A 118,153-nucleotide genomic window follows, 5' to 3' on the forward strand; every position below is an offset into this window, starting at 1 on the left:
GGTAGGGAGGGTGATGGGGACCCGGGGGCCCACTCGGCATGCGGGGGGAGCAGTCAGGCCACCCTGGCATTGGCCCGACCTTACACTGCCCACCCTGGCAAACCTCTGCTCGCACCACCCCTCTACATCTAGCCCAGAAGCTAGCATTAGCCCTTGCTGGTCATGCCCTGCCACCACGAGCCCCTGGAATACCTTTGGAAGATGGAAGAAGGCTTTCTGATCCCCAAAACCTTCCACATTCTCCCTCCCTACATGAAGGCGTGGATACACATAAAAGCCAGGGAGCATTCAGGACCCAACTGCCAGAATCCACCCCGGCCCCTCTGCTCCAACCACACACAAGGCCCCAGGGTGGAGGGCAAGGCCAGAAGCACACAGGGGGCCACCATGAGGCACACTACCCCGCCCCATGGTGGGCAGGCCCTCCAGATGCCAGAGTCACAGGGTCAGCTATCCTCCAGCCAGATTGGGGGGTGGGGGTGTGTGTGGGGGGGACGCCTGCTGGAACTCAGTGTGGGGTCAGCAGCTCATCCTTGGCTGGCAGCACCCCCACCCCAGGGCAGCAGAAGGGTGACATGTGCCCACTCCCTCGTTCTGAGGCCAAGGGGGCTGCCTGGGGCAGACCTGACCCCTACAGATTGCCTGACATCCAGGGTGATGATGCAACAAAGCAGGGACGCACACACAGCACAGTGGGCAGAGGGCTGGTGGCGACCCAGTGGACACTCATGGAACTTGTGTGCCAATGCTGGAAAGGGGGGATGCTTCGCCCCACCATGTGGGGCCAGCTCTCTTCCACTTAGCACCTCAGAAAACCAGCGAAGCAGTGGTTGGCTTCTCCTCCAGGCTGCCAACGCCTTCAGACACCACCACAAGCAAACCCTTCACCTACCAGGCCGAGGGCCCTTGCTGGCACTCCCAGGACCACTTTCACACACACACACACACACACACACACTACCTGGGGAAGCTAACTTGCAGAGGTTCAGTCTTGCCTCCTCAGAACTTATATTGCCACACACACACACACACACACACACACACACTACCTGGGGAAGCTAACTTGCAGAGGTTCAGTCTTGCCTCCTCAGAACTCATATTGCCTCCCTCTGGCTCAGGAGCGAGCGGGCAGCCCTGGGACTCACTCAAGCCCAGAGCTCACACTCCATCAGGACCTCACGGACAGGGCAGCCCCAGGGAGGCAGAGTTACAATCACATCCTGTACAAAAACCGTTCTGAAGGCACATGGAGAGGGGGCTCCTCCACAGTCCCTCCACAGGACCCCAGAGCAGGTCAAGGAGACAGTGGGGACTGTGACTTGGGCCCCAGGCCCCCCACAGAGCACTGGGGTAAGCAGGTCTCGGAACTGGGAGGGGAGGTGATGGATTAGACAAGCAGAGGAAGGAGGCATCTGGTGGGCTTGTCCACCTCATACCTGACCCTGCCCCCCTTCCCTATGGTCCTCCCCAGAGGAGTCAAGCGCCAGACCATGTGACAACCAGGAAGCAGAGGCCAAAAAAGCAAGGGGCTGGTGGCTCCAGAAGGCTCAGGGGTCGCTGGACTCGGGCCTGGGAGCCAGAATCACCCAGCCAGGCAGGGGAAGGCTGATGGTCCCCAGTGGGGGCAACCACCAGGATGGTGACACTGTAATGAGGGATGGGGGAGCTGCCAACAGATAGAAACTCCCCCCAGACCTGCTGAGTGGGGCCTGGAGCAATATACGGGGTTTTCAGGACTTAGACCATAGGCAGGCTACTCTAGACTGTGGTGTTGGCAGGGGGATTGACTCAGAGGTCAACAGAACAAACTAGACAACTCAATAGAGACCCACGCAAACATACCCAATGGACAAAGTTTTTGACAAAGATGCAAAAAGGAGGAAAGACAGTATTTTCAACAAATGGTGCCGGACCTATTGGACATGCAAATGCAAAAGACAAACATAAACCAAAAAAAACCCCCTAAACTTAGAAATTAACTTGAAGTGGGTCATAGATTTTAAACATATAGCACAAAATCATAAGAACTTTCTTAGGTTTGACACCAAAAGCATGATTCCTAAAAGGAAAAATTGAATATTTCTGTTCTGTGAAAGACCCCACAAAGAGGATGAAGAGACAAGATACAGACTGGAAGAAATATCTGCAAGCCACATATCTGACAAAGGACAAGTATCTAGAATGTATAAAGAACTCTCAAAACACAAAAGTTAAAATTAGAAGACAGGCAAAAGATATGGAGACATTTCACCAAAGAGGATGTACAGATGGCAAATAAACATCCGAAAAGATGTTCACCATCACTGGCCATCAGAGAAATGCAAATTAAAGCCACACCGAGGTATCACTACACACCTACCACGATGGCTAAAATAAAAAAAACAGTGTGACTTCCCTGGTGGTTCAGTGGCTAAGACTCTGCATTCCCAGTGCAGGGGGCCTGGTTGGGTCCCTGGTCAGGGAACTAGATCCCACATGCTGCAAAGATCCCACATGCCACAATTAAGACCTGTACAGGAAACAACAAAAAAAGTGACACCATCAAATGCTGGCTAGGAGAAATTGGGTCTCTCATGCATGGTTGGTGGGAATATAAAATGGTACAGCCACTCTGAAAAATGATTTGGTAGTTTCTTATAAAACAAAGCATGCAGCTACTAGACAACCAGGGCTTCCCTGGTAGCTCAGATGGTAAAGACTCCTCCTGCAATGAAGGAGACTTGGGTTTGATCCCTGGGTTGGGAAGATCCTCTGGAGGAAGGCATGGCAACCAGTATTCTTGCCTGGAGAATCCCCATGGACAGAGAAGCCTGGTGGGCTACAGTCAATGGGGTCGCAGAGAGTCAGACACGACTGAGCGACTAAGCACACAGCACACTACACAACCTAGCAACTGCATTCCTGAACACTTATCTCAGAGAAGGGCAAACCTGGGTTCACACAAAAATCTGTATGTGAATATTTATATAGTTTTATTCCTAATAGCCAAAGAATGGAAACGCAGATATCCTTCAATGGTGAAGAGTTAACCAACTGTGAGCCTGGAGGCATAAAAAGGTAGGGCTACTGATACAGGCACCAACCTGCAGGAATCTCCAGGGAACCATGCTGCGTGGAAAAAGCCAGTCCCCAAAGGTTACACATTGTATGATTCCCTTTACATAACATCCTTGAAATGACGGAATTACACAAATGGAGAGCACACGGGTGGCAGCTAGGGGTTAAATGTGGGGAGCAGGGAAGCAAAGCCAGTGGGAATATAGAAGGTGGGCATGGAATATCTGCATCAACTGTATTGATGGAGTTGTACTCTCCAGTCATGTTGTGCTACACTTTTACAAGATGTTACCACTAGGGAAACCCAGTAAAAGATACAGAGCTCTCTGTGTTATTTCTTGTAACATCTTAAGAATCTATAATTCTCTCAAACTACAAATTTATTTAATGTTCAACCACCACCAGCTCTCTCTCCCCACAGAGATGCCCAGGGCCATCATTTCCCACACTAAAGCTGGCTGGATCGGCCAGGCCCACTTTGCTGTCCCAAAGGGAAGAGCAAGAAGAAGACAGGGCCCCCTGGCCCGGGTCAGAGTCCCAGGGCAGGCTGTATTAGTTCACAACTGCAGCTTCTCCAACGGCAGCTCACCAGAACTCAGCCCCACTTTGAGTTCAGAGGGTGGAGTGAGGCCAAAGACTTGCATTTCCAGTAAGTTTGCAGGTGCTGCTGCTGGTACCACAGTTTGAAAGCCCCGGAGAGCTGGGGAGGAGGGGGGACAGGGCAGGTGCAGGGCGGGGGCCCCTGTGGAGGCTGCTGGTCTGGGGCCCAGTGCAGCTTCCTACATCACGTGAGTCTGGGGAATTCCACCCCTATGACTTCTCTGCTGTGGACAAGACCACAGACATTTCCAGTTCCCCCCGCCCCCAAGCTTACTGAGCGGGGGCAGTGACTTCCTGCCAAGCTCCTGAACCAAGTCGGCTCTCTTCCCTGACAAGCCCCAAACTCTCCAGGTTGGGGACTGGGGGACCCTCTGCTCCTGACAAAGGGAGAGAGATGTGGTGTGAGTGCAGACCCTCCTCCCACCTCCTGGCCGTCAGAGGAAGAGTTAAGAAGGAACCTGGGTGTGTGCAAGGCCAGGGCCAGCCTCTGGTGGCTTCCTGCTGGCGGGGGGCTTTCCCTGTACATCAGCTCTCACTGGAAGCCAGGACCTTGGCAGAAAGCCCTGGTGTGATGTCAGTCTAGAAGGCCACATGGCTTTCTGGGGGTCAGATCACATTTTTCTCCAGTAAAAGAGCTACAGACAACTCACTTCTCACACTCCCCTTTCCCAGGACCTCAGAGCATCCGCACTGCTGTCTCCAAAGGCAGACGTTACCATGGGTCAACCTCTTCTGCCCTCACTCCATGCTCCTTGCCTAGGCACCCAGCAGCAGCACGCCTCGCAACCACCCACCAGACCCCAGGAGGGCAGTGCCAACACAGTCATAGAGCAGGGACTCGTTGCCTCCTCCAGCACAGGGAATCCACAGTTCCTGGTGACAGGCCCCAAACAGAGGAACACTGGAGTCAAACAGACTCAGAGAAGGGAAACTAACAGCTCAAGAGTCCCAGGAGGACATAAAAGTGGGGGGCTCATATGTTCAAGTAGCTGAAGTCCTGCCCCTCGACCTGGAAGGCCACACACTGACTGGCTGAAGTGTTCAGAGTTCATTCAAGATGCCCGGGAAGGAGCATTGCTCAACGGCCCAGGTGTGGGAAATTCCAGAGAACAGCTGAAGGGCTGCCCTGCCCTGAGCCTCAGTTTACAATGTGGAAAATGGGTACGTGGTGGCCACTCTAGGACCAAGAGAGGGGAGGACACATGACCCCCTTTAAATCATCAGCCCCAGCTCCTACCCTGGATCCATGGGCTAGTGGACACTCCATGCGGAGGCCTGGCTGCCTCTGGAGATCAATCCTATGATCGGGAGTCCTCCCCAGGTACATCCTACCAGTCCTTCTGAATCTGTCACTCATTATCTCACCTTTCTCTTTCCAGCCAGGAACCACCCTCTGGGTGTGACAAGTCCCCAAAGCCAGTACTCACTGGGTGAGGTTAGGAATCCTTCACCTATCCTGTTACCTCTGTCTAGCTTCTTCAAGGGAAGCCCTCTGGTTCCAGTGTGACAGGATTTGGTGGGTGAGTCTGTGATCGCCCTATCAACTGTCTTACAGATTGAGTCACATGTTCTGTGTATTTCCCTGTGAAATCTTCTGAGATAATACAAATGACTTAAATACATCACCATGGATATTCCGCAACTATCAGGAAGAGAGTACGGGGAACACGAGGTAGGGGAGCAGGTCTAGGGGAGGCAAGGAAGGTTCGGAGGAGCAGGGTAGGGGCAGCAGGGTTGGGGGGTACAGGGCAGCTGGGAGCAGATAGGGGAGGCTAGGGTAGGACACCCCTAGGAGGGAGGGCTGGACACGGTCCCGCCTGAGCTTCAGTATGTCCTGTTGGGAAAACGGTATTTCCACCAAAATCTAGGCTGGGGGCTGAAAGGTTAGGGTCGCCAGCCCCAGAGCACACCTTCGCGGGTCTCACATCGCGTGCCAACGGCACGCACGGCCCGGAGGGGCCCTAAAGGTGAGCCTTCAGGCCACAGCGCAGAAAGGAGGGAGCGGGGCCAGTTTGGGTGAGGGCCCGTGTGAGGCTCCTGCCCAGACACCTCGGGCGCTTGGACGGATTCCGGCCAGCCCCAACAAAGGCTCAGGTGAGGGGTCGCCTCGGCGCGCAGCGGGCCAGTCGGCCCAGGACCACGACGCACGCGCCGCAGGTGCGGCAGGTGGGCGGTAGGGCCTGCTCCAGCCCCGCCGGGGCCCCGCCGAGGCGATGCAGCGCCGGGCCCGGGGACGCCGCACCTGCTGCCTCCCGCACCTGCCGCACCTGCCACCCCCGCCGCCCGCACCTGCCTGCCTGGTCCGCTCACCTCCTCGCCGCCCGGCCCGGCCCCTCGCCGCCGCGGCCCCCGGTCCGCGCTGCTCCATGCGCTCAGCCCGCCCTCAGCGCCGCCCGCCGCCCCGGGGCTGCCGCCGCCCGCGCCATCGCGCCGCCGCCCGCTCCGAGGGCACAATGGAGCCGCCGAGTCGCTCATGCATATGCATGACGCCGCGCGCCGGCCCCGCCCCCAGGCCAGAGCAGTGGAGCCCCGAGCCAACGTTCAGGCGCGGGTGGCCGCGGGCCTGCGCAAGCTAGGGCGGCTGGCCGGCCAGGAGCGGGGCAGGGAGGGAGGACGGCTTGGGGATGACCTGCGCTCCCCGCCCCTTCCACACCTTTCCAGGCGCAGCGTCTGCGGAGTCACCAGCGCTTGCTCTCCGCTCTCTGCCGGGGCGGAGCAGAGGAGGCGGGGCCTGAAAGAGGGCGGATCCAGGAGGAGGGGTGGAACCGGGCGGGTGGGAGGCGGGGCCTGGAAGAGGGCGGAGCCTTGTCGGAGGCCGGGTCTGCGGAGGTGACCCCGTGTCAATGGGCCACTTCTGGGAGGTGTCTTGTAGGAAAAACCACGCGGAATCACACAACTCATTCTCCTCACTGTTCTCTCATCTTCCTAGAGTGCGTCCTGTTAAAACATTGTTAGTCACTCGACTTCTAGCCAGATGAAGCAACCTCTCTGGTGGGTTGGCATCTCCATATGCTATTATCAGTCTTTAAGTTATTCTCGACTATTATCTACCCTTCCTTTAGGAAGACCACATTCTCCTGATTACCCACTTTTTTTTTTATTGTAAAATACAGTAACAAAGTTTACCATCCTTACCAGTTTTAAGTGTACAGTGGTGTTAAGCACATTCCCCACTATCACCACCCATAGCTTTTTCATCTCCTAAAAGTGATACTTTGTACTCATCAAACAATAGTTCCCCATCCGCCTCCCACCCACCATTCTACTTTCTGTCTCTGAATCTGACTCCTCTAGGGACCTGATAGAAGTGGAATCATACAGTATTTGTCCATTTGTGACTGATGTCTTGAAAGTCACTCGGTCATGTCCAACTGTGACGCCATACTCTCTAAGCCAGAATGCTGTAGTGGGTAGCCTTTCCCTTCTCCAGGGGATCTTCCCAACCCAGGGATCGAACACAGGTCTCCCATACTGCAGGTGGATTCTTTACCTGCTGGGCCAAAAGGGAAGCCCAAGAATACTGGAGTGGGTAGCCTATCCCTTGGACAGCAAGGTGATCAAACCAGTCAATCCTAAAGGAAATCAGTCCTGAATATTCATTGGAAGGACTGATGCTGAAGCTGAAGCTCCAATACTCTGGCCACCTGGTGCAAAGAACTGACTCATGGAAAAGACCCTGATGCTGGGAAAGATTGAAGGCAGGAGGAGAAGGGGAGGACAGAGGATGAGATGGTTGGATGGCATCACTGACTCGATGGACATGAGTTTGAGCAAGATCCGGGAGTTGGTGATGGACAGGGAGGCCAGGCGTACTGCAGTCCATGGGGTCGCAAAGAGTTGAACACGACTGAGCGACTCAGCTGAACTGAACTGAATGTCTTGAAGGTTCATTCACATTACAGCTTGCATAATTTCTCTCCTTTTAAAGGCTGAACAGTATTTCATTTTTGTGTGTATACCACCTTTTGTCTATCCATTCCTCCATTGATGGATGCCTCATAATTAACTTGTAATAATGCTGAAATTTCTTCCCTCAAGGCTACCTGAACTCTGTATCTTTTGAGAACCATTAATTCATTGAACAAATATGGTGGCCTGCTGTACCAGGCACTGGGCTCTGAACACCCCAGTGACCATGGTAGTAACTCCTCTCCTCCCTGCTCCCACTAGAAGGGACAAAAAGAAAGAAATGACTCACCAGGTAACAATCTGTCCATCAATGTGAGGGTTAGGAAGAAAAATAAAAGAAAACTGGAAGATGGGGACTGCTGGGAAATAGGTTAAAGAGCAGAGGAAGATTCTCTGGAGAGCTGGCCCCAGAAGAGACCCACATGATGAGGGAGGCAGGCACCATGGAATATGACCTGCTTCTGCCTCCAGGAGGCTGTGAGTTTGGGGGAGTTGCTGGCAAGTTCCGGGAAGAGGCCAGAAATGGCCACAGTAGGGTCCTGAATTTGAACTCTGCAGGCAGGTCTGTTACCTCCCCAGTGTAACAGCCCTAGGAGATGCTGTTTGATGCCGGTTCCCTTCTGGATAGTGTTTTCATGTTTGACTATACAGATTGTTAGAAGACTCTCCCTTACTTACTGGAAAAATCTGCCTCCCTAAAGTCTTCCATCTACAACTGTATAAAATGAGAATTTTGCCTTGGAATCTTCTGTTGGAAGATAAACATGCCCAGTTCTTTTCTTTTTAAAAAGTATTTATTTGACTGTGCTGGGTCTCAGTTGAGGCACAAGGAGTCTTCCGTCTTTGTTGTGAAATGCAGGATCTTTATTTGCAGCATAGGAACTCTTAGTTGTAGCATGTGGGATCTAGTTCCCTTGAAACCATAGGTTCAAGAGTGGGACTTGAACCTATGTGCTGGAACTCAAACCCAGCAAAAACCCATTTGGGGCTCAAACCCACATGGCCAGTATTTGAACCCAGCCAAAACCCTGCATGGAATTAGAACCCAGCCAAAACCCATGGAACCTGATTTCAGGACCTAATGAAGCTCAGGTTCTTGATGTCTCATTGCAGAAAGAATCCAGTGAGAGACAAAATGATAGGTAAGAAGTGGATTTATTCAGATTAAGAGAGAAGCACACTAAAAAGACAGAGTTTGTGGGCCATTGCAGAGGGTAAGTGCTGCTGCAAAATGTGGCATGGTTAGTTTTTATGCGCTGGGTAGTTTCATATGCTAATGAGTAGGAGGATTATTCCAACTATTTTGGGAAAGGGGTGGGAATTTCCAGGAACTGGGTCACCACCCACTCCTTGGTCTTTTGACAGTGCCTTGGAACTGCCATGATTTAGGTCATACCTGAATGGTCTAGTGGTTTTCCCCACTTTCTTCAATTTAAGTCTGAATTTGGCAATAAGGAATTCATGATCTGAGCCACAGTTAGCTCCCCATCTTGTTTTTGCTGACTGTATACAGCTTCTCCATCTTTGGCCGCAAAGAATACAATCAATCTGATTTTGATGTTGGCCATCTGGTGATGTCCGTGTGTAGAATCTTCTCTTGTGTTGTTGGAAGAGGACGTTTGCTATGACCAGTGCGTTCTCTTGGCAAAACTCTATTAGCCTTTGTCCTGCTTCATTTTGTACTCCAAGGCCAAATTTGCCTGCTACTCCAGGTGTTTCTTCACTTCCTACTTTTGCATTCCAGTCCCCTATAATGAAAAGGACATCTTTTTGGGGTGTTAGTTCTAAAAGGTCTTGTAGGTCTTCATAGAACCATTCAACTTCAGGTTCTTCAGCATTTCTGGTCAGAGCATAGACTTGGATTACCGTGATATTGACTGGTTTGCCTTGGAAACGAACAGAGATCATTCTGTCATTTTTGAGATTGCATCCAAGTACTGCATTTTGAACTATCTTGTTGACCATGATGGCTAACTCCATTTCTTCTAAGGGATTCCTGCCCACAGTAGTAGCTATAATGGTCATCTGAGTTAAATTCACCGATTCTAGTCCTTAGTTCACTGATTCCTAGAATGTCAACGTTCACTCTTGCCATCTCCTGTTGGACCACTTCCAATTTGCCTTGATTCATGGACCTGACATTCCAGGTTCCTATGCAATATTGCTCTTTACAGCATCGGACCCTGCTTCGATCACCAGTCACATCCACAACTGGGTGTTGTTTTTGCTTTGGCTCCATCTCTTCATTCTTTCTGGAGTTATTTCTCCACTGATCTCCTGTAGCATATTGGGCACATACCGACCTGGGGAGTTCATCTTTCAGTGTCCTAACTTTTTGCCTTTTCATACTGTTCATGGGGTTCTCAAGGAAAGAATACTGAAGTGGTTTGCCATTCCCTTCTCCAGTGGACCACATTCTGTCAGACCTCTCCACCATGACCTGTCCGTCTGGGTAGCCTCACATGGCATGGCTTAGTTTCATTGAGTTAAACAAGGCTGTGGTCCATATGATCAGATTGGAGAGTTGTCTGTGATTGTGGTTTCAGTCTGTCTGCCCTCCGATGCCCTCCCCTCAGCGCCTACTGTCTTACTTGGGTTCCTCTTACCTTGGACATGGGGTATGTCTTCACGGCTGCTCCAGAAAAGCACAGCTGCTGCTCCTGACCTTGGACTTGGGGTAGCTCCTCTTGGCTGCTCCTGCCATCTAGTCAAGGCCATGGTTTTTCCAGTGGTCATGTATGGATGTGAGAGTTGGACTATAAAGCTGAGCAAAGAAGAATTGATGCTTTTGAACTGTGGTGTTGGAGAAGACTATTGAGAATCCCTTGGACTGCAAGGAGATCCAACCAGTCCATCCTAAAGGAAATCAGTCCTGGGTGTTCATTGGAAGGACTGATGTTGAAGCTGAAACTCCAATACTTTGGCCACCTGATGTGAAGAGCTGACTCATTTGAAAAGACCCTGATGCTGGGAAAGATTAAGGGCAGGAGGAAAAGGGGACAACAGAGGATGAGATGGTTGGATGGCATCATCGACTCAATGGACATGAGTTGGGGTAAACTCCAGGAGTTAGTGATGGACAGGGAGGCCTGGCATGCTGTGGTTCATGGGGTTGCAAAGAGTCAGACTTGACTGAGCAACTGAACTGAACTGAACTGGAACTTCCATATTGGGAGCTTACCAAACTGGGGAGTTCATCTTTCAGTGTTATATCTTTTTGCCTTTTCATACTGTTCATGGGGTTCTCCAGGCAAGAATACTGAAACGGTTTGCCATTCCTTTCTCCACTGGACCATGTTTTGTCAGAACTTGCCACCATGACCCATCCGTCTTGGGTGGCCCTACACGGCATGGCTCATAGTTTCATTGATTAGACAAGGCTGTGGTTCATGTGATCAGTTTGACTAGTTTTCTGTGACTGTGGTTTTCATTTTGTCTGCCCTCTGAAGGATAAAGATAAGAGGCTTATGGAAGTTTCCTGATGGAAGAGACTGACTGTGGGGGAAACTGGGTCTTGTTCTGATGGCCATCCTCAGTAAATCTTTAATCAACTTTTCTGTAGATGGGGGGGGCTGTGTTCCCTCCCTGTTGTTTGACCTGAGACCCAACTATGGTGGAGGTAATGAAGATAATGGCGACCTCCTTCAAAAGGTCCTGTGCACACACTGCTGCACTCAGTGCCCCCGACCCTGTAGTGGGTGACTGCTGACCCATGCCTCCACCAGAGACTCCTGGACACTCACGGGCAAGTCTGGGTCAGTCTCTTGTAGGGTCACTTCAGTATTCTTGCCTTGAGAACCCTATGAACAGTATAAAAAGGCAAAAAGATATGACACTGAAAGATGAACTCCCCAGGTTGGTAGGTGCCCAATATACTACCAGAGAAGAGTGGAGAAATAACTCCAGAAAGAGTGAAGAGACAGAGCCAAAGCAAAAACAATGCCCAGTTGTGGATGTGACAGGCAATGGAAGTAAAGTCTAATGCTGTAAAGAGCAATATTGCATAGGAACCTGGAATGTTAGATCCACGAATCAAGTTAAATTGGAAGAGGTCAAACAGGAGATGCCAAGAGTGAACATCAACATTTTAGGATTCAGTGAACTAAAATGGACAGGAAAGGGCAAATTCAGTTCAGATGATCATTATATCTATTACTGTGGGCAAGAATCCCTTAGAAGAAATGGAGTAGCTCTCATTGTCAACAAAAGCACTTGAAATGAAGTACTTGCGTGCAATCTCAAAAACGACAGAATGATCTCTGTTCATTTCCAAGGCAAAACAGTCAATATCACAGTAATTGAAGTCTATGCCCCAATCACTAATGCTGAAGAAGCTGAACAGTTCCATGAAGACCTACAAGACCTTCTAGAACTAACACCCAGAAAAGGTGTCCTCTTCATCATAGCAGACTGGAATGCAAAAGTAGTAAGTCAAGAGATACCTGGAATAACAGACAAATTTGGCCTTGGAGTACAAAATGAAGCAGGGCAAAGGTTAACAGAGTTTTGTCAACAGAATGCACTGGTCATAGCAAACACCCTCTTCCAACAACACAAGAGAAGACTCTACACATGGACATCACCAGATGGTCAATATTGAAATCAGATTGATTATATTCTTTGCAGCCAAAGATGGAGAAGCTGTATACAGTCAGCAAAAACAAGATGGGGAGCTAACTGTGGCTCAGATCATGAATTTCTTATTGCCAAATTCAGACTTAAATTGAAGAAAGTGGGGAAAACCACTAGACCATTCAGGTATGACCTAAATCAAATCCTTTATGATTATACAGTGAAAGTGACAAATAGATTCAAGGGATTAGATCTGATAGAGTGCTTGAAGAACTATGGATGGAGGTTTGTAACATTGTACAGGAAGTGGTTTTCCCTACTTTCTTCAATGTAAGTCTGAATTTGGCAATAAGGAGTTCAAGATCTGAGCCATAGTCAGCTCCTGGTCTTGAGAAAAGTAATGCTCAAAATTCTCCAAGCCAGGCTTCAACGTGAACCATGAACTTCCAAATGTTCAAGCTGGATTTAGAGAAGGCAGAGGAAGCAGAGATCAAATTGCCAACATCCTTTGGATCATTGAAAAAGCAAGAGAGTTCCAGAAAAACATCTACTTCTGTTTTATTGACTAGGCTAAGGCCTTTGACTGTGTGGATAACAACAAAATGGAAAATTCTTAAAGAGATGGGAATACTAGACCACCTTAACTGCCTCCTGAGAAAGCTGTATGCAGGTCACGAAGCCACAGTTAGAACCAGACATGGAACAACAGACTGGCTCCAAATTGGGAAAGGAGTATGTCAAGGCTGTATATTGTCACCCTGCTTACTTAATTTATATGCAGAGTACATCATAAGAAATGCTGGGCTGGATGAAGCACAAGCTGGAATCAAGATTGCTGGGAGAAATATCAATAACCTCAGATATGCAGATGACATCACCCTTATGGCAGAAAGCGAAGAACTAAAGAGCCTCTTGATCAAAGTGGAAGAGGCGAGTGAAAAAGCTGCTTTTAAACTTAACATTCAAACAATGAAGATCATGGAATCTGGTCACATCACTTCATGGCAGATAGATGAGGCAACAATGGAAACCATGACAGACTTTATTTTTGGGGGGCTCCAAAATCACTGCCAATGGTGATTGCACCCATGAGATTAAAAGACACTTGCTCCTTGGAAGAAAAGCTATGACCAACCTAGACAGCATATTAAAAAACAGAGACATTACTTGGCCAACAAAGATCCATCTAGTCAAAGCTATGGTTTTTCCAGTGGTCATGTATAGATGTGAGAGTTGGACCATAAAGAAAGCTGAGCGCTGAGGAATTGATGCTTTTGAACTGTGGTATTAGAGAAGACTCTTGTGAATCCCTTGGACTGCAAGGAGATCAAATCAGTCAATCCTAAAGGAAATCAGTCCTGAATATTCATTGAAAGGACTGATGCTGAAGTTAAAGCTCCAATGCTTTGGCCACCTAATGTGAAGTGCTGACTCCTTAGAAAAGACTAATGCTGGGAAAGATTGAAGGCCAGAGGATAAGGGGATGACAGAGGATGAGATGGTTGGATGGCATCACCAACTCGATGGACATGAGTCTGAGTAAACTCTGGGAGTTGGTGATGGACAGGGAAGCCTGGTGTGCTCCAGTCCATGGGGTGGCAAAGAGTTGGACACTAAGCGACTGAACAACGACATGCATGTCCATAAAAGGGCTTGGGCAGTGGACAGAGTCCAGGCTTTAGTTGGTTGAATGCATGGGGGTCAGAGCCCATTCAATCCTTGGGTGGAAAGATCCCCTGGAGAAGGGAATGGCAATCCACTCCAGTATTCTTGCCTGGAGAATCCCATGGCTACACAGTCCATGAGGTCACAAAGAGTCAGACAGGACTGAGGAATTAACACACACACATGGGAGTCAGAAAAGGTTAACATTATCATCATTATCATCAACCGCAGGTTCCAGTTGATCTGATAGTTAAATGCCTGAGGCGGGCTTAAATTCTGCAAAACAGCTCAGGAAAGTGCTTCCCAGTCTTTACCAAAGAACTAGAACTGAAGTCTTTACAAGTGACCTGTTATCTTAGCTATTGTTACTTCTCTTGCCTGATAACCATCGATCTTTTTCCCCCTTGAAGTTAAGTGATGTCCGATTCTTTGCGACCCCACGGGCTGTAGGCTACCAGGCTCTTCCGTCCATGGGATTTTCCAGGCAAGAATACTGAAGTGGGTTGTTCAAGGGCAAGCACAGTAACCAAGCTTACGTCACAAAATGGCTTCTCTTAGGGATTTCTCTGGTGGCCCAGAGGCAAACATTCCACTCTCCCAATACAGGGGGCCTGGATTTGATCCCTGGTCAGGGAACTAGATCCCACATGCTAGAACTAAGAATTAGCATGCTGTGACTACAAGATCTGTGTGCTGATATTAAGACCCGGTGTAGCCAAAGAAAACCTGTTAAAAAAAAAATAGCTTCTCTTATGCCAAGAAACCCATGCCTGGTTCATTTTTTTCTGGGGATCCCCTATCTTACCTGCTGACAGTAGTACCTGCTTCTTGTCCTTGGATGTAGCTCCATACGGTAGGCCAAATGGAAGCCCCCCCAAAACATGTCCACATCCTAGTCTCTTGAATATCTATCACCTCATATGGCAAAGGGTGTGAGTTATCAGAGGACGAGTTTATCGTGCATTCTTCAGGTGGACCCTGAAAACATCAGAGAAAGGCTAGGGGAGCTTAGAGATGGAGACATAGACAGAAATGTGACCACAGAGCTGAGACAGCAGTCGTGAGGCCACCAGCCTGGGAATGGGAAGATTCCTTGGAGCCTGCAGAGGGAGCATGGCCCTGCCAACACCTCACTTTCAGAGACTGGCCTCCAGAGTGACAGTGTGAGTTCCTATGGTCCCCCACCCCCACCTCCGGTTTGTGGTACTGTGATTTGTTGTTATGACAGTCACTGGAAACTCAGATGCTCCTGCACGGCTTCTCTGGTTCTCGAAAGGTCCATCAGCACCTCCCAATGAAACCGTTCACCTCACCTTGAGACTCTAACCCACATGGCTGGGACTTGAACCCCTTGGCTTCTCCTTGGCTCAGGCCCACCTGTCCTGGGTGCCCCTCCCAGGGACAGCCCCTCCTGCCAGGCATGCTGACCCTCTTCCAATACTTTCACAGGTGCAGATGGGAGATGGGCCTTTATATCCAGAAAGGCCAGGAATCTGCATCAAGTGGCCCAGGCACACTCTCAGGCACACACACGCTTATGCACACACACACACACACACACAGAGGCACGTCAGACACATACACATGTGCACACACTGACATGCACACTTGTGCATGCACCTGCACACTGGTCCAGGTCCCCTCGAAATCCCGTGTAAGGTCACAGGCTGCTCTCCTAGACTGTGAGGTTCCTTCCTTCCCACCATTGCTCTGATTTTAGGAGAGAGGCAACTGATGACTGAAGCAGAACAGAGCTGACCAGAGTAGTCTCTGCCCAACGTGTGGCCCAGCATGGTCTGATTATGCCTCATCTTTCAGAGCCTCAGGTCTGCTCTCCCTGGATGTGGGCAGGGCTGCAGACCCCCTCGGAGCCGTGGGAGTGGGAGAGACCTGCTGAGTCCCTTGCCCCATTCCTGTGGCCCCAGCCCTGAAAGAAGGGCCCATGGTGGTGGCTTCCTCAGAAGCCCCCCTACCGGAAGTTACCAGACCCCTTGGGCTCTTGGCTCCCCTGCACTCCCTGACCAGACTGGAAGCAGCAGGATGTGAGGGCCCAGCTTCCATCTTGTGTCTTAGCTCTATGTGCTCTGGATTGGACTCTAACTTCCCAGAGTTCAGGACAGCTGCCCCCTCAGAGCGCTGGAAGTCTCTCCAGGAAAGGGGCTCCTGAGCCATTTGTTTTGTCTCTTTTAGCTCTAACCTGCCTGGCTGACCACATCAGATGGATGGGGTGCTGGTTTTGAAGCCCACAGGGACAGCTGTCCCATCTCCCACTCCCTCCCCACCACCCGCCTGAGACAATGGCAGGTCGGGAGGACCCTTGGGCAACCCCTGGACAAAATGAAGACATTCTGAAAAGGCTTCAAGGACAAGGGACCCTGGTGTGGCCCAGAAGACTGGGTGAACGTCAGGGGGCCCCATGATGGAAGTTACCCTCATGTCCACACCCAGGCCTTCCCCTGAGCTCTCCTTCAGTGCTGAGACCTGTCTACCCTCCAGGGAACCAAGCCCGGCATGGTGTGGGTTGAAGGCAGTGGGGCTCTTGTCAAAAGGGGACAGGGCCTTGTGAAGGCTCGGCTGGTATGATGGCTCGCCTCCCGAGGTCCGATGAGTGGCTTGGGCTCCTGAAGGGTGCTAACAAGTGTCCTAGGGTGAGCCCACCCTGCACGCTGGCTCAGATGGCTGAATACTTTTTTTAGGTGGAGTGTGCTGGGGGACCTAGGAGCAGGGCACACTCAGATATAAGGGTGCATCAGACACTATCTTCAACGATAAGGATGGAGAGGCCAGGTGAGGAGGAGGATGGTGGCCAATCACCTGGCGCTGCTGGCAACCAGAGGGAGGTGGTCAGGAGGCGGGAGGTCCACCTGAGCCCAGCAAAGAGGAGAGCCGCTTCCCAGGCAGGGCAGAGATGCTGCGGTAGCCTTTTCTTTGGAGGAGACGGCGAAGCACAAAGAATGACACCATACACAGGCTCAGGGAGAACTCAGATTTTATGGGTCGAGCCAAATGCAATGCAAAGTTGTTCTTGTTACTTTTTTTAACCAAAATAAATAAATCAGATCTGTCCCTGTGACGGGCCGGGGGAGCTGGCCCCTTGGCCTTGTGCTGCCCCTCACTCCTGCCCCTCCTCTCCCCCTCTGACCAGCTTTGGCACAGTAGAGAGAAGAATGCTTCGGAGTCTCCATCGAGTTGAAGGGAAGAGGAAAGGAGGTGGCTTGGAAGTGAAGGGAAGGACCAGAGGAGCAGCCGGCACCCCGGCCCTGAGCGGCACTTCCTGGCCACACCCAGCCCCAGGTGGTGGAGTGTGCACGGCCCCGCACATGGCCGGGACCCTCTGGAGCGGTGGAAGTGGTCGCTGCAGAGTGGACCCTCCCGCTCTGTGCCAGGTCAGTCTCAGGCCATCTCCCAGCAGCCGTCCTGCAGCAGTGCCCTTGGTCCACCACATGGTGAGGGTCCTGCTAGAGCCCACCCACCCCACAAACCCTCAGACATTGACGGCTCCTGGGAGGGGTTGGAGGCTCAGCTTGGGGAGAGGAGGCCACTCTTATCCAGGTGCAGGAACGCTTTGCTGGGTGACCAGGACTGCTGGCACAGGGGGATGCCGCATGAGGCCGGTCCTGTGGGGTGAGCTGGGGGAACGGGGTCGGGGCAGATCTTCCCTCCCAGGACACCTGCAGGGGCTCCCTCTCCTCCTCCCGCTCCCCACTGTCTCCATGAAGGCTGTTCAGCTGGACAGAAGCTGTAGCGCCCGGGGGGGCATCTGGCTTGGGGGACAGCCAAGCACAGGAGGGGGCAAACAGCCTAGTTCCTAAGTGAGCACGGGGCGCGTGCGGTATGGACGGGCAGAGGTGCGGGCAGTGCGGAGGCACGATGCTTTAGTTGGAAGCGAGGGGCAGTCGTGAGGTGCAGGGCGGCCCAAGCAGCCCAGGCGCCATCTACGAGAAGTTCTTGAATGCGTCCAGGTCGAAGGCTGTGTCCAGGAGGCGCTGCAGCTCCGTGAGGTGGGTCTTCTTGTTGCCGGTGGCTGGAGCTGCTGCTGGGTCCCGGCCAGCATACCTGAGGGCGGTGACAGTGAGCGTTGAGGGCCACTGAGGGGAACGGGGCTCGTCACCCTCCCTGGCCCCAGCTGACTGCCCGAGTCCTTACCACACAGGCTTGGCGCGGCTGATGGTGGTTCGCAGCCTGGGCTTCACGTAGTCGTAGTAGCCTTGGTTCTTGTGCTCCTCCTGGCACCAGGCCAGCTCAGCGTTAGGGTACTTCTGGACCTCCTGCAGCAGGAGGTCGAAGGGGAAAGGCGACAGCTGGGGGGAGAGAGAGAAGCTACTGTCAGGAGAAGATGCTCAGAGTGGCAAGAGGCAAGGCTGGTGTCCCCAGCAGGGAGCTCAGTGATCCCTAAAAGATGTCCGTGCCAGAAACTCTGGGAAAGCTCGAGGGCCCGGACACCGGGAGGAGGACCGCCAGTACTGGTCTGGGAACCACACGCCCTCACCTGCTCGATCCTGGTGATGGCCACCTGCTCCACCATGTCCCGTGCTTTGCGCTCTCGGGTGAGGTCATAGTACACCTTGCCGGTACAGAAGAGAAGTCTCTTGACGTTTCCTGGGTTCTGTGCTGCAGGGCCATCTTCTGGGATCACCCGCTGGAAGTGGGTTCCTACGAGAGAATCCCCATGGCCAGGGGGTTTGCTCAGGACTTGGCGGAGGGTGTCTAGGGCCTTCCCTCTGTGAGGTGGGGCTGTACCATGGCTGACACCAGAACACACGGTTTCTGAGGGTTAGGACACTGCTCCTCCCACCAGCCTGTGACATCCTTGAATTAATCCACACTGAGAGAGCCTAACAGGCACGGTAGCCTAACAGCCTTGGAGAGCAAGTGACATTGGTTCATTCGTCAGAACGATCTGCCTCAGACATGGGGGACAGCTAGGACTGGTAGAGCACCCCATGACCGCTCTGCTCAGACTCCTCCTGAGTTTACAAATACCAAAACTTTCCACACTGGAAACTGGAACAAATATTCAGATACTCATGGCCTGAACCATCCCTCTGGAAACAAGGCTGACTTCAGAAAGCTGCATTCAAAATGAGGGGTTCACTTAGTGACACATATGCAGCACACAACATGCTCACATTCACGCCACACACGCAAACGCTAGGATTAGAAGGAAACTACCTTCACACACAAAAAGGCCAGACATGAGACACCCACTGTGAACATCATACTCATCTGCAAAAGACTGAAAGCATTTGCTCTAAGATCAAAACAAGCGAAGAATGTCCGTTCTCACCACTTCTATTCAACATAACACTGGAATTCTAGCCAGGGCAATTAGGCAAGGAAAAGAAATAAAAGGTATCTAAATTGTAAAGGAATAAGTAAAATCATCTGTTTGTTTTATATGTAGAAACCCCTAAAGATTCCACACACACATACACACACACATACACAAACTTGTTAAAACTAGTAAATGAATTCAGCAAAATTACAGGATAGAAAATTAACACTCAGAATTTAGTTTTATTTCTATGAACAATCCCAAAGTAAAAAAAAAAAATCCTATTTGAAACAGCATCAAATAAATAAAATCACTTAGAAATAAACTTAACCAAGAAAATGAAAAACTTGTACACTGAAAACTACAGAACATTACTGAAAGAAATTAAAGATACCAATAAATGGAAAGTCATTTGTGTTCATGGACTGGGAGACTTAACACTGTCACGATGTTAATTCGACCAAAGCAATCTACAGATTCGCAATCCTTATCAAAATCCCAAGGACATGGACATTTTTTTTGCAGAAATAAAATCCATCCTAAGATTCATGGTATCCCAGAGGATTCTAAATAGTCAAAACTATCTTGAAAAAGAAAAACAAAGTTGGAAGACTCATGTTTCCTGATTTCAAAACTTATTACAAAGCTACAATATCAGAGCATGGTATTGGCACAAAGACAGATATACAGACCAGTGGAAGAGAACAGAGTTCAGAAATAAAGCTTCACATCCATGGTCAGATGATTTTGACAAGAGAAGCAGTAACATCCAATGGGGAAAGGACAATCTCTTCAACAAATGGTGTTGGGAAAACTGGATACCCATATGCAAATGAAGGTAGGCCCTTACACCACACAGAACACTGACTAAAAATGGATTAAAGGCAGACCAAGAGCTGCAATTACAAAACATAAACACTGAATTTGACAAGGATTTCTTAGATGTGACTTCAAAGGCATAGGCAGCATAAGAAAAAAATAGAAAAAGTGGACTTTATGAAAATTAAAAAATTTTGTACATCAGAAGACAACACAGATGGAAGAAAATAGTTGCAAGTCATATATCTGATAAGGCATCTATATCCAGTAAATGGAGAGAAATTGCACAACTCAACAACAAAATAAGCAACCCAATTAAAAAATGTGCAAGGACGTATGACATTTCTCCAAAGACAACATACAGATGGCCAGTAAGCACATGAAAAGACGCTCAACATCACTAATCATTAGGGAAATGAAAATCAAAATTGCAGTGAGATATTACTTCACGGTCATGAGGATGGCTATTGCAAAACAAAGACAGAATCAGAAAACAGTACTACGGTTGGCAAGCCATGTGGAGAGAATGGAACCTTGTGCGCTCTTGGGAATGGAAGTGCGCTATGGAAAACAGCACGTTACACTAAAGAGTCATCATATGACCCAGCAATTCTGCCTCTTGGTATATATCCAAAGGAATCAAAAGCAAGGTCTTGAAGAAAGACTGGTACACCCATGTTCATAGCAGCATTATTCCCAATGGCTAAAACGTGGAGGTAACCCAAGTGTCCACTGACAGATGAACAAACAAAAAGTGTATATACCATATACATACAATAGAATACTAGTCAGCTTTGAAAAAGAAGGAAATTCTGACACATGTTACAACATGGATGAACCCTGAGGATATCAGAAGCTAGTCACATAAAGACAAATATTATACAATTCCACTTATATGCAGTTCCTAGAGGAATCAAACCTATAGAGACAGAAGGCAGAATGGTGGGCGCCAGGGGCTGGGGGAGAAGGGGTGATGGGGGAGTTGCCTTTCTTCAACCAGGGATCAAACCCGTGCCTCGTGCAGTGGAAGTGCTGCATCTTAACCACTGGACTACCAAGGAAGTCCGGTGAATGTGTTTATTAATGCCACTGAACTGTACACTTAAAAGTGGCTAAGATGGTAAATTTTATATAATGCATATTTCACCATAATAATAATAAAAGGGAAAAAAACCAAAGGATTTACCGTGATAGAAAACTAAAGGGGGCTCCACGGCTGGCAGCAAGTGGGGATGTGCAGGGCTGCTGCATGCTGCCAGCCGCCTCTGTCTGCTGTCCGGGTGAAAGAAATTGCAATGCTGTGGGCCTCACCTCACACCACTGAGCTGGGTGTTATGCGGCAGGCCCTACCCACCCAGTGCCTTTCCTCTGTCCCTGGCTGCTGTCAGCCCCCAGGAGCAGTGCTCGGGAAGCAGGGTGCACTCTAACTTCGGACTCATTTCACTGCCTCTAAGAGAGTCCTAGGGATGCACCCAGCAAAGGCTGTGTACCCTGGTGGGACAAGAGAAGACACGCTGTTGGACCAATCTGCACACAAGCTCTGACACCCTGGCTGTCGTGTTCAGTGGTCTTTACCCGATAACCAAAAATGTGGCAAGGACCACAGTGAGACTGACAAGCCCCCTACACAGCAAGAGTTAAGACCCCTTCCAAATGCCCAGCCCCCTCATGCCTACCTGGAAGCATCTCGTCAAAGTTGGACCTGGCTTCGGGATGCCGCAGCAGGGACTTTGGGGTGAAGATGATTAACTGAAAGACAGAAGCACAGGCTCATGACAGACCAGGTTCTAAGTATTCCAGAAGGAGGGCAGTAAGGGGCTGCCCAGGCCTGTCTTCAGAACAGGCCCTCCTGCTGCCTTCCTGGCTCTATAATCAGGAGGAGCACAGGCGTGAGGTGAAAAGAGCAAACAGGATGATGCTGTTTGCCCCCGGGCTCTCTTCCTCTGCCCTGAGATGCTGGGCTCTGCTCAGCTAGGCACCCTCTCCTCCAGGGCCTGCCCTAGTCTGCTCAGAACCCTGGGCACCACTACCCTCTACCTGGGAAGGACACCTGAGCCTTTCCTGGGCGTCCCTGCCTGTGGCCAGGGCTGCCCTGCTCCATGCGCCTGCCTGGCCCTGCACGGTGACTGGCAGCAGCAGGAGGCATTCTCCCCTTAGACCCTTCACACACACTCCCACTCACCCTTCAACACCCTGCCAAGGAGCCTGCTTCCTGAGGACCCTCTGTTCTTTCGGCCCCTGAGGGGGCTCACCTCTCCTCCAAGCTCAACACACTACCTACAACCCCCCGCTCACATGTCCATCCTCCCATTGGGCTGGGGCCCTGGAGTCCTCAGGCCAGGCCTCTCTGAGCAGGGATACCCTCAACTGACCGGCTTCCGGAAGGGCAGGAGAATCTGGCGACGTAGCACGTGGAAGAAGTTGCCAGGGGTGGAGCAGTTGACGACAACCCAGTTGCAATCATACAGCTGATTTATGTCAAAGTTGGCTTCCTTAAGGTCCTATAGCAAAGAGGGAAAAGGCCAGAGGCCCAATGGCTCTAAGCACCCTGCTGTGGGAGGCACTGAGGCAGACAGCTTCAGAAGGACCCGGGTCCCAGCCTCAGGCACCTCAGCTCCCTCTGAGATGCACACAAAGGGGACACTGACGGAGCTCAGCCAGCCAGCTCTAAGCTCTGAATGGAATTCTCAGTCCCACATTTATCCCTATGTCTCTGAAAACTACTGCCTGGCCTAGGACAGACACAGGGTCTAGCTAAAACCAATTCAGACTTTCCTTAGAAACTGACTCCCAGTAATTTCCTCTCAGCTCTTGGAGTTTCACTAAAATCACCCCAGAGTTCTTTCCTCTAAAATGTTTGCCTAGGGAACTCCCTGGCGGTCTAGTGGTTAGGACTCTGAGCTGTCACTCCCGAGCGTGCAGGTTCAATCCCAGGCCAGGGAACTAAGATCCTGAAAGCTGCAATAAATAACTTGCCTGAATCAAAACACAGACAGTACTACTCCTAAAAGCTTCTGCTGCAGGAAGCAGCCTGGTAGTATCTTCTATGCTCTGAAGAGGCCTCTCATTTCCAGGACACAAGCAGGCTTGGGCCCACCTGTGACTCCTGAGAGGGACAGAGCACTGGTACCTTCAGAGGCGCCCACAGACGCCCAGGTGGTGGCTACTTACCGGCAGGACGTCTGGATCATCATTGCACATCTGCAGGAACCTCTCTGGCCTGGCGGAGGAATGTTCTGGGCCCTGGAACCAGACACACAAGTTACAGATGAGGAGCTTCCCCCATTCTGACAGCTGCATTCAGTACTTCTCTTCCTTAACCAACTTTCTCATTTCTGGTCTGAAAAACACCAAGTTATCTCTTTCCTGCCAATAGTTTAATTCCTTCTTCTCCTGCCTATGGAGTAGAGGGGAAGTTTCCACATCAGGACAGGGCCCAGTACTCCTGGCTCCTCATAGCTTCCAAATCGGAGTGTTAAGAAAACTCCTCACAGGGCCTGGGGGAGGAGGGAGGGAGAGCACAGGGACTGCCTGAACCCAAGAGGCCCAGCCACATCCCCACTTCTTACCCAGAACAGAGCAGGGCCTGCCTCTTGCCTCCAAGGCAGGTGGGGAACACCAGCAGAGCCTGCACCTGCCAGTCTCGGGACCAGGGTCCCAGGCAGGCCCTTCCTAGGTCTGCCAGGGAAGGGGTAGGGGGCTCACCATGCCCTCCATGCCATGGGGCAGCAGCAGCACGATGCCGTTCTGCCGCACCCACTTGGCTTGTCCTGGGCAGATGAACTGGTCGATGATGCACTGGGCCGTGTTATGGAAGTCACCAAACTGGGCCTCCCAGAGGACCAGGGCGTTAGGACTGGCCATTGCAAAACCCAGCTCGAAGCCTGCAGAGTAGGAGGAAGGGAGACCAGACAGCAGTCAGCTGGTGGGTGGGAAGGGGAGGTGGGGAGGAGGGGGTGAAAAGGGAAGAAGGGGTGGTCGGGGAAGCAGTGGGGAGAGGGTGGCTGGGGAGGAAGGGAGGAGGGCCTTGTGGGCCCCAGTGCTCACCCAGGACCCCGTACTCGGACAGTGAGCTGTTGCACACGGTGTAGGGGGCCTGGTTGGGCCAGAGGTGGTTCATGGGGATGCAGGTTCTCTTGTCCACGTTCTGGTCATGCAGGACGTGGTGGCGATGGCTGAGGCAGAACAGCACAGATTAGCAGGCAGGACCCAGCCCTGCATGCAGCTCAGACTAGACTCCATGCACAGCCGCCACTGGGGGCACAGAGCCTGGTTCTTAACAGAAGCATCTAATCGGAGCAGGAATAGGGTGCTTCTGGGCCTGAGACAATGGGATCTAATGACTGCTTCCTGGCAGTGATTTTCTTCTGGAAGACAAATACCACAGACCTTCTTTTGTGTCTCCTCCGCTCTGAAGGGCCCACAAGAACACCAAGGCCATTACCTAAAAGTGCCCCGCTCCACATCCTGGCCGCTCAGCCGGATATGGATGCCCTCCTTCAGTAGGGAGCCAAAAGCCATGTACTCCGCCAGAGCCCAGTCCACAGTCCTGTTCTTCACCAGCTCCCCACGGGTCTTCAGGATCCGGCTCAGCCCTGCAGAGGCAGACGGTGTTCACCAGCCGCCCCGAACACCCTCTTAGGACAAGAGCTCCCTACAGCACCAGCTTCTGGGGTCCAGAGTTGCCAGAGGAGTGGCGTCTGGACCAGGGAGGCTGTGACATCCTGTGCCTTCATCCACCGCTCTGCTGGCTGAGGACCACGCTGGGGCAGGGGTGAGGTGACAGGGCTACCCTCATCCCACCACCTTGCTCGGCCTTGAACGAGGCAGGAACCTGAGCCAGGTGGGGACCAGTCTTAGGCCAGAGGGGAGTCGGCACTACTTCAGAAGGCCCGGGTGGTGGCAGAGGCGGGGCAGGGCACCCTCACCTCCGTGAATGGTGAAATCCTCCACAGGCACGGAGCTGGCCACGTTCCCAATGTGTGTGAGAATGTCCTCCGTCAGGCCCGTGGAGGGGCAGGTCATGCTCCTCGGCTGCCCGTCCAGGGTGAAGAAGCCTGGGACAGAAAGGGCAGGCTGACATAGGAACTGTGGACATGTGAAATGCTGCCGAGAGGTGGCTGATATCTTCTTCCCTTGAGAATGGCAGTCAGGGGTCCAATTCTGGGACCCATGGGGTGTGGGCGGAAGAGGTTCTCCGGTGGCATGCCTCACTCACCAGGCCAGGGGGAGTCCAGCCAGTGCTTGATGTGCAAGATCTTTTCGTCCTTGGACCTGGTGAAGGCCTCCTCACAGATCTTGTCATATTTGGAGATCTCCTCCTAGAGGATTGGGCACAATGCAGCCGTCAGGGCTGCTGTGCACAGGGCCTGCCGGGCACCCAGCCAGCACACATCGAGCCAGCACACACTGGCACTTTCTTGGTGCGGAGTCCCTCAGACCCCACGGGCCCCCGGGTTCTCCTCCCAACACGCATCACCTCTGGGAGATCTGTGGGAAGCCTAGTACAGTGTTTCCGTCCCAGCGGCTTCTTCTCCACTGCAGGCTGTGGGTCCTACTTACCCTCCCTCCAGTCTTCCTGATGAACTGGTCCAGTTCTCGGGCTCCAAGCATAGCCTCAGGAGGACTGAACCTGAGTGCCATCTCGGCACCTGCCCCTAATCCCAGCACCACCCTCATTCACAGGCCCCTGACTCTGCATGCTCATGACCCATACCGCTTGTCTCTCTCCATCACCCTGCATGGGCCTTCCCTCTCATAACCAGCCAGAGAGACCAGCTCACAGGTGGGTCCCTCACCATCCTCTCTCCCCTTCACCCCTCTGCACTGGGCTCCACGGGCCTCAGAGGCCACAGTGAAGTCCTATCAGGTCCCACCTCCCTCATGTAACTAACCCCTCAGTAGCCTGGACCTTCCAGGTTATGTGCTGAAATGCTGTAGCTGTAAATATTTCACACGTTCTCACTTGGACCCTAAGTGCTCTGCAGAAGTGAGCACTGGCCCTGTGGCGGGTCTTCTCCATCCCTCCTTGGCTCCGGAAAGAGCCACCAGGACAGGGCCAGGGACGCACCTCGTACTCAGGCTGGTTGACCACGCCCTGCGACACCAGCAACTCTGCGTACTTCTGCAGCACGGGCTTCTGTTTGCGGATCTGCTTGTACATCAGCGGCTGGGTGAACATGGGCTCATCCATCTCGTTGTGGCCATTGCGCCGGTAACACACCTGGGCACACCGGGATACCCCAGCATCAGGGCCCATGTCGGTCGGGACCTAGGACCTATGAGGAGCTATCCCATTTCTCCTGGTTGACACCTCAGTTGACCTCTAGAAATAGGGTCCTATTTCCTGCTCCTTCACACACTAGAATTGCTTTGACTGTCCCCTGATGAAACAAGAGTGACCTGGGACTATCTTGGGACAGGACCCCAATTACCTTCTTGCCCAGGTTGGGTCACCCAAAGACACAGGAGCTCTTGGGAGGGGAAGGAAGGTGTGCCCTGGCCCTAGGGAGCCCTAACCCCTCTCTCCAGGACACAAGCTAAGGTCACTCACCAGGTCCACCACCACATCCTTGTGGAAGGTGCTCCTCCACTCGGCTGCAACTTTGCACACATACATGACTGCCTCCGGGTCATCCGAGTTCACGTGGAAGATAGGGGCATTCACCACTCGGGCCACATCAGTGGGGTAGGGCGAGGAGCGGGCCATGCGCGGGTCTGTGGTGAAGCCGATCTGCAAGGGACAGGCAGCTTGGCCAGAGGGATTGGGCACACTGCTAAGCATTAGCAGGACAGAAGGAGGGTGGGCCAGGGCAAGCCTACCCCCAGGCCAATGGCACGGTGGGGACAGGGCTGGGGTGAGAGTGGATATGTCTGAGTGTGAGGGTGGGGCTAATGGCAGGCAGGGAAGAGCCGAAGGCCACCTGCTGGAGGTCACCTGGCTGCGTGTGGCCTACGCTTGAGACAGTCCCTAAAGGGCTATTTAAAAAAAAATTTTTTTTTTCCCTAATCTGGTAACAAAATTCATACATGTTGAACAGTTTGGAAGAGAGTATGAAAAATTAAAATCATCTATATTCTACCAGTTTCAGTGCAAATATCTTGATGCTTTCCTTTCTAGATGATTTTCTTTGCATGAATACACATGCCAATATAAATATAAAATTTCAGATCCTACTATTTCTATAATTTTGCACTCTGTTCACTAACATGAGTATTTTTTCTTTGAAAAGAAAATTTAAAGGTCTCATCACTTAGATATATTAAAACTTTATCATATATTTGTAATTTTATAATTTGCATTTAAACTTTATTTTTATGAACTACTTCAAACATCCAAAAAGTATGATACTACATGGCCCTGAAAGTAGATGACATGGTTTCCACACGTTGCTATATGTATCCCATATGTCCATAAACAGTATATCGATAGCTTAGGTTTGTTGTTGCTGTTTAGTCGCTAAGTCGTGTCCAACTCTTTGCAACCCCAGGACAGTAGCCCACTAGGCTCCTCTGTCCATGGAATTCTCCAGGCAAGAATAACAGAAGTGGATTGCCATTTCCTTCTCCAGGGGATCTTCCTGACCCAGAACTGTAACTCAAGTCTCCTGCATTGCAGGTAGATTCTTTACCACTGAGTCACCAGGGAAGCCCTTTCTTAGGCTTAGTGAAGTCGCTCAGTCATGTCTGACTCTGCAACCCCATGGACTGTAGGCTACCAGGCTCCTCTGTCCATGGGATTTTCCAGGCAACAACACTGAAGTGGGCTGCCATTTCCTTCTCCAGGGGATCTTCCCCACCCAGGGATTGAAACTGGGTCTCCTGCACTGTAGGCAGACGCTTTACTGTCGGAGCCACCAGGGAAGTCCTGATTATTAAAATTAAAAAGGCTTACTGGTATCATTTCAGGCTCACGAAAAAGTTGGAGCTATAGAAAACTCCCAGATTCTTTATTCAGATTCAACAACGGTTCCCATTTTGCCCCTTTTATTATACAGGCTCTTTCCGTTACACACACACATTTTTTCTGAACCATTTTCAGGTAAGTTGTAGACCAAGACTGTCCCTAGTCCTTAAAACATGGACATAGCCTTACCAGCCATAGTGCAGTTCTCAGCTCACTCAGTTTAACATTATAGAACACTGTTATAAGACCCCTCAGCACACACATTTCAGTAGTCCTAATGATATCCAGTCTTTGCTGCCTCAGCCCGGTACTCAACCCAGTACTTCACTGTGCATTAGTTACCACCTCTCTGTGGTCGCTCTTAATCTGGAAGGCTCCTTACTCTTTTTGGTTTTCATAACACTAACATTTTGGAAGAGTATTTCCATGTCTTTTAAACTACAGAGATATACTTTTTATGTACCTTACATATGGTAGCATACTCTATATGCTGTACAGATTCTTTTCAACTTGCTTTCTGTTCAAATTTATATTCATGGTTCATCCAGGCTGAAACATGGACTTCTCCTTTCCTAGCAGAGCTTGGTGAAATCTAAGTACTAAATGGTACCACAGTTCATTTATCCATTCTCCTGTCTGTGGATGTTGTTTCCAACTTATGATTAATACACTGTTACTGTACACAGTCCTACACCAGTTTTCTCCAGCAAACACTTGAGTTATGTGCAAACACTTGAGTCCTCCTAGGAAGGGAAAACTAAGCCACAGGGTCTGAGCTCTACACTCGAATACCCGCAAGCGCTCTCCAAAGTGGCTGGGCCACGCACCCTTCCCCAGCAGCAAGGGTGCCCTGCATTTTCACTCACCATACTGTGACTGTTTCGCCAGGATATTAAATATTTTAATGATTATATAATACTGTTTCCTACAGTTTTGCCAAAATTTATACAAAGACTCGCTGGTTTTGATAAACATTCTTAAACAAAAATAGTTTGCATCTGATGGCTTCCTTAGGAGAAAAATGTAGAAGGGGAAATCCTAGGTGTGTTCTTAGAGAAATGAGAGCCCAGCCAAGCAGGCCTCTCTTTTCCTGCTACAGATCTTCTTAACCGACCCCACATCACGATAGATGGTACCAAAACCAGCAGAAAGACTGAAAAAAACATTAGTAAAACTGTAGGTTTTTACAGAAGTCTGAGAGTTCTTTATTTATGATGAATTGCTTTTACATAAACTCCTTTATCACACTGACTAAAGAAAAGATTAGAACTAGTCAGACACTGATGAGAACATTAAAAAATGATGTACCAGCGAGAATTCTGATGAACACTTACAGAGACCATGCACAATCCCATGGCCTATCTGGGACTCCCCACAGGGAGATGTGGGTAGGCACCAGGTAAGATAGGAATCATAACATGCATGTTACAGCTAGAACCTCACAGAAACTGAACTGCTTCGAAGTTTTGAGGTCTCAGTCCCCCAGACGCCCTCCCCAATATCTGCCACTGTTACTGACTTCTGTATCTTTAAGCGTATATGGTGGGTGTATGTGCACCCACTGACACACACACTCACAGAGAGAGCTGTACTCCACAGTATATATAGATCCATTCTTTCACATGGCTTTATTACACTGTGGTTGCTGTTAACTTCACATTAGTGCTTATTTATGCGTGTGTGCTAAGTCACTTCAGTCATGTCTGACTGACTCTTTGTGACCCCACAGACTGTGGCCCGCCAAGCTCCTCTATCTATGGGATTCTCCAGGCAAGAATACTGGAGTGGGTTGCCATGCCCTCCTCCAGGGGATCTTCCCGACCCAAGGATGGAACCTGTGTCTCTTATGTCTCCTGCATCGGCAGGCAGGTTCATTACCACTAGCGCCACCAGGCTCTATTCTAAACACTCTGCTGCTGCTGCTGCTAAGTCACTTCAGTCGTGTCCGACTCTGTGCGACCTCATAGACAGCAGCCCACCAGGCTCCGCCATCCCTGGGATTCAGGCAAGAACACTGGAGTGGGATTGCCATTTCCTTCTCCAATGCATGAAAGTGAAAAGTGAAAGTGAAGTTGCTCAGTTGTGTCCGACTCCTAGCGACCCCATGGACTGCAGCCCACCAGGCTCCTCCGTCCATGGGAGTTTCCAGGCAAGAGTACTGGAGTGGGGTGCCAGGGCTGTATATGTATATGATTTATATGTATTAATTCATTAAAGCTTTGTAACACATGTATAGATCTATCATAAATTACTTACCAGCTTCCTACTGATGCAGTGGTACAAGTTTTGGTTTCCAGTCTTGCTGCAGCATTGTGGGGCATCCCCACAATGCCCCTCCATATGATTATATATTTCAGCTTTATATATTTACATCTTTCTTCCAATTTCATTAAGATATTAATTGTGCAGCAGTGATACACACACACACACACACACATATTGTGACTGAACTGTACGGCTTACGGGATCTTAGTTCCCCAACCTGGGACTGAACTCGTGCCCCCATGGAGTGGAAGCATGGGGTCTCAACCACTGGATTGCCAGGGGAATCCCCTAAACAAAATTTTAAAAGACTTTGGCACCTCTCCTACGTGCCAGGATCCATAAGAGATTATGAAATAGATTCTGCCATCAGAATATATTTTCAAAAAAAAATAAAATAATCTCCTGGGATGAAATTCATCTGACTCTGGAGACTACGTATAGAAAAACTTTTCTCTTAAAAAAAAAAAAAAACCTCCCTGTGTCTTGGGCTTCCAATCCCTTTGAATGATCTTTGCTGTACTGTTTTCAGACTGAAGACTATGCTGCTGGCAACTCAGCTCCTACCCAACAAGCACTAAAGACTATCTGTGCTTGGTCATCTGTATAAAACACAGTTCAGTGATGCCTTGCTTTTTAGACCTTTCTCTTTCTTTGGTGTTTTTCTAATACTGTTTTCTAAAAGAAGCAATTCAAATATCAACTCTCAAGCAAGCTATTCAACTCTCTGCTCAATTTTCTCCTGCGTAAATGGAAATGATCGCACCTACCACATGGGTAAGACAGGGATCATGCTTTAAGTTAGAGGATGTGAAGTCACTAATTTAGTCAGGCACACAGGAGGCACTCCATAAGCAGTAGCAGTTATACTGTGTGTTACACTCATCCTAATGCTCCTCGTCTTGTGTTTGATACTGCACATTTTAAGTTCTGGGGCCCTCACTATGTACTGACTACCACATTTACTTTCATGTTTAAATTTTCCCTTCTTCCTCTCTATTTCTTGCTGGGACAGTTGCAACTGTGTGTCTTCCTCTAACTCACTCCACATGTATCAACAAACCATCTTCATAAATCAAACTGTCTCGTCACTTCCTGGTTTCGTTCCTCCGAAGGTCTCTCAACACATCTGGAGTAAGACCCTGTTTCTTGGGGGCCATGCAGAAGCAGCTGATGGCTGCTTTCTCTCAAAAAAACCCCTCAAATCTTAGATGTGACAGCCTTATCACCTCCCTTGGACAGAGGGGACCCTTCCCTGACTTGCTCCGCTGCCCCCTAACATTTGCCTACTTGACCCTGCATTTCTACCTAAAGGTCAAATCCTCAGAGAAACATCTGCAGGCTAACCCAATGCCTGGTAGGCCCCCTGCCCCCTCACCCAGAACTATAAGCTCTATAATGACAGGCAGTGTGCCCTTTCTCTGCTTGTTACCTGACACAGCACCAGTACTTAAAGGAACTCAAATATCTATTATATGAGAGCTCACCCAAGTTGGTGGGATGAACTCTCGGATGCACGGCACAGGAAATAACAGATATAACCATGTTAAATGTTTTAGAGTTGGGCAGAGATATTTACTTATAAGAATGTTCAACAAGTGTTATTTGAAACTGAAAAATAAGAATCTTAGTTAAAAGTCTAACAACACAGCAATATGTTTTATGAAACAACCTATAATGTATATTGTTATCAAAATTAATATTTTAAGAATATATAATGACATGAGAAAACACTGTGGTAAGTAAGAAGTGGATGTAAAACTGTGTATATAGAACCCCAGTTTCTTAAGAAAGAAAAGCCATCTAAATGCTTGTGGGTCTAGTAGAAAATATTCCAAAATAATATCATGCTCTTAAAACAGCATAATTAAAACCTCTCTACTTTAAAGAAAGTATCCTGTTTGTCCAAGTTTATTAATCAGAAAACAACAAACGTACTAAATGATAAGAACATGTCCCTCTAAGTAAGACTGACGTGAGCAAAGAAGCCTCAGGACAAAGTCTAATTGCTGATGTGGCCTCCTTAGCCTGCTCTGCTGCAAAGACCCCAGAGCCACCCGTTACCTGGTTGTTGACGACCACGTGGACAGTGCCATGAGTTGTGTAAGATGGCAGGTCACTCAGATGGAAGGTCTCATAAACGATGCCCTGGCCAGCAAATGCGGCGTCCCCATGCAGAAGGATGGACATGACCTACAGACAGGCAAAGGAGAACCCAAATCTGACGTGGTCCTGGCCACCATGTCCACAAGGCATGTGGGAGAGTACGTCATGATCCACTTTTCAAAAAATGATGTAGTATTTATTTATTTTTGGCTGTGCTGGGTTGTTGCTGCTGTGTGGGCTTTTCTCCAGTTGCAGAGAGTGGGAGTTACTTTCTAGCTGTGGTGCACGGGCTTTTCTCTGCGGTGGCTTCTCTTGTTGCAAAACACGGATTCTATGGCACAAGGGCTCAGCGGTCGCGGGTCCTGGCCTCTAGAGCATAGGCTCAGTAGTTGTGGCACACAGGCTTAAATGTTCTGTGGCACGTGGACTATTCCCAGCCCAGGGACCGAACCCATGTCTCCTGCGCTGCAAGTGGATTCTTTACCACTGAGCCACCAGGGAAGCCCAAAAATGATGTATTTTGAGATCATTTCAAACTTAGAAAGAAAGTGGCAGGAAAGTACAGACCCCCAGGCCCCTCCCAGCCCTCCCCTGTGATGTGTTCCAGGTGGTGTGCTCCACGTCCACACACTTGCCACCCTACCACCATCTGCTGCAAAGCCAATGCCCACTGCCCCTGAACCCACCATGCAGGACCCTTTCAAAGGAAAGCAATGCTGGCCCAGAGCCCATCCTCCCCAGATCCCATGCAGACGCGCTCTCAGGGCCACGCCTCTTCGGCTTCTCTGACCCGGAGCAGCCCCTTGTCTCTCCTGTCTCCACATTCTGGACAGGGCTTGGGCTCCAACAGTCCTTCGTGAACAGACTCAGGAATGGTGCGTGGCATACCTGGGACACCCGAGGTGGCCTGCCCCATGTGAATGCAGACAGGTAGTTGTCCAGGTTTCTCCCTTTAAACTCACCATTTCTCCTCAGTAAGGAGCACAATGAGGAGAACCTTTACATCCTGCTCCTCACCACACCCCCACCCACCCAGCAGCCTCCGTGGCACCTCCTGGATGCTGCCAGGTGTCACCCCTACCTTTATGCACTCGTGTTATGTAACAGTGTTCTTTTGACTTTTATTTGTATTAATATGTGCTCACGGATTCCTTTTGTATTCAATGGGCTGTAACTGACTAATATCAATAGTAACTTTGACGCTCACATCATCCTGGGACGGACTTGGTGTGGGAGCCCCATGCCGTCTGAACATGCCCCTGGGTTCACGGTGCGGGGGGGCCCTCCCTGCTTTCTGGTACAAGAGCTCTCAGCCTCCTGCCCAGCCCTGGAATTGGACATTTCTCTAAGGAGCCTGGTTCCTTCAGTGCAGGACCGCCTTTAAGACTATTTGTGTGCTCATCACTACTAGAACATGATCACTTCTAGGCTCTTTCAGCCCAGAACCAAAAAATGGATACTAAGTGCACATACAGAGATTTCTCAATTTACACACTGCATAACTGCAACACCTCCAGTTCCAATCCTTTTTCTGTGCCTCCCTCCTTCTACGTTTATAAACACCTCCTGCACCGTCAGACACCATACCCACTGTCCTCAGTACTTGCTGGCTTGCTACCCCCATGACCCTGTCGCCCCTATTCGTTGATGCCCTCTTGCCATGTGTCCTCAGCTCCTCTCACCTCCCTGGTCCTCACGCCAGGAAGGGAAGGTCCATGTGCTCTTCAGAGACAAAATCTAGATTCTTTTTGTAGCAGACCCCATGTGTCCTGCCATGGTGGATGCAGGAGCGCTCTCTAGGACAGGTAGAAATAGACACAAGTGTTGGGTTTGTACAGGAACCTCCTCAGAGGAGGGAAGCTTTGCCAGGTCCCGAACAACTGGGGGACACAGCGCCTCTCCCTGATCACCAGGATGCAAGTTTCCTCTCTGCAGAGCCTTCTCTATACAACCTTGGCCTCCTGCCTTTGGGCACTTCAGGCTAGCCTCCCCTCTCCTCTAGCTATTTCTCTTGCTCTTCTGGTGAAGTTGTACTGGGCCACTCGCCAGGCTACCTGCCGTCCCTGCAGTCTCCAGGGTGCACCAGCTGCTGCAATCATACTCCTACCTACTCCTGGTAGGAGCAGGTTTCTGCCTGCAGCACTGGGGAGCTGTTTTCCCACATGAACGTCCCAAGGGCCAACCCTGAGCCAAGCTGGGTCAGGCTCGATCTTGCACCAGGTTACAGAATAACCTTGGCCACATTTATAAATTACATATTTTTTTTCTGAAACACTGAAGGTTATGTAACAAATAATCCAGCTTCCTGGATTCTGGGTTTAACAGAAATCAGATAATTGCCTAGAGGTTTGGGATGAATAGCAAGGACGGCAAGTGTGGAGGACTGGTGGGGTCTGACCCGTCCACTGAGCAGGGCAAGCGTTGGCTCAGAGAGAGGGGTAAGGCTGGGGGCCTGTGGGCACGGGCCATTCACACTGGGCAGGGCAACCCCGTGGACCGGGCACTCCCTCAAACAAGCACCTGGCGACCACATGGGGCTAACCAGCCTCTCCTGGCCTCACAGGATTGATTGCTGTTATCATCTGAAGCATGTTAGATATGCTCCATCGCTTTTCTCTAGTTATTTCATTACTTTTGAGGGTGTTTTCAGCATTCTGAGCAAGCGATGCCTGAATGGCTGTGTCTATAATTTATGAATGTGAATATCACATAATGTTTTCTGCAATCTTGTTCCCCTCCCTGGCCACAAATGCCTGGGAAAGTGTCCTAGCCACAGACAGCAGAAATGCTGGAGGTACCAGTCACTGATGTTGCTCTCCTCCCCATCCCTCCCCTGCCACAGTGTCACTGGTGGCCTTGGGGGCTGCACAGGAAGCCACTTTGTGCCTGTTTGGAGTTTCTGTGGCACCGTCCAGGCTCCCAAGCCCAGGGAAGTAACTCTCATGTCCCAACATCCTCCCCACGGCTATACTCTTTCTCTGTGGTGCAGGAACCACTTCCTATTCCCAATGCCACCTCCGGCTGGGACCCCATTACCCTCAAACCATCCAAACACAGTATGCATAGAGTTACAGTGTTTTGAATTAAAGAATCTAGTCAACTAATAACTGGCTCCACCTCTAAAAAGTCTGAGGCTCACCAGGGCATCCTTCAGCCAGGCTGTCTCCCACCCACTTCATCCCTGTTCTGCCCGTAGCACCTCCCCCACCCGCCACCCCCCACCCACCACAATCTCCAGGGAACATTCTTTTCTTCCCATCTACCTAAGTCCTGCTGTTTAACTAAATATGACAACTATCTGCTCTATCAATGAGAAGATTTGACTGCCTTTCATTCCACTTCCTTCCATACCCATGTATCCCTCTTCTGAAGTTCTTTACCAGTTAACCTGCAGCTTTACACCTCAATGTGTATGTTCTATTGCTTTCTCACAGGTGACCCTGTTTCTAGGAAGAATAGACACTTGAGAGCACGGCGGAGATGCTGACTTCAAACACGCCCCAGAATGCTCACACAGACACTACAAAAAGTTGATTTTCCTGATTGCTTGGCTTTGAGGTTGTCTTTAGTAAGAACTATATAATTTGTAAAAGACAGACTTACACTTTGAGATCAAACAAGAACAAACAGTTACAACCCATTGAGGATTTATATATACCAGCAGGCTGGCTAATCAACATTAAGCATTCACCATCACATATCTCGAAAATGCTGGTACTAGGGCCATCCAGACCCCGAGCTATTCTCCACCTCTGTACTAGGACTATCCAGACCTCGAGCTGTCCTCCATCTCTAAATGGTGCCACCCTAATACTGACTGGGCCATCTCTTCTATCTGTCAGCTTCACAATTCCTCCTTTAGGCTCATCCACACCTCTTCCTTAAGACCCTGTCCTCTTGTTCAATGACAAAACCTCTTTGACCATCATGATTATCTTGCAAGACTAGCTTCTCCACAGGTGTGGTGACAACAAAAGCAAACTACTCCCCACCTAGCCCTGGTGGTCACAACTTGGGAGGAAGCGTATCTGTAACTGGGGCTGGTTTACTATTGCTACTCTTTGGAAGTCCACTCAGAACATTTTGTTCAATTCCGGAAATGTGAGGTCTGGGGTGTGCCTGTGGCTGTGAGCCTGTCCTGGACTGTCTGGCTTCAGGACTGCCCCCGGCCAGCCCACATGGTCTCACCTTCTTCCCCTCGGTGTCCCCGCAGTAAAACTGCTCAGCTTTGGTCTTGCCCATTACCACGGGATCGGCAGCCTCCAGGTGGGAAGGGTTCGCCACCAGCGACAGGGTGATATTCCTGTCGGTCACACGGTTGATCCGCCGGTGATACATGCCCAGGTGGTACTTCACATCTCCAGAACCCTGCCGGCACAAACGGTGAGGCTTTTACCTAGGCAGGGAGACACTTACTCTCTGTGACAGCCCTGTCCTGTGTTATTTCTACACCCAGAACTCTCATTCCTAGGATGGAAAGGCTTTTTCCAGAATGGCTCCACCCAGGGTACAAGGAGGAGGTCCCTCAACTAGAGGGCCACATCCCTACCCCTGGCGGGGAAAACTGTGGGGGCTGCCAGGCCTCTCGTCTCTCTCTTCTCTGGGAGGTCAGCCACTGGCCACTTCCTTTTTTTGTGAGTGGTATAGAGGATCCCAGACCCCATAAGTCCTTCTGGAGAAATAAATGAAGCCAGGATCTGGCATGGGTTGGAGCTATGCTAGTTTCTAAAAGAAATCAGGTGTCTTACCTCATCAGCTGCCTCCAGCTTTGAGTCGAACTGACAGAAAATTTGCTCCAACTCCTTCCTGATGACGTTCGCAAGCACATTCAGTCTCCCCCTGGACACATAGGAGTGAGCAGGGTCTGAGCTGGGCCCTGGGCAGCAGGCAATGCTGTTTTATCCCCTTTCTCCCCTGAGGGACAGGCAGTGCCTCAGTCTTCAGCCCAAGAGGAGCTGAGACCAGAACTGATGGGGGACACTTGGCCTCTGCTTGCATGGCATCCAAGGCCATGATGAGGCAGGAGGAAGAAAAGCAGAAAACGGAGAATGCTGCCAGCCTGCAGTGAGCGCTCCATCCTCGGCCTCCTGGGCCTCCTCAAGCTGAGGTCTCTGCTTCGTGTACCCAGCTACCTTCCCTCTAGATTAGCCTCCCTCACCTGGGATCCCAACATGGTCATGAGGCCAATGTCTGTCTATAACCACCTCAAGTGTGACAGTGACTGCCCAGGGAGGGGCTGCTGTGACGATGGTCGTCTCGGGGCAGGGACTAGGGTTACTGTATACCAGGCTTGCCCAGTGCCCTGCCTCTGTGCTCTGGATGCTCACAGGGTGGCCACGTACCTGTGTGGCATTCCCATGATCACGTAGTCCACTCCGTTCTCACTGGACTTGTCAATGATGGTCTTGAGGGCAGGAATCAGTACCTCGCAGCCTTCCAGACCAAAGCGCTTCTCAGATGACCACTTCCGCTGCAGGAACTCCTCAAACCTGGACAGAAACTAAGCCACCCTGAAGAAGCATGTCAGCAGGGACAACCTTGCTCTCACAGAGCTGTGGCCACGCCCCAAACCCACCCAACCCCGTCAACAGACTGTACCACACAGATGGGGCCAGTGCAGCCCTGTACCTGGTGGAGCGCACGAGCCGGGCCAGCAGGGTCCGCTTCTCCTCGTTGGTGAACTGCATGACCCCGGGTGTCTCAAATTTCTGCCGGATCCACTGGCACTGCTCCAGGTCATTGATGAACATGAATTCTACCCCAATGTGCTGGCAGTAGGCCATCTATATTTAATGCACACACACACAAACACACAATAAAGGGGATGTTCACCCAGGTATGTTGACTGCCCACTTAGCCAGAAGGCTGGGAGGAACAGATGGCCTCCACTTCAGATGCAGCAGAGCTAGCTGTGACCTGGGGCACCAGGCCTGGGCCCGCGACCTCCTCTCACTCTGAACTTGGCCATGAAATGCTTCTTCCACGTAGCATGGAGCCTAGTGGGCAGGGAGGGAGAGTGAGAACCCCTGGGTCAAGGTATGCTCCTTTCATGGCGGGAGGATAGAATCACCAGCCTGGGGACAAGGAAGCTGCTGGGCAAGGCAGCTCCTCTGACCTCAAGGTCAGACTGTGCCCAGCACTGTGAGAAAAAAAGGCCCTGTGCCACTGGTGGATATCATAGCTCAAAGGCCACTTAACTGTAGCGGGCTTTCAAATTCTACATTCTTCTTTTAACAATTGACTCCTCTTGGGGATATCAGGTTCTACAGAAGCATGACTGCACATATACAAAAGGAAGGGTCCTGAACAGGGCAGGCACTTCGTGACACCACTCACATGTCACAGCTGGGAAGGAGGCCGTGCCTCCTGTTGAAAGCCTAGGGTGACCTGAGCAGGATGCATGCCAGGAAATCAGAGTGAGAGAAAACAGGAAAGGCATGGGAGAACCGAGAGTCAGAGAGGCAGCCCTCTGGGAATCTGTCATAGGGACCGTGCTGAGCGGTCTCTGGCAGGGTACTGGGCTGAACTGGGGGCCCTCTCTCGTCTCTCCTGACACTGACCAGACAGAGGCGCCTGCTGGGGAGCCATCTGGAGGGGCCCACACAGCCTTCCTCAGCCAAGTGATCAGCACTTCTCTCCCCTCATCACCTGCTGGCTGTCCTGGGGTCAGAATGAGGGGCCAACAGCAAACCCTAGTCAGTGTTGGAATTAAAGAAGATATGCCCTGATGTGCCACTAAATCTTAATTAATTAATATTTTGGCCATGCCACACAGCTTGTGGTATCTCAGTTCTCCAACCAGGGATCAAACGGTGGCCACGGTAGTGGCAGTGCTGAAACTTAACCACTAAGCCACCAGGAAACTCCCAACAGTGAGTTTTAGGGCCCACAAATGCCCTTTCATGCCTTTGCAGCAGCCATGCCAACCAAGCATGCTGGGTTCTGCTTGGTGGTTGTCTGTGACCCTCTTTGGTTTTCACAACTAACATGGAAACTGGCTGGCATGGTATAGGGCAAAGATGTGCCTGGGATCCCAGTGGTGGGCCCAGACCTGGCACCAGGCCCCCGCTCTCTTACTGCCGCCTTCCAGAGCAGAGGTGAGCACCTCTGCACATTAGCTCTGTGATAATGAAACAAAGGGACATTTGCCTGGACTCAAATAAAGGCCAACCACGACATTCTCCCTATCACCCTAGCCAAGAGATGAAAAGAGGAAATGGAGCTGGGAAAAGACCTTGATGTTTAAGGTATTTTCACTAACCCCAAACCCTATTTCCCTGATGATTCTTCACATGATAAACTGGGAACTTCTAAACTGAATGTACAAGAAGCCAAGGGATGGGGTGTGAGGGCCTGCCTACCCTGACTTCAGAGCCAGGGAGGGTCACCACTTCCACCTGAGCTGTACAGCTCCCTGATCTACTGAGCTGCAGAAGATGGCATATTTCTGCACAAACACACTTGAGAAAACACAGACCAGACACAAAGTTTGTAAACATGAACCTAGAACCTTCCTCCATGAGCTTAAAATGGATGAGTTTTCCTTGGTTTGAGTTGCAAGCCTAGTAGAGAGCAAAGGAAGAGGTGGAATGAGAGGGGAGGGGTGGGGAGGAGGGAGAAGGAAGGGCAAGGCAGAGGGAAGGGGGGCTCCCTCCTCATTTTTACACACCCAGGCAGGAGAACCCCACCCATGCTCCTTATGCCTGACTTAACGCCTGATGGGGCAATATTTCCATTACTGAACAATTAAAAGCTCAAAGGAAACGATTAGGTCAAAAACAGTATGTTTCCATCATTACTAACATGAATTCAGCTATTAACTTGGAACACATCGTTACTGGGCTCCTGGATCATGTTTTGTCTTTCTTGTCTTGGCTCAGTCCCCAGAAGGGCAGGGCAGGGAGTTTTAGGTGCTGACTCTAAGGTTCTCTATGTTAAGAAGACAAGAAATTGCACTTGTTCTAAATTTTCAAAGAGCTACAAGTTGACTATTATGTCACGGGACCAAGAGCACACTAAGTTCTGTCAGGTCACACAACAGCCCAGTGCACGCACATTATCACGTGTAAACACACCTAACGCACCACAGTCAGGTAGCTTTACACAGTATCTGTAAACCCTGAGAATGAGGCATTCCATGTTAGGACACGTTGGAATGGGAGGCTCTCTTGGAAGAGCCCTGGATGTGGGGCCCTCTGGGGACAGGGGTGCTACAGCTGGGACCCCTGGAGTACAGGCCCAACTGTCCCACAAGAGCCCAATTCCTGGGCTCTGGCACTGACTGAAACAAGAGCCGCACAGGGCTCTCTGCCCCTTTCAAATGCTGGGATCAGGACAAATGGGGACTCAAGCAGTCGCCTGCAAACACAGTTATGTATCCCAATCTCTAGGAGATTTGTAAAAATGCATATTTCCAGGCTCCAAAACAGGAACTGACTCAATTGGTTGTGGGTGGGCCAGGGCTTTCCCCAGGTGTTCCTATTCAAGCAGGCTTGCAGACAGCAGTCTTTGTTTACCTAATGCTTTAGGATACATTTTTTTTTAAGTCTTAGAAGCAAATTCTGCCTTTTTTTTTTTTTATGGTTGGTTGTAAAAATACAAAAACATGGATTTTCATCAATAAAATATTAAAAAAAAAAAGTTTCTTCCCTTACATTAAAAAAATATATAGGACCAAGGGAAAGCAAACCACCTAGTCTGGAGGCTTCCATAAGTTCTCGCAAGTTCTCTGGAGCTTTCGGGAAACAGCCCAGTTTTCTCACCTCCAGGCGTCGGATGATTTCCCGCAGAGGAAGAGCCGACTCCTGCCCTCCAATGAACGTGGTGGTGGGCAGGTGGAAGACCTTGTCCAGGTCAGACTCGTCCAGACCGTAGAATCCTGCCGGGGGGAGGAGAGAGGGGCACAACCACACGGGGGCCACAGTTTAGGAAAAGGGGAAGGGACTCCCCAGAGGAGAGAAAAGAGAATAGAAAAATCATAAAACCTCTGTTATATGTGAAAATAAATACTATCTTATAGCCAGATACATGAACTTTAGCAACAAACCAAGCTGAGTATATTACTGGCATCATAGGAAAATGAGAATAAAATTAATATTATGCATATATTAGTCCAGTGCACCAATTATTCATAATTTAGAAAAAAATGTATTTCAAGGTCCCAAAGACACAAAGCAGTTTAGGTTTGAAAAGGCATTAGGTAAGTCAATCAGAAAGCAAATGAAAAATAGTTAAGGAGAAAATTCAAGTAGAAAACGAGGAACTGGATTAGAACTAGGTCACCTATGTCTTAATGGCAACATTTGTTGGTGGTGAGTGACAGGAAGCTAGGAGACTGAGAAGTGAGGGACAGCCAAGGGGCCTGCAGGGAGAGCTGCCGGGCAGCAGGGCAGAGGCTCCCACAGCCATCTGATGAAGGATGGCGCCTTCTCCCGGAAGAACTCCCAACTGCACATAAAGAACCATCCTCCAAACAGCACTTGGCATTCACAGATCTGGTGCTCGCTCTTCCCAGTCCAATACTGACACATATTTACTGACTAATCGCTAAGGAATTTACTGTATCACTATCACCGAATCATCATTGCTATCTGCTGAGCACCACAAGCATGGTGCCTCTCCATCTGAAAGCATACTTCAAGCTGATAAACACGTGGTGCACGGGCTTTTTCCTAGGCATCACATGCTTGTTTCGTGTTGCAGAATTATCAAAGGGGAAGAGACATGGAGGAAAACTGTCAGGGGACACAACGTTAGGCACCTTACCCTCAGAACACTGGCTGGAATGAGGGAAGCTGCAGTTCACAATCCCAGACCTCATGAAACATGAAACTCTAACCGAGTATCCACTGTCTCCAACACCTGACTGTTCAAGATCAGACATTCTTCCATTTCTTGACCTAATTAAGTGTAAATAACACACAGGCCCAGTAAGGGACTCAAGCAGTTGCTTGTAAACACAGCTGTGCATCCAAATCTCTGGGGAATCTGGGAGAGTTGTAAAAATGCACATTTCCAGGCTCTAAAGCCAGACCTTGACTCAACTGGTCATGGGTGGGCCATGAAGTTCCCTTTCCCAAGCTGGCTTGGGAATGACAACCTTTATTCATCTAATGCTCTTGGGAATGACTACCTTGATTCATCTAATGCCCTGCTGCTGCTGCTGCTGCTGCTGCTGCTGCTGCTGCTAAGTCGCTTCAGTCGTGTCCGACTCTGTGTGACCCCATAGACGGCAGCTCACCAGGCTTCCCCGTCCCTGGGATTCTCCAGGCAAGAACACTGGAGTGGGTTGCCATTTTCTTCTCCAATGCATAAAAGTGAAAAGTGAAAGTGAAGTCGCTCAGTCGTGTCCTACTCTTAGCGACCCCATGGACTGCAGCCCACCAGGTTCCTCCGTCCATGGTATTTTCCAGGCAAGAGTACTGGAGTAGGGTGCCATTGCCTTTTCCGATCTAATGCCGTAGGATCCTTTTTTTTTTTTTTTTTTAAATTTTAAAAGCAAAATCAAATTCTGTTTTTCAATTGTTCCTCCCCCTTTTAAAAATTAAAACAAAAACAACCTGGCCTTTTCACCTTGGGGTGGTGGTAGTGATGGTTGAGGGGCTTGGTTACGCTCTGCACCTGTTTCCTGCTGTTATTCTATCAAGAATGAGGATGGGCCATCACATGGGTCTGATAAAGCGTGGCCCTGGCCATTCATAGCCCTGCTCTCAGCGTTTAGGAGAAAAACCAGAGTTACTTGGGTGGGGGCACTTTTCCTAGCTGGTAGAAATGCTCAGCAGTGGGGGCTCAGGGAACCAGAGTATCCAAAGAGAGCATACTCTGTCAGGAACACTTTGATTGTGGAGTTAACCAGGTGACCTGTGTGTCCCAGAGAAGAACGTGGGCTTGTTGTGGAGCCCTCAGCCTCACCGTATGTGTGATGCTTCACTTCCCCCACCCTGAACTGATCATTCTTGGACTCAGTTATTTGGATCATTACTGAACTTCAAAGCTGCTAGCCCTGCTTCTGAGTTCCTCAGTCATTTGATAACTTAAATCTACAGATGTAGGCTTCTGGAAAGGTAGCATAGACATATCCTATTCTCCCACTAAGTGCAACTAAAAACTGCAGATATTGCATACAAAACAAATGTAAGATGATTCCAAAGGGTGGAGTAAAAGGCCAACCAGCCAAGGAGGGCCCTTGGGTTTCCTTTTGGGCTCCCATATCCCAGACCTGGAGCAAAGAACATGGAAACTTCTACCAGTGTAGATTTTAAAAAAGCCCCAACAAAAGCTGCTCTCTTTAAAGAACCAGGAGACGGACAGACTAGCAGAACAGAAAACTTCTAGACTGTTAACTGCTCTATTCCACCCAAACACACATAACACACTGCAGCCCCATCAACACCCATGCCAGGCTACAATGTACTCTGACCTCTGACCCTACTTAAAGCTTTCAAAGAAGGCCCAAGAGGAAGCCTACATTTTCATTTCCTCTGGGAGGGAATGCACTAATCCATTCCCCTACCCCAAAGTCAACAGAGACTTTGGGGCCCAAAACATCCATTCCCACTGGGGAGTAACTAGCTGGGCCCCTCCCTACCACAGCAGTGTTCGGAGGAGCCCTGATATAACAAACATTTAAACAAGATCCCAAGTCTCATAATACCCAAAATGTCCTGGTTTCAATATTTTAAAAAATCACTCATAACAAGGACCAGGAATATATCAGATTGAATGAGAAAAAATAATCAACAGGCACTAACACCAAAATGACACAGATGTTAGAATTATCTAATTAGAATTATCTTCTTCTCAAGGAGTCATTATCAAATTATTTCAGTGAGCAATTAAAACATGACAGACATGAAAAAAATTAAGTCCCAGTGAAGAAAGTCTCTTCAAAAATTGAAGACACAAAGAAGAACCAAATGGGAAATTCTGAAATTGCAAAATATAATAAACCAAATGAAAACTCAGTATGGCATTAGCAAGAGACAGAGGATCAATGAACTTAAAGGCAGAACAATAGAAATGAATCAATCTGAAGAATACAGAGAAAACAGACCAGGAAGAAAAAAGGGAACAAACTCCTGGGGACCTGTGATGCTGTGACAAAAGATTTCAAAGTTGTGCTGATGAATCTCAGAAGGAGAAGAAAAAGAGGGAGGCTGAAAACTTTTCAAATATGGCAAAAGACTTTTTAATCCGCAGACTTAAGAAGCTCAGTGAACTCACAGAATAAAGCCAACGAAATCCATGTTGAAATATGTTACAATTAAACCTCTGAATTTAAAGATAGAAAAAATCTTGAAAGCAGCCAGAATATAGTGACACTTTGCCTAGAGGGCAAAACAACTTAAATAACACTGGATTTCTCTACAGAAGTCATGGAAGCCAGAAGGAAGTGGCACCACATATAAAGAGCTGAAAAAAAGAACTGGTTCCCCAGAATCCCATATATAGTGATAATATCCTATAGAAATGAAGGAGAAATCAAAACATTTTCAAATGAAAAAAAACTAAGAGAATCTGTCATCCTAAATGAATGACTAAAAGAAGTTGTAAACAGAAAGGAAATGATTATCAGAAGGAACGAGACAGGGGACTTCCCTGGTGGTCCAGCGGCTAAGACTGTGCTTCCAGTGCAGGGGGCTTGGGTTTGATCCCTGGTCAGGGAACTAGATCCCATGTGCTGCAACTAAAGAGTCCAGGTGTCACAACTAAGACCCAACACAGCCAAATAAATAAATAAATAAATAAAAATGAAGGAATGAGACAGGAGGAAGGAAGAAAGAATGTGGAACTAAAAAGTACAGGTAAACAAAACAGACTTTCCTTCTCCTCCTGGGTCTTCTTAATTATGTTTGACGATTGAAGCAAAATTTGTAATACTATCTGGTGCTGTTCTGAACACATGCAGAGGAAATATTTAAGACAATTACATATTATATGTGGAGAGAATGAAGGAATATAAAGGGAGGCAAGTACACTTTACATGAACTGGTAAAATGATAACATCATTAAATTGTGACAAGTTATGTATATGAAATATCATATACCTACACAACCACTAAAAAGCCTAAAAGACACTAAAAACACAAAGAGATAAATCAAAAGGACTTTATACAAATAAAAATGGAATTTTAAAGTACAGGTTTAAAAACCCAGAAAGTCAGGAAAAAGAAAACAAAGAAAGGTAAAAGGACAAACAAAATGAAGGATAAAATGGCAGACTTGAGCCCTAACGTATCAATAGTTAAATATAAATGATCTAAATACACTACTTAGATGACAAAGATTGACAGAGTGAATTAAAAAAACATATGCTTGTCTACAAGAAACTGACTTCTCTTTAATCAGTAATCTATAAAGTCTTAATCTTAATCTATAAGGTCTTACCATAAGGACTTAGAGAAAGAAGACAAAAAAAAAGAAAGAAAACCAATACAAAGAAAGCAGAAGTAAAGAAATAATCAAGGTAAGAGCAGAAATCAATGAAATTGAAAAGAGCAAAACAGAAAAATCAATGAAACTGGTGATTGGTTCTTTGGAAAGATCAGTCACACTGACAAACTTGTAACAGGACTAACAAAGAGAGAAGACACAAATTACCAATATCAGAAATAAAACGGGGTATCACTATAGACCCTCCAGATACAAAAAAAGAGACTAAGGGAATACTATGAACAACAGACACATTTGACAACTCAGATATAAACAAGTTATTCTTAGAACAGCACAAACTGCTGTTATGAAACAGTATGAAACAGACAATTTGAATGACTCTGTAATTATTAAAGAAACTGAATTCATAAATATAAAAAGCTTCTGAAAAAGAAAACTCTAAACCCAGATGGTTTTGCTGGGGAATTCTACTGAATGTTTAAAGAAGAATTAATACCAATTCTACACAATTTCTTTCAGAAAAGAGTGTAGGAAGAAAACTTTTCAACTTACTTTATGAAGTTAGAATTACCCTGATACTAAGAACAAAGACAGTCAGAAAAAAAAAAAAATTATAGACCAATATCCCTTATGAATATAGATGCAGATAATTATATACTATGACCAATTGAGGTTTATTCCAGCAGAGTTTGGTTCAACATTTGAAAAAACAATCAATATAATCTACCACTGATCAGGAACACAGCAAGGATATTCATTCCCATGACTCTTGTTCAACACAGTACTGGAAGATCCAACCAGGGCATTAGGCAAGAAAAGGAAATAAAAATGAGATGATCGTCTATCCAGAAAATCCTAAAGAATCTACCAAAAAAATACAAGTCCTAGAATAAGTGAGCTTAGCAAGGTCATAGGGTACTACATAAACACAATCAATAGCATTTCAAGATATTAATAACGAACAGGTGGACATTAAAATTTTCTTTTAAAAAGGAAATACTGACAGGTAAATCTAACAAAACATGTACAGAACCTGTATGCTGAAAACTACAAAAAGTTGATGAAAGAAATCAAAGATGATCTAAATAAATAAGACATACTATGTTCATGGATTGGAACACAACATAGTAAAGATGCTAATTCTCTCTAAAATTGATCTATAGGTTTAACACAATTCTTACTAAAATGTCAGTAAGAGTTTTCATAAACATAGACAAGCTTATTCTAAAATTTACAAGGAAAGAGATAGGCCTTAAGAGCAGCCAAGGCAATTCTGAAAAAAGGAAAATAAAGTTCAGCAGCTATAGTAATTAAGATGATGTGGCACTTGTGGAGAAAGACACTTATTAAGGGAAAGAATAGAGAACCCAGAAACAGACTTACCAAATAAGTCCAACTGATTTTTGACAAAAGTGTGAAAGCAATTCAATGATAAGAAAGACAAACTTTTCAGTTAATGGTGCTGGAGCGGTTGACATTCACAGGCCAAAAACAAACCAACCTTGATCTAAACTTCTTATCTCATTCAAGAAATGAACTCAAAATGGATCACAGACTTAAATGCTAAATGCAAAACTATAAAACCTTTAGAAAAATACAAAGGAGAACATCTTCAGGAGGTTCTAGAGCTAAGAAAAGAGTTCTTAAACTTGATACGAAAAGCATGATCCATAAAAGGAAACATTGATACACTGGACTTCAGAGTTTAAAACTTTTGCTCTGTAAAAGACCCTATTAGCCAAAGAACAGAAACGACACAAAGGTCCTTCAATGAGAAATTGGTTAAAACAACTGTGGGACACCTATGGCAAGGAATGTTACTCAGCAAATAAGAAAAAACTAGTGTTACAAAATCATGCTGATTGAAAAATACCAATTCCAAAATGTTACATATTGTGATTCGTAAAACATTCTTGAAATGACAAAACTATAGCAATGGAAAACAGGACAGTGGTTGCCAGGGGTCAAACGTGGGGGGAGCGGATGGAAGGAGAGTGAGTGTGGCTGCAAAGGGGCAGCTGAGCTGATGCAGACGTTTGTGGCTTGACTGCTATTAGCATCAGCATCCTGGTGTGAGGGACAAGATGGTACCAGTGGGGGAACTGGCTGAAGGGCACGTGAGAATGTCTCTCTTATTTTTCATATCTGTGTATGAATCTACGATTATCTCAAAATGAAAAGTTTACTTAAAACTGGAGTCTCACAAATATTATCAGTAAAATGGAAGAAAACGAGAACTTCTGTGATGCCTGGCATGGAAGGAAGACTGGCTACTGGGGTGAGTGACAGCAGGCAGGACCCCTGGGCACCCAACTCTGGATTCTTCAAAGGTGCTCTGCCCAGAACCAGGGGTCAATAAGAATTCCTTACTTCATTAAGTAACTTTTTATCAGCTCTTTAAACATGGGAAGATCAAAAGAGAAACTGTCAAAAATGCCCAGGAAGCAGAATCTGAAAGAATCCAGAGTCCAGTCAAAGGCACAGCGCAGAACGTGGAGGAAAGGATGTGCCAACATGCAGAACGTAGTGTGGCCTCAGGTCCCCGCTGGCGACAGCAGGAGCTAGAGACAGCCTATGCTAAAGATGGAAGCTCAGCGAAGCGATGGTGAGAGACATGTGGACGTGAAAATGCTCTTCAGAACACAAATGGACAGAACAAAAATGACACGGTAAGTAGCTCTACCTGCTGGGTAACAGCTAAATGATAGGAAAAACATATCTCAAAATAATGAACAAACTTCAAAACACTCAACAGAGTTGTGTCAACTTTCCCCAAATTGCATGCTGGGAAAGTTGCATGTCCTGTTCAAATGAAGTCCTCAGCTCCAGAAAAGTGAAAGGCTCTTTATTTTCATACCTCCTACTGTTAGCATTCGAAGTCGTTCCTTGAAAACTGCAAGATCTGAGAGGCAGAGTGGGATAGCATGGGTGAGCGCAGAGGGAAAAAGACAGGTGAGAGTTAGTTTTGAGAAAAAAAAAAAAACACAAAAAACCCAAACACCCAAACCCTACACCACTGCAGTAACAGGTAGCACAAACACTGTCACAGACACAGACACTGAAGGAGAACAGAGGGGTGGCTGGCTATGGTCTGAGAGTGACTTCGGTAAACGTGGAAACAGTTCATGAGCAGCTGGAATCAGGTGAATCTGAAGGAGGGAGAGGCCGCTTCCTGACACTGAGAAGCCACTGTGTGGTGGTGGCTGGGACCTTCTCATGCCCCCACCCTGAACAAGCGCTGACACAGAGCTCTCCTGGGAAGCTGAATCCACCCAGCCTAGGCTGATTTGAGATGAAACAACTGGGGAAAAGAAATGGAGAAGCCTAGTTTCTAAGGCCCATTCCTCAGAACTGGAGCATCAGGTGGCAGACTAGACCCTAAAGCTCAAGCTCCTTCTGGATTCTAAAGAGTGGAAGATGGGTCCTTGGACTCCCTTCTCGAGAAGGCAGAACCAGGATGGAGGAACTCGGCTGCTGAGAACGCAGGCTAAGAGCCACAGGCCTGCACAGCTGCACACACTCCTGCCCACACCTGGAGGCTTGCCTGCACTGGCTAAACTCAAGATGTTGATCTGGACACGCAAAACACTTGCTGACCCTGCTTTCCTGGGTATGTGGGCCTGATGACCAAGGGGTCAGAGCATGGTCACCAGCACTGTGGCTGCTTCCAGCCGTGGCAGTGCAGCAGAAGGCCAGCCAATGCATCCTTGGATGCTGATGGCAAGAACTCTGACTCAGAGAGGACGCAGGGACACCAGCTCTGAGTGCGTAAAGCTCTACTCACCCTCGAGGACAGTGAAAGAGCACCAAAGACCTCAGAGCCAATGGCTCTTAAGACAATGGAACACCTGGGTTCTGCACAAAAGTAAGGATGCGCTGCTTAAGGCAAGGATGAAGACTCTTCATTTATTCCTTTTAATCCTCAGAATCAAGACATAGGACCATCCCAAGCAGCCATCAGTGCTGCTTACAGGACCCCCGCCCCCAGCCTCAAAATGAAATGTGAATGCTTATCTGTTAAAGAAATCTAAAGGCAATAGGATCGAAAGTTTATAACTGTTCACTCTGGGTACTGGGCATGTAGTTTTATCTGCACTTCTTGAGTATTTTAAAAATAAAATGTGAACAAAAGACACAAACCAAAGGAAAGTGTTAACAGTAAATATTCTGGTTGTCATTTACAGACAGCACATGGGATTCCCTGCACCTGAGCACTTAAAACATTTTTAAAAATTACTTCTTGATGAGCACAAGACACTCTGCTGGAGAGACAGAGCGGCTGGGATTTGGCCGAGGTGTTTCCAAGGGAAACACAGTTGGCAAGAAGCAGGGATGTGATGCTAGGTCTGGGTGTGCCTTGGTCTGCCAGCTCCTGGGCACACAGGAAGGAGGACACCCCTGCAGGCGGACGTGCATGTGCCCACCATGACCTTAGCTTGGCCTGCCCACCTGAGTCATTTGGGTGATCTGATCCCAACTCTTCACTCGGAGGTCTGGTGGCACCACAGGCTGCACAAAGCAACTAATAAATGCTATGTAAATTGCTCGCCACAGCTCTGAAATTACTAAAGTAGATTAAAATTCAACCCTATTTTTAGCTCATTCTTCCAAGCCATCAAGGGGACAACATTCAACCAGAAAGAGCACTGTGGAAGGTCAGAAGGGTGGGGAGACTTCATGTCCTGCTGTGCTACAGATGAACTAATCCACTTAAAGTAGCAAAAATGTTGCCATTATTTGGACTTCTGAATTGCCCTTTTAACTATGTAACTCAAGTTCATTTCCTAAGATTGACAATTTGCAAACACTAATGGTAAACAGAAGTTTCATGCCTTCTTTAATTTTATTTATAGAATTTGTTTTGAGTTCTCCTTTAAATATGTTTCAATCTGACATTTAAGTACATTTCAATCTGTTTTTGTTGTTGTTCACTATGAATAGTTATACTATAGAATCCAAAGAGAAACCACTTCATGGCATTTTAAAGCTGGAATCTAACTCAAATGCTGCACTTGGAAGAGAGCAAATTGAGGGTGCGTGTTAACAAGAACTTTCTCCACATCCTCATCCTGCCCAGGGCAGTCTCGCTTGGCCCAGAGACAAGACTTCCTGATGCCCCTTCCCCACCCCAGCGAAGCAAGGACCAGATGCCAGCACAGGACTGGAGGCCCGGAGGTGAGAGTGCACAGGCCGCCTGCAATTGATTGGTTTCTACTTAAGGTGGCAACAACTTGGACCCCTGTCAAAAGCCACACTCTTGGTCCTTCCTTAGGGTCAACCAGGAGAGGCCTTGCTAGGAAACCTGATCCGGCTTGGAGACTTCCAGCACCTCCCTAGGGAGGAATGTGGATCATGTTACCAGGCATCTCAAGTTGGAGCTCCCAACCCTCCTCGACTGGATGTGTGGTTGACTCAGCCTGGTTTAAGTTAAGATGCACTTCTGGGGACCTGGAACCCAGCCCCTAACATAACACATCCTGGCAAAGGTCTCCTGCTCCTAGCAGTCACCGCACAATTCTAGAGCATAACCCACACCTAAAAAAACCCAAACTGTTCTAATGATAATTTTTAAATTTTCGTAATAAATAATCACTAACCCTACCATCTCGACTGTATCTGTGCTGCATTCACAGCACAGTCTGTGTGCACACGTCTGACGGTAACCCTGACAGGCTGGGATCACCTTGGAGCTCTGCATGGCGGCTGGGTCTGCTGTCTACCTGCTACCTGTTAATTCTCTCTTCTCTCCATCTGTCACTGCAAGGGTTCTGAGTATTTGGGTAAGAACTCAGTAGAAACTTTTCACATTTTCCACTTTATTTAAAAAACTCTGAGGGGACATCAGCCCCGCTCGCCCTGCATATCCGTGCTGGCCAGCACGGCCCTTGGGAACGGCTTCCTGCCTTCAGCTGGGGCTGGAAGCTGCTCCTCTACCCCTGTGCTGCCCCAGTCGCACTACCAAGTGCTCTCAGAAGGATGGGGAGTAGTCACCGCCTGGGCCTTGGTTTCCCCACAAGGGAATGGAGAAATTGTGCCGCATCTACCAGAGAGAGGAAAGACAGCTGGAAGTGTTGTCAGAGGGATGCAAGCTTGAGGACAGTGCTGTGTGGCACAGCACACCCCTGCAGTCACTCAGCCACCCAGACCAACACACGGGCCATGCACACCATGCCACGTGAGCTAGCCTGCTTTGTTGTCACTCAGGCGCCACCCCAGTCCTTACTACTAACTATGGCTCTGACTATGGGTTATTTGCTTCATTGCTCAATTTCTAAATATCCATTTTTTCCAGACATTAGCAGCTATGTATCTCAAAAGACTGTTAACAATCACAGTAGCTCACACCTTCATGGAACTTAGTAAGCTCCAGGCACTATTTTAAGGAGTTTATTTAATACTGCAACAACCTTACAGGTGAGAAGACAGAGCTAGTCCTGGCAGAGCCCGGCTTTCCACGTAGGAAGCTGGCTTGAGCCCAGGCCTGAGGGTTGGATGAGATGATGGGCAGGAAAGCATTCTAGGGACTGTCCATTGTCCCCAAACAGAGCGCTCCTGTTGATCCAGTTGTTTTTGTAAAGACCTACATACATCAAGGGTGAGATAATTCAAGACTTATTTTCCTACAGATTCAAATATCAATACATACTGGGTTTACACTTATTTCCATGACTTTTCTATCACACTATTTTGAATTCTCAGGATGAAGTGCATTTTTTCTCCTGCAAAGGAGGGGGCTGCTCCTCAACTTTCTCCTGATGTTTCTGACAGGCTCCCAGCCAGAGGATGAGCTCAGGAAGCTCTGGGGCCACCTCTGTGTGTCTCTGGTATATAACATCCTCCTGCTGGTTCACCCTCGCTGTGTTGACGCTGCACCTTAACGGAAGCACAGATACTTGGGGCACTGTTTCGGAGCTGACTGTAAGGGGAGATCAAGATGGCCTAGAAAGGACCTGAAAGAACGACAGAGGCCCTACCTCTGCGCCTGCCCCATGAGAGCTGTGACCTGAGGAGGAGGGCAGCATCAATAGGGCTGGGGGCTCTCAGGCTTCACAGACTCCGGGGCTGGGACGGCCTGGGGGCTTCCAAGAAACCCTTGCCAGAGCTTGTCGCCATGGTGCATCCCACCCTGACCGGCCTCAGGCAGGACAGACAGGAGGTCTAGGCTCCCCAGGCAGTTCCTGTGAGTTGGGAACCACTGGGAAAGGTCCGATCAGATATCAAGAACCTGGCAATCAGGGATGGCACAAGAACAGGGGAGATGCAGCGTTAGACAGCCCCACCCCCGCCCCATGCCTTTCTTGTTTAAACGCTTGACTGCGCACAGGAACACCAGCCTCTGTGGCCCATGCCCCGCCAGGCCCCACAGTCAGAGTCCTTCTCTGGAGAGACAGCCCCAGGGCACAGGACCTTGAGCTATTCCTCAGGCAACCAGTGCTTGGGGGCTCAGAGGCCTCCCAGGTGGGGTGGGGGTGTGAGGTCTGCCCTGGCCCAAGCACCTGGAGGGGACTCGCGGTGCCGATGGGCTTCAGCATAAGTGAGTCCCGGTTGGGTGGGGTCTGGGTGCTTTGGGGGTTACGTGGTAAGGAGGAGGAGAGAGGATCCAAGTATCCTGGGAGACAGAGGAGAGAAAAGCCCACCTCTGGGGTGCACAAAGCTGTCACCACTCAATAAAGCAGCAGTATTCAATTCACATCCTGCCAATAATCTGGACTGGCCCTATTTTATATTCAGAAGAGTTGATCTAATCTTTCTTCCAAAGCCTTTGTGTAGTTACAAAGTAGAGGAAACCCTGTATCCCCTAGGGTTGTTTCCGAAATGAAGACAAAGCAGAGACAAACCTCTAACAGCCATCCTGGGGCCAATGCTATTTGAACTCCAGTATTACCTGACTAGCGCCTGACCTCTCAACTCACAACCCAGACCCGCCTCTGGGGGGCGTTAGAGACTATTATTCAGAGGAGGCAAATTCTGTCCCCTCCCAGAGCAGTGTTAGGCAGGTAGGTAATCATCAGTTGTATTAGCATGCACAGTGTTCCTCCTAAACAACCTGGCCATTTAAAAATTAGTCACGTCATCATTTCTGTAGCACAGGTTAGCAGCACGGTGACTTAGAGCAGGTTAACTTCTGAAAGCGACCACAGGTGTGAGCCCTGCCCGGCCCCTGTGCTCACGACAGAGGGGGTGTGGGGGTCGTGGCTACAACCCCCTGTGTGCCACATGCGCCTCCCTGCGCTCGGGATGCCTTCCAAAGTTTCCTCAGTGTGATCACCGGCATTTGAGAATCGAGACACCTCAACTGCACCCCTTGCTCTGGAATTCGCCCCGTCAAAGGCAGGCTGCACTGTGCTTCAGGGCGTGTGACAATGATTCTGAGCAAGACCCCCTCTGGGCACAGGCTGCACTGCCCTGAGATTTGGAAACTGAAGCCAGATGTGCTAGTCCCTGGAGTATCTTGGGGACCCGCCTGCCTGGGTGGGTCACGTCTTTCTGTGCCACTAACCTTTTCTGCCCCCAAATTTCACTTTCCAATTTTCAGGCTTAGACAATTGAGCTCATATGATCTGGCTGGAAAGCTGAGATTAAAAATAACTTGCCCAAAACTCACTAAGGCTATATGACTTATAAATGTCAAGTGATCAGAACGAAGGAAACTTAAGAGTCTTTCCCTTTGGCCTGTGGACGTCCTGGCTGCCACGAGCTGGGACACACAGAGAGGAGCCAAACAGCGCAGTGCTGGCCGCTCTCAGACCCTCACCAAGTTTGTCTGTGGATGAGATAATATCAGCGGGCACGGAGGAGTCCAGATCAGCATCCAAAATTCCCAGGGGGTCCAGCTGTGCTACATGGTGCCCTCGTATCTACGAATGGGCCAGCGATGGAGAGGGAAGGACACACACAAAAGGACAGGAGAAAAAAAAGAGGGAAGGGGTAAAAAAAAAGTAAAATTACATTAAAATTAGTGTTTACAGATTCATTCTCACCCACGTTTGAAGAAACAGTTACTGGAGCATCATCAAAATTTACACAACTAATTCCGAGAGGATCAAGTTTTGCAATGTGGTGACCCCTGACCTGGAAGCAATAATACAAGCAGTCATTAAGCAGGTCCTGTGGGCTGTGAGGGGGTTAAAAGTTACATTTGATCAAACCTTTCCCTGAGAGCACCAATTAACCCAAAAGTAAGCCTTAGAATAGTTTATTTTAAAGCACTATCGGGCATTAAGGCTTCCCAGGTGGCTCTAGTGGCAAACAACCCGCCTGCCAGTGCAGGAGACATAAGAGACGCAGGTTCGATCCCTGGGTTGGGAAGATCTCCTGGAGAAGGGCAAGCAACCCACTCCAGTATTCTTGCCTGGAGAATCCCATGGACAGAGCAGCCTGGAGGGTCACAGTCCATAGGGTCGCAAAAAGTCAGACGTGACTTAGCATGCAGGCATTGGGCATAAAAGCACTTCTATAAAAAAAGGGATAAACTCCTCAGGTTATGATAAACCTGGCAATCTAAAAGGACCCATTTCCTGGCATCCTGACACAGTCTTCCTGGATAAACAGAAATGGGAATGCTTGGGACTCTGACTCGAGTGTGAAACCCACTCAGCTGAGAACAGCCTGAAGTCCCTCAGGAAGGTGCACTGGCACCGCTGTGGGGTCAGAGCAGTAAGCACCAGAGCAGGCAGCGGCACCAGGGACTGCAGCGTCTGATCGGCACCGTTTGCAAACAAAAGGACGGAAAACCCCTCCCAGCTTCCAAATTTGTGTCTTTAATTCTTGGACATTTTATTCAGTTTCCTGCTAGCAATTTGCGAAGAGGAACAGCTGTTATGAAGTCACTAGAAGACCGCAGAAATGACTGAGGCTGAATGAGTCAGGCAGTGGTCAGCACGCACCAGCTGTGCCTTTTCTGTAGAAACACCTGCTGTGAACAGCACCTGAGAGCACACGGCTATCTATTCTCACTTGCCCTGGGGACAAAGCCTCACTTGCCAGGCTCCCCCAGCAGGACAGATCCACTCTGTGCTGCCTGTCTTGACACTTGTGGCAACTGACCAGGTGGGCAGAGAAAAACAGTCCATATGGCCATTTCCAGGAAAGGGAACAGTGGAGGGATGAGGACTTCACAGTGGGCTCCTCTGCCAGGTTGCAGCGATGCCAGGAGAGGCAGCAGGGGAGCCCAAATTCTGGGGGCTCTCAGAAGGGCTGCTCTTGGCCCAACGGTTCCTCTTCTCCTTTTGAGAACTACTCACAGAGCAGATGGAAAGATCTGAATCCCAGGCTCCTCTCCACGCCAGGCAGATATCCCGGAAGGGGCTTCTGGGCTCTGAGCAAGGCCATGGGATCCATTGGTTCTGCCCGGCCCTCCTCCAGTAGGAATGCTCATAGAGAAATGGCCCCTCTGGGGGATCGGTTGCCTTTCCCTGCTTCCATGGGCTCTGCTTCTGTCCCCAAACCCTACAGGTTCACCTTCTCTTTTTGTATGTGGGCGTTAGCAACTGAGAAGGGGCTGTGCCTGAGGGAGCAGCACACCCTCGGGGTCACCACTCCCTCCTGGGGATCAGCAGTTCCCTGGCCACACAGGCATGGAATGAGCTTCCCTGCCCACAAAACATTCCTGCCAACTCATGGAAAGAAATATGGACAGGCGCCATGGGTGGCAGGGGATCTGCTCACATGGCAAGAGGATGTCCGGGCTCCTTTTCTCTTGTCATATTTCATTTTTGCCTCCCTCCACCCCAGAGCAGGGAGCGAGTACATAGCGTTTGGTGGGGGGTTAAAGTTAATCAACCACCTTCACTGGGTCGGCAGGGTGCTGTCACAGATGGCCGCCCACCGCCACCTTACCTGGTAAGCCCTGATGAGCGACTGCACCGCCAGATGATCCTCCACCAGCTTGTCCACGTTGGGCTGGGCCTCCACCAGGGGCCCTGCTCTGGCCACAGCTGACAGGGAGCCCGGGCTCAGGGGGAGTGGGCTCTGGTAGGCGGTGCCTGGGGGCGCTCCAGCATTGGTGTTTCGGAAAAAAATGTCCCATGACTGAAGACAAAGAAGGAATACACGTGTCACTCCACTGCTCCCATAGGATGCATTTTTAGTCAAAAAGAGAACCTCTCTTGGCAGGTAAGTCTTTGTTTTTGGCAGGTAAGTCTTGATTGTGTCCATCTACCAGTAGGCTGGTTGGGTCAACGTCTTCATACTCTGGACAACCTGCTTCTACACTCTGAGGGTGGGTTTCTCAGGGGCTGGGTCCCTGCTTTCATCATTCCCTCCTGATGGGCCTCCTCACCCACCAACCCCATGACGCACATGCCCTCCCATCAAAACCCCCAAGGCCAGGCACCTCTGCCCCACTTGTGTGTGCCAACTGCTTCCACACGGGCAGCCCAGGATGGGGTGATTGGAGGACTTCCTGCCCCATCTGTCCCCTCCTGGTAATCTAGCAGACCAATGCTCTTGGCACTCCTGCCTGAAGGGCTACAACTGCCCCAGATCCTCAAACCCCCACTGAACCTCGTGAGGGGGACAGAAGGTATTTAGACGCCAGGGGCTTTCTAGACCCCAGGGGCTTGGCACAGCCTTCAGGGCCCAGGCCTACCTGCTCATGCTCACTTCCTGAACACAGAACAGAATCAGGGGCTATATGTGAGAGGCAGTCCAGGGCTCAGATGTGTGAAGCCGCAAGGGCCCCTCACTGACCCCTAGAGAAATAGCCATTTCTGTACTTCATTGAGGAGGCTGCGTGGGAGTTAAGAGCTCAGGTTGTGTTGTCAGGGGCAGAACCTTAATTCTGAGCTCTGAGATCTTGGCAAATAACCTAAATTTATGTGCTCAGTTTTTTTCATCCGTAAGATGAGGACAAAGAGAAAAAAATCTATATTCTTCATAGTTTTTTTAAAATAAAGGCTAATGGCATTCAGCACACAATCTGGTAGGCAGTTCATATTACTGGTAGTAACTGAAAATACTGCTGGCTTCCATTTCCTTTGTGCTAATGTGAACTAACTCCTCTTCCTATTATTTTTGACTATTTTGTGTAGGATTCATTTTTTTTTTTTTGGTCCATGCTGTGTGGCTTGTGGGATCTTAGTTCCTGACCAGGGATTGAAACTGTGTCCCCTGCAGTGGAAGTTCGGGGTCCTAACTACTGGAATGCCAGGGAACTCCCTGATTCAATTTATAATTTGCACAGATACTGTGAACTGTAATAGTTTATCTCAGACAAAGATGTGAGATTTTAAAAAAATGTAGAGGTCAGAAAAACTAAGGTTTAATAAAACTTCATTGCAAAAAAAATATAGTAAAACTCAAGCAGTTTAGACCCTGGAGAAGGAAATGGCAACCCACTCCAATATTCCTGCCTGGAAGATCCCATGGATGGAGAAGCCTGGTGGGCTACAGTCCACGGGGTCACAGATAGTCAGACATGATTTAGCGACTAAACAACAAGAAGCAGTTTAGAAACGTGAAAACACTGTCTTTCTTCTCTGCCATGCGTTTTTCCAGTTTCTAAGATTCTTCTGTCAGTGAACTCTGGTGAGACTCCTTGAAAAACCTGGAGAGGAGAAAGTTCACTAGATTTGTGTGCATCTTCCTAGTAAGTGCGACCAAGATGTTGTTCAGATGGGCTTGTCTGGGAGCTTGCACAGGTACCAGATGGGTCTGTGTCTGGGCAGAAACCTGGAGATTGGTCCTGAAGGTCTGGCTTTTTCAGGCAGGCTCTTTAGGATGCGTAGACACATGACTTGGACGGTCCAAGAGATGGCTGCGTGTCACCAGTCACAACCCTCTTGGGGCGGGCGCAGGCCTGGAGCATCACACAGGGCAGCCCGGCCTCTCACTGAAAGTGTTTCTGAGGGGAGTGCTCCAGAGCATTTATATCATTCTACAACAAGAACATATTCCTTTTGTATTCAGAAAAAATTAATTAAAAAAAAACCCAACTATTAGGGAGATGATTATACAACATGGTAAATACATGAAAAATCAGACCTGTATATTTTTTATGTGAATTCTATCTCAGTAGCAATTTTAAAATGCTTTAACAAATCTTAATATTCAAAGTTTTATTGTTTTTACCGTTCTGGTTATTTTTAGTTTGTCAGTTGATGGTAGAAGGGAGATCTGGGGTTCTCTTGTGGCGCCAGCCTTAACACTGACTGTAGAGAATCTCACATCACGCAACCTGACAACCAAGGACATTCTTCATCTGGGGCATGGAACCCCAAGACCAATCTCTCCCTCTGAGTTTTCTAACAGGATTAAAAGCAGTATGTCCACCAGAGAAAGCAACTGACTTAGTCCTGTGAGAGAAAGAGAGGATGTCTCAGGATCAGCAGCCTAGGGCAAGGTAAGGCTGCCCCGGGCTTGGCATCCACCTAGTTCCTTATGAGGGCCTAAGAAGCAGACATGCTGGACACCCCCAAACATTTCCAACTTTGTGGAGCTTGAACAGCAGGCCATGCAAGCTCCATGCATTCTGGGAGTGGCCCTGGCCCAGGGCTCTCTCTGGCTCCCACCCATACGTCCAGTAACCGAGGGCCTGGACTACAAGGAGCCTTGCTGACATAGCAGGCAATAGGGCAAGAGTCAGACCAGCCTTGCACGCCAAGAACCAACAGGCTTGTAAAACCCAATCTAGTTTCTACTTTGCCCCCAACTGGTTCTGGCACTGGAGTCCCTACCCTTACCTGTGTCCACACTAAGTCCTACTGTGGACACACACCCTAGGGCTCTAAGTGGGGGTGGGGCCATGCCCTGGGGGGCAGGGCATGACCCTGAAACCAAGGAGCCTCTGGAGAGCAGCACACTTTCTTCAAGCCTTAAACACCATCTTCTGCCTCACAGAATACATGAAGACGTCTCTGAAATGCAGTGGCAACTGCCCAACAACAAGACCTTGGATAGAGAGGGTCCCCTGGCTGCAAGCCGACCCCTCATCCTGAGGGGCACCAGCTGCTAAAAGATCCAGAGCCAAAAGGCCCAGCAAAAACCACAAGTTCATCTCTCTTCAGAAAAATCAGCTTTGACTAACAAGAACAGTGGTGGCAGCTGCAGGGGTTGGGTAGGGGGGCAAGTTATCACACTGATGATCTGAGTACCCGGTGTGCCAACCACACCCTCCTGGGAAAGGTGCAGGCAGGCAGGACTGACACAGAGCGGCCACCAGGCAGAGATGCTGATCAGGCTAAGTGAGTCAGAACAGGGCAACCCAAGGATAAACATTGTCTCTCAGGGTGGCTGACCCTTGTCAAAGCCAGCAAACAAAAAAAATCAAAGAATTTCCAGTGCTGACACCTGGAAGCACAGGCCTGGCAGACAAAGGCTATAGGACCTTCCAGTCCAGGACCAGGGAGGTGGGGGGGAAATCGCAGTTATCGGGCCTCCTCTCTCTGACCTTCTTTTGTGCTTGGGATAAAACTCCAGGTGATTTTCAATTGGCTGAGGACAACAACGACGGAAATTCTGCTCAAGCTGGAGGCAGTCAGAAAAAACTGGTTCATACCGGTATTGCAGAGAGCTGGGAACCATTGGGAAAGAATATGCCAGGAATGCAGCGTCCTCCTTTCCTGTAATTCACCCCCACCGCCCGCACCACCAGCACACAGCAGCTGGTGCGCAGTTCTGCTCCCCTGCAGCTTGGCCAGGCCCTCCCCCACGAGTTCCAGGCAGGAGGGGTGGGCACCTGCACTCAGGTGACTGCCAAGCCAAGGAGCCCACCCCAACAATCAGCAAGCCCCCCTTCACCAGATATGATCACTTGGTGACAGACAATTGTTGGTTGCACACAGTTTGCAAAACCTTCACACTGCAACTTAAAGCAGGTAAAGTTTAATGAAGTCAGACCTCTTAAAAAGGTTGTGAAACACTGTAAAGCAATTATACTCCAATTAAAAAAAAAAAAAAAAAGGCTGTGACAGTGAAGGTCATTTTTTGGCTTACAGGTTTCACCAGCCCTGGGACTCTGAGCCATGCTTCCTCTTCCGGCTGCACTGTTCCCCAAGGTGCCCCTTCTACCCACCTCCCCCACACCTGACCTGGCTTCTGCATTCATTCAGCCATCTGCACACCCGACCCCACCCCACCCCACCCCCACCGCCCAGGACACTCATCTCCGAGATGTGATGCCTGATGTGATGCATGGCTTTGTCACTATCTGGAGGATTTTCCTTTGGATAATCGCAGCCCTCATGTGTACACACCTCAGCTTGACACTATTTACCTGTGTGCGTACCTGATGCCAGTTTTATCTCCCTGGCAGCAGCTTCCCTGATGCCAGAACCAAGTGTCTGCAGACCTGCTGCAGGGACGGTGACCATGAGGCTGAAGTGATGGGTTAGTTCGAGGCCCCTTCCCATGAAGTGACAGGTCAGTGGGGTGCCCTTCCCAAATGAAGAGAAAGCTTCAAGAAGAGGATGCCTGTGTGGTTTCACGTGCCCCCTGCACCTAGAGCTTCGCAGCCTTGATACCATGGAGGTGAGCAGTCCTGGCCCTCAGAGGAGCTGTGGGCTGGCCACCCACCTCCCGTGAGTGGGTTTAAAGCCACCAACTTGTTGCTGAAACAACTTAAACCAAAACATGATTTCAAGTACAAATAAGGATAACATTCTGGTTGAAATGAAACCAGAATTCTTATGTTTACTTTTAGATAACTAAAGGCATTTAACTGCAGTACATGAAGCTTTGTTTTCAAAAGCCCTCACTCCTATACTGCTCCATAAAACCTCCCAGACTTCTTACACAGGCCTCATGGGTTTCCCCTTTAGTCACCCGTCCTCTTCTCCCTTATTAGGGGAGCTTGTCAAAGCTCCAAATACTTCTCTAACGTCTAAGGAAGTTGGTCCGGTGCCTGGCACGTAGGAGGTGCTCAACATCCTGCTGGGTTAAGGTCAGACAGGACCAGGCCCCTTCACATCCTGGTAGGTGTGGTGTCAGATGCAACGTCGGTAGGACTGGTGTGATGCGAGGTGTTCTGCTCAGTGGGCTATCAAAAATGGTGCTGGGGCGGTTTCAGATGCAGTTGCGTGGGATGCCCGGCACACTGTTTGGAGAGGTACTAGGTATGGTGTCAGGTATAACGCTAAGTGCTGCGCATGGTGGGGTATCAGGTGCGGTGGTGGCCGTGGCGTCAGCTCTAAGGACGTGGTGCGTCCAGAGTCCTCTTCTCAGACGAGGTGCTGACCTCAGTGAAGGTGGCAGTGCTAATCAGGGGACACGCGCGTCAGCGGTTCACTGAGGCAAGCGGACTTTACCCTGTTGATTGTCAGCAGATTGCCAAGAGTCTCGGGGCCAAGTTCCTGACGGTGAAGGTCACAATAGAGACTTGTTCACAAAGGGTCTGGTTTTGGAGGGGTTGCAAACACACTACCACGGGCCCTTTCCCCGACTTCAAAGGCCTCCAACGTGTGTCAGATATGTGGGCCAGCGCAAGTGTGTGACCTCACAGGGCCACATACATGTTGAGCCCACCGGAGGGGGCCTGCCTGCTGCCTGCCCACTCGTGGGGGCCTGGGAGCCCCAGTCCTGCCCCCTGCAGGCTGGGCGAGGGTGCAAGTCACTTCAGCTGTCTGTGCCTGATTACTTGCTTATAAAAGTACGGAGCACGGACTACTTAGGAGGACAGCCCTGTATTTGTGTAGCATTTTATACCCTTAAAAAAAGCACTTGCAGGTATACTCATATTTGTTCAAGAAACTGATGATCAAAGCTTAACCCTAGTGTTACTGATGCTTCTTCTCACTGCTCAATCCTGTGACTCTGCATGTTGGACTGAACAGACTGCTTTCTCTTGTCCAAAGTCCCCTTCTGATGCAACTCCTGCTGCCACCCTGCCGGCCCCTCCCTCGATACGGAACAATCCTCACCCTCCCGCGCTAGGTGCCCTGGTACGGAACATGATGTCACCTAATAGCCGCCACCACCCTGTGCTGGGCTCTCTGCCAAGGACCCTGACGTAAAACCGCCCCGGGCAGTGGGTGCGGGAGCTTCTGGCCACCTCTTGGATGGACCAAACCCCAGGCTCAAAGGCCACCACAACTGATATATGAATGACGGCCAGGTCTGGACGTCAGACCCCAGCGCTGTCACAAACAACTGTTTCACTGTGTTCTGATGCTGACAATGCATTTTAACTGCCACAAACATGAGATTCAGGGGAACAAGTGACCAGGGAAAACTCACGCATGGCCAAACAAGGGTTTGGCAGGTTCAGGCTAATTCAGTCAAATAAATGGACAGGCAGTGGCTCCAATACTTTGGCCACCTGATGCAGAGACCTGACTCACTGGAAAAGACCCCGATGCTGGGAAAGACTGAAGGCAGAAGAAGGGGACGACACAGGAGGAGATGGTTGGATGGCATCACTGACTTGATGGACATGAGTTTGAGTAAGCTCTGGGAGTTGCTGATGGACAGGGAAGCCTGGCGTGCTACAGTCCATGGGGTCACAGAGTTGGGACACGACTGAGCGACTGAACTGAACTGAGTGGCTCCTGGAGCCACAGATGGCCACCCATGACTTTCTGGCCAACAGATACGGCTCAAGGATCCCAGTGCCCTGGAGAGTGTGGGCACCTCTCCGAGGCTGTCTCCCTAGTCACCCCACACAGGGCTCCTCCAGCTTAGAAAGTGTACATTAATTCCTAAGCACCCAGCTTTCTGTGCACACCAGCCCAGCTACTGTATGGAGCCGAATGATTCATGTCTCTGCACTGGGCAGTGTCTACCACCCTCCTGGTGTGCGCTATCTGTGCTAACTGCTGGGCTCCATGCCTTTTCTGAAAACACCACGTGACTGTCCTAACGTCCTGATGAGACGCCGCCCAGGGTGAGGGGAAGAGGAGGTCCTTGGTGGACAGCCACAGGACCTCCACCAAAGGTTCGTGCTTCAGCGCTAAGCAGTCTTGAAAGCCATGCACAGTGCTGGGCTTCAGACCCCTCCGACCAAGGCAGGGCCTTGTTCAAACCATCCCCAGCTGAGGATGGGCAGAGCCATGCCCCGACCCAGCTCACTGCCTACAACCATGTCTAGGAGGAACCAGGATCTGGGCCTGCCAGACCCGTCACCACAGAACTATTTCTATAGTTAAAACCAGGGGCTCTGCTTGGGGATTCCTCAACCACAGAAGCTGAGTGAATTGTGCTTGATTAGAACAACGCTTTGTTTTTAAAACCACAGTGTTGTACAGGCGAGAGAACATCTCCAGACAAGTTCTTCTATCTTCTCTCTGTATCCGTGTGTGGGTAAAATGTCAATAAACACACAGGATTAGCAAAGAAAAGCCGTCCTGGCTTAGCCCTAAGTGCTGATGGAGAATGATGCTTCCTGAGTTTCTGACCCAGACGCAGGGTGGTGGCCCCATCATATCATTATAGAAAGCACTGTGGTAAGCTGCCCAGTGGCCACACATCCTCCCAGGTCCACACAAAGGCCCCCTGAAGTGGTTGTGAGGCTCCTTCATTGGAGGCGTGTCCCTGGGGACTGACCCAAGATTTGTTTTGATCACAGCCATGGGTAGGAGTGGCAGTGTCTAAGTTCTGGGTGGGGCATCCAAGGCCAGCAGGCTCTCCTCCCCTCCCCTCTCCTCTCAGAGATACGCTGAGCCTTGTGAGGCGGTCACTCTGGTCCCTGGATGACGGCAGGGCCTGGCGAATAGTTAGCACCAAATGCCAGATGTGAGGAGGTCCTTTGTGGGGCTGCAGCCTAGCTGAACCACAGCTGCACGGGAGCTGGGAACCAGGAGAAAGACTTTGCTGGTGGTGTTTTGAGTTGCTAGCTTTTAGGGTTATTTATTTCATGAACACTCACAGGAACTAGATTTTTATTGCAGGAAAATATTATATGCAAGACATCTGTGACCACTCTCATGAGCAGTCTTCCTGGGATTCCTCAGCAAGTGAGAGCCCATGCCCTCTGCCTGGCTGGCTGCAGCCAACAGTGCATTCTGTCAACTCAGAGCCACAACTTCCAAGGGCAGCCATGTGGGACCACACGCACATCTGATCCCCCGTGCGCCTAGTGGGCACCCCACCTGAAGGACCCAGTCCAGCTAAGCCAAGCCTCGGGCCCAGAGAGAACTGTGTGTCTGTGAGTCATGACCACTTAGAAAGAAGGCCCTAAACGTACGACCTGCTCGCAGACAACAGAACCCAGAGCCTGGCAGACCCTCAGTGGGGTCTGGCACAGATGGAACAGGAAGAGCCAGTGGCCTAGAGGCTCTGAGCTGATGCTGATCACCAACCACCATAGCTCCTTTCTGGGAAAAGCCCCAAAGGATCCCTCCCTCTGACAATGTTTCCTTCCTTCCTTCCTCAGAAAGGAGGCGCCAGGAGAGAGGCTGGGGTGGAGCTCGCCGCTCCCTTCTCAAGAGCAGACCCAGCCCCAAGGATGACGCTCCTTTCTTGCTTCCGATGTTCTCCTTCCCCTTGCGGTCACTCTGGATCCCTCTGCAGTTATCACTGACATTTAAAAACCCACTATTTTTGCTTAGCATACAGTATGAAAGGGTAATCATTAAAAAGTCATGCTCCCAAAGATGCAGCATGCTTTTATTCCAAGTCTGCCCTCCTCTCGCCGCAGGCTCAGCTTTGTCAGCGCCCGACGCCCTCACCCTCTTCCAACTGCCAAGGGGTCCACGCCCCCACAGCGCTTCACAAAATAAGCAAACACTCCTCTGCTTGACCCCTGGGGCCTCTCAACGCATGTTGCAGCTCAAACTTTTGGTTTTCACGTGCTGCCTTTGGCTCCAGGCACCAAGCCCCGAAGGACCCTCTCCAGTGCTGAGTGCCTCCTGACCCTCTGTCCCTCTGCAGTGCCTTTCCTGGGCACAGGCACACTGTCCCTGGTCAGGCCCATTCCTTACCCTTCAAAGTTCAGTATGACTGGCACTTCCCTTCAGAAGCCGGTGGGGTTTACCCTGTGCTCTAACTGTGCTTTGCTTATAGAATTTTTACAGGCCTGCGAGCTAGAGGGCCCTGAATGCTCACACCTCCTGACAGCAACTCAGTCCTCCAAAAAACATTGTCACGAGCTGCAAACTGCCACACACGTAAAGTGAAGGTGCTGCTTCATGACCCCTACACTTTTCAAAGGTGCAAATTTTATTTCTCTGATTGCATAAACACAAATCCTTTAAGAGTAAAACACCATACTGGAGTTAGGGAAGATATTCTTAGCGGTTTAGTTGATTTAACACAAAAAGTCACCAGGGTTGAGATTCCTCCTGATGTAGGAAGCTCAGTATGGAGAAACTTCAAAATGCAATTGAACAGCCTTGTTCACTGAAAACCCATTAAGCATACCATGTGCGTGTTTTTCTCCAAGGCCAGCAGAGAACTAGAGAGCACCATGGCTGTTTTTAAAGTGCAGCCAAGGCAGTTTCAAGCGGCAGGATGAAAAGGAATGGTGTCACTGCATACTGGGGATGACACATATCTGTTTCTGCTTTGCTTGTCTGGTTCAATTACAGAAAATTACAGGATTGTGTTTCATAAGCAGAGAAGAAAGAAGGAGAACAGCGTGGGCCTGAAGGGCGGCGTGGCCAAGCTCAAAGAGGTGGGACCGAGAGCCTGGAATTCGCACCTCAAGTCCCTACAGAGGTCCTGTTGTGACCATGCGAGACAAGAAAGCTGTTATTACACTTGGCGGCAGGCTGGCAACAGGCAGGAGAGGAAATGGACTCAGTAAGCAGAGGAGGAAGACAGGCTTTCAGGAAGTGGGCAGAGGTCACTCAGAAGGCCAGGCAGGGGAAGCAAGCTCTAACGGACAAAGGACAACGTGCCAGCCCAATCAGAAGGGGCAGGAAGGGCACCACAGGGAGGAGAAGGCACAGCGCCTGAGCCTGGGTCCTCCCAAGCAGGGCTGACACCACATGATGCCTGTGGGTGGGGTCCTCTGAGGGTTCAGCAGCTCTCAATTACCTGTTTGTCTAAAACACTAACAAGGACAATATGGCTTTGACTCTGTATTTTAGATGTAATTAAAAATAAGACGTCACAATCTGACTTATCCCTAACATGGCCAAGACCTAATGAGTGGGGGTTTTGCATGCTGACAGGCCAAGCCTGGCTGAAGGTTCCTATAAGGGTCGTGTAGTTAGATTCACTTGACAACGTGTTTAATACTGAAGTGCAGAGGCTGGACTGGAGAAAACGATGGGGAAGAAATGGCTGTCCAGGAAAGGACCACACCAAAGGACAGGAAGACAAGAGTACAAAGGCAGATCTAGGGCCGATCAGGTAATTGGGCGCAGAGGTGCAGGGAGTGCCCGGGGGCTTTGCACCCCTGAACTGCTCGATTACTACAAACATAACTTTCATAATTAGACATCTAGAAACAAAAGTCTTCTTTAAAAGGAGGGATAAGACAAAACTATAAAATAAATTTAAAGTCAAAAATGAAATACAGACTGAGAATCAGACTACAGTACTAGAGAATTACCTTGCTAGTTTTGTTAGGTATGGTTAAGAAACCATTCCCTTGTTAGAGTCACTCAGGTACATTTATGACAGAAATAATAATGGTTTGAGATTTGCCTTAATAAACACAAGTGGGAAGTATTTTACAAAACAAACCAACAAACAGAGAAATAAGCAGGGAAGGAGTAGATTTTTAAGGTCTGGCACATTGTAGAGAGCTGCTGAAGCTGGGCACTGGGTCTCCTCGTGGAGGTTCATCTTACACTCCTGTCAACTGGGGGGGGGGAAGCACAATGTTAGAGTTGTGAGTTACATTTTATTTGGAGCAAAATGAGGACTATCGCCAGGGAGTTAGCATTTCATATAGCTCTGAGGAACTGCTCCAAGGAGGTTGGAGGGTGGTCAGGATATTCGTAATTTTGGTGAAGGGAGAGTATATGCAACCAAGCACTTATTCTTTGCAGAAGGCTGATCTAATCTCGTGAAGGTTACTGCTAATCACAAGGAGTAGATGTCACTATGAAGGAATGTAGTGCTTTTCTAGATATGAGGAGATGAAAGAACTGGGTTCATAAAATCTTCCCTGGAAAATAATCTAACTACCTGAAGACCTGTCCTGCCAGTTTTTTCCAGAGCCCAGAGCGCCTGCTTTCTGACCTCCTCCTTGAACTCCTTTCAAGCAGTGTTGAAGGTTAGCGGCTGCAGAGGCTCATAATTTGATCTTTGGAAAGGTAGACAGCAAGTGCGAATTTGCAGTTGACACTCCTACTACATGTTTGAAAGGTCATAAAAAGTTTAAGAAATAACAGGAAGGCAGAGAGGCAGAGATGCTAAAATTTAGTGTTCTGTTTCTGCTGAAAAAAGTCCAGTCCTAGCAGCTCCCCCGTGAGCCCTCTGCAAATGGAGGGAAGAGCACAGCAACTGAACCAGCTCTCAGGCAGGGAGTCTGATTATCCCCTATCTGATGCAGAAATGAGAGATCAGAAAGATGATCAATCCAAATCTTAAAAGCTAATTTTCTTTATATCTCCCTATTTTTTTTCTAATACAGACCAAAATAAAGCATTTTTAACAAAGTCAACAATTTCCAAGATCTTCTGTGTGTCATAGATGCCTCTGAAAATCTGAGCAAAGCTCTGGAACGTCTCCGTCAAAAAGTAAGCACACATCAGTTACTGGGCCTAATTCAATGTGGAGAGGTGATCAAGTCCACTTTGCTGGGAAGCCCGAGAAGGGGCACTGCCGCTGTAAATGTCCACTGATTTACACCATCCTGCCCCTCTCCCTCTAGGATACGCTGAGTCCCCAGAGAACCTGACAACAGAAATCAGCAGATGAAATCTGGCCCAAAGATGCCAACCTGCATGTTTTCTCTTATTAAACTACAAAGTCCTTTTTGGAGATCCTTTCCCCACACCCCTGGAGAGTCTCAAAGAGGTGCTTGCTCTGACCTGTGGAGCCCAAGGAACCAACCCTTGCTCTAGACCCTTCCTCAGAAGGCTGCCTCAGTTTCGTCAGTAGTCCTCTCGCTGTGCTGTCCTCACTCCAGAACAGATGGACTCCGTGACCATTCCACCCAGCCTGAGAGCCCCCAAGTGCTTCCCAGTCATCATATGCTACCTTTCTTGATGCTATGTGATAAAAATACTTTTCAAGAATTGGTAGGGGGGAAAAAAAAAGAATTAGTGCAGCAAAGAGCATTTTTAGGGTGGTGAAAATACTCTGTATAATATATTGTAATGGTGATACATGTCATTATGTATTTGTTCAAAACCACAAATGCACACCACCAAGAGTGAACCCTAGTGTAGACTATGGGCTTTCGGTGATGATGACATGTCAGTGCAGGTTCATCAATTATATCAAACATAAGTCTGGTGGGGAATGTTGATGGTGTGGGAGGTTCCATGTATAGGGGCAAGGAGTGAGTATATGGCATATCTCTGTACCTACCCCCCAATTTTGCTGTAAACCTAAAACTCCTCTAAAGAGCAAATCTTAAAAAAAAACTTTCAAGCAATAGTAACAGTAATGATATTAACACAAATACTAATAATGGTGACAGTCACTGTGATGGTTTCAGCTCCACTTCTCAGAGCTCTGCACCGCAGAGTGGTGTGCTTCTTCTCTGCAACCCATTCCCGTGACGCAGGGCATCCATACACGGACACCCCCAAGCCTAGATCCGTATTATCTCCTAAGAGCTCATTCCAGTGCTATTCCCCCCTAAACTAAATAGAACTTAAGAAAACTTTTTGCTTCTACAAAGAGGTTATATCTGAGAAAAGGAAGGTGAGGGACAGCCTGGACATGAGACGAAAGTCTGATTCTAAAACCTCTGGGCTAAGTTTATTTGAAAGAGAACCCTGCAGCAACTGTTCTCAGAAACTGCTAATATCTGACGTCACTGGCAGGGCCAGTTTTATAGGGCACTTCTTTCTGGGTAGTCCACTTGTCTACCATCTTGGGAGACACACCCCAGATCTCTTCCTATAGGAAACCAGACTTCACCTTGCTCATGGAGCAATGCAGCTTCCAGGTTGCCATGAAAACAGGGAAGGAAAAGACCTGGCTAGATGTCCTCCTTTGCCGGGCAAGGAGGTTCAGACCAAGAGGTGGCATTATCATACCAAGAGCCCTGATATAACAGGGCTGGGGGCTCCTGCAGTCACACAAACATATCCAATCCTAAATGTCACTAACACTTTAGGGTAAAGGGTAAAGATTATACTCGAAGGCCTGACAGAAGCAGGCTGCTTTCTGAAGACAAGTCCCTACAATTCACAAGGAAGGAAGAGGCCAGATCAACAGAGATGGCAGCCAGCCTCTGATGGGCACTTCCTCTGTGTAGACCCTGAGCACCTCGCATATAATGTCTCCTCAGATCTTCCCACACCCTGCAAATGGGCCACAAGGAGCTAAGCAGCTTGGGGACCCACCCTTCAGCACCTGTACTGGGCCAGCTGCCTGACCTGAAAGCCAAGAAACAGTTATCAAAACTCATAAATATCACTGGCCAAAATGCTCTGAAGAAGTTCTGCCACCAAGCATGCTCTGTATCAAGTAACCACATGAAGGGAGAGGTTCTAAGGAACAGCCTCATATGTCAACACAGAGAAATTAGAAGGAAGCCTTCACAGAATTTACTTTTAAATACAGGAGAGGGACATAAACATGCTGATCTAAAATGTCATTTGTAGAGAAATCTCATGAGATGGTTTTCAGGTGTTCCGAGGACAGTGGAATGGACGAGCTTCCTGAAGGTCCTTCCTTCCGTGCGCTTCCGCCGTCCTGTAGCAGCCTTGGTGACGTCCTGGGAGTGGTGCAAGTGCTTCGTCACCGCCGTGGGAGTTTAACACGTTGGCTGTTCCAGGGAGCAAGGCCTTCAGCGCGCCGCACATGGAGAGAGGGAAATGCCCCTCCGGAGAAGGGGGCTCCTGTTGGGCCTGGGCTGACGGTTGAGTTGGGTTGATGCAAAGAACTCGAGTCGGTGGGGCTTCTAGCCGCCTGCCTAACTTTCTTCTTGAGGGTCCTTAGAACACATGCACTTACCTGGACGGCCAGCCACCACCGGCCAAGACTCCAAACACGAAGACACCTGCTCCTTTGAGCCTTACCTTGTGTACACTTTTGGGGTTTTCCAACCAAGCATAGTACATTTCCTCCACATAGTTCGAACTAGTCCCGCTGAGGAAAGGCTCTGCAGCAACGGGGGCAGTATAGCACCGTATCTGCCCAAACGTCCTAGCTGCTGCTGGTCTGTTTTGTGAAAATGTCTTCACAGTCTGGGAAGCCGTTAACGGCCTCAACTTAGCAGCACAAGTCCTTAAGTGAAACATTCTTGTCCTGAAGTCTCTCTCACGACTGTCTGCACCAAAAAAAAGAAAGAGAAGTTAGAAAGCGCATTTTAGCAGACAAGGCTACTGAGGGGAAAACCTCTGACTCTGGCTGGAGGAGAAAGTGTCTGTAAATGCACGTGTGGCTGTGTGTTCTGCTTGAGAGAGCACGGCAGAGCATGAAGTAGTCAAGTGGACCAACCTTCTACATACAGGTCCTGCACTCAATATGGGGAGGCAAGAGCACAGCTGCAGAGGTCATGGTCTTCACTTGCAAGTTTTGATCTAGTTTGAGGGCTATGATATATCATGACAGGGGTGCTTCCCTGATGGCTCAGCAGTAAAGAACCCGCCTGCAATGTAGGAGATGCAGGTTCGATCCCGGAGTCAGGAAGATCCCTTGGAGCAGGAAATGGCAAACCACTCTAGTATTTTTGCCTGGGAAATCCCATGGACAGAGGACACTGATAGATCCCTACAGTCCATGGGGATCGCAAAGAATTAAGACATGACTGAGCACATGTAAGTTTATATGTTGTGTAAAACAACTATAGGAAAAGGCAACAAGGATGAATTAAGGATTAGGTTAGTGCTAATTGCAAAAGGAGAAATACTTTCTAATCTATCAGGAGATTACGGAGCCCTGATGGACTCTTGGTATTCTGGAGAACACAGAGACACTGGGAAAATATTTTGCTCACCCTCAAATAATTTATCTTTGAGCAGAAGAAAAAAATATATTAAAAATAATTACAGCAAAAGCACTGAGCACCTGAGAGGCACAGAAAATACCAACAAAACTCCCTGGGAGAACCCACTTCTCCTAAGTGCTCCTTTCCAGCAGCCAGGAAAGTTTGGGGAAGGGCACAGACAATAGGGAGGCCTTTGCTCTGAAGAGGAGGGGAAGGCAAGGATTTATAAGAATCAGTAGGAAGAAAGATCAGACAGATGGAAAAGTTTGAAAAACACAGGGGAGGAGCAAGAACTGTCTTGGCCGGCTGGAGGAATAGACTAGCTGGACGGCCAAGGGTCTGGATGTCACATTTCCTAAAACTGGAGCCAGGAGAGGGCCAACAAGGGAGGCAGGGGGCTCTGCAAGACAAAGGCATGGACAGCAGTGACCACAGAAAAGTCTACCTACTTCGCACTACTCTACTCTACAGTCAGTAGCTTGACCTGTTAGGACTCTTCCGAACCCATCAACTCCCTCAAGGCAGGCATTAGCTCTTCTGCTTTATAGGTCACCTTTCTGAGTTTGTTTACACTTTCCCCAAGGTTGAATGGATCTTGAGTTTGATGGTTGTAATTTTACTAAATATAATATATAACTCTAACTACACTATCCACTTTACAAAAGCAGCTGATGCACCCACTAGACCATGAAAGAGTTTAGACTGTCTGGGTTGGGAAGATCCCCTGGAGGAGGGCACGGAACCCATTCCAGTATTCTTCCCGGAGAATCCCCACGGGCAGAGGAGCCTGGCGGGGCTACAGTCCATAGCATCGCACAGAGTTGGACACAAATGAAGTGACTAAGCAGCTGCAGCGGAGGGTCTTGAACCACTTCCAATCATGTGTAAGCATTCAGATGCCTCTGGAAAGGGACAAGGACACTGTGCTGCTTCTCTTCCCATAAAAATCCCAGCTGCCCAGTGGTCTCTTCCAGTCATAGCAAAAGAGGCTGGGGAAGGGGAGGGGAGCCATTGGGCAGAAGTGAGGCTCACCATAGCCCTCTGCCCTGGGAAGTGGTGACTGATGGTCTAGTCGGAATCACACCCCACCTCCAATCCAGCCTGGAGGAAATCCAAGCTTTGAGACAGGCTGAGAATTACCCAGAAATAAATGTTACATAAACTATCCTCTACACTGTTTGTAAGAACCCCTTCTCTTGATCCAAATATGATCAGCATATGCATAAAGGACACTGGCCTGTTTGGCTGCTTGAAAAAGACAGGTCAGCAAAAGTAGAATTTAAAAGCTAAACAACAAACAAAAACTTGCCCCTTAAAAATTAAATGCAATCTTTAGGATGCTATCTTAACTCCTTTTTTAAAAAAAACCTTAAGTAACTTCAGTAGTTCTTCCTACTGCCAACTCTATTCCAATTTTCTCAGCTATTAAGTTTAAGGCTGACAAAAAGCTATCAAAGACACTGATGGCAAAAATACTATGACCGTTGCTTTTCACATTAATTAAAAAAAAAAACTCAGGCCAACACTCATCTTTTTCCTCCAATGTCATTATTATCTGCTGCTGCTGCTGCTAAGTCGCTTCAGTCATGTCCGACTCTGTGCGATCCCATAGATGGAAGCCAACCAGGCTCCCCCATCCCTGGGATTCTCCAGGCAAGATTGGGAGTGGGTTGCCATTTCCTTCGCCAATCATTATTATCTAGGCAGCTTGAAATACTCTGAGTTGGAGTATTCGCCTAGAACACAGCAGTATCATCACCTCCATTAACAGTCGTTATTCAGTTGCTGCAATACCCAATTAACAGGCATCACACTGACAAGTACAAAACTGTTCATTTCATCTCTTCTTCCTAAAGCAGTCCTTCCAATATGATACAGTAAACAAACTACGTTACCGAGTTATCTACAGTCATAAAATCTGACAAACAGCTCAGTGCTGCCCAGCACAATTACTAACAATCTTCAAACTTCCCTTAAGATGACTCATATGAGTCATAGGAAAACTTTGCCTTCAGCAGACAGCTCAACATCCCCCTGCCTCCACCCCAGGATGACCAGGAACAGCTGTTCCCTATCCGCAATCTGAGAGAGCCACAGAGCAGACATCAGGTATACATTTCAGATTCTGGAACGTTCAGATTCCATCCTTCCAATTCCAGAGTCAACATTAAGAATAGTGCATTTCTGGTAGGAATGCTGAACCGTTCAAACACTTTCATGAAAGCTGTGAGTTGTTAAAAAGCCCCAAGTGTTCTGACTTGTGGTTGAGAACAATATTTCTACTTGACAAGGGTGCCAAATATTCTTAGTGGGGAAAGAACAGTCTTTTCAACAGACGATGCCAGGGCAACCGGAAATCCACATGTGAAAAAATGATTTTGGACCCCTGTTTTACACCGTACACAAAATTAACTCAAAATGGATCAAAGACCTACATGCAAGAGCTGACACTGTAAGACTCTTAGAAGGTTTCTAACTTCCAAAATGGAGTAAATCTTCAGAACCTTGAGTCAAACAATGTGTCTTAGGACACCAAAAGTACAAACAACAACAACAAATTGGACTTCATCAAAATAAAAACTTCAGTGCTTCAAAGTGAAAGTCGCTCAGTCATGTACAACTCTTTGTGACCCCATGGACTATACAGTCCATGGAGTTCTCCAGGCCAAAATAGTGGAGTGGGTAGCCTTTTCCTTCTCCAGGGGATATTCCCAACCCAGGGATCGAACACAGGTCTCCCGCATTGCAGACGGATTCTCTACCAGCTGAGCCAGAAGGGAAGTGCTTAGTGCTTCAAAGGACACCATCAAAAAAGGCAGTCTAAAAATGAATATATGCAAATTATACAGCTAATAAGGCACATGCATGCAGAATATAAAGAACTCATGACTCAAAAATGTAAATATAACTCTATAATGAAAAGTAACCCAATCAAAAAAACTGCCAAAGGATACAAATAGACATTTTTCAAAAGAAGACACACAAACGATCAGTAAGAATGTTAAAACATACCCAACATCATTAGTCATAAGGCAAAAAAATTTGCAAATCAAAATCACAACAAGATAGGACTTCAGGCCCACTAGACTGGATATAATCAATACAATCAAGTGTTGGAGAGAACAGGAAGAATTAGAACCCTCATACAATCCGAGTGGGAGTGTAAACTGGGGCAGCCACTTTGGAAAACAGTTTCTCAAAAAGTTAAACATAGAATTACCATGTGGCTCAGCAACTCCACTCCTAGGTATACAACCAAGAAAAACAAAAACATATGTCCACACAAGCCCTTGTACACAGATGTTCACTGCAGCATTATTCATACTAGCCAAAAAGTGGAAAAACTCAGAATGTGATACAGCCATACTATGTAATAGAACTAAGCAATAAAAAGGAATGAAATATCAATACATCCTGCAACACAGATGACCTTTGAATATATTAAGTGAAAACAGTCATTCACACACAAAAAACACAGTATTGTATGACTTCATGTATATGAAATGTTCAGAACAAGCAAATTGATACAGACATAAAGTCCAGGGTTGGGGGAAGTAAGAATCAGACAGGACTACTAATGGGTATGGGCTTTCTGCATTGACAGGTGGATTTTTTACCACTGAGCCACCAGGAAAGCCCAGGTATGGGTTTTTTGGGGGAAGGGGGAAATGAAAATATTCTAAAACCAGATTATGCTGATGGCTTCACGACATTATGGTATACTGTAAGACATTAAACTGTACAGTCTAAATGGGTGAATTATATGGTATATGAATTATACCTCAATAAAGTTTTTTTTTTACATCTTTGTCAACAAATATGCCCAACCCTAAACTTCATTGATTCTTTTTTTGGCTACACAGAACGGCATGCGAGATCCTAGTTCCCCGACTAGAGATTGAACCAGTGCCCCTCTCCACCTCCATGCAATAGAAGTGTGGAGCCCCAACTGCTGGACCATCAGGGAAACCCCTCAATAAAGTTGTTTTTTAAAAAGTCTAAGAAGAAACACGAATCTGTCAATATCAATAAAGTACACAAAGTGACACTCTTTGTAACTGTTAATTTCAAGACACAAGTATATAAATCTATACATTTGAGAAAAATAACATTAAAAAAAAAGCAAAAACTAAAGCAAAATTTGTTTTTAAGGGTTAAGTGCTCTGCCCTTAGGAAAATAAAACAGAACTTTATCTGCGCCTAAACATTCCCCAGTTAGGCAGCACACACTTTACCCAAGGTCACCTCCCCATTCACAGGATGGGGAGATAAACTGACTCCTGACGTCTATGACCGTCATAAGGGCTAGGCAGAGGAGTAATCAGAGGTAAAAACAGCTTGGACAGTTTCTCAGGATATGAGTCTTTGAGGGAAAAGCACATGCATAGTTAAATGGTTGTTACCACTGTATGTTGCCTGAGAACCATTTTAAAAGAACAACTTACCTTGAAAGGTGGTTTTTTTTTGGGGGGGGGGGGGGTGGCGTTTCAGACTCAAGATTCTCATAATAAGTCAAGAAAACCATGCTTGCTACATACCCACGGCTGTTACTCCAATATTCTAGCTTTAGCAGTGATACAAAGACATTAGGTACAGAGAGAGCACAAATACCAATTCTCTTTTACTGGCTGAGAATCTAAGGAGAATTCAACATCTTTCACCTGTGATGCCTCATCAACCATAAACTGAGAGGGAGGTAGTGCAGGTTACTCTTAAACTGCAAAGGTATTTTGCCACCATTAGATGAAAGTGGTGGCTGAGCCTTCAGGGCAAACAAAGCAGAATGACCCTCTCACTATGTGAGCCTTAAATGTGCCACCTGATCTATGGTCAGTTTCCTCTGCCATAAAGTGAAGGGAACAATCAGTCCTGCTTTCTCAATGTCTTTTGTAACTATGATACAAAAATGAAAGAATTTTACACACTTTAAAAATACTTTTATGACTAAAAGACAGTTTACCAGAAAAACAAAAAACCAACCAACCAGCCAAATAAACAAACAAAAAACAAGAAAAGCAATCCCGCAGCTAATGCTATCTCTTAAAAAAGCTGAAGTTTCCAAGGTAAACCTAAACAGAAGTAAACTTGGAGTGGGTAACTGACCGGACTGTAAGGAAGGACTTCCACCTCTGAACCAGGAACCCTAAACAAGCTTCAGTGCACAGGCCTGAAGACTGAGCTGTCCTTCCCCAGACTGACACTGTTAGCAGAGGTGCCCTGACTGTGGTGATGCATGGTATAGGTAAGCTGGCATCTTTTAAAGATGTTGGTTAAAGTACAAATTATTAAAATTTTATGAAAAGAAAGGGCAGTTGTTAATATTTATTAAAAACTTAAAAAGTACATACAGAACTTCTGTTTCCCACTACATGCAGCTAATAATAAGAGATGTTTCATTAAAAAAAAAAAAATCACGATTCTGAAAGGTGGAGAGGAGAGACTGGGAAGGGACCTTGGGGCCCAGAGGACTCAGAATTAAGTTCTCCTTTTCTTTTTGCCTCATATATTCCAAGTTAGGTGCTGAAGAAGTTGGCAACCCAGAAATACCAACTACTGTAGACTCAAAAAAAGCTGCAACGTAAGTCTGCCCTCTCAGGCCAGCGGACTGAGAATGGGGCAGTCTAGCAGGACAGGATATTTTTAGACAATAACCACTCTACTGCAACCAACCCCACAGAAAAATGGGGGCCCACTCCCACTCCACCTGGTAGTATCAGAGAAGATCAGTGACGTTCATCCCCACCAGTGACAATGACCCCCTCCCCCCAACAACATTAGTAGAGGCCAGGAGGGAGCCTGGATTTTACTGCCCAGCAGCACAAGGCAGGGTGGAATCACAAAGGTCTAACTGAGAAATTACCACACAGCGGTGACAAGGAATCCCTACCCACAGATACCAAGGAGGCCAGGTGAGGAGCCTCCGCTTCCACCCAGTAATAACCAGGCAGCCCCTCCTATCCCCCCAGCAGTGTCAGAAGCCTGTTCTGTTGCACTCACCAACACTAAGATGACGCACATTAGAATTACACGGCAAAGTTGTAGAAGAGTCAGCATCAATATGCTTCCACAAGCAACTATGAACATGCTTGAAACAAATGAAAATAGCCTCAGTAAAGAAAGAGAAGATATAGAGATGAACCAAATGGAAACTTCAGAACTGAAAATTACAATAACTAGCATAAAAAACCTGATAAATAAGTTAAACCAAAGAAAGAAGAAACAATGAACATGAACAAACATGAACAAGAGGAATTTCCCATTCTGAACAAGAGGAAATAGACTGGGGGGAAAAAACCAGGGTCTCAGGGACATGTGGGACTATAATAAAAGACCTAATGCTGCATATAAATGTCATCAGAATCTCAGGAGGAGCAGAAAGGGGAAGGGGCTGAAAATGTATTCAAAAAAATAATGGCTGAAAACTTTCCAAATTTAGCAGAAGACATAAACTTACAGATTCAAGAACCTGAGAGAACCCCAAACAAAATAAACCCGAAGAAATACATTCCACGATACATCATAAGCTTTTGAAAACTACGAACAACTCAAATAGTATATTTCTCACCAGAAATTATGAAGGCCAAGAGAAAGTGGCACAACACTTTTCAAGTGCTGAAAGAAAATAACTGTTAATCCAGAGCCCTATAGCCAGCAAAAACATCCTTCAGGAAAAAGGGGGAAATAAAGATCTTAGATGAAGAAAAACTAAAACAATTTACGGACAGAAGATTTATCTTAAATGAATGGCTAAATGAAATCCTGTAAACAGAAAGTAAATGATAAAAGGGAAACTTGTAATATCATGAAGAAAGAAAGAAAACAAAATATAGGTAAATATAATTTCCTTTCCTCTGCTGCTGCTGCTAAGTTGCTTCAGTCGTGTCCAACTCTTGCGACCCCATAGATGGCAGTCCACCAGGCTCCCCCGTCCCTGGGATTCTCCAGGCAAGAACACTGGAGTGGGTTTCCTTTCCTCTAGAATCTTGTAAATGATGTGTGGTGGATGAATCAAAAATTACAACACATCTGATGTGGTTCTAATGCTGTGTCTGTAGAGGAATTAATTAAGACAATTTTAAGTGGAGTAAGATAAAGTGATGTAAACAGAGATATGGTTTCCATATTTCACTCAAAATGATAAAATGATGACACTAGTAGACTGTGATAACTTATGTACACACAATGCAATACCTAAAAACCCACTAAAAAAACTACACAGATACACTAAAAAACACTACATGTAATTAAAAGTGGAATTTAAAAATGTGTTCAAGTAAAAAAAAAAAAAAAAGAAAAATGTGTTCAAGTAACCCACAAGGGGGCAAGAAAAAGAAAGCAGAGGAACAAAAAACAAAAAAGAAAGAATAAAATAGCAGACATAACTCCTAACATATCAATTATTACACTAAATGTAAATGATCTAAATACACCCGTTAGAGATAGGCAGAATGGATAAAACAACAGGATCTGATAATCTAAGAAATTTCAAATATAACAATACAGGAAGGTTGGAAGTGTAAGGATGAAACATTATGTATCATACAAACATTAAGCAAATGAAAGCGGGAGTTTATTTCATCATCTAATAATAATACTATTATCAGACAAAATAGACATCAGAGCAAAGAAAATTACCAGAGATACTAATGACAAAAGATTAATCTACCAAGAAAATACAGCAATCTTAAATCTTAAAATATAGCAATCTTAAATCTATGTCATACCAAACAACATAACTTCAAAATATGTGAATCAAACTAATAAAAGTGAGTGGAGAAAAAAACAAATTTAAATTATAGTTGGAAACTTCAACTCCTCTTTCAACAAGAGACAGAAAAGCTAGATATGAGGTCAGCAAGGAAATCAAGAAACTCAAAAGTACAAACTACAACAACTTATCCAGTTTGAAATAGCTATTCAAGAAATTTCATGTGTAATTTAAAAGCTCCTGAGAAAACAGACTCCAGGAAATTTCCTGGCACTCCAATGGTTAGGACTCTACTTCCACTGCTGGGGGCATGGGTTCAATCCCTGGTTGGAAACTTAGATCCACATGTGGCAATGCCAAAAACAAAACAAACAAAAAACAATGCAATCTACCATACTGACAGGCTTGAAAAGAAAAACTGCATGCTCATATCAATAGATGCAGATAAGGTACTTGACAAAATTCAACCACTATGATAAAAACTCTCAGAAAACTAGGAATAAAAGGGAACTTTAACTTGATAATAAGCCTCCACAAAAGCCTACAGCTAATACATACTACTTAATTGTGAAAGAGTGACTGCATCTTTTTAAAACTGGGAGCAATGTAAGGATGTCTATTTTCACCCTACTATTCAACATACTACTGAGAACTGTAGCCAGTGCAATAAGCCAAAAAAAGGAACTAAAAGGCATACAGATCAGAAAGGAAGAAATAAAACTACTACTATTTGCAGATCACATAATCGATTATCTATGTACAAAACTTTAAGGAACCTACAAAAGCATTTATAGAATAAGTGAATTTGCAAGGTCATAGGATACAAGATAAATATATAAAAACCAACTGTATCTCTACAAACGACAAAGGACACATGAAAAAGAATTTTTAAAAAGGAAACAGTGTAAGCCTAACAAAACCTGTACAAGGCTTGTATGCTAAAAACTACAAAATACCAATGAACAAAATAAAAAAACCTAAATAAATGAGAGACATACCTTGTTCATGGACTGGAAGATTATCTCCAAATTGTTACACAACTCTAGCACAATTCCTATCAAAATCTCAGTTAGAATTTCTGTAGATAGAGGTAAGATTACTCTAAAATTTATAGGCGAAGGCAAAGGAATTAGATTAGCTGAGACAATAGTAGTGGGAAGAACCAATTTACTTAATTTAAAAATTTATTATGTAGCTTCAATAATCATTTTGTATGGTCCTGATGGTGAGACAGACAAAAAGACTGATGAAACACAACAGAGGACTCTAAAACAGACCCGCACAAGCACAACCAAGTGATATCTGACAAAAATGTAAAAGCAATTCAATGGAGGAAGAACAGTCTTCTCAACAAATGCTGCTAGTTGGATATTTATAGTGGAAGGAAAAAGAAAAAAAGAAAGAATAAACGGAAAAGAAAAGAAAGAAATCACTCAAGCTAGAATTCACACCTTATACAGAAATCAACTTGAAGTGGATTATAAATTTAAATGTACAACACAAAACTATAAAACTTATAGAGAAATATGTAAGAGAAACGAGAGCAAGGTGGTCTTTAACGTGCTACTAAAAGCACAACCCAGAAAAAACAAAGTTCATAAACAGGACTTGACCAAAATTAAAAAGTTTTTGCTCTCCAAAAGATCCCATTAAGAAGATGAAGACAAACCACAGACAGGAGAAAATATCTGCAAACCACATATCCAACAAAGGACTAGAATGCTTAAGAAATTCTCAAAATGAAACATTAAGAACTGCAAATGATCCAATTACAAAATGGGCAAAAGATATGAATAGGTATTTCACGGAAGAGGCAAATAAACACATTCAGTATCACTAGCCATCAGGGAAATGCAAATTAAAACCACAATCACTATGCATCTACTAGAATGGCTAAAAATTTTTAATGGTATTAAATGCTACCAAGAATATGAAGTAAGTGGGTCACAAACACATTATTGGTGGGAATGTAAAAGAAAAGTCTGTAGAACAGAAAAGTCTGTCTACTTTAAAAAAAACTAAACATGAAACCACCCTATGACCTAGTGATCACACTCCTGGGAATTTTTCTCAGAGAAATGAAAACTTCTGTTCACATAAAAACCTGTGTGTATATATATATATATATCCCGTACAAGAGTGCTATGTGGGGCTGTTCAACACAAACATAATAATGTACTTTTGTGAATGAGAGTTGGCATGTCAAATGCATCCTCTAGAAAAATAACTGGTGTAATATTAAGATTTGTTTTCTAAAGTTGATACTGTCGGTTATTTTTGTGAACAGCCTGATGTTTGGGACCTTTTTTTTCTCAAAATAAAAAAGTCCTTATTAAACCAGGAATTTGAAGGAAAAAGAAACCCCAAAAACCTGTATATAAATGTTTATAACAGCTTAACAGTCAAAGAATGGAAACCACCCAGATGTCCTTCAATGACTGGAGACTTAAATCAACTGTGGTACACCAATAGCCTGGTACATCAATAGCATCAAAAGCATAAAAATGAAGAGAACTACTGATATAGGCAACAACCTGCATGCATTTTCAGAGAATCACGCTTAATGAAAAAAGCCAATCCTAAAAGGTTACATACTGTACGATTCTCCTTATGTAACATTCCTGACATGTCAAAATTATAGAAATGGAAAACAGATTAGTGGTTGCCAGGAGCTGAGGAACTGCAGGCAGGATGGAAGTGGGTACAGCCATAACAAGATAACAGGAGGGACCCTTGGCATGATGGAAAGGTTCTCTATCTTGACTGTCAATACCTGGTTGTGATATAGTTCTGAAGTTTTTGTAAAAATGTTATTTGAGAAAATGGGTAAAGGGACAGTGGGATCTCTCTGCACTATTTGTTATAATTGCATATAATTGATTTGCATGTTCAATTTCTCAAAATTACAAAATTCTAGAATAAACTTCTCAGTAATTGTACAATTATTCCAAAGTAAAACTATCTAAAAATTTTAAAGAAGACGGTACAGTACTTTTCTCAAATGGGGCAGTAAGGAGTAAGACTAATTAAAAGCAGATCTGATATACATAGATATATATGCAAGATACACATATAGCATGGTAAATATTGCACTTTTAATAAGCTGTGTGTTCAAATTTAAATGAAAACAGAAATTAATGTATTTCTGAAATTAAAGTTAATCTTTAAAAGTAACTAAATTTTGGTGATGGCTGCTTACTATGAATACACTACAAACTAGTGAATTGTATACTTGAAAGAATGAACAGTATGGTACATGAATTATATCTCAATAAAACTGTTTAAGGAAAAAAAAAAGTACTTGAAATGTGGAAAATGCTCTTCAAAATTTTATCAGGATACTCTAATCTTTCTTCAACTTTCTAAGATCAGCTAATTTGCAAAGCTAGAATAAGTTCTATACATTTTCAGACCGTGAGGGTCTTGCACAAAAAAACTGCAGTTTGACTACTGCACCTCTTGTCACAGTGCAAGCAAGACTTCATCCAGGCCATTTATCCTTTTAAAGCTGCTCAGAGCAGTAAACCTGGGAGTCAGCCTCTACTCCCTGCTTCAAAGTACAGGTAAAACAAAGCAGAGAAACCCCAGGACAAAACAGAGTTCACACCTCAGGTCTGAGTCACCTCTCCTCTGTTACATGTAAAGGGCAGAGAGAGCAAGTCCTTATCTATACTCAGTGTTTCGCCACCAGTTTTCTACTAAGCTTCGTTACACAACTTACACTGACTCAGGTAGCTTTGCGAAAGGGAAAAGGTACACTAGTGTGTTCCTCGAGGAAACGCGCTTCATCTCAACATGAACTACCATATCCCTGGAAGAAAGAAGCGTACTGAGTACAGTAGGGTACTGCAAGCTAGTCTGCCCATTAAGGGTGTTGCCCCCAAAGAGTTCACAGGGAGGATGGGTACTATGGGTGCTAAGCATGGAGGGATCCTGAGTATTTGGGCACTGAGCGTGCATGCAGCAGAGTAACCTGTCCATTAAGAGTGTCACCCTGAAGAGCACAGAGAATAGAAACGATGAGTGCTGAGTACCGTAAAGGTACTGAGCATAGTGGAGGTACTAAGTGCTGGAGGGTAATTCACTCAGGGTTCACCCCAGAAGAGCGCAGGGAAGATAGGTATGGGGGTACTGAATACACAGGATACTGTGGGCTAATCCGCTCCTCAAGGGCGTCACCCCAAGGAACACAGGAAGGATGAGTACGACAGAGGAGTACTGCAAGACAGAGGGGTACTGCAGAGTAATCTGTTCCTCAAAGGGTCGTCCCAGGGGCGAAGGGTCAGTCCGGACAGAAGCCGACCAGCGTCTTCGCGCTCTGGGAAAAACGAATGCCCACAATTCACAGCTGGTTCTTCAAGGGCGCGCCACCCTTCCAGCCGTCCAGGCGGGGAGAGGACACAGCCTGACGACTCCCACGTGACGCCTCCTCGACCTTGGGGGTCACCCCTGCCGCTGCGCCCGTTCCCTCACATCCGCCGCGCAGCCCACCCCTCTGCCCATCACAGCCAATGGCTTGCCGCTCCGCGCCCCGCGCGACCTCTGCGCTCGCCCGCACCCGCCAATCTCCGCCCGCCAGGAGGCGCCCCCCGCACCATTGGCTGCCACGTCCGTCTGTCAGGCTCCGTCCCACCCACCTCCCCCCCGTCAGCCCCGCTCCAGCCAGCTCCACTCCCTGTCACCGGGGTGGCGGCGACAACGAGGGCGCGGCAGCCTTGCCCCATGCCAAGACCCTCGCCGCCTGCCTGACCGGCGCGGAGCCTCCCAAATCCGGCGGGACCCAGCCGCCGCGCAAGCCTACCTGTCTCCGGCTCAGCTCCACCCGAATGAGGCGCCGACACCCCACTCCGGGGCACCAAACTCTCGGCCCCGCCTCAGCGTGTGGCGTCAGCACGCCGCCCCGCCCTAAGACGAGAGGGGCCGCCCCTACCTTGTGAGCGGAGTCTTGACGTCACAGAGTCGCGCCTACATCTCCGGTGGCTCGGCCTTGGGGCAGTAGTGTTAACTCCGAGTTTGTAGCTTGCTTTTGGCACGTTCGGTCCTGACCTGTTTGCGTGACAGTTCTGAAAGGGGGTCTGCATGTTGCTAAGTACTGTCTCCTGCAGTAAGCTGTCCGGAGTCCTTTGATGGAGAACTGAGCTGGTATGTGATGTCAGAAACAAACCTTGGTCGGCAGTGCGCGCTTGAGGCGCCGCAGGCAGTGACCCACGGAGTGAGAACCAGGAAGTCCTAACCCTGACACTAGGTTTTCCCAAAGTAGGCAACGGGCTCGCGGGAGCCTTCACTTGGTGCATGGATGGTTTATTATGCCATTTCATCGAATACCAAGTGGTCATCCGCTTTTAGAGGTTATTTTACTTACTGCTGAGAAAGGGAAAGAACAAAAACACTTTTACTAGGACACCTCAGTCGTAGATACAGCACTATTTTCAAAATGTGGAGGACAAAAATCTCAAATTTGTTGAGATATGGTAAGTTGTAAGCAATCACATACAGAGAAAGTCCTTTCAGTTCTTCAGTCTTTATTAGCAAGGGAAAAGCCTCATTTAATGCTAAAGTGTCTTTAATTCCATTTTTTCTTCTTTCCCTTTTCTGACCAAGATAAAACAGGCTCACAACTTTTGGTGGACAATAATATACGTAGAAGTTACTTGGTCTTCCTGATTTGTGATAGGTTATCTTTGAGATATATGGCAAGTAATAGGTTTTCTGATTTACTGTAATGCTCAGATTTTTCTTTTGTAATAAAAATGTCCATTTTAAAACTATAGTAACTAGATACTAGTATGGGAAGGTGGCATCCAAATGACTGACAGTAGGGAAAGGCTGTTCCACACTGTCTTGAATTGTTCCTCCGTGTTTATTCCCCACAATTTGAAGGCAAGGACTGTGTCATGCGGCATAGCCGGGGATACTGGGGTGACAAAGGGCAGTCATCTGGTCATAGGGATCTGACCTTGAAAGCTCCATAGAGGACACAGGTGTCTGAATCTGGACCGAAATTCAGACAGATTTTGCCACCTGCTGGCAAGTATGATATAGACTTGTAGCAAAATTTCTTAAGTGAAGTAAGTGAAAGTTGCTCGGTCCTGTCTGACTCTTTGTGACCCCATGGATTGTACAATCCATGGAATTCTCCAGCCCAGAATACTGGAGTGCGTAGCCTTTCCCTTCTCCAGGGAATCTTCCCAACCCAGGGATCAAACCCAGGTCTACCGCATTGCACGCCAATTCTTTACCAGCTGAGCCACCAGGGAAGCCCACATTTCTAAAAGAGAAAGGCAAAGTAGAGGTGGGTTTTTTTTTTTTTTCTTTTGTTTTTTAAGTAGGAAGTAAGGGGCTTCCCTGAGGCTCATTAGTAAAGAATGAGTTTATTGCTCCTGCAGTTCAGGAGCCTCTGGTTCTATCCCTGGGTCAGGAAGATCCACTGGAGGAGGAAATGGTAACCCATTCCGGTATTCTTGCCTGAAAAATCCCATAGACAGAGAAGCCTGGTGGGCTGCATTCCAGAGGGTTGCAAAGAGATGGATACAACTGAGTGACTGAACACACACACACACACACACACACACACACATCAGTTCTTGTGAGAACAAAGTTAGGCTGATATGTGTTCTGAGGGTTTGAAGACTAGGAGAAAGTGAAGGAATCAAGGAACAAACCAGTATTTTTTTTTCTTTCTCTTTTTATTGTGGTAAAATATAAGAAAAAATTTGTCTTTTTAAAGTACAATTTAGTGGCATTAATCACTTTACAATGTTGTGCAACCATAACCACTATCTATTTTACCATTCCAAAGAGAAATTCACAGGAAGCTGAGCTTGGTGCTCTGTAACAGCCTAGATGGGTGGGATGTGGGTGGGGAGTGGGGGGAAGTCCAAGAGGGAGAGGACATAGGTATGCATACAGCTGATCCATGTCATTGTATGGCAGAAACTAACGCAACATTGTAAAGCAATTATGCTCCAATTAAAAAAATAATAAAGGAGAAATTCTGTAACCATTTAGCAATAACTTCCCACCCCTCCCTTTTTCCTTCTGAGTAACTTCTGTTATACTTTGTCTCTATAAACTTGATGACTCCATCTACCTGATATACAGTATCATATGAGGTACTGTATATGTCTCATACAGATAGTATTTGTCCTTTTATGTCTTGCTTATTTCACTTAGCATGTTTTCAATGTTCAGCCATACTATAGCATGAATCAAAATTTCTTTCCTTTTCATGGCAGAGTAATATTCTGTCTTATGGATATACTGCATCTTGTCTATCCATTCATCAGTTGATGGACATTTGGTTTGTTTCTACCTTTCTGCTTTTGTGAATAGTGCTACTGTTACTGAACTAAACTTGGGTCTACTTGCGTGACTGGCAGCAAGACCAATCTACTGACACCAGTTTGTGGTGAAAGAAAATACAATGTTTATTGCAAGGCCAAGCAAGGAAAAAAGACAGCTTGTGCTCAAAAGATCAGAACTCCTCAAGCTTTCAGGAAAGGTTTTGTTTGTTTTTTTAATTTTTATTTATTGTTGGCTGTACCATGTGGCTTGCAGGATCCTAGTTCCCTGACTAGGGATTGAACCCATGACCCCAGTAATGAAAGTACAGAGTCCTGATCACTGGGCTGCCAGAGAATTCCCAGGGAAGTGTTTTGAAAGGCAACGTTAGGGTAGAGGGTCACAGGGTGCCTGGAGGATATTCTTCTGATTGGCTGGTGGTGAAGTAACTAGGTGCTATTTCTGCAGTCAGCAGCCTTCTGGTTCCAGCTGGCCTGGGCTCTATGAGCTTGTGTTCAGTATGCAGTTAACGTCCTCCACCTAGTGGGGATTTTTGTATCTGCAAAACAACTCAAGGATATGGTTCAGAATACCATCCACAACTCTAGAGGAGGTCCTTGACTTTGTTTTATGGCTAAATTATTATTAATTTGCCTTGACTGTTTTCCTTTGTTTTTGCTTTTTCTCACTTCTCTGATTAAATTTGCTCTTTGGAACTTAGGGTAAGCCTAGGGGCTAAAGCTTTTCTACAAACAAGAGACAGGGTAGGGCTTCCCTGGTGGCTCAGTGGTGAAGAATCCACCAGCCAATGCAGAAGACATGGGTTAGATTCCTGGTCCAGGAAGATCCCACATGCCTATGTGCAACTAATATCCCACATGCCTATGGGCACATGGGAGCAACTAAACCCATGTGCCACAACTACTGAACATGTGCTCTAGAGCCTGTGAGCCACAACTACTGAGCCTGCATGCCTTAGAGCCCATGCTCCTAACAAAAGAAGCCACTGCAATGAGAAATCCATGTACTACCAACTATAGAAAAGCCTGCTCACCACAACTAGAGAAAAGCCTGAACAGCAATGAAGACCCAGCACAGCCAAAATTAAATAAAATTAAAATCAAAAAAAATACTGGATACTGGAGTCTGTCCCTGGAAAGTCCCACAGGGTTCTGCTTGGTTTCACTACAATGATCATTGGCTTACAAGTGTCTGTCAAGTACTTGTTTACAATTTTATTGGGTATTTCCTAGGAGCATAAGTGGTTGGTTATATGGTAATTCTATCTCCAGCTTTCTGAGCAAGTGCTAAACTGTTTCCCACAGGGCCCATACCATTTTACATTCACACTAGCAGTGCATGATGGTTTCAACTGTTCCGCATATCCTTCAGTACTTAATTTCTTAAAAAAATGTTTTTATTATAGCAATATTAGTATGTGAGGCGATATCATTGTTGTCTTGTTTTGCATTTCCCTAACGACTAATTACGTCAATTTTTTTATGTGTTTATTGGCCATTTGTATATCTTCTTTGGAGAAAAGTTTAAGTCGTTTGCCCTTTTTTGAATTGGGGTTTTTGTCTCATTGTTGAGTTGGAAGAGTTCTTTATATATTAACCCCTCATCACGTATATGAGTTGCAAATATTTTCTCCCATTCTGTAGGTTGTCTTTTTACTTTCTTGATAACGTTCTTTAATGAACAACAGTTTTAAACTTGGAAGTACATTTTATCCATGTTTGTTGTTATTGTTGCATAGTTCATTATCTGTCATAGCCAAGAATCCATTGCTAAATCTGAGATCATGAAGATTTATCCTTCTTCTAAGAATTTTATGGTTTTAGCTTTTATATTTAGGTTGTCTATGCGTTTTGAGTTAATTTTTGTATATGATGTGCAGTAGGAATTCAACATCATCTTTTTGCACATGGCTTAAAGCTCAACATTCATAAAACTAAGATCATGGCATCTGGTCCCATCACTTCATGGAAAATAGATGGGGAAACAGTAGACACAGTGACAGAATTTATTTTTTTGGGCTCCAAAATCACTGCAGATGGCAATTGCAGCCGTGAAATTAAAAGATGCTTACTCCTTGGAAGGAACATAGACAACATATTAAAAAGCGGAGACATTACTTTGCCAACAAAGGTCAGTCTAGTCAAGGCTATGCTGTTTCCAGTAGTCACGTATGGATGTGAGAGTTGGACCATAAAGAAAGAAAGCTGAACGCTGAAGAATTGATGCTTTTGAACTGTGGTGTTGGAGAAGACTCTTGAGAGTCCCTTGGACTGCAAGGAGATCAAACTAGTCCATCCTAAAGGAAATCAGTCCTGAATATTCATTGGAAGGACTGATGTTGAAGAACTGTATATGATGTGTAGTAGGAATCCAACATCATCTTTTTGCACATGGCTTAAAGCTCAACATTCATAAAACTAAGATCCAATACTTTGGCCACCTGATGTGAAGAACTTACTCATTGGAAAAGGCCCTGATGCTGGGAAAGATTGATGGCGGGAGGAGAAGGGGATGACAGAGGATGAGGTGGTTGGATGGCATCACTGACTCAATGGACGCGAGTTTGAGTAAATTTCGGGAGTTGGTGATGGACAGGGAGGCCTGGCGTGCTGCAGTCCATGGAGTCTAAAAGAGTCAGACATGACTGAGCAGCTGAACTGACTGACCAGGGAGAGATTGAACCCATACTCTTGCCAGTGAAAACATGGAATCCTAACCACTGGGCCCACCAGGGAATTCCCCTATTGCCTCTAATCTATATAATTTCCTTTCTTCTGCTAGCTTTGGGTTTAGTTTGCTCTTTTTTCTTTCCCTCTCTTTTTTAATTCATTAAAGTGTAAAATTAGGTTATTGATTATTGTTTGTTTGTTCATTTGTTTTTGCCACATGGCATGTAAGATCTTCACCAGGAATTAAACTCATGCCCCCTTCATTGGAAGCACAGAGTCTGAACTACTGAACCACCAGGGAATTCCCTTTCTTCTTGACTAATGCACACTTTTACAACTATAAAATTTCCTCTGAGCACTGCCTTCACTATAGTCAGTGTCTTTTGCTCAGTATGTTTTTTCACCAAAATATGTATTCTGCATTCATTCAACAAATATTTCTACTTGGTTGGTTCTAGGTGCTGGGAATATAGAAGTGAACACAACACAGGCAATATCTAAAATGTCATAGTACTAACATTTTATGGTAAACCAGCAAGGTAGCAATTAATTTGAAATCTGTAAAACAAGGTACTGTGATAGAGAATGGTAGTTGCATTGCTTTTGTTTTTTGAAATATATTTTATTAAATAGGTAACATATTCACTTGGTTCAGAAATCAGAACAATATTAAAAGGTCTAGTTTGCAGAGTCTCCCTTGCATGCCTGTTACCATCCATATCATAGTCTGCTGGCCTCTCAAACCCCATTCCTGCCAGAGGTAACTCTTTATTTGTTAAATCACGGAGCAATCAAGTATTCCAGGATGAGAGCAGAGGTGGAGGGAATTCAGGGGCTTGGAGAGTGGCAATTTACCAACTAGGACAGAGGTATTTCTATATTTTAATTGGCACAACCATGCTGGTGTATATTTGCTGAATATTCATGTTACCTATAACCACTTATAGTCTTATATAGTCTTCTAGCATTTTTAATGCAAATACAGACGCTAAAGATAACATATTAGGTACTATCTTCTGTACCTTGCTTTTTTAACTTTAGCAAAGAATCCTGGAAAGTTTATATATCAGTCCATAAAGACTGTGTTCATTTTTTCCAGTTATTTGATAGTTCATCTTTGTCCTGTGTTGTATTGGCTGGGGCAGTTCTTCTGGAACTGAATGGCCTCATTCTATTAATTGGAGGCTCAGGCTGGACCTTTTATCAGCTGGATTCCAGAGAGCAAAAAGAGAAGCTACAAGGCTTTTTAAGGCCCAGGTACCAGAGCCATACAGCTTTTTTTCCATTGTATTGAATGGGTCAGTGCAAGTCACGGGGCCAGAACCAGATTCCAGGGGAAAGGAAATAGATGCCAGCCCTCAGTGGGAAAAGCATGTGGACATGGGGATTGGAGGGATTGTTTGGGTAAGGCCTTTGTAGACATTCTACCACTTGGTATGCTTAGTTGTGTGCTGTGCTTTGTTGCTATGCTATGCTGTGCTGTGCTTATTTGCTTCAGTCGTGTCCAACTCTTTGAGACCCTATGAACTGTAACCTGCCAGGCTCCTCTGTCTCCATGGGATTCTGCAGTCAAGAATACTGGAATCGGTTGCCATGCCCTCCTCCAGGGGATCTTCCTGACCCAGGGATCAAACCCACATCTCTTACCTCTCCTACTTTGGCAGGCAGGTTCATTACCACTAGCGCCACCTGGGAAGCCAACATTCTACCACATCAAGGCCCAATCATGGTTCACATGTCTTATTTAATATTATGCATCTTTAGTTTTTTAAATTAGTACATTTCTCCCACTCCCCCCCACTTTTGTTTGGCTTTAATTTTTGAAAGGTTGGAGTCAATTGTTTCATATTCTGGATTTGCCTTATTATTTCCTCATGATGTCTTCTAACTTCTGAATTCCCCATAAACTGCAAGATGAGTAAAAAACCTAATTGAAATTAAACATTACTTATAAAAATATTTATTATTCATTGATTATGTTTTACAATGATTATCTTTTGCTTGAACAGGATCAGTTAAAAATCTAAGACAGATCAATCATTCCTTACTCAGAATCCCTGAAGGGGATTTCATTTATTTGCCAAGGTCCTTAAAATGGTCTAAAAGCCCTACCTAGTCTTCCCACTCCCCTCTATGACCTCATTTCCTCCTAGTTTTCCCCTCACAGCCTCTCCTCCTGCCATACTGGCCTCCTTGCCCTTCCTCAACTCACAAGACACACACCAACCATCCTTGGCACTTTCACTGTTTCCTCGGGTATCCATGTTCACTTGCCTCTAGAGGGCCTCTCTCACATGGCACCTTCTCAGTGAACTTTCCTTGGCCACTCTATTGTACCCCATCCCACATCTGACCAGACATTCACACGTTCACTCCCTGTGTGAAGTTTCCTGAGGCTGCCATAACAAATTACCACAAATAAAGTCCATTGAAAACAACAGAAATGTGAACTTCCCTTTGCAGTCCAGTGGTTAAGAGTCCGTGCTTCCACTGCACGCGGTAAAGGTTCAGTCCCTGGTTGGCATGCCATGTGCTGCATGGCATGACCAAAAAAAAAAAAAAAAAGAACAACAAACCCAGAAATTCATTCTATTACATTTAGAGATTGCAGAAGTCCAAAATCAAGGTGTCAGCTGGGTTGTGCTCTCTCCAGAGGCTTTGAAAGAGATTTCATTCCTTGTCTCGTCTAATTTCTGGTGGCTCCAAGCATTCCTTAAGTTTGTGGCTGCATTGCTCCAGTGCCTGCCTCTGTGATCACATGGGCACCTCTTTTTCTGTGTATTTCTCTCTTTTTTACATGTACAGGTGAGTGGCATTGAGTACATTTACAGGGTTGTGAAACAGATCTCCAGAACTTCCTCCTACAAATCTGAAACTCTACCCAATAGAGTTTTACCCAAAGCAAAAAGCAAAGGAGAAAAGGAAAGATATACCTATTTGAACGCAGAGTTCCAAAGAATAGCAAGGAGAGATAAGAAAGCCTTCCTCAGCGATCAATGCAAAGAAATAGAGGAAAACAATAGAATGGGAAAGACTAGAGATCTCTTTAAGAAAATTAGAGATACCAAGGGAAATTTTCATGCAAAGATGGGCCCAATAAAGGACAGAAATGGTGTGGACCTAACAGAAGCAGAAGATATTAAGAAGAGGTAGCAAGAATACACAGAAGAACTGTACAAAAAGATCTTCACGACCCAGATAATCACGATGGTATGATCACTCACACTCACCTAGAGCCAGACATCCTGGAATGTGAAGTCAAGTGGGCCTTAGGAAGCATCACTATGAACAAAGCTAGTGGAGGTGACGGAATTCCAGTTGAGCTATTTCAAATCCTGAAAGATGATGCTGTGAAAGTGCTGCACTCAATATGTCAACAAATTTGGAAAACTCAGCAGTGGCCACAGGATTGGAAAAGCTCAGTTTTCATTCCAATCCCAAAGAAAAGCAATGCCAAAGAATGCTCAAACTACTGCACAATTGCACTCATCTCACACGCTAGCAAAGGAATCCTCAAAATTCTCCAAGCCACGCTTCAGCAATACGTGAACCGTGAACTTCCAGATGTTCAAGCTGGTTTTAGAAAAGGCAGAGAAACCAGAGATCAAATTGCCAACATCTGCTGGATCATCAAAAAAGCAAGAGAGTTTCAGAAAAACATCTATTTCTGCTTTGTTGACTATGCCAAAGCCTTTGTGTGGATCACAATAAACTGTGGAAAATTCTGAAGGAGATGGGAATACCAGACCACCTGACCTGCCTCTTGAGAAATCCGTATGCAGGTCAGGAAGCAACAGTTAGAACTGGACATGGAACAACAGACTGGTTCCAAATGAGAAAAGGAGTACATCAAGGCTGTATATTGCCACCCTGCTTATTTAACTTATATGCAGAGCACATCATGAGAAATGCTGGGATGGAAGAAGCACAAGCTGGAATCAAGATTGCTGGAAGAAATATCAATAACCTCAGATATGCAGATGACACCACCCTTATGGCAGAAAGTGAAGAGGAACTCAAAAGCCTCTTGATGAAAGTGAAAGAGGAGAGTGAAAAAGTTGGCTTAAAGCTCAACATTCAGAAAACGAAGATCATGGCATCTGGTCCCATAACTTCATGGAAAATAGATGGGCAAACAGTGGGAACAGTGGCTGACTATTTTTCTGGGCTCCAAAATCACTGCAGATGGCGATTGCAGCCATGAAATTAAAAGATGCTTACTCCTTGGAAGGAAAGTTATGACCAACATAGACAGCATATTAAAAAGCAGAGACATTACTTTGCCAACAAAGGTCCGTCTAGTCAAGGCCATGGTGTTTCCAGTAGTCACGTATGGATGTGGGAGTTGGACCATAAAGAAAGAAAGCTGAACGCTGAAGAATTGATGCTTTTGAACTGTGGTGTTGGAGAAGACTCTTGAGAGTCCCTTGGACTGCAAGGAGATCAAACTAGTCCATCCTAAAGGAAATCAGGCCTGAATATTCATTGGAAGGACTGATGTTGAAGAACTGTATATGATGTGCAGTAGAAATCCAACATCATCTTTTTGCACATGGCTTAAAGCTCAACATTCATAAAACTAAGATCCAATACTTTGGCTACCTGATGCGAAGAGCTGACTCATTTGAGAAGACCCTGATGCTGGGAAAGATTAAGGGCAGGAGGAGAAGGGGACGACAGAGGATGAGATGGTTGGATGGCATCACCGACTCAATGGACATGGGTTTAGGTAGACTCCAGCAGTTGGTGATGAATAGGGAGGCCTGGTGTGCTGCGGTTCATGGGGTCACAAAGAGTCGGACATAACTGAGCGACTGAACTGAACTACCCAATAGGCAACTCCCCATTCTCCCCCTCCCTGCTTGTAACCACCATTCTGTGTCTCTGAATTTACTACTCTAGATACCTCATATAAATGGAGTCATATATATTTGTCCTTTGTGACTGGCTTATTTCACTTAGCATAATATTCTCAAGGTTCATCCGTAGTGTTATCATATTGCAGAATTTCCTTTCTAAGGCTGGATACTACTCCATAGTATGTATATATCACATTTTGTTTATCCTTTATCCACCCACTGATGAACATTTGAGTTGCTTCTACCTCTTGAGTATTGTGAATAGTGCTATGAATATGGATGTGCAAATGTCTTTCCAAAATCCTGCTTTCAATTCTTTTACAGATCTATCCAGAAGTGGGATTGCTAGGATATATGGTAATTTGGGGCTTCCTCAGTGGCTCAGCAGTGAACAATCTGCCTGCAATGTGGGAGGCTTGGGTTTGATCCCTGGGTTGGGAAGATCTCCTGGAGGAGGGAATGGTAATCCACTACAGTATTCTTGCCTGTAGAATCCCATAGACAGAGGAGCCTGGTAGGCTACAGTCCATAGGGTTGCAAACAGTTGGACATGACTGAAGTGACTGAGGATACATGCATGTAATTTTATTTTTATTTTTTTGAGGAACCTCAATACAACTTTACATAGTGGTTGAGCCATTTTATGTTTCCACCAATAGTTCACAAAGGTTCCAGTTTCTCCACTTTATCAACTTATTATTTTCTGTTATTATAATAATGAACATTTAAAAAATTATTTTTGGCTATGCTGGGTCTTTGTTGCTGTATGGGCTTTTCTCTAGTTGTGGCAAGCAGAAGCTACTCTTCATTGCAGTGTGCGGGCTTCTCATTTTGATGGCTTCTCTTGTTGCAGAACACAGGCTCAGTGGTTGTGGCACACAGGTTGCTGTGTGCCATGTGGGATCTTCCTAGACTAGGGATCAAACCTGTGTTTCCTGCATTGGCAGGCAGATTCTTTACCACTGAAACACCAGGGAAGCCTTGTTATTATTTGTTAATAGTAGTCATCCTAATCTGTGTCTCTCATAAAGACACTTGTCATTGGATTTAGGGCCCACATAGATAATCCAGGATTATCTCATCAAGATCCTTAATTATATTTTCAAGATCCTTTCTCCAAGTAAGGTGACATTCACAGGTTCTGGGGACTCAAACATTGACATGTCTTTGGGGGACCACCATTCAACTCATTATACTCCCTTTCTTTTCCTCCCTGATACTTTCCTCCATCTGACATGCTATATATTTACTCATTTATCTTATTGATAGACAATAATCAAAATAAATCTGCAAAGACAAGGATTTTTGTTTCATTCACCAGTGTGTTCCCAGGGTTTAAAAGTGTCTGGTACAAATGTCTACTCAGCAGATACTGGTTGAATGAATGGCTAGCTAGCCTAGGTCAAGGCTTGCAGGAATTTCTTCCTCCCACCTTTGCAGGGTAAAGGTCTGGGACCAGGGGAATTAGATTACCTAAGACAGGTTTCTTCCCGTGGGGAATGCAATTTTTTGTTTTGGCTGTGCTATGCAGGATTTTAGTTCCCCGACTAGTGATTGATCTCTAACCCTCCTACAGCAGAAGCATGGAGACTTAACCACTGGACTGACGGGAAAGTCTCAATAATACCAAGATTACCCATCAATTAGGACAAATTCCAGGGTTCTTTTTAAGGAAAAAAAATACAGATACCATTTTTTGCTAAAGTGATTTAGCATTCCTTGGATAAATGGCTGATTTTATGCCTACGGCAGGAAATGTACAAAATGGAAAACAAGGAAGACCCTAAAGACTACTACAATTGTGTCAAAAGGGTATAGCAAAACAATGTTTTATTGGAGAATTTGAGCATTATAAAGGGTAATGGGTTTAATGCACTGAAACACACTGTCTTACTGTAAATCCTCACTGGCTCTAGATTTGTTTGAAGGATATACCAAGTGCAGAGAAACATGTTAAATATCACATGAAGAAACAACCAACCAAATTCAGAATGTGGAAAATTCTATAGGTTAAATGATCAAGTTGCTTCAATAAGTAGATGGCATCACCATCATCAATGGAAAGGGAAGGGGAATTGCTTATCCACAGATTTGGCTTCCTGTGGTCCACAGCAGTCTGAAAATATTAAATAGAAAATTACAGAAATAAACAACTCATAAATTTTAAATTGCTCACTGTTCAGAGTAGTATGGTAAATCTTGCTCTGTCCTGCCTGGGATAAGAATCATCTCTTTGTCCAGGCATATCCTGCCTGTTTATAGCGGCCCTCTTAGTTATCAGACTGGCTGTACCACTATCACAGTGCTTAGGTTTAATTAACAATGACCCCAAAGTGCAAGAGTAGTTAGGTTGGCAATTCAGGTAAGCCAGAGAGAAGCTGCAAAGTGCTTCCTTTAAGTGAAAAGGTGAAAATTCTCAACTTACTAAGAAAAAAAAATCTTATGCTGAAGTTGTTAAGATCTATGTTAAAGTGTGAAACTTCTGTGAAATTGTAAAGAAAGAAAAATTCTTGCTGGTTTTGCTGTTGAACCTCAAACTGCAAAAGTTACAACCACAACATGATTCCTGCTTAGTTAAGATGGAAAAGGCATTAAATTTGTACAACAAAACATTCTGATACCATATTCACATAACTTACGACAGTATGTTTTATTTTGCTGTTAGTTATTGTTAATTTCTCACTGTGCCTAACTTATAAACATTCCCATGGGTATGTATAGAATAAAACACACGGGAGGGAGAGAGGGAGAGATGTGGTTTCAGGCATTCACTGGAAGTCCTGGACCATATCCCCCTTAGATAAGGTGTGACTAATATGTATCAAAAGAGGTTTAAAAGATGTATCAATGAATGTAGTAAATAGTCCTTTTTAACAATCCAAAGTTTATTGAGATGGGGGTAGGGGAACTAAAAATATACTAAGTACTAGAATTATTAAAGAATTATTTTTGTTTTGGGTGTGATAGTTATTAACAGTCCATATTGGCTAGAAATACACTGGAATAATTATAGGTAAAATTATATGATGTCCAGGGAATCTTTAACACACTTCAGGGAAAAAATGCAGAAATGGATAAATAAGGCAAAATTTTGATTCCTGTTGAAACTGGTTGCTAGTATATGAAAGCTCATTGTAACTATTCTATGTGTTTGGAAATTCTCTTAATAAAAATTTTAAGACAAATTTTCAACCTTCCTTTGCTCTAATTCCACACCCAGTAAGGACCTTTCTGGCTTCTTTTTTGCCTTCCTCTGTCCCACAAGAGGAACGCTCTCATTAGGAGATGTAAACATGCCTCATAGACCTCCTCATTCTAAGTTTTCCTCAAGACTTTTCCTCAATTTTCTTAGCCCAGATACTCATTCTCAAGTTGCACCAGTTTGTTCAAAGAAGGTGAAGGTCACAGAAAAGGGAGGAACCTGCACAGAGGTCGTCACTTAAACAAGTAGACTGTCCCCTACTGAATTTGGATGAGATCACAAGTTGTCCGCATGACTGACTGCTGAATGTGGCCAGACTGTGACTTGTCCATTTCATTAAAGCTGAGTCATATGCTAATATTTAAAAATTAGATTTCATACTTAAATTTCCAGTTTCTAAAAAAAGAGCTTATTTTCCGTCCTCACCGCACAACTGCTGCTGCTCAGGAAAAGTTTCCTTGTAAAACTTCTTTAATGCCACTAGGATATTTGCCTTGGTTCAATCCTACTTTTTAAGAGAGAAATAGGAATATATCCAACTCTGCAGATTCCTGGGTGGGGAAGACCCCTGGAGAAGGAAATGGCAACTCACTCCAGTATTCTTGCCTGGAGAATCCCATGGACAGAACCTGGCAGGCTACAGTCCGTGAGGTCGCAAGAGCCGGACACGACTTAGTGACTAGCCCAACACAATACCAAGCACGATAAGAATGGTTTTTACAGGATTTGTGTTTAGGAAGGATGGGGAGCAGCTGAACAAGCTCTGGACCCCCACTTGCACTTGTCACGTGCCCATCAGACCCACAAGGCTGGATTTTGTTCTGCTTCACATCTCTCTCCACTCTGAGCCCTAAACCACTGTAAAACAGTGGAGCAGACCCACCGCCCAAAGGACTGCACGTTCCAAATCTTCACCTAGAAGACCATGAGCAGTTGGACAAGTTGAGAGAGAACAATAAGGGCTGGAAACAGGCGGAGACGCCGCCAAGCCTCGCCCTTTGGGTGCAGTCTAGTGACCACTGAACCATCTCTATTCGTCCCTCCTCCCACACATCTCTCACCTTTAGCCCAATCTCCACTTTCTCTTTCTGGTAAGCACCCCCGGGTGACTATCTGTGAGCACTTCGGTGTATACCCCTAGCAGAGGAGTGTCAGAAAATAATCATTGCCACACCGTCATCTCAAGTAACAAAACTGATCAACTAAAATCTGGAACACCTAAACCTGTTGGCGCCCCAGGGCTTGGAATACCGTTTCCTGTAGGTCTGTTTGGAGCCCCACCCAGGTGAGGCTTCCACCCCGGGGTCATGGCTTCCAAAGCCTCGGTGAGCCGCTACTCCAGGCGGCACCGAATGCGCCTGAGGCTCCTACACGATTTCTCACACCGGCATCCACCTAGTCGGGGTCTTGGGAACGGTCTGTCGGTCCCCGGATTCCGACTTTCCTTTTCTCGGTGGACCCCGAGTTCGGAAGCCTACGTCGACCCAATCTTCCGGATACGGGACCCACGCCTCGGCGCAGGCTGACGGGCAAGCAGCAGGGGCGAAGGAGGTGTCAACGTTTCCGTACTCTGGCTGCCACGCCGCGCTTGCTGGGAGCAGCGCGCAAGCGCGCGCATGCGCACTGAGCAGAAGCCGCTTGTTGGCAGTTGACGGAGCCCACTGCACCTCCAGAGAGCGGGAGGGACCAGCCAGTCTCCGGGCGTCCTGCGTGTGCGCACTGTCCCCTCGGCCCTGTAACTTGGTCGAAAAGACGCGGGCGGGGCGAGGCGGAGCGGACGTAAAGCGGGAGTCACCGCGCAAGCGCGTCCTGCGCCTGGTCTTTCTGCGTCGTCAGGGAGCGGGGCGCAGGTGCGCGCATGCGCACTGGGCAGAGGGCGCGCGTTGGCAGGTGTCTGGGCTGGGCGTCGGCGGGCAATGGGGTTGCCGGCGTTGCTGCTCCTTGCGCTGTGCGCCGCAAGCGCCCGGGGGCTTTATTTCCACATCGGCGAGACCGAAAAGCGCTGCTTCATCGAAGAAATTCCCGACGAGACCATGGTCATCGGTCAGGCGGGGCGAGGGTGGATCGGGCCCTGAGTTGTCCCCAAGACGCCGTCGGGCTCTCAGCTCGCAGCGGCACTCTGAGGACGCCGGACGGTGACCTGGAGAGCAGTGCCCCCGTCTGGCGTCCCGGGAGCCGCGGAGTGTGGGAGCTGGATGGACTAGGCGGGTTGTGACTGCTCTGTCTATTCCTCAGGGAACTACCGCACCCAAATGTGGGATAAGCAGAAGGAGGTCTTCCTGCCCTCGACCCCCGGCCTGGGCATGCACGTGGAGGTGAAGGACCCTGAAGGCAAGGTAGGGCCATCTTCACTAGAGCTCTTGGGGTGGACAGAGCTCATAAGACACGAGCTTGCACTTGGCGAGGTTAGAGTAAAGGTGTGGGCTTTCATTGACTACTCTGTTGCAGGTGGTGCTCTCCCGGCAGTACGGCTCAGAGGGCCGATTCACCTTCACTTCCCACACTCCTGGTGACCATCAGATCTGCCTGCACTCCAACTCTACCAGGATGGCTCTCTTTGCTGGCGGCAGACTGGTAACAGTTTTCTCTTGGCCAGAGCTCAGAATCTGTCACTTGGTTTCAAAGTTTTGATTTAGTAAAGAACCTGCCTGCCGATGCAGGAGACCAAGAGTCAGGAAGATCCTCTGGAGAAGGGCATGGCAACCCACTCCAGTATTCTTGCCTGGAGAACCCATGGACAGAGGAGCGTAGCTGGCTGTGGTCCACAAGGTCACAAAAAGTGAGACATAACTGAAGCGACTTAGCAAGCATGCACATCATTTATAACTCTTTGTGGCACAGTTACAAGTAAGAAATAGACGTTGCCCTCCTGTCCCACAAGGACAAGAGTATGTTCCATAGCCTGCAACAGACCATCAGAGATTGCATCACTTAGACATCATAACCTCAGAATGGCTCTGACTTTGGGGTTCAACCTTATTTCCTCCTAGCGTGTGCACCTAGACATCCAGGTTGGGGAGCATGCCAACAACTACCCTGAGATTGCTGCCAAGGATAAGCTGACAGAGCTGCAGCTCCGAGCCCGCCAGCTGCTTGATCAGGTGGAGCAGATCCAGAAGGAGCAGGATTACCAAAGGGTAAGGGCATGTCACTGTACTTGGCCATGGCAGTTGACCTTTATACCCATTACACCTCCTGGAAGTTGCTTCTTGGGGCTTTCCCTACTTGGGAAGCAGGCTGTTCAAAGACTGGAACAGAGGCTATCAGTGCAGATAGCCATTTTTCAGCTCTGTATAATAAAGTGTAGAGAGGACAGTTCACACTCTAGCAATAGCCATTGCCTGCCTCCTTATTTTGGGATCTTGGTTGAAATGGTTTAAGAGTGTGATTTCTGTCCTAGCAGAGAAGCTCATGGAGGGGCAGCATGTTACTTCCTTGGGGCACTCCCAGGGGAATCAGAGGCAGTATTTCAAAAGGTGTTTGGTCCCATAGTTGAGCAGTGGCATGGGAGGGAAGGACCTCACAACAGCTGAGACTGTCTCTCCCGCACATTTAATCCTGGGTCCATTGTCCTATGCAGTATCGTGAAGAGCGCTTCCGTCTGATCAGCGAGAGCACCAACCAGAGGGTCCTGTGGTGGTCCATCGCTCAGACCGTCATCCTCATCCTCACTGGCATCTGGCAGATGCGTCACCTCAAGAGCTTCTTTGAGGCCAAGAAGCTGGTGTAATGTCCTCACCATGTGATCCTTTCCTGTCACCTGAATTATTTGGTACTTTCCCCACCCAATATCTTATCCACCTGGATTCTGAGGGAAAAAAAAGTGAAAAAAGACTATAAGCCACAATGGTTCCATGGCAACAAAGCATTCAGATCAGCCACTTGTTAACACTGGTTTTCAAGGACACAGGACACTGGTCCAGGCTTTCAAAGATCTGTCTTGGGGTTTGTGCAGAGTTGGAACTGACCCAGGACTAAGTCTTGCTTCTTTCGCCTCCAGTGATTCCCCTCTTTCTCATAAAATGAGCAAATGAAAAACCCTCCTACTCCTTTAACCTTTCGTCTACTTACGAAGTAGGCGACCAAAATGCTCCACCGAGGAGGCCTGCCTCACTGCTCTGCTGTCAGTCCTGGGTTCACTCAGCAGCTTTGTGAATGTAAATAGGGGCGAAGGCCCCAGAGGATTGAAAAGTTTTTCTATATATTAGAACTATTTTTTGATAAAATTATATATTTTCCTTCCTAGTTGAAGTGTTACTGCCTTTGTGTGACTAGCTGGATACCAGTGCAGTCCCTTCTGCATTGTTTATGCACACATCCTTGATAACTACCATGGCAGCTCCCAGGACTTCAGCTTTCAGGCCAGAGAGCAGATGTCACAGCTGCTCTCAAGGCCTAATCAGAGGGCCAGGCAGGGAATTCTCCAGGACACCTGTGGTTTACATCACACAGGGCCTGAATTCAAGAGTGAGGCAGTGACAGCTCACACAAGGCAGGACACTCTTACCCTCCCGTTTCCCTTAACTTTTATTTAAGCTGTGGTAAATGTTTTTCTCGCGGGAACCAGATTTGGTTCTTTATACAGATTTTTCCAGTGAAATAAAACGTGTTGTAGTAGCTGTGTTTGAAATGAAATAAAGAGGCCGTGGGCAGAGGGGAGGCACAAAAGGAGATGGAAGAAAAGCTTTTGGTCTGGATGCTTCTGCAGCTGACCAGGAGTGGACCTCGGCATGCGGGCTTGTGAGGCTAGGGTGCGGGAACAGACAGGGTGGTGGCAACCACAGGGCAACCACATAGGCCTGTCAGCAAGGAATCCTGTGAAGAGATTAAGTATCTATTTCTTAGCTCCCTGGAATCATAAGTGTAAACACATCTTAGCATACTTCTCTCGTGCCTTTCTGCCATATAAAACTTAATACTATTAGGTGCCCATTCTTGATATTTTATTTCATGGTTTTATTTATTTAAAATACATTATTTATCTGACATACAAAACTAAATTCTTCCCTTGTTTTTATCTTCCATACTATTCTACATGTGTATCTATTTTTCCTTACAAAAGTATAAGCAATTTAATTTTATAGACCTTTTCACTTAATATTTTTGTAAATATTTAAGAAATTCCAATTTGGGGTGACCACGTTAACGGTTCAGTGTGGTGAAACACCATAAATGACTCATCCAAAATTATTTGGATATTTACCATAATATTCTTCATGTTAGAATTAATGGAAAATGAGGTGGCCTTGAAACTAGTTCATGTGTAGACCTCTGGCCTGAGGCTCTTTAGAAGCATGGGACATGTCAGGAAGGGAACACACGTCTGCTCTGTGGCTGTTACTAGGAATCTACCCAGCAAAGCACACTGGCGTCTAGGCTGTAGGAATACAGGAAGTAGTCTGTCCATCTGTGCATCTCAATTATGCTGATGGGTCAGTACGTACTCGGTTTCTCCTCTTGTGAATTTTTGATAGGGGAATGGAGTGAAGACAAAGGTGGGAGTATATCACACCTTTACACTGGTGGGACAGTTGGAATCTTGATTGCCAGAGGATAGGCTAATCGGTGGTAGGTGTGAGGAAAATTTTCCACATTGGTGTGTGGCATTCACAGACACCACAGAGCCTAGGAAAATTTTTAAAAAATAATTCAAGCTACATCCAAGGAATTCTGGGGACCTTTTCCCCCAATACTACCCTGATTCCATTCTGAAGTTCTTGCTTTCTTAGGTTATAAAACATCCTTACCAAATAGCCTTCTATCCTTATACAAAAAGGCTGTGGGGGCACAGGACTCTTTGTACTCACCCCATTATCCCTGGCCCAGTCCCCATCTCCATGTTTTGGTTCCAGCCTCACTTTACCTGTGGTGCTCTCAGTTCTCACCCTAATAACACCCAGAGCCTGACTTCTGGATCTCATGCTGGGTCCATGTCAGAATAGATGCATAGGGTCACCTGAGAAACTCATCCATATAGATTCCTGAGCAACATTTACGTCCAGTCTGACTAAGTTTATGTTTGGTGTGGTGTGGTAGGCAGAATGGGCATCCCTGGTGGCTCAGACGGTAAAGAATCGGCCAACAATGCAGGAGACCCAGGTTCAATCCCTGGGTTGGGAAGATCCCCTGGAGAGGGGAATGGCAACCCATACCAGTATTCTTGCCTGGAGAATTCCACGGACAGAGGAGCCTGGCAGGCTACAGTCTATGCGGTCACAAAGAGATGGACATCCTGCATCCCCGTTAACACACATGGTAGGCAGACTAATAACTTCCCAATAATATCCAACTAGATGTACTAATTCCTGAAACCTGTGAATATGTTACCAAACGTGGCAAAGAGAAATTAAGGTTGCTATCATCTGCTTTTAAAATAAGGAGATTATCCTGAATTATCTGGGAGGGCCGAATGTCATAACAAAGGTTCTTGAAAAATGCAAGAGGGAAGCAAAAGAAGGTTGTAATGATATGACACAAGGACTCAACCCTCCATTAACAGCTTTGAAAATAGAACAAGGGGGCCACATGTAAAGCTGTGAAAGGTAAAAAAAAAAACAATGATTCCTTTAGAACCTCCAGAAGGGAATGGAGCCCCACCAACCTCCTGATTTAAGCTTAGAGAGGCCTTGTCACACTTATGACCTATAGAACTGTAAAATAGTAAGTCTGTGTTAAGCCACCAAATTTATGATGATTTGTTACAGGAGCAATAGCAAACAGATATAAGTGGGGACCAAAAAATCCCCCCCTTTTTTTTGGCTGAGTCTTACTGCTTGCGGAATCTCAGTCCCCCAAAAGGAAATGAATCCAGGCCACAGCAGTGAAAGCCTGGAATCCTAACCACCAGACCTGCAGGGAACGCTGAAGAATTATTATTTTTAACCACGCTGTGCAGGCAACACAGGTTGCTACCTTTGGGAACCCCAGAGCAACCTACCTTCCTCTTTTCTTATGCTACTCATTCTTCCAAACTTCATTCTTGGACAGTTCAATTGTTATAGCCTGTCCTTGTTCTGCCTGTGACCCTAAACCTTAGCCCAGCCCCGGTGGACTCTATTATATGCTGGTACACCCAGTGTCACTTGCTTTTTACTCTGAAAGCCATTGCGTTTGATTCCCACGTTCCCACCACTGCTACAGGCAAACAACCCTGGAACACATATGCTGGTGCACTTTTCCTAAGCATAGTCGGTGGCAGAGCAATTAATGCTTGCACATAAACCTGATAGAGATCCCCCAGATGCATAATGGCAGGAAAGGGCGCAGGACTCACCAGTATTTCCCAAACGTGGTAAGGTACCACCCGCGGCATCCCTTTTCTTAGGCAGTACACAGACGAGCATTCTAAACATTGATGTATTTGCCAATATAACTACAACTAATACTGGCATAATTGCTAGGGCGAGGCTGTTAAAAATCAAGCGCTAGATGAAGGTAAAGCCATAAACATGCAACCTGGTGGAGAAACTGGAGGATTGTGTGGCCGGTGTCGGTGGGCGAAGGCGGGCACGGAGGGGACCTCACCCACCTCCACGGAGCCCCGCCTCTGCCGCAGGTAACCCTAACCCAAAACGCCATTTAGAGGTAGTGTCAGGGGACTGGCAAGGACCCGTGGGCTCTCCGCCGCCCGCCGCCTCTCCCAGACCCCACAGACAGAGCGCAGCAGCCGCCGCAGAGCCTAGCCAGAACACCGGAAGCCATGGCCAACTCCTTTGAAACTGATTGGCTGCTGCTTTGACCGGCTCACGCGTCGTGTCGTGCTCTTCCTGTCGCGCCTGCGCGCTGTCACTACAGAGCAGCAGCATGGAGGATCCGGAATCGTTGGGCTTCGAACACATGGGCCTGGACCACCGGCTCCTACAGGTACCGGGGAGGGCTGAGGAGCCGAACCGACGGTGGATGGGAGCGGTGGCAGGGCAGCACGCCGCCTGAGCCGTCCCTTGTCTCTCCTAGGCCGTCACTGATCTGGGCTGGTCGCGACCCACGTTGATCCAGGAGAAGGCCATCCCGCTGGCGCTGGAGGGGAAGGACCTCCTGGCTCGCGCCCGCACCGGTTCCGGGAAGACCGCCGCTTATGCCATTCCTATGCTACAGCTGCTGCTCCACAGGAAGGCGGTGAGTCGGGGGAGGGGCCTCAAAGGCCGAGAAAGGGAGATGCAGGCGTTTGAGTTCCGTTGTGCCCTCTTGGAAGGCTGTGCCGGCCACCCTCACGCACCCGTCTTCCCCAAGAGCCGGGTTTTCTTTGGATCTCTTACACATGAAGGCTGGTCTAAGAGAACCTGATGATTTTCTGGTAAACGCTCTGAACTGGGATTCAGGTTACTTGGGTTCTAGTCCAGGCTTTGCGACCATTATTCTTTGTACTCAGTTCAGTCTCTCAGTCGTGTCTGACTCTGCGACACCTGGACTGCAGCAAGCCAGGCTTCCCTGTCCATCACCAACTCCCGGAGCTTACTCAAACTCATGTCCATGGAGTCGGTGATGCCATTCAACCATCTAATCCTTTGTCATCCCCTTCTCCCACCTTCAGTCTTTCCCGGCATCAGGGTCTTTTCCAATGAGTCAGTTCTTCACATCAGGTGGCCGAAGTATTGGAGTTTCAGCTTCAGTATCAGTCCTTCCAATGAACATTCAGGACTGATTTCCTTTAGGATGGACTAGTTTGGTCTCCTGTCTGGCTCCTCCAGATCCTAGTTGAGGCATCTTCCTTCTTCCTTACGGCATGTGGGAATCCTTAGTAGTGCCATGTGAACTCTTAGTTGTGGCAGGCAGGATCTAGTTCCCTGACCAGGGATTGAACCTGAGCCTATTGGGAGCACAGAGTCTTAGCTACTGGACCACCAGAGAAGTAACTGGTGGTTCACCAGTAACTGGCACATTTTAAGTAACTTTCTAACGATAAAGTAAGTTATCCTTTTTGAGTTCAGTGCCTGGGGAAAGGGCCTTGTTATCTACATTCAGAGATGGGTAAAGTAAGTGAAGGGGTGATCAAAGCACAACTAGATTGTTGTGTTGAAGTCATAGTACGTGATCAGATTGCCTGGAAGAGGTAGAGAAAAGCATCTGGTGGCCATGATGATAACTGACTGGCTGAAGTCTTTAATTCGTGTCTTGCAGACAGGCCCTGTGGTGGAGCAGGCTGTGAGAGCCCTTGTCCTTGTGCCGACTAAGGAGCTGGCAAGGCAGGCCCAATCCATGATTCAGCAACTGGCTGCCTACTGTGCTCGAGACATCCGGGTGGCCAACGTCTCAGCCGCTGAAGACTCAGCCTCTCAGAGGTGGGTTAGAACACCAGGACTGTGAGGGAATGAATCTGCACTGGAATGTGGGATGGGGTTTTTGTGCAGCAAAAACGAAATCTGATTTGGGGTGAGGTCCCAGCTGCTACCTTCTACTTAATACTGAGGTGTTGCCTATCTACAGAGCTGTGCTGATGGAGAAGCCCGATGTGGTGGTGGGGACTCCATCCCGCATATTAAACCACTTGCAGCAAGACAACTTGAAGCTTCGAGACTCCATGGAGCTGCTGGTGGTCGATGAGGCTGATCTTCTTTTCTCCTTTGGCTTTGAGGAGGAACTTAAGAGTCTTCTCTGGTAAGGAGAAAGGGTGGTGAATACACAATAGGGCCTGGAGTGAGGGGGCCCATTCAGCTGCCCCCATTAGAGGCCTTAGAATTGGAGTTTGATGGGGCTCTGTTTCATTTTAGTCACTTGCCCCGGATTTACCAGGCTTTTCTGATGTCAGCTACTTTTAATGAGGATGTGCAAGCACTTAAGGAGCTGGTACTACATAACCCGGTAAGGGCCCCGTGGGACCATTGGGAGACTCAGAGGACTCACTCCTGCCGTCTCAAAGGAACCCTTTGTTATTTGGGGTGGGAAACTCCTCGTTTAGTATTCCTGGTTCTGAGGCACTAGAAGTCCGATGTTAGGCACTCCTGTATCCTCCAACCTAAAGTCACTATGTAGTCCCAGGTATCTGCTGGCTTCAAACCATGCTTTGCCTAAAGGCCTGATCAGGGACCCCCAAGGGGCAGAAAGGGTGCTCTGAGTGGCACGATCAAAATTCTCCCCTTATGTGAACTTTACTCTTCTAAAAGTGAGTGGCACGATCAAAATTCTCCCCTTATGTGAACTTTACTCTTCTAAAAGGTTGCTACTGTAGGGGTTTTCTTCTCACTCTAGTCATTTATAGTGTGTTTCACTTTGATTTATGCCCCAAATTGTGTGTAGTTTTATGTCCTTTGTAAACTGCAGTAGTTAGTATACTTTGAATTCTGACATTACACAGTTGGAAGGGACCCAGGGCACCCTCCACTAACACACCAGCGCTGTGGTTGGCAAGCCAGCGGCTTGCAGTAGCATTTCTGTGTTCTTTTTTTTCCTGACCACAGGCCTGTCCTCCCCTAGGTTACCCTCAAGTTACAGGAGTCCCAGCTACCAGGGCCAGACCAGTTACAGCAGTTTCAGGTGGTCTGTGAGACTGAGGAAGACAAATTTCTGTTGCTGTATGCCCTGCTCAAGCTGTCGTTGATTCGGGGAAAGTCTCTGCTCTTTGTCAACACTCTGGAGCGGAGTTACCGGCTGCGCCTATTCCTGGAGCAATTCAGCATCCCCGCCTGTGTGCTCAATGGAGAGCTTCCACTACGCTCCAGGTGTGCCGACTCCCATGTCTTGGTTGAACGTGAAGATGGAAAAGGGGAGACACAGTCGCTCTTCCTGTTTCTTAAGTGCTTAGTGGATTGAGGGCCCCGGGCTTGACTGATCCTCAATGACTATCTCTCACAACTCTGCAATACCAACTATAATTCCATCTTCACTTGGCGAGATTGAAGCACAAAGATTAAGTTGGGGAAGAATTGAAGAAGAGGGAAGAGTCAGAAAGGATGACCGTTATGACCAGGCGGAGGGTGGAGGAGGGACCTCCAGTGCTCTTAGGTCTGACTTTTGTCTGCTCTTGGGCCACAGGTGCCACATCATCTCGCAGTTCAACCAAGGCTTCTACGACTGCGTCATAGCAACAGATGCTGAAGTCCTGGGGCCTCCAGTCAAGGGCAAGCATCGGGGCAAAGGACCCAAGCGGGACAAGTGAGTCCACTTTCATCTCCTCTCAGCCCTTGCCAGGGAGAGCCACCTTTCAGAAGACTGGGAAACTAGCATGTGGGGGCAGGAGTGAAGGGCGCACAGGCCTGCACTTCGTGGGCAGCACGAACGGCCATTCTGCCTGACTTGCTGGCGTGCTGTCATCCTGTGAGGAAGGTGGCTCAGCCTCCACTAGCTGTGACTTGCAGGAAGGATCTTTCTTCGGGAGAAAGGGAGCCACCAGCCTCTGTCTGCCTCTTGGGTGGGCTGGCTTGGAGTGGTTCTCGGGTTGCCCTGTGGGCAGTGAGTTCCGGGGTTTGGCTGCCCCCACTACCCTAGCTCCAGTTATGATGTTTAAGAATCTTCCTCAGAGGAGTGTCTTGTAATTCCATACCAGGCTTTGTTGAGCGATCATGCTGATTAAATAAGTTTGAGAACATGGCCTCTGAGGAGAGGAGGGCTCAGTTTGAGGTTGGCATGTTTTCTTACAGGGCTTCTGATCCGGAGGCAGGCGTGGCGCGGGGCATAGACTTCCACCACGTATGTGCTGTGCTCAACTTTGATCTCCCCCCCTCCCCCGAGGCCTACATACACAGGGCTGGCAGGTAGGAGAACTGAGGCGTAGTGGACTGGGCACCTGGGCTGTGGGCACACTGTGGGACACAGCCAGAGACACGGGCTGGGTTGTCTTTCCTTGCAGGACGGCACGTGCCAACAACCCCGGCATAGTCTTGACCTTCGTGCTGCCCACAGAGCAGTCTCAGCTGGGCAAGATTGAGGAGCTTCTCAGTGGAGGTAAGAGCCCCGCCCTCACTGACCTGAGAGAGGGCCAGGCTTCTGTTGTGACACTTTAAACTTCAAGGTCTGGTGCTCCTTAGTGCTCCGTGGCTGTCATTGCACATACTTTGTGGCTAGAGTGGCCTCAGAGTAGGAGAGTAGGCGAGTGGGCAGGTCCTAAGGCTGAGAGGTATGACAGGACCTGGGACGTGGGGACAGGAAACTGCCCTGGCTGCAGCAGGGTGGATCCCCTGTCGTGAACTGTCCATGAGACCCAGGGTTTTTGCTGCACGTCTGCATTGTGGGAAAGAGTGGGCTGGATCCCCGGCTGCCTCACCCCAGGGAGCAGACGTGGGAGGTTCTGAGCAGAAGGCCTGCATAGACCCTGCCCAAGCCTTCAGTCTGCAGGACCCTCACTGCAGTCTTCTCTGCAGACAGTGGGGCCCCTGTCCTGCTTCCTTACCAGTTCCACATGGAGGAGATCGAGGGCTTCCGCTACCGCTGCAGGGTGAGTGGGGCCCTGTGGGGATGTGGGTACTTGGGGCTCCTCTAGGACCCACAGTCAGGCCCTTGTTGTTCAGCACCCTGGCAGGAGGGCGGGCTCAGGCAGCCCTGCCATGTTGACCTTTGATGTCTGCCCCCAGGATGCCATGCGCTCAGTGACTAAACAAGCCATCCGTGAGGCAAGGCTGAAGGAGATCAAAGAGGAGCTCCTGCACTCAGAGAAGCTCAAAGTAAGGGGCTGTGGTCGGGGTGGGTGGGCAAAGGGGAGGCTTCAGGGCATCGCCCGTCCTGGAGGCCAGGGGCAAAGCTGTGAGTGTGAGAGGCAGTGAACTGGGCAGCAGACCGTGCCTTTAGCAGGTCATGGGGAGGAAACAGGCCAACAGTGAGTAAGGATGCCTGCTGTCCTGCTGGGAGGTGAATTGGCCGAGTTTCTGAGGTGGACAGTGGCTGTGTCCATCAGAAGCACAGCTTCTGAGGTTTATTCTCATGACACAGTAGTAAGAGTTGTGTGAGGTCACAACTGTATGGGTGCCTGCGTTCCGTTGCGATTCTCAAGGTGGAAACACCAGGGAGTCCACCCTGGGGACGCAGTAAACCGAGTCAGGTGCATTCATGCAGCATGCATTACACAGAAAAGGAGGAGGCAGCTGTTTATGTGTCAGTTAGAAGGTGCACGGCCATGGAGTGGTTCCCTGTGAGGAGGGGGTGGCGTGCTCCTAACTGCCCCCACCGAATAGGGAGTGAGAACGGGGACACATGCCTGAGCTGCCTCTGGGAGGGGGCCCCAGTGACAAGGCAGTGGGAAATCTCAGCCTTAACAATTGGAACAAAGGCTACCTGTTCAAAAACTCCCCTGTTAAAAAAAAAAACAAAAAACCCATGAAATTACAAAAGGAGGACCGACCATGCAGTGCCTGCTTTTCTCCCCTGCCAGACATACTTTGAAGACAATCCGAGGGACCTCCAATTGCTGCGGCACGACCTGCCCTTACACCCCGCTGTGGTAAAGCCTCACCTGGGCAACGTCCCTGACTACCTGGGTGAGCAGGGCTGGGGGCGGGCTGCGCATTCATCCCTGGGCTGCTGTGCGCTAGGGTGACACAACCATGGGATCTGGGCAGTGAGCATGGACACAGACGTAACTCTGCACAGTCCCCCTGGGTAGGCGTTGCTCTCTTTGTGGGGGAGACAGGAAACCAGCACTCTGCCTTCAAGGAGACAGCACTCTGCCCCTTCAAGGCCAGGGGTCTCACATCTAGAGCCTGGTCCTGTGAAAGAGCGAGCCAGTACCTGGCCAAGCAGCCTCCTGTGTGTAGAAGGGAGTGACCGGGTATGGTGTGGGAGTCGCGAGTAGGAGACAGTGCCACTTGTGCTGGAGGAGGTTTAGGGTTAGTGACCAGGCCAAGCTGGGCTTGGGTGTCTGAGTCCAGAACATTTGACCGGGGACACGGGGGGTGGGAAATAGAGAATAGACCTGCCTGAGCCTTGTGGGGATGAGGGATATTGGGATCACAGTTATGAGGTCAAGGATGGACCCCAAGAGGGACTTCCCTGGTGGTTCAGTGGTTAAGACTCTGAACAGAGAACATGGGTTTGATGTTTAATCCCTGGCCAGGGAACTAAGATCCCACATCCTTCATGCTGCATGGCACAGCCAAGAAAAGAATGGATCCCAAGAGTGGTTTCTATGGTGTAGATGAGACCAAAACCCAGCTGATGTGTTCAGGAGCCTTGCTCCCTTTGCACCTGGTAATGATACTCCTTGTGTCTTTGGTAACGGATATGTGTGAGTTTTATGCTGAAGATGTTTAGTGGATTAAGGAAGCAGAGAAGTGAGTGCAGACCCATTTTCCTGGTACCCCTGTGGATTAGCGTAAGCTGGTGGATATGGCAAGGAGAACCTCAAGCAAGTGGATGGGAAAGATCCAGGAGAGATGGGAAAATGCCAGAGAGATGGGGCCAGGTTCCCCAGGAAGTGAACTCTAAGGGATACCAACCAAGGTCGTGGTCTGAGGACTGAGGAGGGGAAGAGGGGAGGAGTGGGTGTGATCTTGGGTGGCTTTTGGGTGGTCTGTGTGGCAGCTTGAAGTGGGATCCCAGTTCCCTGAGTATGAATTGAACTTAGACCACAGCGGTGAAGGTGCTGTATCCTAACTGTACTAGACCACCCAGAGACTTCTGGCTGGGAGCAGGGCGCTGGCTCTTGCCTGGTTTGAAGAAAGAATTTGGGGAAAAGTTAAACAACAACAAAAAAGGCAAGTGAAGTGTTTATTAGGAGAGAAGAGAGATGTGGAGAAAGGATGGGTGGACTGCGAGAGAAGTAGCCATGAGCTTTTTTTTTTTTAATTTGTTTATTCTTGGTTGCTCTGAGTCTTCATTGCGTTTTCTTGGGCTTTCTCTAGTTGCGGCGAGTGGGGGCTACTCTTCGTTTCAGTGTTTGGGCTTCTCGTTGCCACGGCTTCTGTTGCGGGGCACCATGGACTTAGTTGCCTCACGGTCCATGGGATCTTTCAGAACCAGGAATCAAACCTGCATCCCCTGTATTGGCAGATGGACTCTTAACCACTGGACCACCAGGGAAGTCCCTTTCGGGATGGTTTAGACCACTTATGTAGAGGCAGTTTTCTGATTTTCATCTGGCCAGTCATCTTGCATTATGTGGCTCCGAGTCCGTATCAGGTCTGACTCAGGGCCCTCCTGGATGTGCAAGCGCATCTTTTAGACAAGGTGAATCCCAGTGCCAGGCTTTTCGGAGGCTGGCAGACCTTATGGTCTAGTGCCCCCTCCCCTGAGGCGCCTTTTTGTGCTGGCATAGTCTGGGAGGTCTCCTTGACCCCATGAATGAAGAATACATGGTCTCCTTAATTTTTTACCTAGGCAGGGCTTGCTTAGCTCCTTTCTGTTATTGCTGTTCCCATTATCTTGAAGTGTCCTCAGGAGACAAAGTCCAGCTACTTACACTGTTCCTGTTGTTATTTTTATTTTCAAAGTGTTAACAGGAAACTAGTTGTAAATGTTTAACCTGGGGCCCATCTGTCTCCTGCCTTAGAAGGGAATCGCATCCTCTCTTGTCACACAGGAGCAGAGTCATTGCCCCAAACCTTTGGCCTTTAGGGGTCGGGGTGACGTGGGAGGGTGTGGTGGTGTGGTGCTCAGAGGCCTGTCAGGACCTGTGTGGCCTGGCTGGAGGGGACCCTGAGCTATGCCCTGGGTCGGTGAGAGGACAGAGGCCAGGGGTCATGTAGCAGGTCCCGAGCAGTGATGGGGGCACCTGACAGGTGAGGGGGGGTATGGGAGGAAGGACCGCGGAGGAAGGAATTATGTGAAGACTGCTTTTCTATTTTAGCAGCATTTTCTTTCTTAATTTTCCTTCTGTTGTTTCACACTTACTGTGACACATACTGCAGAGACATGTTTTAGTGGACATCCCTGGGGACAGCGGTGTGAACCTAGATAGTCGTGTGTTCTTAGGATTGCAGTGAGGATCGGAGTGCCAGGCCCCGGGTCAGGAGGGGAGCGCACGCTGGGAGCCACTGGAGGTGGAGCCGGCGGGAGAGGGGGTGGGAGCAGGCACACAGGGCGCCGGGGGCAGCCGCTGAGCCGGCCGTCTTTTCCAGTTCCTCCTGCTCTGCGCGGCCTCGTCCACCCTCACAAGAAGCGGAAGAAGCCCCTCGCCTCTAAGAAGGCCAAGGTATGTCCCCTGGGGCCTTGGTGACGGCTGCAGGCCCCCCCCTCCCCAATCTGGTTCCCTTGTCACCAGGGTGTGCTTGGTGTGTTTGCCCCTTGTCCTCAGGAGGGAGGAAGGAGAATCGGCCCCATACCCCTGGCCGCTGGCAAGAGTTGTGGGGGCCGGGGCTTTCCCTTGGCCATCATGAGCAGCTTCCAGAGCAAAGGAGAACCTGCTGTCCTGGCCCCACTGCCCTCCTCGTCCTCCATGCTGCAGGAGGAGGAAGGTGGGCGCCTGCGGTGCTGGAAGCAGCACCTGTCCTTGGCTCGCGGCCTGCAGGGCCTGCCAAGTAGCAGTACCACCCACTTCTCCGAGTCTGTCTCGTTATGTGCAGACAGACGTCTGCTCCCCACAGTCAATCGGTAACTTTGCCCCCGCAGAAGGCAAAGACACAGAACCCACTGCGAAGCTTCAAGCACAGAGGAGAGAAATGCAGACCCACAGCAGCACCCTCCTGAGGTTGTTCAGGCAGCCTTGGCTGCCTTCCCAGGCTCTCCCCAGGCTGGAGTGTGGAGCAGGCCTCCCTGCTGGAGGAAGCTTGATTCTCAGACTGGATGGACTGGATTCGGGGCAGGCGGAACTGTGGCCCTCCAGACGGATGGCCAGGCTGGTGCTTTGCCCATAACAACAGAATAAAGATTCTAGCTGCCCTAGTTTGTGCCTCCTGCCTGTAGGAAGGAGCCATCGAAACCTTGGGAATCAGAAACCACTTCCAGGAAGCAGCACCTGGCTCTTTGCCTGCTGTGCGCAGTGCCTCCTTGGCCAGAAGAGGTCAGCCTTGCAGCGCTGCAACCTGGAGCCCTCCGGCCCGGAGACACCTGCTGGCATCTGGCTCTCTGGCCTTAGCACCAGCTGCTCCTGTGGGCTTTCTCTCTGAGATCAGGCTGACGCCTCCCTTCTCTGAACCTGGGAACCACTTTTTGCCTCCTGGAAAGATGGGCCTGCCTGATGACACCTCTTTCTCCATGGAACGTTGTAAATTCAGCCTTCTACTCCCTCAGGCAGCCAGGGACAGCTGTCTCTGCTCCTGAACTGCTCTGCTCTGTTTGGCACTCTTGTGTATGTGTGTGTTTAATTAATTAATTAATTTGGCTGCAAGGAGTCTTAGTTGCGGCACGTGTGATCTTTTTTTATTGTGGCATGTGAGACCTAGTTCTTCCTGACCAGGCATCAAACCTGGACCCCTTGCATTGGGAGCGTGGAATCTTAGCCACTGGACCACCAGAAAAGTCCCACCTGGCTGTGTTCTAAGCGCATGAGTGACAGTGTGACACGCACATGCCCTGTCCATTTGCTCTCAGCCCACCTGCAAGGTTCTGATGGCAGGGTCCCAGCTCATATCTGGGCCTCCCAGCTGCTGTCTGGAGGAGGGGGATGCTGCTGATGACTGTGTCCTTTATTGTGCCCGCTTATCACAGTGTCACCGTCACCCACTTACCAGGCCTCACAAGGCCCAGCTGGCGAGAATACTTAGTGGAAGAGGGTCAGCAGGGTTGGCAGGGGAGCTAGGAGAGAATTGGGAAGAAAGTTGAAAGTGCTTGAGTATTTCATTCCAACAGAACCAGGTAGTGGTACCAGCACAAGCTGGTCTGCACAGTGAGGGGAGCCTGGGTCTCTGGCTGCTATTAGGGGGTGGTGGGCCCTCAGGTTTAGGGTCTCCACGTTTCTGCCATCCTGAGAATTTCTAGGGAGTCAAGGTGCATATGGTGGGGATTGCCGCTCAGGTGGGATTATCAGTGAGTGAAACAGCAGCCAGTGCATTGCCACTGGGTTCCTGAAGCCTACCATGGCTCGGGCACCTTAAGGAGATGAGCTAATGGAGCTGAACAAAGATGGCAACTTAGCATTTGTTGGGTCCCAGAACTGCACCAAGAGCCTCATGGGTGTCACTGCCTTGTTGAAGGGGCCAAGCTTGGAGAGCTTTCTGTACCCCTGCCTGGCGGCTGGCTGCAGACCTCCACACCTGCTGTGTGAGGCAGGCCTGGCCCTGGGGACCCAAGAGCCTGGGACATTGAGGCGGCGATCTGCTCAAATGGTGTGCCAACCTTGTTCCTCCGAGCCTGCCACCTCCTGGCATCCCAGCCAATGAACTTAACGTTGAGTCTGCGCAGACGCAGGAGAGTGGGTGCCTTGGGTTTCTCCAGTGATGTTTCTTTTCAGAGGGGCCTCTGCTGGTGGGGTGCATTCCTGTCTGGGAACAGAGCTGGGGCCTGTTGGCCACATGCTAGATGCAAGGTGTGTGCTGAGACCTGCGCTGAGTGTTCTACCAACATCGGGGCTGCTCCCAAGTTCTGGGTGGGGCGGTTGAGGCTCAGAACTCACCTGGCAACAGGTCACAGGGTGGGTGAAGAGGACAGGATTTGGACAGCACAGGCCTGCTCTGGTGTCCCAGGCTGGCCCACTGTCCACCCCCGTGAAGGAGTAGCCTGGTCTCACCAGCTTGGGAGTGGGTGCCATCCTAGGCACTTCACATAACCCTGTTCTGTGTTTATATAACCCACGCTTGGCTGGAACAGGCCCTGGCACTTGGTGGAATCTGTGAATTGGGCCTGGTCAAGAGAATGGTGTGTTCCTGTGGCCTGGAACTGCAGAGGAAAGGTGTGTAGAGGTCTCATACAATCACACAGCCCTGGGAGGAGGCTCTGCTCTCCACTTACACACAGGGAAATGGGCTCTCAGGGGTTGAACTTGTCTATCTGATACCAAAACCTCTGCCCTTGATAAGTGTGTCCAAAATAGAATGGAACAGGCCATGGGACATGGGCATGCACGTGATAAGTGAGCTGAGTTTGGAAGGAAAGAGGTCACTGAACAATAGATAAGCTCGGCAGGTTTCCAGCAGGTTCCAGGCTGGCTGACGTACAGGGCTCATGGCAAAGGGGTCAGCAGAGTGCAGGGAAGTTCCACACCTCTGGCTGGCACAATCCCACCCACGCATAGGCTTGAATGGGTGCCCTTGTGTTCCTGGCTCTGTGCTTGGACTTAGGGGAGATGGACAGAGCCCAGTCCCTGCATGCGAGGAGCTTTAGAGGGGTTGAAAACCAAACTTTCAGTGCATCCCAACTTCCCCAAGCTGCAGACTCCACGAAGCATCTGTCTGCTCCGCCATCACTTGGGGCTGCCAGGTGTAGATGCTGGGCTGGAGGCGGGAGGGAGTGGGTAGTGCCCTCTGGCCAGGCGCACTTGTGGCTAGATTATCTCCCTTCTGGGACACCCAGGTGCCAGGAGGGTTACCTGGGGCCTCACCCTATTGGAGGAGTCAGGTGAGACTGGAAGGGGGGTTGGGGACAGTGAAAGTGCTCCAGGGGGGAGGGTGCCTGGGCACGTTTGGGGATAAAAAGAAAACCAAGGAGATCATCACTGAAACAGGGAAAAACTGAAAAACTAAACTGATGTCTTTTATTTAAATTTTTTTTTATGTTTTGGCTGTGCCACGCAGCACATGGGATCTTAGTTTCCCGGCCAGGAATCAAACCCACATCGCTTGCATTGAAAGTGTGGAGTCTTAACCACTAGACCACTAGGAAAGTTCCTGAATTATTTTTAAAGGACGATACAGCTACATATTAAACATTCAAAAGGTGCTGGTGAATTTGAAGCAGGGGAACACCCTGATCAGATAGCTGAGTAGCCATGGTGATAACACATGGGCAACAGAGTGTCCCTAGAAACCTCTGGACCCAGAGCACAAACCAATTCAAGTGCATTTCCTATTTCAGCTAATTTTCTCCCCCATCTGTTGAGGATCAGTGACTCAGCATTTGGGGAATTAGTTGGTCTCGGGACTTTGGTCTGTAGGAGCAGTTTCTCCTGGAGGTAACGCCAGTTAAATTGAATTTGTGCCAGGAGGTGCTCCTGCCAAATGCCTCTTTCCCCCAGAAAAAAGCCTTGGGGTGTCCTGGCTGCCAGTGGGGCTGGGAGCTGCTTCTCGTTTTTTGCCACAGTGATTTTTCTGTGGAAAAGGAAGTGATCCTTCTGGGCAGGAACAGGTGCCTCTGCCCAGCCTCCCATGGTGTGCCAGGCACCTCGCTGGGCAGACTCAACCTCATTGAACCTCAGAACCTCTTCAGAGCTTGAGTGACTGTCCATGAGTCCACTCACAAGGCCAGTGAGAAGCAGCGAGATTAACATGGCATGGCTGAGCTGGAGAGTGTGGGCATGTCGAAGGCCTTCAATCCTAAGAACTGCCTTTGTGGCACCTGAGCTCGGCCAGCCTGACCTCCAGGGAGGCATCTCACCTTTCTTGGCCTCTTCTGGGGTCTCAGCTGTAAGTGCAGGTAAAAAGTACCCCCTCTGAGTGTCTGTGTGTGTGAGATGTGCCAAGGAGGCCAGGCAGCCTGGGAGCCCTCCCCGCACCACTGTGCCTGGCTCTGTGTCGGCCCCTGGGTCCCATGGGGTGGCTCTGCTCACAGCACCCTCAAACTTAAATGCACACCTGGATCACAGAGTCTTCTTCTCGGAGGGCAGGTTTCATCCAGCTGGCTTGGGGCAGGGCCAGAGATTCTGTATTTCTAACAACCTCCCTCCTGAGGGAGCCTGATGCTGTGGGATCCCAGACCAGCCCTTAAGAGGCAAGCTTTAATGGCCACACACCCATCCCATTTTACAGATTGGAAAACTGAGGTTCAGAGAGAATAAGTAGGCAGCTTAGGGCTGCCCAGTTAAGTGGCAGAGTGGGAGGGTGCTCAGATCAGTGGGCTCTACTCTGGAACCCAAGGCTCAGCCCTGCCCTGTCCCTTCTCTGAGTCTGACCTTGATCTGTGAGGTGCAGTGATGAAGCCTATAACTTTCTAACCTAAATATATCCCATGCAATGTTTATGAC

At 47.8% G+C, this 118,153-nt stretch overlaps 4 protein-coding genes and 1 long non-coding RNA gene across 12 annotated transcripts in view; 2 read left to right on the plus strand and 3 right to left on the minus strand.

Annotated features, from left to right (window-relative positions):
• ZMIZ2 (zinc finger MIZ-type containing 2) overlaps positions 1 to 6,404 on the minus strand; it is a 16,472-nt gene extending 10,068 nt beyond the window's left edge. For 3 of the 4 annotated variants that reach the window (XM_044946783.2, XM_025291343.3, XM_044946781.2), the window contains exon 1: positions 5,968 to 6,109. The gene's annotated coding sequence lies outside the window, so the exon portion shown is untranslated. Of the gene's footprint in view, positions 1 to 5,967; positions 6,110 to 6,310 lie in introns of those variants that run through there. The other variant, XM_044946782.2, reaches the window with a different exon arrangement.
• Positions 6,405 to 16,775: 10,371 nt separating this feature from the next.
• On the minus strand, positions 16,776 to 84,130 carry OGDH (oxoglutarate dehydrogenase). 4 transcript variants are annotated; one of them, XM_006051297.4, is made up of 24 exons: positions 84,009 to 84,130; positions 70,589 to 70,839; positions 56,403 to 56,594; positions 54,319 to 54,421; positions 48,421 to 48,465; positions 40,934 to 41,049; positions 37,800 to 37,954; positions 37,514 to 37,660; positions 36,920 to 37,010; positions 36,360 to 36,539; positions 32,130 to 32,258; positions 26,451 to 26,630; positions 25,968 to 26,120; positions 25,116 to 25,218; positions 24,826 to 24,954; positions 24,342 to 24,492; positions 23,945 to 24,072; positions 23,603 to 23,781; positions 23,069 to 23,140; positions 22,270 to 22,398; positions 21,574 to 21,646; positions 18,293 to 18,456; positions 17,950 to 18,104; positions 16,776 to 17,859 (listed from the first exon to the last, which is right to left on the minus strand). In XM_006051297.4, the coding sequence occupies exons 2-24, from the start codon at positions 70,808 to 70,810 to the stop codon at positions 17,739 to 17,741; spliced, it is 3,117 nt and encodes a 1,038-aa protein (XP_006051359.3). In that variant the 5' UTR covers positions 70,811 to 70,839; positions 84,009 to 84,130; the 3' UTR covers positions 16,776 to 17,738. The 4 variants fall into 4 exon arrangements, with proteins under 4 accessions (XP_006051359.3, XP_006051360.3, XP_006051361.3 ...); XM_006051298.4 differs by lacking the exon at positions 54,319 to 54,421 and adding an exon at positions 54,545 to 54,635; XM_006051299.4 differs by lacking the exon at positions 48,421 to 48,465.
• LOC123334769 lies at positions 57,804 to 62,921 on the minus strand. Its single transcript, XR_006552891.1, has 2 exons — positions 58,635 to 62,921; positions 57,804 to 58,440 (listed from the first exon to the last, which is right to left on the minus strand). It is a non-coding gene; the product is annotated as an uncharacterized LOC123334769 (long non-coding RNA).
• A 14,937-nt stretch (positions 84,131 to 99,067) lies between the features above and the next one.
• Positions 99,068 to 101,856, plus strand: TMED4 (transmembrane p24 trafficking protein 4). 2 transcript variants are annotated; one of them, XM_044946786.1, is made up of 5 exons: positions 99,068 to 99,089; positions 99,475 to 99,575; positions 99,688 to 99,813; positions 100,230 to 100,376; positions 100,820 to 101,856. In XM_044946786.1, exons 2-5 carry the CDS (start codon positions 99,492 to 99,494, stop codon positions 100,967 to 100,969), a joined length of 507 nt encoding a protein of 168 aa, XP_044802721.1. In that variant the 5' UTR covers positions 99,068 to 99,089; positions 99,475 to 99,491; the 3' UTR covers positions 100,970 to 101,856. The 2 variants fall into 2 exon arrangements, with proteins under 2 accessions (XP_044802721.1, XP_044802720.1); XM_044946785.1 differs by lacking the exon at positions 99,068 to 99,089 and adding an exon at positions 99,096 to 99,282.
• A 3,096-nt stretch (positions 101,857 to 104,952) lies between these two features.
• DDX56 (DEAD-box helicase 56) lies at positions 104,953 to 114,430 on the plus strand. The gene is made up of 14 exons (XM_006051302.3): positions 104,953 to 105,102; positions 105,193 to 105,354; positions 106,357 to 106,517; positions 106,663 to 106,833; positions 106,947 to 107,037; positions 107,650 to 107,894; positions 108,208 to 108,327; positions 108,813 to 108,926; positions 109,022 to 109,116; positions 109,533 to 109,606; positions 109,743 to 109,832; positions 110,537 to 110,642; positions 113,220 to 113,293; positions 113,710 to 114,430. Exons 1-14 carry the CDS (start codon positions 105,043 to 105,045, stop codon positions 113,785 to 113,787), a joined length of 1,641 nt encoding a protein of 546 aa, XP_006051364.1. The 5' UTR covers positions 104,953 to 105,042; the 3' UTR covers positions 113,788 to 114,430.
• Positions 114,431 to 118,153: the final 3,723 nt, after the last annotated feature.

Source organism: Bubalus bubalis, chromosome 8 (genome assembly GCF_019923935.1).
Source record: "Bubalus bubalis isolate 160015118507 breed Murrah chromosome 8, NDDB_SH_1, whole genome shotgun sequence".
Lineage (NCBI taxonomy): Eukaryota > Metazoa > Chordata > Mammalia > Artiodactyla > Bovidae > Bubalus > Bubalus bubalis.

Bases quoted from the DNA above. Each gene is read 5' to 3' on its own strand.
- TMED4 (XM_044946785.1), top strand. From the start codon at position 99,156: ATGGGGTTGCCGGCGTTGCTGCTCCTTGCGCTGTGCGCCGCAAGCGCC. The intron at 99,576-99,687 runs GTAGGGCCATCT...ACTCTGTTGCAG, and splicing joins TGAAGGACCCTGAAGGCAAG to GTGGTGCTCTCCCGGCAGTA. The intron at 100,377-100,819 runs GTAAGGGCATGT...TGTCCTATGCAG, and splicing joins AGGAGCAGGATTACCAAAGG to TATCGTGAAGAGCGCTTCCG.
- OGDH (XM_006051297.4), bottom strand. From the start codon at position 70,810: ATGTTTCACTTAAGGACTTGTGCTGCTAAGTTGAGGCCGTTAACGGCT. The intron at 26,631-32,129 runs GTAACGGGTGGC...TGTCCCTTGCAG, and splicing joins ACGTGGTCGTCAACAACCAG to ATCGGCTTCACCACAGACCC. The intron at 24,073-24,341 runs GTAATGGCCTTG...GTTCTGCCTCAG, and splicing joins GTGGAGCGGGGCACTTTTAG to CCATCGCCACCACGTCCTGC.
- DDX56 (XM_006051302.3), top strand. From the start codon at position 105,043: ATGGAGGATCCGGAATCGTTGGGCTTCGAACACATGGGCCTGGACCAC. The intron at 105,355-106,356 runs GTGAGTCGGGGG...CGTGTCTTGCAG, and splicing joins TGCTGCTCCACAGGAAGGCG to ACAGGCCCTGTGGTGGAGCA. The intron at 113,294-113,709 runs GTATGTCCCCTG...TTGCCCCCGCAG, and splicing joins TCGCCTCTAAGAAGGCCAAG to AAGGCAAAGACACAGAACCC.